The sequence below is a fragment of the Lonchura striata genome, chromosome 10 (genome assembly GCF_050655825.1).
Source record: "Lonchura striata isolate lonStrDom1 chromosome 10, ASM5065582v1, whole genome shotgun sequence".
In the NCBI taxonomy this organism is placed as follows: Eukaryota; Metazoa; Chordata; class Aves; order Passeriformes; family Estrildidae; genus Lonchura; species Lonchura striata.
This window is the reverse complement of record NC_140712.1, coordinates 22,202,713-22,316,794: the sequence shown is the minus strand read 5'-3', so window position 1 is coordinate 22,316,794 and position 114,082 is coordinate 22,202,713. Positions and strand designations below refer to the sequence as shown.

At 45.8% G+C, this 114,082-nt stretch overlaps 2 protein-coding genes across 8 annotated transcripts; both read right to left on the bottom strand.

The window, feature by feature from the left end:
* Nucleotides 1–4,435: 4,435 nt before the first annotated feature.
* Nucleotides 4,436–79,365, bottom strand: LRRK1 (leucine rich repeat kinase 1). Of its 7 annotated transcripts, XM_085588958.1 has the most exons (35): nucleotides 79,271–79,365; nucleotides 78,161–79,103; nucleotides 74,797–75,010; nucleotides 58,498–58,661; nucleotides 57,447–57,618; nucleotides 54,996–55,178; nucleotides 54,234–54,382; nucleotides 49,353–49,579; nucleotides 48,738–48,865; nucleotides 48,438–48,601; nucleotides 47,584–47,721; nucleotides 43,881–43,993; nucleotides 42,698–42,774; nucleotides 39,393–39,522; nucleotides 38,746–38,858; nucleotides 37,488–37,702; nucleotides 35,350–35,514; nucleotides 33,253–33,425; nucleotides 31,202–31,322; nucleotides 30,801–30,960; nucleotides 29,925–30,201; nucleotides 26,803–26,974; nucleotides 25,278–25,441; nucleotides 23,993–24,132; nucleotides 22,320–22,569; nucleotides 20,721–20,887; nucleotides 19,452–19,649; nucleotides 18,520–18,797; nucleotides 18,144–18,338; nucleotides 17,219–17,370; nucleotides 15,537–15,654; nucleotides 14,150–14,266; nucleotides 8,290–9,122; nucleotides 7,636–7,737; nucleotides 4,436–5,841 (listed from the first exon to the last, which is right to left on the bottom strand). In XM_085588958.1, the coding sequence occupies exons 3-35, from the start codon at nucleotides 74,861–74,863 to the stop codon at nucleotides 5,664–5,666; spliced, it is 6,000 nt and encodes a 1,999-aa protein (XP_085445084.1). In that variant the 5' UTR covers nucleotides 74,864–75,010; nucleotides 78,161–79,103; nucleotides 79,271–79,365; the 3' UTR covers nucleotides 4,436–5,663. The 7 variants fall into 7 exon arrangements, with proteins under 7 accessions (XP_085445084.1, XP_085445083.1, XP_021408247.3 ...); XM_085588957.1 differs by having other exon boundaries at nucleotides 78,161–79,365; XM_021552572.4 differs by lacking the exons at nucleotides 78,161–79,103; nucleotides 79,271–79,365 and adding an exon at nucleotides 77,825–77,974 and having other exon boundaries at nucleotides 73,860–75,010.
* A 138-nt stretch (nucleotides 79,366–79,503) lies between these two features.
* Nucleotides 79,504–113,460, bottom strand: ALDH1A3 (aldehyde dehydrogenase 1 family member A3). The gene is made up of 13 exons (XM_021552569.3): nucleotides 113,310–113,460; nucleotides 109,883–109,987; nucleotides 104,303–104,443; nucleotides 102,036–102,165; nucleotides 100,744–100,805; nucleotides 97,775–97,903; nucleotides 95,351–95,464; nucleotides 92,811–92,913; nucleotides 91,671–91,855; nucleotides 86,537–86,701; nucleotides 84,869–85,026; nucleotides 83,513–83,587; nucleotides 79,504–82,176 (listed from the first exon to the last, which is right to left on the bottom strand). Exons 1-13 carry the CDS (start codon nucleotides 113,406–113,408, stop codon nucleotides 82,104–82,106), a joined length of 1,539 nt encoding a protein of 512 aa, XP_021408244.1. The 5' UTR covers nucleotides 113,409–113,460; the 3' UTR covers nucleotides 79,504–82,103.
* Nucleotides 113,461–114,082: the final 622 nt, after the last annotated feature.

Sequence of the window (114,082 nt, the reverse complement as noted above, 5' to 3'; positions counted from 1 at the left end):
TGGAAAAAGCCATTTTGAGAACAGTACCCATGTGGTATTGGGGTTTTTTTCTCAGTTGCTGCAGTTCTAATTCTGTTACCAAATCTCTATTAAAAGTGAGTTTTGCACCAAGCTTGCAGGCAGCCCTCGAGGTCTCACATCGCAATTGATCACATATTTTATGGATTCACAGTTTAAAAGTAGTCCATTTAAAAGTGAAATTTTAATTATAACCCTTTATGACAAAGTCTAAATACATAAAGCCCATTTTATACTAAAGTAAGTGGCATTTGCTGCCCCACTTGTAAGGAACTGGACAGAAATGGAAATCATCAGCTGGTAGGTGCTAACCCAGCCTTGACAAAAATCCCTTCTGGGGCTGGGACATTTCATCCTCAATTTACTCTGGTTGTTTGCTTCAGACAGAAGTTTCCTTCACCCTGAGGAAGCAGGAAAATCATAGAGAGTTTTCCTTTGGGTCACAGAGGTGTGAGAAAATGAGATGTTGTCATGCTGAAAATGAAGCACATGGTGCCCAGTCATGTCCTGTCTATAGAGATGCTTCTGTTCTTTATTTAAATAATTAAAAATGTGAGACACTCCTCTCCCTCATTCTTTGGGTGCAGGTAACCTGGGTTGGTTGCTGTGGCATCTTCACAGCAGTAAAACTCCCACCCAGACAGAACTTTGCAGCCCCTGGGCACAGGGTGTTAAACCCTTCACTTTCTCTGGGCACCCCTGGGTGAGGAGCTGGATTTATTAACGCTGTTTCCTAAAAACTTTTCCCTCCTGCTCAAGGATCAATGATGGCAAAAAGAGGCCAAGGGAGACTGGGGAAAATGTGAGCCCAAACAGGCAGCGGGTACTCCTGGTGACTGTCATGCTGGATGTCACTATTTCCATGTGACATTATTTATCTGTCACTTTGCAGGGTCACAGTCCATGGAAGGATTTCAAGTTTTGGTCCTGTGGGCACAGTGGGGGTTTATTACCCGGAAAATTCAGTGCTCAGCTCCAGCCCCTGTAGCTCCCCTGGACCTGGCGGGATGGTTCCTTTCAGCACAATCAGCACAAAGTCCTGCTGACCCAAATCTGCTTACTCTGAGTTTTTGAGGAAGCCTCTAACTTTACATTGCAAATTATGATCCTGAGCAGTTTCACATGAATACTTGCTAAAAATACTCGGCTCGACAGCCAGCCACAGTCGGGAGCTTTTTGGAAAGAATCTTGCAGAGGCATTAAAAATGGGGAGGAAGTCCAGGCCCCATTGGGCTCCTCCTCTGCTCTGGCCTTGGTGATCCCTGGGCTGGTGGGACACTGCCCACGTGGGACCTGTTTTAATGAATGTTTTTGTACCCAGTGGACTATGCCAATGTGAGTTACTGTGCTGACCAGAGCAAATTCAGGGGTTTGATCCCAGCTGGAGCTCAAAAGCCAACTCCTTCCAGGCTTAGGCAGCCTTGGAGACAACCTGGACTCCCCAGCCAAGGCAGTGCTTCCCATAAGGAATCCTTTCCAACTATTTTCCTGGATTTTACCTGGCTGCTGCTGCCAGAACCACTTTTATTCCTCACGTCCGAACTACTGCTGACACTTGCCCAGGTGTAAGGAACGTGTCCATGTCCTTTCCAAGCTCCAGAACCATCTCCTAGGTCTCCTCCAGCCCAGGAATCCATACTGCCTTCTAAATCACTTTTACGAGTGGGGTGAAAAAAAATCAACATCAAAAAAAAAAAAAAAAAAAAAAAAAAAAAAAAAAAGCAGCCCAAATACTGGGCTGGCTGTATTTACTTTCACACTTTAATTCAATAAAAACTCAACTTTAATTGACCTGAATTGGATCCAACATTTCCAGCAGGCTGGGCTGGAGTCTCTTGGAAATGGGGGGGGTCCCTTCTGTTTGGGGTGTCAAGAGGACTGTGCAGGGTCCTGCTCCACCTTTTAGAAAAAGAAGACAAAAGAGTGATGCCACCTTTGTGTTTTGCTGTGAATGTTCCACTCATGGGCTGGGGATGTGCTCTGTCCCTCTGCCAGCATCCCTTGGCAGTGATTCCCCAGTGCTGAGCACCTGTCCCAGGTGAGCCCAGTCCCAGCCCAATCCCTGGCCCCATCCTTCCTCATTTTCATTTCCATCTCCAACTCCATCCCTGGCCCCATCCTCACCCTAATCTTCATCACAATCTCCACCCTCATTCCCATTTCCATCCCAACCCCGTCCTTACCCTGCTCCACCTGGGTTAAGCCCCTGAAGCCTGACCCAGCTCCCATCCCAGGGGTAAGCCGAGGACAGGCCTGAAATAACCAGGATATTTCCTGTGCTTTTAAAGCTTGCTTAAAGAAAACTCATTTCCTCTGTCCTTTCGGTAGCAGAATATAAAACAGCCAGTGCTGCCCCTTTCCCCACTTCCCTTAAAATCACCTTTTTCCTTATGCTGAAGCTGAGAGCCCTCAATGCTGTGTGGGGTGGGGAGCATCCAGCTGGTGTGTCAATGTTCACCTGCCCTCACCCTGTCCTGGGGGCACAAGAGGTGGGGTTATGCTCTAATATATCAAATTACAGCAATTCCTGCCCACTGTCCAGGGCACTGTGTGCCATGAGGCAGAGCCAGCTCGTCTTTCCTTTCGTAGCAGAATGAGCTGTAATATTCCCATTTTCCTACACATGGAGGGGTTGGTTGGGTTGGGACAGCCCCAGCCAGGCTGGTGGGATCTGTGCACCCACAGTGCTGGGGCCCCAGAATGTCCTGAGTGAGCATCAGGATATGGGATGCAACCAGTGGTTTGCCCCTACATCATGCCTCCCTCCAAAAAATACTCAGGCCATGCCCCAGACTGGGATGCTGGTATTGGGCACAGCTGTCCTTCATCCCAGGGCCTGTCTCTGCACTGATGCCAGCAAAGAAACAGCCCAAACCAGGAACAGGAATCAGTACCCAGTTGGGAATTGAATATAATCCTTTCAAAGCAGGTAAAGGACCACGGAGCACTCCAGGGAGAAGCCCAGGGATGCGTGTGGCTCTGCTCTCAGGAGGCAGCTGAGTGAGGGAGTGAAGGTGGGGGGGCTTTTGGGCTCAATTAATCCCAGGCAGGTCCTGTTCATCTCTTTTTGTTTCCTTGATGAGTAATTAACAGCTCTGGCAGCCGCTGCCCTCCCACTGCTGGTGCTGGGGGTTAATCCAATCCCAGAGCATCCGCTTCCCCCCCAGCACCGAGCCCGAAGCTGTTCTCTTGCTCTCCTCTCACAGCTGAAGGAATAACCCCCTGCCAGGGCCCTGCTTGAGCTTATTTTTATCAGCTGAAATAAAATAATGAGGACTGTGATAGGTGCAGCTCCCCCAGACTCAGGCTTGGGGCTCGAGCTGCCCCTTGTTGCCGGGCTCTGGGGCTGTTCCTGCCTTTGGCTGTGACCCCATCCCTTCCCCAGGCTGCCTGATGTCCCTCACCTGTACCTGCCATCAGGAGAACAGGCTTTGCTGGTGGGAGAGATGGGAAGAAGCACTGAAATCTCAAACTGTTTGAACTGGTGGGAGTTGTTTTAATTTTGTTTTTAATGTCTGTTTATTTCTGCCCCCAGGGAATCATTCCTGCAGCACGTGCAGTGCTCACTTAATGGAGCCTTGTGCTAATGAGGTTTCAGGTCTGCTGAAGGGGGAGATTTTGTTCTTTTTCCAAGGTAGCAACACTCAGGCTCTCAGCTGCTTTTGGGAACCAATCCCCTGCTCCCAGAGGTTTTTGGACACACACCCACCACTGCAGCATCTCTCACATGAAACCCAGGTGCCAGCCCCTTCTCTTCCCAGCTGAGCACCCTGACCCACCTGGCAAGGAGCAGGGATGTCTGGGGTGTCAGGAAAGGAGCTGTGCAGCAGCAGCCCCAGGGCACTGAGTCCAGCAGAACAAAGGCCCTTTTGTGCCCAGGCCTTGGCCAGGGCCCACCAAGGGTCTGGGAGATGCTCCAGCTTCCCCCATGGCCACTGGGCAGCCCATGGTGGGCAAAGCCCACGCTGACTTTGGAAGCAGCACAGCACCCAAGGTGTTCTGCTCAAGAGGGACAATAAGGAACTGCTGTGGTTGTTCCACAGGGTGTTTACTCAAACGAAACCTGCAAGGCTGAATGAAAGAATGAACCCATTTATAGATCCTGTTGGGGCCTCAGATATCATGGGAAGAGTTCCTGCAAGTCAAAGGAATCTGGCAGCTGGAGAAGGTGACCATAAGACCTCATGCCAGCTTGTCCTGGCAAGAGAGGGAAATTTTGTTGCTGCCATACCTGATCATGAGCTGCTGGAGAGGCACAGGGTGACAGCCACAGGCAAGGCCAGGTGTGGAGACAGTCTGTATTCACAGCCCTGATTCCAGCTGTGCTCATCACAACCAGCACTTGAATCACGCTGCAAACCCCAAACACCCAGTGCCAGTTGGATTTCCAATAAAAACCACCAATGCAGTGCCATCCTGGGGAGGAATCAGTTTATTTTAAGATACACTCTGTTTCTAAAGAAGGGTATTTTAGCAGCCTGCAACAGAAATGTGAACCAGAGGGTTAACCTGCCCGTTCGGCCTTGGCCAGCCTTGCCGATGCTCACACAAAATTCTTGGGATAAAAAAAAAAAAAGAAAGGTCCAAAATTCAAACTGTACACCTTTATACAGGGTGCTTAGCTGGGGGCACTTTTTACACTGCTGTACATGCTTGGGATAATGAAGTGCAATTGGATTTAGAGCCAATCCAGCATCCCAGGCCACTAATGAAGATAAAATACAGGTTGTGGTGGGCAGAAGCTGCACAGATACACAGGCAAACTGAGCTTATTGTGTTCCTGCTGCTCCAGAGTGCATTTCCCAAGAGAAAGGAGTGGAGCAGAGACAGCTTATAAACCTTCCTGGTCAGGGGCTCCCTTCTCTTCTATCAGGAATATCTGTCACACCCAGTGGCTTTGCTCTCCATCAGCTCCATTGACAAGCCAGCAGTGCCATGAGCCAGCTCACTCATCCTGGTGCAGCGTTCCTGGCAGGTTGTTTTGGGCTCACTCACAGGAGCACTGCACCACTACAGCTTTCAGGAATGAGAAATGCAGTGGCCAGCCACAGCTTCTCACTGGTTCCTACACCAGGGTGTCTCTACACAGGGACTACACCTGAATTAGGACACACACCCTAACTGAAGGATTTGCAGGGAGATGGGAAACAGCCCAACAGTGCCCACAGGGTTTCCAGCAGATACAATCCTCCTGGGGACAGGGTGAATCAGCCCACAGAGCCCGCACTGCCGGCCAGCAGGCAGCCGGGACTGAAATGTGCTCAGGCTCCCAGGGCAGAGCCCACGGAGCTCTCCTGGCTGACACACACACAACAACAGCAGCAGCAGCAGCCAGGGCATGCTGAAGGTGAGGAAGGAATTCAAAACGGGGAAGAACAAACTGGAAATCGGGGGATGAGCAGAACTGCAGCCACCTTTGCTTTCAATATTACAGGGGAGCGTGTGATGGAGCAGGGAGCTGAGAGCTGGCCCAGCTCCAGCCCTGTCCCAGCCCTGCTCACAGCAGCTTCTTCATTCCCCAGAAGCCCTGGTGGGGCTCTGGGAACCCCACAGTGCTCACTAGCAGCAAACCAGACACACAATCCCCCCATCAGCCCTGGTGTGGGCCGTGTCTCCGAGTCCAGGACGGTGCGGCACCACGGGCACTACCTTCTCTTGCGCATGCAGGTCTCCAGCCTGCCCAGCTCCTCGTAGGCCTGGTAGAAAATGTCAAAGTCTCTGGCACTCCAGCCCCTCCAGACAGCCAGGCACCGCTCCGTGTTCTCCTTCTCAAAGCAGCACACAACCGTGTCCTTCCCCACGAGAGCCGCATCCACCAGTGCCCTGGGGAAGGGAGCAGAGAGGGAAGGGGATTACAGGGAAGGGCATCACAGGGAAGGGCAGCTCTGCGAGCACAGCACTGCCTCGTGAGCTTCCTTTCCAGCTACACGAGCTTTTTACAAGCTGCAAATCCTTCAGCAAGGAGAACGTAACAAAGAGAGGGATCAGAAACTGTGTCACGTCAAAACCGAGCAGCTCAGTGACATGGGAAAAGGTTTTTAAAGGGATTCAGGTGCCTAAATATGCAGGTGGGGGGCTTAAGTCTGCCATGGTATTTGAAGTTGCTGCTAATCTCCTGATTTGCTAAATCCACAGACTCGTGTTCCTGCTGCCAGCTGGGCATTTTCAGAGCAGCTCCATCGTAACACAGCTGACAGGCTGCTGAGAGCTCCCACAGCCTGGAATAAAGCATGGAAGTGGGATGGAGCTGCCTGTGTCAGCTCAGGGGCTGAGCCCCGAGCCCAGAGCAGCAGGCACAGCTGTGGCAGCACTCAGGGATCCATGTGGTCCGTGCTGTATGTGCTTCCCTTCATGTCTCTGTTGAAGCTGGCCCTGCAGGGACCTCAGAGGGAGGTGGCTGGGCAGACAGTGACACTTCTCCTTTGCAGGGTCCACAGGACAGGACTCCAGTCCTCACTGGGCTCCTTCTACCACTCCCATAGCAGGTGGAGAAGGTTGGTCCCTAAGTGTTTCCCCAGAAGGGTGCCCAGCTGGGAGCCACAGGACTGTCCTTGGCCACTGGTTTTTATCACAAACTGCCCCTAGAAAGCCCCCTCCCTTTCCTCCCCTCCCTGACCTGCTCTGCCATTTGAGCAGCCCCTTCCCTTTCCTCCCCTTCTGCTCTTCATCCTGCTGCTCACACAGGGAGGGTCACTGGCCATGGTGCCTGGTCCAGCCAGGCAGCAGGGCAGGACAGGTGTGAGATGTGCTATCACTTTGCCTGAACTCCACACTCAATCCAGGTTAAGCAAAACCAACCAAGAGTACCTGTGACCAATAAAGAGAATTCTCTCCTCCCAGCTAACTGATAAAGACACTCAGTTCTGAGTAGAGGAAATGGCAGGAGCTTTTGATCTCCTGCTGTGTTTACCTGGTGGTAATAAACGATCATTTATAATCCTTAGCACTGCTTAACCTGCATTTGTTTGGACATAAATAGTACAATCCCAGACCAGCATTTAAGTGATCGGCAGGAACACCCCCACCTCTCCAGCAGCTATTTATTTCCTTGACTCTCCTTCACTGTATGAAACATTTTAAATTAACGTATATAACTGCTCTCCCCTGTGCTCCAGGAGCCGTCCCCCGGCCTGTCACTGCCCACAGCACAAAGGTGCTCATTTAGAGCCAGAACATCAACCTGACCCATGTGAATGCAGCCACAGACAAGCGCCGTGCTCTGCATAAATACACCTCTTGTTCTGAGCGCGGGGCCGACTCTGCCAAGCTGCTCTGACCTTCTGCCAGGTGCCCTCAGAGCAAAGGGAGCCAGCACCAGGCAGGATCAGGCCAACTCTACCACATTGTGCACTGTCCTGTCTGTATCATTACGGGGTGTTCAGTCTCTGTGGACTTCGGAGACCAGGCTGTAGTCACAGAGCCTTCTCCTCGCTGTCTGCCCCGCTCTAAGAGTGTGCCCACACTTTGATGTGCAACCAGCAACTGTGTTCTCCCACTGGGAATTCCACAGAGGCTGCTGGAAGCCAGGAGGAAGCTCCCAAGGGCTCTGAGGGCCTGCAGAGCCCCCTGTGGCCCCCCAATCCCCCTGTGCCCCCAGGTGTGCCCAGCCAGCCTCACCCGTAGGGAGCCAGCTCCCCCGCCTTCAGCACCGCGATCACTCTGCCCCGCTGCGTGCCCGATTCCTTCTCCAGCCCGATAACGATGATGTCCCCTCCTCTCCTGGAAGAGAAACAAGGGAGAGGTCACATCCTCAGCACTGGGCATGTTGTCAGCTGAAGATCCATGCTGGATATCCATCCTCTGCTCCATGCCCACCTATAGCCATGGGGAGGAGGCACCCTGATGCCACAGGGGAATCCTGAATTCACTGCAGTGAGAGATCCTGTGACAAGCCAATTCAGCTTCCCAGAGGGTCCCATCAGCTCCACAGGAGGCAGCAGGACTTGCCAGGCAAGGAGACTGCCTGCTGTTCTTTGTTTCCTCAGTAGCTGGAGAAACATGGCTTGGAGTCTGATCACCCCCTTCTCATTCTGCTGAAACCAACCCAGCAAGGCCATCCACGTGGCTGCTCTGCTCAACACTGCATACTTCCAAAAGGCATAGAAAATCCATGTTCCATGGTACTGGGAACAGAATTTCTTAATGATAACTTGATTTTGTGGCCAGGTGAATCATACTGGGAATGCAAAAGCTGCTGAATTAGCCTGAGATAATCTCATGTTCAGCCAGCAGAGATTTTGACTAAGTTGCCTGGTTAAGTGACCCACTTACCTGGGGATCCAGATGAGGTCTTTTACAGGAAGAATCTTGACTGCTTGGAGATGCTCTGTGTTATCACACGCAGGCAAAGCATCATGATCCATGGAAGCTTTCAGCTCGTGGAATTTCTCAGACTCCTCAAAATCTGTGAAGGGTGCACTGGAAGAGCTCAAGGGCGAGCTGGGCAGGCTGGAGGGGCAGCGAGTTACCGCGTTGGGCGGCGAGGAGGAGTAGGAAGACACAGAGCAGTAATCGGTGAGCGAGTCCTGGTGGTTCAGGATCTGGGTGCCCACGTCCGGGCTGTACACGATGCTCATGTCCCCCGGGGGGCTGCTCTCCATCGCCTCGTGGCTCAGGGGGGCTGTGGCCGGGATGGCGGCCGAGGGCTGCTGGATGGTGAACATGTCTCTGAGGGGGCTGCAGTCCCCGCAGAAGTAGCGCGCGCAGAGCTGGTAGCTGGTGGCGTGGTACATCACCAGGAAGTTGCTTGTATCGTCCAGACACCAGACCACCTCCTCGCCGTGGCACTCGGAGTTGCAGGCGATGGATGTGATGACGGAGGGCGGGCTGAAGGCCTCCAGCCTCCTGCTGATCTCCATGGAGGCGCAGCTGACGACGAGGACCCCGGGGCCGTTGCTGTACCACACCTCGGCCCCGCTGTTGGTGACCTCCATGGCCCTCACCGGGTATGGGTTCTGCCGCGGGTCGCTGTCGGAGATGTTGAACTTGGACCTGTTTGCTGTGTGGGAGCACAGGTAGGAGCAGTTGTCCCCTGGCAGGCCCTGGGACACTGAAAACACGGCTACGAGTCCATCTGACAAGCCAGCCAGCACCACATATGAGTTCTGTGAGAAAGAGAGAAAAATTTCATGGAATTGTAGAACGGTTGGGTTGGAAGGAACCTAAAAGATCATCTCATTCCATCCCTCTGCCTTGGGCAGGGACACCTTTCACTAGACCAGGCTGCTCCAAGCCCCATCCAACCTTGCCATGAACACTTCCAGGGAGAGGGAGTCCACAACTTCTCTGTGCCAGGACCTTACCACCCTCATAGCAAAGAATTTTTTCCTATTTCTTTACTTCTCTATAATAGAAGAGTTTTCATCCCCAGAAGCTCTGCCTGCTTCTCACATTCTGCAAGAACACGAGTAACTCACCCCAGAACAGCGATAACACAACATAAAAAGAAGTCATTCCCTAGAAGCTGTCGCAGAGCCACACTCCTTTCACCCAGTATTACCTCTCTCTTTACTGGCAAGGGTGGACAGATGGACCTGGCATCCTGCCCTGAAGGTTAGCAAATTCAAGCTGGAGTATGTTCAGAGACAGCCATCATGATCCTAGGAAACCAGCTGTAGAAATCTGGCTCACTTCCAAAAAGGAGTACAACTATTGCTATCAATGTAGGTAGGAGAGGAATGGAAGAAATGCAGTAAAAATGGAAAGAGGGAGCAAATATTCTCACAAACAAGAGCATCCAGGGATTGCTCCACATCCAGAGTCTGCTGCTCTGAGAGCTCAGCTCCTCCCAGGGATGTGCTCTGGGTCTGGGATCCCTGGCAGCTCAGACATCCCAGCCAAGGGCACAGAAGCAGCAGCAGCTCACCAAAGCACCTGCCAAGTGCCATGAACAATTCTGCAGGTGCGTAAAACCTGTCCCTAAATGTACAGATGTGCTGGACACAGCTCCAGCTCCATAGCCATGCATCCCTCGTGTCCCAGGGGCAGGAGCTGCTGAGAAGGCCATGCCTCAGCAACTCCTCCAGTTAATCCCAGCGGGGCAAAATGCTGTTAAACAGACTGGGAAATTGATCTCTTGGGAACAAAACTTCCCGTGACCTTGGGCCTCTACCAGAAACTCCCCCATCTGTGAAGCAGATAAAACAATACTTACCTCAAAGGCCTTTCTATTTCCTCCCTGTGGAGCAATAAATTCTAAAAAAAGACCATTTAACCCAGGACTTCTTTACTGTCTGGACTAAGCACAGCTAATCAAACAGAAGCAGACAGAGCAGCACAGAGCTGACACAACCTCGCCCCTCCTCAGCCTCTCCACAGTGGAAAGCCCTGCCTTTGGCATGCCCAGGGTGCCAGTGAGATGGGCTGAGGGCTCAGTCACCCTTTGCTGGGAATGCCAAAATTAAATTAAGGCATCCCTGTGCTCTTCCAGGGATCTTGATGCTGGCAGGCTTGGACAATAGTTCCCAGGCTGTAAATCCACAGAAAAATCAGTATCTTGATTTGCCCCAGCTATTGAGGGGCAGGTAGTGCTGGGTAAGTGTTATTTAATTGACAGCTCTGATTGTAAGGCTCATTTTGAGTCCTGGACAAAGAGACACTCTCTGCACACCAAGTATGAGTAAAACCATGAGAGCACTGAGCCCCTGTGACTAATCCAAATCACAGCAGAATTTTACTGTAATGGGAAAAACTAGGAAAGCAAGTGGAAAGTTGTGAAACGGGGCTTGGACTAACTCAGTCCAGTCCCAATTCTCTAACCACTAATTAAAAGAAACCCCAACGACCTGCAGTGCTCAGTGCCATGTTCCTGCTGCCATGTGGATCTGGTGCAAAGGCTCCTGGAAGTGGCTTTGCCAAGGAGTTGCATCAGTAGGTTGGATCATGGCACAATGCTTTGCACAAGCTGGGTTTTGCGTTACTTTTTCTTTGGAAGGGAGTTCAATTACTTAAAACTGAATAAAACAAAGCAGAACAGCCCACATTTCTCTGGTAAAAAGTGGTCCAACTTTTTCAGTCTGAAGGACCCCGTACAAGAGGCATTTCTTACTAGAAATGGAAAATTTAAATTGAAATGGGAACATCAGATAGAAACTGTAATGTGGGTATGTCAACTTGAACTACTCCTAGCATGACACAGGCCACTATTAAAATCTTCAGAGATTATAATTTTGTCTCATTTGATTTGATAACGCTGAATTATCCAAGCATAGTCTTCACAAAAAAGGATTTTGAATTCCTTGATTAGTGTCAGCTACTACAGAACAGAATCCCTATTCCCTTTTGGGTTCCACACGCCAAATTTCCCTGGCACTGAGCAGCCAGCACCATAACCAGGCAGAGGTGGGTCACTGACTCCCTCCTGGTGTTAACAGTGGAGGGGTAACAATGCTAAATCCTCGCCTGTCTGGGATGGAACAATGGTGGAAGCAAATTTGGAAGGTATTTTTTCCATTGGAGTATTTATTGCTTTCTGTCTTGGCTATCAGGACCTGTTTCTATCCAGCCATTGCTGTTATCTCCCAGAGAGATAAGAAACAAGGAGCAGAAATTCAAATGCTGAGAAATGCCCTCAACCTGCCATCCCTCATGTGACTGAGCTGAGGGAATGACCAATTCTACAGCAGACCATGTCAAAAACCACCCCACAGATGCCATAATTAATTCTTGCCAGATTTTATCCAGTGCCTGTGAGGCAAAACCCCCCTGATCAGGGTATTCCAGCAGCAACCAAAGGCAGGCAGGGCTGCAGCCTCCAGAAACCTTAAGTAACTTTCTCAGAATTCATTTTCAACATTTGGGCTCCACGAGGAGCCAACAAAAACACAGAGCAACAAAACTGCATTTGAAGGCCCCGTGCTGCCAGCAGCCCCGCCGTGCCAGGAGGAAGGCCCCGAGCGGGGCCGTGCCGCGCTGCGATGAGCAGGGATGAGCCGGCTCCAGACGTGCTGTCCCACTGCCAGCAGGTCAGCAGAAATGGCAAAGAATCCTACACCAGGGCCTGGTCACCTCCTCCTCCTCTTGTCCCTGCAGGGTCTGGCACTGCTGGCTGCAGCCTTTAAATGCAGCTTTTGTTTCCACGTGTTCCAGGTTTCTGCACGAGGCCGAAGATTTGCACCCATTCAGGTTTCTCTCTCCCTCCACATCTCTTCATAAGAAAGCTGCAAACCAAGGCAGAATGTGTCTTGGTTTGTCCTTTTTAACCTGCTTATTTGCTAATCTGTTTTCTTTTTTCTTCTGAAAATTGTATTGTTTACGAAAAACAATCATCCTGGTGACAAAAGGCATGCAACAAAAAGCTTAAATTGTACAAGACTTCTCCTTGGCGGGTGAGTTTCAGATTCTGGGCCCCCCTTGCCTGCTTTCAAATTTCCATGATGCTTCCTTTGGATGAGAAACCAAGTTTTGGAAACTATTTCTTTTGGATCAACCTTCCCAAGGCAGTCGTAAAGAATTCCCCTTCCCAGCAACATCTCTTGGCAATTCTCTGACTAAAAGTTACCTCACATCTCACCAGCTAAAGGCTTTCTTCCCAGGGAAATGCAATTCTCTTCTCCAGTGACAGCAGTGATTGTGATAACTCTGATAGAGCTTGCTGGCCAGGCAGTGAGTGTGACAAGTGTAAGCTTTCCACAGAGGTTTTTTGGAAGAACTGGCTGGTTTAGTTCTTGCCAGCCTGGTCTGCACATCCCCAGGCTGCTGCTCTGGCCATTTCACTGCCAAACTCATACATAGGAAGGAGAGAGGAAAAAGTAAGTCCAATAAACTAAGAAGGAGTGAGCTAAAGGGAGGTGGATTTCTGCAAGGTTGGGTAGGGTCGGGGGAGGAAGGGAGGTGTCTAGACTCAATATTGCTATTGTAGGGCCTGGCATTATTTATGACATTTTCTAGGCAAGCCACAAACTGGAAATAGAAACCAGGAGACATAAAGCCACTCGTAACCCCTGAGGAATGGCTTTGCAAGCTGTGTGACAGTGGAAAAGCTGAAAGCAAAAGACTCCTTCGACTGTCCTGGATGGAACCTCAGCCAGCATGAAAAAGAAATTTGCCCTACACATCAGAAATGAAACTCCACAGTGGACAAATGCTGCAGATCTGGGAGCCAAGGAAAGCCAATAGATGCAGAGACATCCAGCCCTATGCCAACTTTACATCAATGCCCTACTTTAGCCCTACTTACACCATGTTTGGAAGTGCAGCAGCACACCTTACACAAACCATCTGCCTCAGACTCAGTCCATGCAGCAATCCCAGCAGATGAGCCAGAAATGGACAATGGCTCAGGACAGGCCTGGTATAAACCAGCAGCTCTGAGAGCTGCCTCGTGCTGAGCTCTCAGATACATCCCAGTCTGCTGGCATTTGCAAAGACTACACAGCTACCAGTAATGTTGGAACATAATTATATGTTTTCACTTGAGGTGGCTGTAAGCAAACCGGAGGTAATTTAGTTGGAAAACAGTTTTTATACATTTCCCAAGGCTTGCCTGCAATAAGCATCCAGGTCAGATTTCTCCTGCCAGAAATGGGATGGTGGCAATTCCATTGCTAGGCAGATAACATATAACTTCCTTTAATGCCCATAAGAGTAATTATCCATGTTACCCATAAGAGCATTAACCAAACCAGCTGTATTATCCAAGTGTTCTCATTCAAAACCAAAACAGGAGTGTGGCTGAGCCCAGATAACATTTAAGGATGACTGTGCACACAAATGACAGCACACAGCCCAGGAAAACAGTGGGTACAAGAGGTCGGATGTACCCACGTCCTGCATCAGCACTTAACAAATCTCTATTCTAATTATTGCTTCATGTCTTCTCCACTTTGCTTGATCAGCCTAAACCTTGTGTTCCAGTGAAGTGGAAACGCAGCTGGAACACTTCCTTGCCGAGGAATTTGATCTGTTTTGACTACTCTCCCAGCAGGTTTGGAAGTGCCAGCTTTGGTCCCCTGACTCAGGTTCTTGCCCGCACCTCTGTCCTCTGGCAGAGGCAGAAAGACCTGGAAACCTTCTCCTTGCAGTGCCAAAATGTTCCAGGGCATTGCAAAGTCTTTCAGCACCAGCTGAGTGTGGCAGCTTGGCCCAGCAGCAGAGTCTCATTACTGCCCTTTTCCTTTGGGCTGTTCCTTACCCTTTTGACAAGAGGCATCACCAGGAAGCAGCTCACAGTGGCAGGAGTATCTAAACCCTTCAGTGGAGTCTTTAATGGACACATGCCCTGCAATCCATACACAGAAATCTTCTGGTCCTGTGAAAGAGCACATCAAATTCTGTAAATTCAAACCACCTCCCTGCTTTTCATATCTTGATACCTGAGCAAGATCTAATTGGTTCCAAAACTAGGTTTTTTTTGTGTTTTTTGATATCCAAAGTGTGAATTTCTGTTTTCCATGGAGAGTCTTTGGCATGCAGGTAGAAAATGGGTGTGGGTGCTGCATTCTCCAGAAAAGGGTGTGGACAATATATGCATTATCCAAAAGTCACCAAAAATCACCAGTGTAGGGATTTTATCACCACATCCAAAAGCAGCATCTGACAACCCTGAGTGCAAAAATCCCAAACAACAAGTGAAGCAGGTTGGATGTTACTTTGCATTAACCTGTCCATTCAACGGACATTACATTTTATATGGAATCACACCTGCCACACACCTCTTAAATCTACTGTACGGACCGAGAGCACCCAGCAACACTTTTCATTCTGATCTAAAAGGCGGAAATACAACACTTTAAGATCTTTGAATTTTAATTTTTCTATACTTACTATTATATTAAAAAAAAAGAGTATTTGAGCTTTACCTCTATTTGAGAACAGAAAAAGTCAAAATACCTTATTTTCTTATGGGGAGAAAAAAAATCTATACACACAGCATCCATGCCAGGGCAGAGCGAAATATCCAACACAAATTATTTCCTCAGTGAGTGTAGCCTTTTTTCCCCCTACTATAAAATACTGAACTTCAGGAACATTTAAATTTTTTGCTGTTTTTTCTTTGTTTTGTGTGAAATGATTGTGTCAGAACTGGCTGACACTTAGCAGCCCTTTTTGATGGGTGGACAGGGGCTCTGGGGGATAAATCAGCCACTCTTATCTTTTTAGCTGCCATTCTCCATGGTGAACACAAAACTCGGGTACCCATTTCCCACCAACCTTCAAATCCCACAGGCCTCTTTCAAAACCCCACCCTTAAATGCATGTTTTCTGTCCCTGCCTCCCTTTATCACCCACAGATAAGGACATTTCCCAGATGAGCCCCTGGGCACAGACTGCTCCAGCCCAGAGTTTCCCCTGGAAAGCCGAGGTTCCCACGATCGCTCCGGGCTCTGGGAGGCACAGTCTGGATCTGCGTGTCAGGTAGAAACAAAACACCTGGAGACAGCAGATGCAAAATCACACTGCCCATCTGAGACACCCTTTGTCTCACACACTCTTGGCTTTACTAATTTAACAGGCCCTTTCTCTTCGTTAGTGTCTCCCCTAACGAGGCCCCTCTTGAGGGGAGCACAGGCAATGCTCACCTCCGTGGCTGCCCACAGGGAATTCTGAAATTTGAGTTGGCAGCATAGCTTCATTCCTGGGCAGCTCATCCTCTGCACTTCCATGACTCCTTTCTCCAGGTTGACCACCGTGTAGTTCCTGAAAGAAGCAAGCAACAATTTCAGCCAGCCAGCATTCCTCCTGCACGGGGCTGAGGGACTTGTGGCACTTGTGGCCAAGCCACAACACAACTGCCCAGATGTGGATAATGCTGAAAGGATCTACACCCCTCCAAACTCCTCATTTGAAGGAAAAGAAAGATGTGCCATGGCTCTTCCTCAGGGGCAGATGTGCAATTGCTCCTGTGAAGATTTACACTCAGCTCTCTGACTTTGCACAGGGTTAGGAGGATGTATGTGGTCTGTTCCTGTAATTGAGCTGTGAGACAAACAGATCCAGCTGAACAGCAGTAATTAATAGCTGGGAAGTCTCAGCCCATCTTGCCCATTAGGTTCTCAAGGGAATAGCTGCTCTCCAAGTTCATTGCCTTGCTATTATCTGGCTTCATTGTTATTCCAGAACATAAACAGAGGAGCATTATTCTACAGAGCAAAAATCTGTAACCTAATAAAATTATTTATAAATATGACTAATTAGTAGCTTTTTGTAGCTAAAAGGATTTTGTCTGTTTGGGGAAGTTTATTGATTTTGGATGTTTGAAGAATAACTGGATATTCACAACCACATCTGTGAGTCCCAGATGTTTTACCAACTGTGGCACAAGCAATTACACATCCTGAAATCTGTCACATGTGAGTAAACTTGTTATTCAGCAGTTTCCAGCAAGTGGATTGTCCAGTCAGGAAGCAGATTCACTGAGATATATTGCTGTGAATATTTGGACAACATCCATGTATTCAAAATACATCTGGGAGTGCCATGTGCTTCACCAGTTCAGCAGGAAAAGTTACACTGCTTGCACTGAACAACTGACCAAGGACCACAAATGGCAAATCAAATAGTTGAGCAACAAATCACGTGCCTTTCCCATTAGCGTAATAGTTAAAAATAATGAACATATTAATATAAAATTTAGATCAGTTTGTGCATGTTTCCAAATAAGACTGAGGCTATAAAAATCAGCAGCATCCATAAAAATGAACCTAAACTAGCTGAAGGTCACATGTGACTGAGCAAAATGCCATCACCTCAGTCACAATTTAATAACATTTTAAGCACATGCCTTCAGTCCAGAACACATTTTACTGGCAGTGCACACTTGGATGCACACACAGCTCCAGGCATGTGGTTAACTCCCGATGATTGCAATAGGATTTAAGCATGTGCTTAATTGCTTTGCAGAAGAGAGATAGAACTGCAGCTTCAATTAGGAAGGGTTTAGTGTTAAATGGCCTCATTAGGAAAGGCAGAACACGTCTGTTCTCATGTGCAAATGCTTCATCCTGTGTGTGTGAATCATTACACTGCCCTAATCTTCTCCCCATATTAACTGAAGCAGAGTTAAGCTCATTAAATATCCTTTATAAAGCAACCACTGTTCCCAATTAAAAGAGTTTGGGAAAACAGTGTTCACTGTATTCTTGGCGTTCATCCAAGTTCACTTTCACCTTCTTTACCTCCCTCCCAGAGGCAGAAGTGAAGATGCTGAAGGATTAAAAAGGAAAAAGAAAAAAAAAGGAATTGCTTATGTGAGCTGTCTCACCTGGTGTCCTCCTTCCCATCCCAGAGCACCACCGTGTACTCCTGCCCCGGGGAGCAGAAGAAGGAAGACTGCTTCCCACAGGGCAGCAGGTACATAAACGTTGCAAAGGTTGGATCTTTCATCTGCCCCACCACAGAGATGGCCAGGGGACGCTGAGGGGAAGGAAAAGAGAAAGGCACATCACACAGCATGAAACAGGAGAACCACAATAAACAGGAGGTTCAACAGGGCCAAGCACAAGGTCTTGCACCTGGATCAGGGCAATCCCAAGCACAAGCACAGGCTAGGTGTCTCTGGAACTGGATTATATCTAAGGTTCCTTCCAACCCAAACCATTTTCTGATTCTATGATTATTTATTAAAGATTGGTCTGTCATTCTCTTACACATTTTACTGATTCATTTCTTCAGGCTTACGAATTTTGGAAGCTGACCCATTGCATGATTGTGTAGATATTTGAGAGTCAGGCTGACCTTTGTTTGAAGGACAGCAGCTCTAAAACACCAACTGAAATTAATGAAGAATGTAACGCGGCATAATCCTTTTCTTGCACTTTGAAGCTTTTTCTTCCTCATACCTCCTTTTATAATCTTTGGGATTTTTAAGTCTTTGTAGTTGTACTCACAGCATGACACTGGAGATGTTTCTAGAAATTATGGGTAATGTCTTGCCCTGGTGAAATCAGCGGCCTAACTGCCACCGACATCAAGGGACCTTCTAACCACCACAGATGTTTAAGGCCACAAATCTGTCATCATTCCATTCATAAAACTCACATTTAAGTCAACAGAAATTCTGGGCCAAATCAGCAGGAGGGATAAATGGGCAATGGAGCTGCTGTGCTGCACCAGGAGCAAGCTCAGCCCTCCTGCACAAAGAGGGGCAACCAGCTCAGAGAACACAGCTCAGGAGGGTGGTCTTGTACCTTCTCTGGCTTAGTGTCCCAACACTCCATCATGAGAGCCTGCAACCTGTAGAGCTGCACCTCCTCGGGCTGCCCGAGGACAGGACGGATCCCTTTGGACAGCTTCTTTGCAATCTGGAGCTGGTGTTGTCCCAGCACAGGCCGCTGCCCCGAGAGCAGCTCGTACAGGACCATCCCATAGGAGAACATGTCCACCTAGACCAGAAACAGAGGGAAAATCAAGGCAAGGCTCCGTTGGTGGGCGGAGAGGAGAGCAAGGCAGGCCACAGTGGAAAAGCCAGTGCCAGCCCCCACGCAAGGAGAAGGGAACTGAGCCACAGGATGGTGCCAGCCCCCAGTGCCACCACAGGGCTGCCCCACAGATCCCCCCAGTCACCTTCTCGTCGTAGACGATGCGGGGCCGGATCTCGGGGGCCTGGTAGCCCGGCGTGCCCTCCACGCCCAGCGCGCCCTCGTGGAACGACTGCCGCGAGATGCCGTAGTCGGAGAGCTTGATGTTGACGTGCTCCCTGACGTCCAGGGACCACACCAAGATATTGTCCGACTTGAGGTCGCAGAAGATGATGTTCTTCTTGTGCAGGTAGGCCAGGCCTGTGGCGATCTGGTAGGCTATTTTGTGTGTCAGCATGTGTCCCAGTGGCACAAAGGAGGACCCTGGCACAAAGGAACAGCCCGTCTCCAGCTCCTGTCATTGCCATAACTGCTTCTTCTTCCCCCTCTCTCCTTCTCTTTTTAACTCCAGAGCAAAAACTGACAACCTTTTGAAACATCACTCAGTGGCACCATTTGAAATGACACTGTTTATGTTACTGTACGTGTCTGACAGTCCTATTAGATTCTTTTTTTAAACCCTTTCACTTCTAGGCCACTAAATCTTCTGGTGAAAATTAGCGTTTGACTGAAAGTTGACATGAAGCCAAGGTGCCAAGAGGGTCAGATGGCTTCAACTTATCTTGGAATTAGTGTTGTTCATTTGACAATGACAGCAATACAGATAATGATAATTTAGAGTACCAAACACCCATCTGCAGGGGGAAAACCACAGCACCATCCATGCAGCACTGAAGAGAGATGCACTCCATAATAATGTGCGGAGAAATTGAAAATCCAGGTCTCCAAAGTAGTTCTGAGAATCCAGAGCATCAATTTTTACTAGGCTCCCAAAAGCACAATACAAGAACAATTCCATCCCTCCCACTTCCCTTAGTGTGGAAAAAAAAAAAATCCCCTCCAGCAAATCAAGCAGTAATTTAAACACCACTGCCCATGTGTCAGTGGGAGAGGGGTGGGGGCAGAGCCTGGCTTTACCTTTGGAGTTCTCAGCCAGGACAGTGGTGAGGCTGCCCAGCGGGGCCAGCTCCAGGGCAAAGCAGAGCGGGTGGATGCTGATGCCTATGAGGGACACGATGCAGGGGTGCTGCAGGGAGTGCAGCATGCTGGCTTCCTGACGGAACTCCGAGAAGTTCTTCATGGCATCCATGGCCCGCAGGTGCTTCAGCATGGTATCTGGCAAGAGACACAATCCTCCCCTTGTCATTGCCCAGCTCAGGAAATGAGTCACAAACTCTTTGGAGGTGATCACTGAGGGAGGGCTGCAGGAGGAAGGCAGCTGGTGGGATTATGTCGACAGCAAGGCTTTAAGTTGAATCCTTATGCTGATGTATGAGCCACTAAGAGACACTGGCTATACGCAGGATCTGTCTGGTGCCTCAGAAAGCAAAAGCTCTCTTGGTCCTTAAACACCAGGCTCAGGGGTGTGTCTGGCACATGCTGTTCTCACATATCCCCTGGATGACTTTGGAAAACCCGTGCTCCCAGCAGGGAATCTGTGTCGATGGCCCACTGCAGACCCTTTGCTGGAAGGGCTCTTCCCTACAGTTTCCCAGCTTCCTTGCCAGAAGAGACACTCATCACAGTAATGGTCCTGCTGCCACTGCACACCACAGGCTGCTCAGGCAGGTTGGCTCTTCCCGAAGGTGATTTGTCACTGAGACAGCAGCTGGCCTCCCTCACAGCTCAGGGATTCACCACATCCTCCCCTGACAAAAATGAGGAATGTGAGGCACTTTCTCCTTTCCTCTGTGCATGGACTGAGGCTCTGCTGCAAAGCTGGGCTCCACAGGAGAGCCCATCCCTGCCTGGAGAAGCTGGTGGGCTCAGAAGGATTCCCAGTTTGCTTCCTCCAACCACTGGCACAGAGTTGGTAAAACACTAATTCAGAGGAGGGGACTCACAATGCAAACCCAAGCAAACCCACACTTCTCATGGCCAAATAGCATGGGAACAGGAGTTGAAATCTCACCCCCCTTCCCAATCAAGGGCTCTGTCTTGGCACCCTGTAAATCCAACCTCTGATCTGCAGGAGAGAAGCCTCCTGCAGTGCCAGTGACCTTCATCATTACTCATGAAGAACTCTCAGATGCATCCTCCTCCTCCACTGAAACCCATCAGTTTTGCTATCTATTTCCATGCTGTGTTTAATCAGGTGCTGTCAGCACTTTGCTGACTCTTTGGTCTTAGCTTGGGATCCCAGACTGCAGATTCCCAAATTCCTGACACCAAATGTGTGCACTGTACCTGCAGCTGAAGTGGGAGAACCCTTGCATTTTTTAATCTGAAATCTCTTCACAGCCACTGGTTTTCCTTGGTATCGTGCCCGATATATAACAGTTCCACTTCCACCCTGGCCAAGAACGTTGTTTTCATTTTCACTGCATTCCAGTTTGCTATTTTCCAGGAACAGTCTGCCAAACAGAAATTGGGGGTTTTTAATTAAAGTTTCAAAGAAATAGCAAATTAATGTTTTTAATGTGATTTCCATTTTCACAAATGCCTAATAGGTTCTTGCCTTATCTACCAAGAGGACTGGACCACCTGAACTACCTTGGTCATCTCAGTGCAAATCCATGCTGGCTCACGTTGTGCAACAGATTTCCCACAGAAAAAAAGTAATTTGAGCAAAGAAGCACAAAAAGAAGCACAAAGAAGCTTTTTACTAATTTAACCCACAAGAATCAGACAGATCTGGAAAGCATGTACACTCCTTTTCCAAGCAGATGACACAGATACTGATACTTGTACTATTTATCTGTATTAATGATTTTCTTTTTTGCTTCATTTACCTCCTGTTCCTCTTTTTTCCACCGAGGCAGGACAGGATGTTTATGAACAGCCCCACATTCTGAAACCTGATTATTCAAATCAGCTTAGTGTTCCCAGGCTGCAATTCATCATTTCCCCACTCTCCCAGAGACTACTTTTACAGCTGTTCACACTTCAAACATCTCCACTCACCTTGCACCTGCCAAATAAATCTGCAGGAGATAACAGTGTGAGGAGGACTGGTGTGATGAGCTGATGGGGTGTTTGCCCAGAAAGAATTACCCCAACAAAGCAACAGGGGCCAGTGAGAGCACAGAGAGCTCTGACAGCAGCCAACAGGACCTGGTCTAGAGGTCCTGCATTGGGCACTCAGAGGTCTGAGAGAGCAGGAGCCAAAGGGGACACTGCTCTCCTGTCCTGCCTGCTCTCAGGTCTCCTGCTCTGCACATCAAGTAATGAGGGGTGTAAGACTGAGCCCATCTGGGAATGCACTTAAGCAGCTTAAAGATTTGGCAGTGCTGCAGTGGGTAGGGAAGAGTTCCTTCAGCTGTTCAGGCCTGCCACACACCCAACATATCCAGCAGTCCAAAGCTGAGCAGGAACCCCAGCTCAGTGTGAGTCCCCCTGTGGTGTCCATAAACTCACCCACCTACAGGCCCTACAAAATTAAGGCCATTTCAGTGCCAATTTTGTGATGCAGCAGCACTTCTTTTTTGTTTTGCCACATTAAAATCTCCTTTTGTGGGATCCAGAAAGGCTCCAACTACAGAAAGTCCTGGCCAGAGTTCTGGGCAATGCAGGACAGCTGTGGCTTTAAAAAGGGACTTTCACATTGCACCACAGTGATCTCAAAGGACCCCTGGTGTGATGACTCGGTCAGCACACAGATATTGTCTAAGCAAGCTGCTGAACACCAGGGGTGCAGCTCAGGATGAGCTGCCAGAGCACAGATTGAGAGCAGATGGATTTATTTCCTGTGGTCAGCACGTCCCTCTGGCAGAGGCGACTCGGGAAAAGGGCCCAACCAAATCACACAGGTACACTGAAACTCAACCAAAGGCTATCACACGTTACCTGGCAGGAAAATCGGTCATGAAAAGCTCTGGGACCAGCTCTTGGAGCGACACAGGGATGTCAGGGTGGTTAGGACAGGTGATGTAGTCCAGCTCGATGGCGGTCAGGACACAATCCTCCATGTTGAAGTACTGCGCGTCCTCCGCCCTCTCGCCGCCCTCGCGCTGCTCCGGCCTGGCAGCTGCACAGATGTGGCAGGGCACATACTGCTCCATCAGCAACGTGCCATCGCTCTCCATGGCTGTGAGGGCTTCAGAGAGAGCAAACAAACAGGAAACAACGTCATCCACGCCAGCTGAGAGGGAACAACAGCTCCGAGTGCATTCCAGTGTCCGCAGCACGACCTGGACCCGCCGGCTGGAAATGGTCACGCTCACACAGCAGCAGTTTGCTGCAGGGTACTGACTGGAATAGAAAATAGCTTTGCAACGTAGACAGGACAGTGCTGGGGAGACAGGGCTGTGGACAAAACCCAGCACTCACCCTGCTCTGGTCACAGGTAATGCACAGGCTTGCGAGGCAAATGTACTCAGGACTAGCAAGAATTATCAGTGTATGAATAAAGCATTGGAGAGACCCTTCTGCTTGCTGGGTGTATCTGTCTCTGCCCAGACTGCAAACTGCCAGGTGGCTTGAGGTGGGAATGGGGCTGGGAGCAGGCTGGCAGGCACAGCACACGGAGCTCAGTGTGACACACCACCGCAGCTCAGCACTCACCTGCAGCACCCAGGCTGGGAACACAGGCCCTGTGGGGTCCCTCATGGGCAAGGTGCTCAGCCCCTCCAAGAGAAATGTGGGTTCTACCATGATTAAGCCTTTGGGAGGTTCACACCTTTCCCATAATTACAGAGAGATTTTGTGGTGACGGGTTCTGTTAAATCCCCACAATTAGGGTGAACACAGGCTGAAGCCTTTGAAGTCGTGGCTCTTCTCAAGCTTCACTGATTAACTTTAGCATTATTTTAATCCAAAGGCAAATAAAATGTTATTTTATCTTTAGAACATGTAGAATGTGAGTATGTGAGAGTGCACCACTGTTTCCTCTACAGAGCCTCCAATTAAGAGACTTTGGCACTGCTTTCTAGACCAGGGTAGGACGACAAAGAGCACTTCAGATTTTGTTTTGGTTTCAAACAAAGAGTATTGGGGCTGCAAAGAGCCTGCTGGGTAACAGCAGGATCTGTGCTGAGCACAGGAAAAGCAGCTGCAGGAGTCAAGGAAGTTACCTTGGCATGGAGTCCTTGGTACCACATTCACTTAAGCCTCTCATATCAGAATTTTGTAACACATAGAAAGTTAGAAATGATGGGCAAATCCTCATCCCAGCTGATGCCAAAATGAGTTCAAGGGACAGCACCAAGCAGTTTAGGCCAAACCCTAGCCCTGATACAAGCACTGGATGAATCTCTTGAACTCCTGCAGGTCCTGTTTGAACTGCAATGTTTCACCTGTGACAGACTGGAAGACACAATGTCTAGAGCAAAGGGTGTTGGCAACTAATCTTGATCTGTCTGCAGGTTTATTAGCTTTTATCAAACGTTATTGGCTTGAGACTGTCAGAGCCTGAGGGGTCTTCAATTAACACACAATACTGTGCACCTGGAGAGCTCTGTCAAAGAACCCTCTGTTGAAAAGATGGAACACTGCACAGAAAATTACAGCTTTTCTCTTACCAGGGAACCACTGGTCTATCAAAGAGTTGACATGATCTGTGATGAATGCCATGGCTGAAAAGTCTCTCGCTTCTGACTGGGAAATTATTTTAATTCCACCACTTTTTTTCTTTTTCCAGTTCACATCAGAAGACTCAACACTGTGTGAGAAAGCCAAAAGATAGACCTGTGAAGCTTTTCTGAAGTATCAGTGTCAACAAACTTTCTTTCTGGCAAGAGACCTGAGTTACATAATAAACACAGATCATGAGTCATCGAAACACAAAGCAATCTAGCTTCGACGGTGATTTTCAACTCAGTCTGTTCTGAAAATGAGTTTCAGAAGAGAATTGCACAGAAATGCCAGTTCCTCACAAAGGGTAACTGCTATAGAAGGTCAGGCCTAGGGAAAACTGTGGCCTAAGCAAGCTGAGTATGAGAGCTTTGACAGAAATGCCCTATACAGAATGATGGCAGGTTGGGAGTTGTAAAATCAGTAATAAAATTCCAGTGGAATAATAATGATATTTCCAGAAACCGTTAGGAAAAGTTTATGAACATAATTTTTGCACAATTCCCATGGAAGTTCAACTCCCTGAAATACATAGGGAGCTAACAGCATGACCACTACCACAGTCCAGAATTCAGGATTCCAGCCTGTGGTTTGCAGTGTCTGGGTTCAAGTCTCTACTGAGCTTGGAAACTTGGGAAGGTCACTGTTTCCTTCTGGCCTCCAACCATGCAACAGCACCAATGGTTCCTCACAGTCCTGCCAGGGACTGAAGGAGCAAACGTCTTAAATGTCTGCATTTGTGAAACAACATGGACAGGAGGTTTTCCCCAGGCTTGCAGCCAGCAGACATTCTGCCTTGGCCAGGTTGAGGCATTTGTCCACAATCCCTGCTGCACAGAAGCACCTCCATTGACCTGGATTACTGCCACAAAGTGGTGAAGTTTTAAGATTCAGTGGAAAATTCATTGAGGTAAGGAAATCTTTGCATGTGAAAATGCACAATTGTAAGCTGCCAGAGCCCTACTCTGAATTTCACTTTCTGTTCTCAGGCCTCTTCCAGTTCGTGGCTGCAACAACAGATAAGGTTGATACATTCAGACTTGCCAAATAATCAGTTATTTGTCATTTCTGTCAGCAGTTGTTACCAGATGAGTTATGTCCAATAGAAGAGCCTCCTCTTCTGATGAGTGAGCCCACAGCCTGGGTCAGGCCCATTCATCTCCATTCAGCTGATGTGTCTCATACACTCTATTAGTCCCCTGTCACACATGCTGCATTATGAACACAAATTACCTAAGATAGCCTCCATCAAAGGTAACGAACAGACCTTCCTGCCAGTAAACAGTGTGAGTCCTTTTGACTCGGAACGTGCTGCAGCGGTTCCTTTGGGTGCCTGTGAAGCTGTAGATGGTCACCTTTTTGTTTCTTGTCTTCGTGTTCTTCTTGTTTTCAAAGAGCTGAAACAACCAGAAAAGCATGAAAATTGTGCTGAAATTTCTCGTAAGGATGTGAGTTTTGCCTGTTTTAATCAGGCAAGAAAGTAATTTCTTTTTCACAGGTGCTGTTGTACCTTTTCCAGTAAAAGTGACTTCTGCTCATATAAAATTTTGTGATGGAATGGAAATACATGTGGTAAAATTGATTTTTCCACAGTGGAAATATTTTTCATGCCACTCAAAAAAGAACAATTTCATATCAGTGCATAAAACTAATTCTATAACTGTGACATTTGCTGTATTTATTCTACATTCACAAAAGTCTTATAAACCTAAAGCACTAAATGTTCTAGTGAATGATGAAGTCTGCCCTCAATGCAGAGAGTTAACTTTTCCACCTGTTTTAGTGGGAGGAAGATGGCTCTTCTCCAAGACACTTCAAACCAGCAAAATGTATTTCTGTTTTAAAACCAAGAAGTTAATCTGCAGGACTCCGCTGGACTCATTGCTCCAACATTTATTTGCCTGCAGACAGGTCTGACGCCTGGCATCCTTTCCACTCCCTTCATGAGGACTGGATGAAGCCCCTAGGAAAGGTGCTCTAGGATTATGTAGTGCCCAGGAGGATGTAAGCAAGGGGTTGCCAAGACAGCCCATTAAAAGAGGTAAAGTTATTAAATGGCTTGAGAAGCCTGGAATACAGAGGACGTTCCAAAAACAGGTATCATGTTTTCCATGTTTTGCACATCACTGACAGACCACAGTTTAATGGAGAGCTGCTAAGAAGATACCAGAACAGTACTATAAATATTTTGCAGATATTTATTACAGTTTCAGATAGAAACTGCTGCAAACACATCTGCAACAACATCAAAATTCACTGAGCTCTCAGAAGCTTAATGTCACTTATTGCACTTGCACTAATGGGGTGCCTCATTAAGGCAACAGTCATGTAATTTTCTTCCCATTTAAACCCATAGAGATTCAGATATTTGCCTTTGCTGGAGCTATTCCAGATCTCCTCTGGCAAAGGCGTGAGGGAGTCTGCCCTGGTGGAATGGTCATGGACAAGAGCCACAGGCAGAACTCCAATTACTTGTAATTGGAAGATGCTGGAGGAACTGAGACCTTCCAGGGGATCACGTTATAAAGAGGCTGTGAAGAACTCAACTTTTCTCCCCCAGTGCCAATGTGTCATTCTCAATGACACCTACTGCAAAAACAGAATCAGACTTTCAGTGCAGAGCCTCGTCTCTCCCATTTTACTCAAATAATGGTACTGAAGTCTGTGTCAGAAGCGAGCGGGATGTGAAGAGACATCCCACTCACACTGAACCCCTTCAGCTGTCTGCTTTTGTTTGCAGACAGACACAGTAACCTACCTGGAGGTCCATCTCTGCCAGGCTAATTAACATCCGGGCTATGAACCTTTGCCAAAAGCCAACGGGGACAAAACTCATCTTGAAGACCCTCTGGACCGTGTTTGCGGTCTGGTGGCAGAGCCCGTGGATATCTAACGCTGGCTTGGTAGGAAGCAGATGTGGGAGGAGGTAGCTGAAACACATCAAGTTCAACAGCTCAGATTCTAGCTACAGCTTTTAACAGTGAGTACATTGTTAGCAGATAATAGGGCGATTCAGTCTCCAAAGAGATTTTTAATGGCACAGCCTACTGCATATAAAAAAGCTTTTAGACTAAAATGCTGCAGCAATACATGGAGAAATTAATTTACACTATGAAAGCAAGCAGAGGCAAAACAGACATTACATAATTCAGCCAGGGCTATTGGAAAGGGCTAAAATTGATGTAATGAGCATTTGTATACTCACAAATTAAATGCATTAAAATATAAGAGTCATTAGAACAGCTGTGATGTTGAGACTCATTTTTTTGGTACTATTCTGCCCTGGTAGTAAGCAGGGAATTAAGAGCTGTGGAACAGGAGATCAGTGCAAAAACAAACTCCAGCAGCTCAGGTTCTGGAAGCCCAGAAGTGGGAGGAAAGGAGTTTCAGGCTGCAGGGACTGGGCTGCTCTGCCTCAACCCAGCCCCAGAATGAAAGCACCTCATGGGTCAGCATGACAGGGATTCCTGCAGCTCCATCCTGCAGCTCCATCCTGCAGCTGATGGATCCCTGTCACATCCCTGACAAACCTCCAGAGCAAGTGCTCACTTTGCCAGGCTATTGCCAGCAGAGAAATCACTTGTCTAGCTCAGATTCGTCTGCAATCAGATTGCTAGGTACTTTGCCCAAGTGTGAAGGAGACTTGATGTTATCTGTGCCTGACCAGTCAGCAGTAGCAGAGTTATACTGGTGTAGGGGACCACAATGTTTTCAAATTATTTTCAGATTTCCCAGTAATCCCAGAATATTCATTTGTCCTGATCTTTCATATTTGAGAAGTTAAACGTCCTGGAACACTGCAGCTGTTTTGAAAACCATGAGCTTATGGCTTTCAAAACTTGCCAGTAAATCTCCTGTCAGTGATACTCTTCTGTACCAAACACATCCCAGGACACCTGTACAATCTAAAATGTTATTTGCTTATAAGCAAACACACTGCTGTTTTATCAGTGCTGGGCCTGAGAAAATGCGTTGGCATCTGGGGCTCATCGTTGATGGGCACAACGACAGCAACAAGGCACATGGCCAAGAGACCTGACCAAAATAACACTGGCAGAGACTCAACACAACCAGAACTAATGCTGGGTCAGAATCCACTGCTTTAAAGCCTCTCATGTTTTCTCTCTAGCAGCTGCAGGATTCTGTAAAATCTGAAATATCAGCTCAGAAAAAACGGCCATCATTAGACAACAGCTCTCTCCATGAGTCACACGTGATGACATATTACATGATCAAATTATCTGTTCCATGAAACATCTGTGGAATGTAAAACTGGCAAAAGTTTCAATTATAAACTCCAGTAAGAATGGTCATGCTTTTAAGTGTATTTTAAGAAGCAGAACACAGTTAAGTTACATGCACCTTAGGCAGAAAAGCAGAGTGCAACAAACTAAAACTTCTTGCTCTATAAACGTAGTGGATGCATCATCAGACAGCCAATAAATTTTCTCCAGCACATCCAAGAAAAGGTCTAGGAGTATAAGAAGGGCCAATGAGGCCCTTCTGGGCCACAACTATCTAGTGGATTATAACACAGATGGTGATTCTACGCTCTTGAAGAACAGCCAATGCAAATTTTGAAAATATGTGAAACATGCCCCCATCTACCCTTTCAGAACAAAAACTGGCAGCTGCTTTCTCTACTGACTGCACAGAAACCCTATCTGGCAATCTAGACAATAATTGCAGCAGCACAGTAACAAATAACTGCTCTGTGTCTGGCTAGTACATTAAATTAATCCAACCTGCTATAGCTACAGCCCGTCAGTGGGAAGAATATTCTGCTAATGTGGCTTGGATTGCTCAGAAAAACATTGGGCAGGCCATGAAAAAGCCGTTTCCTTGCTCCCAAGGCACAGACAATATAATTGCCCTGGTGAAAAATGGCAGATAGCGACAAGGAGTCCAAAAGGCATTTTGGACTGAGCAGAAACATTGCTGCTTTATCTGTGTTAAGCCTGAGAAAATTTGTTGGCATCCGGGACTGGATAAGTGACAGACATAATGACAGCACAGAGAATGCTGCACTTGTGCTGGCATTCAGAGCTCCCCAGAGGCTCAGGGCGATGCAGCCGCGCTGTCCTGCAAGGGCAAGGAAGTGAAATGCAAATGCCACATCAAAAGTGCAACACAGCTCTGGTCTCACCGCTAGCCCAACAACAGGGCTGTCGCCAAGCAGATGGGAGAGAGAAAAATTGCAGGGAACTCTGCCCAGAGGAAAAGGGACTGGGGGGCAGAGGGGAGGAGGACTCATTAACATTTAAAGAGAATGAGGTTTCTTAGACCATTTCTAGGAAAACTATTGATCAACACCTATTGAGGTTAAAAATCAAGTAAATCACATTGTTGCTGCAGCTATGCTTTCCCAATTTCACCAGGAATAAAATGCTGCTGCTTTCAGGGCTGACACAAGTATTAATTACTCAAAGTTTTCTGCTACACTGAAGCGAGAATCCTTCACTGGAAACAGGCAATTTCAGCCCATCTATATTTCAGGCCTGGCAGCTGTGGCCTCACATCCTCTCCCAGCCGCAGCTGCGCCGGCTGAGCCCCTACAGCTTCCACCTGCTCGTGGCCACATCCCCAGCGGTGTCTCTGCCCCTCTGGGCTGGTGGCTGAGCCTGTCACAGCCTCAATGCACCCACTGGACAAAGACTGCTCTGGGAAAGCTTTCACACGGGCTGGTTTGGCCCAGAGGATGCTCAGTTCAGGAAACACAGCCCCAAGGGATGGGTGTGTTCCATGACACTGCTGAATGCCCTCAGATATCTTCTCAACCTGTCAAGACAACCACTTAAGAGTGGCAAAGCCTGTTAATATACACTGACTAAATGGCCATTCTTCTCCAAGCTGAATAAATCTCTCTCATTATCAACATACCTGTTATTGGCCACAGGCAGGGCAATCTCAAACTTGGCCAAGAACTGGAAGTACTGCTCTTCAGTCTGCTCGGTGAAACCTGTCCCAACCAGCAGCATCCTGAGGTCCTCTGCTCTGATGACTCCATTCTTAGCTACAGACTTGGAGCTCTTGATGTTGAAAATCCTCTGTAGACACTCTGAGAGCCAGACAGGGTCAAGGAAGTAGAGGTTCCTCAGGCCATGGCTCGTGTCTGGGAAGTGCAGCAGTGTCCCTGTTTCTATGAGAAAATTAATGGCTGCAAAAAAGTAAAGAACTGGGGGTTAGCAATAGACCAGGAAACCATGTAAGACTATGAGGCAGTTTGTGCAGTTTTATGCATTCCAGATACATCCAGCATGCAGCCAAGCTAAGAGAGTAACATCTATCTGAGGAGTGCTGCTATCTGACACTCCACTTGTAAAACCCATATCTCACTTCTTCACAGCCAGTATTTCTGTTCCCATGACACCTCCCCTTCACCCTCCTCCTGCCATCCTCACAAGGCAAGGCTCTCTCTGCCTCCTGCAGAGCAAGGCCTCCATAAAGATCACAAATTTGGGGTCCTACAGAGAAGCCAGACTTGAAACTATGGCAATCCTGACTCTACACAGACTAGAAATGAGACACAGCTTGTTAAAAAAAAAAAACAAAAAAAAAACCCCACACTAAATTAAATCAGTAACCTCAGACAACCTTAGAAAATTCCCAGTCCTGTCCCCAAAGTTCCACTACTAATTTTATATCTTACCAATTTCCAAAGTCACTTCTGGTGTAATTTGCATTTACTATTTGTGGAATGTTTCAATTGGACATACATATTAATTTCCAAGAAACTACTGGTCTGCTCTGACCTACCAGTTTGCAAGTCTTCATAGTCTTTGATATCATTTCCAGGTGTTTGCTCGATCATCAGCTCTATTTGTCTGTCTGTTAAATATTGCACATCATCATTCTGACTTCTTCTATGCTGTTCTGCAAGGACAGCTTCTTGGAGGCTGAGGTAACTCCTTGGTATCTGCAAGCCATGTGAGAAAACCAGCAGGATCAGGATCAGCCAGTAAGGTATGAACTGGCTGACATCTTCCTTCCACAGGGATCTTTTAGTGCTGTCTTCTCCCAGAGCCAGACTGCCATTTTAAATATTCACGTGGCTCCTGCATCAATCCCTTACTCTGTCAATAACTCCCAAAGCTCACCTCCCAAGCCTCCCAAAATCCCTGCTTTGGTAAGGATCACCAAGACAGTTCAGTTCTCACCAATCTCCCTGCAAGTTTCTGGGAGCAAATTGAGCTGCCAACATCCTTCATGTTGCAGGTGACGTGAAAAATCAGCTGCCGCAGTCCCTCGAGGCCTTCCAGAGTCTTACACGAGAGCTCACTGCAAAAGTCATGCAAGGGGAAGGTTATCAATCCTTATCAGCACACTGGCTTCCTTTCCAGGCTCACTTTCTCTTATCACTGACTTTAAATTTCCTGTGTCAGCTGAATGGGAGGAAGGCTGTCAGTGAGTATTTTTAGAATACTTTAGAGAAAACACACAGAGTCGCCTGGAAAAGATGTATCAGGCCACATCTGTATTAGCCCAACCTCTGCTCTGCTTGCTTCACTCCCTGCACTGCTGTCCCCCTGTGCACTGGGATGTCTGGGGACATCCCTGGCAGCCAGACCAAAATCATCCCCCTCTGTCCCTCCTGAGCCACACACATCCTGCAAGGGGCTGTGGGGAGGAGGAAAGTTCTGTGCCCCAGCAGCCTCTGGAGTCAAGTTCAGTCCTCCCTGCCCCAGATCAAAGAGGCAGGATGATGACTACCAGACACCTTTTCCACCCTCATTCCGGTCCTTGATCAGCTGGATCCTGCAATCTGGGAATTGATGCTTAAATCCTAAAAGCTGGCCTTCATTATCTCTTCAACAGCTAAAAACCTGCTCTCTTCAACTCCTACTAGTTTTAAGCTTTTTGTGGGCTGGAAAAGAACAGCTCTGTTCCACTTTCCCCAACAAAGGGTCTTTCTAACTGATCCTACACATGTTCCCATGGCAGACAGAAAATCCTTCTTTAATGAAAATATGCTTTATCTTAAACCTCAGCCCTGCATGGTGCTGGGAAGTGTGCAGCTCACTGGGATGCTGGTTGACCCTGACCACTTACAGAAGCACCCAGGGTCACCCACAGAAGGATTTCACTCCTCCAGCCCCAGAGCTTAATACCATGCTTATTCCAGGTGGATGATGGGGTGTGGAGAGGCACAGGAGGAAGGAGGTCTTAAATCAGGCTAGGAAAAAATGCAAGGGAAAAGGAAGGTGAAGAGAAATGTTCAGGATGCCTGTCAGGGTGAAAGAAAGTTCCCTTGAGAAAGAATGATCGAGATTGTGTTGTGATGCTCTGAAGTGACAGCAAAAGAGGCTTGAGGTGACACAAACAAAGTTTTCTCCTTCTCATGGTGAGTCTTTGAGCCTCACAGTGGGCCCCTGGTGCTTCTTCTAATGGGGAAGAGCTGGCTGGGATGCCTGACAGTGCCTGCAGAGCAGTGTGTGGGAGGTCAGCTGATGCCTTTGCCAGGCAGCAGATGGGGAGTGCTGGGGACATCACAGTGCCCTTCCTCACTTGCCAGCTGCCACCTGCTCTTGCCCCAGGCAGTTACTTTTACATTGTTTGGTGCCAGCCTGCTGCATCCACGTTCACCTCCTGGCTCACAGGCACACTCTGTTCCAAGCTGGAGCAGCCTCCTCTTCCCAAGGGCATTCTCTTGGAGCAGTGTCAGACACTGTGTGGCCTGAGTGACACACACCTCCCAGGCAGCCCCAGCCCTCTGTTGTGACACCTGGAGATGGATGGGACAGGTTTGGACTGCCAGGGGCTCAGGGGACTGACCCCTCCTTGCTCAGCCACGTGAGCCATGTTTCCATGTCAGGTACCACCCACAGCCTCCCCTCAGCAATGGCCCTGGCACCCTCCCTGTGACAGTCACGCTCTCACAGCATTAATTAGTCAATCTGCACCTTCTCTCCTTGTGACTAATGTGTCACCATTGAACAGGGAGAAACCTGAGTGAAGGGGAAGCAGTAAACAGGCTGGTCAAGGTCATGACTTTAGAGCTTCCAGCTCTCAGACTCATCATCAACCCCCTGAGCAACACTGACCTTCTCTCCCATTATAATATATTATCTCAGTCAAAAATAGATGAAATGCAATGCTGACGAGTCTCTAAATTGGTTCCGTTGCCAAGGAGATCAAGTATCTCAAAATCACTAAAATGTCATAAAACAAAGAGTAAGTGACTGAACTTCACAAAGGCACAAGTACTCACTGCAGGTGCTTGAAGGTGATATCTGGGAAGCCAGTTGCTCTGGATCCAGAGGGAGAGCGACACAGAGCCAGGACATAGGCCCTCAGGGTTGCTATCCTCTCCACACGGAATTTCGTTTCAATCAAATCAAGGTGTGTTCCTACCACCAGCACCACGGAGTTTGGAGCCTTGGCCTGCAAGAGAAAACACCGGCAGTGATCTCATCCAGATTACATCAGTGAGGACAGGTGAAAAGTGTAGTATTTAAGAGGAGGGAGTCATACATATTAATAAAATGGAATACATATGCATATTTATAGAATAAAGGCAACCTGTCATGGCAGCTTGACAACAGCTACGAGTGATCTGGGTATTACAGAAGTTCTGCAGAGCATGGCTCAATCATCTGCTGCTACTGCAGAGCAGGAGACTGTCCCTTTGGGTTTTTACATCATGGTTTAACACAAAGGGAGTTGCTGTGAGTCAGTAAAATGAAGGGAACCATGTCTGCCCAAAGTTAACTTAACCTGCAGCCAGAAGATCTGACATCCTGAAAAAGGCTGATCTGGAATGGATACCTGGGGAAGTCACACAAACTTTTTCACTGGAGGTACATAGCGAGATGAGATAAACTTCTAGAAAAGTCTCAATCTACTTAATCCTGAATCAGAGCAAAGGAATTGATTTAGTGATCTTGTGGTTTCTTCCAACCCTTCCATGAGTGTTTTACGACCCTGGAAGGTATCCAGATCTCAGGGAAAATGTTGCCAAATACAATGGGATTGCACAGGGATTAAGCAGGGATCATTTGCCCATCCAAATGACTTTGACCACAGAAGAATACTCAGAGGCAGAAAGATTTCCTTCTTTGCAGACATCCATTTCCCTCCTGTGATGCCCACTGAACTCTCCCAACCTGAGTGACACCGAACAAGCCCAGGAGTGGTGGCTGCACCAAGCCACACCAAAGGGCCCCCTGGCCCAGTATGGAGCCAGCCCCCTGGCTGCTGCTGGAGGCTGATGGAGAGCACAGGCACAGGGCAGGATGGAAAGATGTTCCCTGGTGTGTTCTCCCAGTACTCAGTAGCCTGCAGCTCACTGACTTCCTCAGCACAAGGGAGTATCTCAGAATTAACTGATGGAGTTTTCATTCACCAGTTTGTCTTTCCAATTTCTGGTAACCCCAGCACACTTTATTTCCAGCAAATTCTATAGGTTAGCCATCCAGTGTGTTTAAGATACTTCCCATTGTTCGCTTCAAACTACAATTTCACTTGTTCTCTCCCAATTCTATTGTAAAGGATCACGAACAAAGACTCTTTTATGGTTTTCTCCTTTCCCCATCATGCCTACATAAAGCTCTGTGCACTTTTCCCTTCTTTTAACCATCATGATCATATTTCTGTGCATTTTTCCTGATGTTACTATGTGCTTGCTGTAATGTATTAAGGACACAACATGCGTTTTTGAAATATAATAATTTTCCTTTCAGCTTTGTTACCTGGTTTGGGTTTTTGATTGCTGCTGACCATTAATATTTTGATAATTACAAGATGTTTGTTTTTCGAGAGGCACACATTTTTGTGCATTTAATGTTAAAATAATTATCAAATCATAAAGAGTTACAGGCAATTATGAACATGGTGTTGGAAAAATCAATCCACAGCAATTAATCAGCTGTGAGTCTAAATGAGAGCTGTTTTGGAAATACCCTCCAGCTTACCTGAATCTAAAGTGTTAAAAAATATAACCTCAAGACTAATGTGCGTCTAACCCACACAAGAAAGAAAATGCTTCAAACCCCCCTTGGAGCACAGTGTGGTCAAACACTAATTCCAAAATAAGTATGTTCAGCCTTACTTAGCAAGGGTTTATAAATCAGCTTTTGTTTCGTTCTCTGCTGTGTGTGAGGGAGAACAAAGCAAATGATAAATTTAAACCATTAAATATAGCGATACGCCTACAGCGTAATGGAAAATGAATTCCAAATGCTGTGCAAAATTCATAGCTTGGGGAGCTTTTAAAAGCAGAGCAAAAAGAATCTGCAATATCACATATCTGTGTGCTGAGCTGCTACTTGATAAATAGATATCCCAGAGCCCACCAGTGACTTCTTACCTCAATGTTCAGCAACCAGAACTGTAAGTTTGCCACAGCTTCTTCCCCCAGTGCCAAGTTCCAGACCACTATGTACAATGCTTTGTCTGTGAAGAAACACTGATTGACTGTAGACATGCTTGCTGGGCCTCCAATATCCCAGACATTGAACTCCACTGAATCAACCTACTTAGACAAAGAGAAGTGTTCAAATCAAACCGTGGCAGTAAATCACTGGGAGATAATAGCTGAAGTATAAACCTACGCCTGCATAATGTATGACACAAGAAGGGGTTCAATGTCCTAATTGTGCCTCCAGGAAAGATAAATCAACAAGCAATTGTTAAGCATGGCTACCACTTCCCCACAGGAAATCAAGACTAATTACTTGCTGCTAAAACGATAGAGGTGCCCTTGATGCTGGTAAAACTCCAGTTAATGCTGTGGATTCTCCAGTCCAAACAAGGATCTCATTCTGAGCCCTTCATTTCCCTGCATCTGTAATAAAAACTGTTTCATCCTTGCCTGTGCCATACTCCACAAGACCACTGAAGCTGCTTATCTGCCACTGCTGTGGGGAACAGGAAACCCCTGCTGAAATCACTTCCACTGAGCTCAGACCGAGCTGAGCCAAGCAGAAGGGAGATGCTCAGGAGATGGGAAGCTTCACAGGCCTTCCATAAGCACCTCCTACATGTTGCTCCCAGGCTTCTGACGTCTGTGCCACGCCAGAGATGGGCCAGAATCACAGTTGCTGTGAATCAGACTCACTGATTTCTGGGGGAATGCTTAAATGGAGGCCTCTCCAGTTCTGGCTCTCTTCCCAGTATCCCTGCACCCATTCCTCTGTGCAGCCCCATGACAGCAGTAAGAGGGAGCCTGGCTCTCTGCTTCAATGCTATTCAGGCTCCCAGCTGCAAGCAGGAAGTACCTGCACACCTGGGAAGTTCTGTCCCTAAATCACTTGGCCCTGGAGAGTCAAAAACCCTGAGACTGAACACAAAACCAAACCCTCCTCCAGCCACCATCCTCAGAGCATCACATAACACCCAGTGGGCTCTGTTCAGGGGACTGGGGCCAGGTCCTGACTGATCCCACGTGGAAGTTACCCTATGAGATTTCAGCCAGGAGCTCAGTATCTCAGCAGGGCTCTGATTCTATGCAATCTGTGTGAAGTCTCCCAAAAACAGCTGGAAGAACTTCCATATTGTTGAAACCAAGCTCTAACCAGGACAAGGACTGCTTTGTTCATCCAAAAGACCTTCAGCTGTGAGTGTGTGTGTGGACAGACAGACTCGGAGATAGGGATAAAAGCCTGTTCATTGTCTTGATTCCACTCCAGGTCCCTGGTGCTGTCTACACTTTTATTCAATTACTCTTCAACACAAAATGCACAAATCCCTTCTCCCACCAAATTCTACCCTTCAAGGAGTCAGCCTGTGTTGCTCTTTTCTTTCTGTCTCTAGCCTTGCACTCTTTGCTGTGGAACAGCTGAACACAGCAGGCTCCTCTCCCCTTTCCAAAACAGTCTGGTGGTCATTGCTCTCATCTGGGAAAGGGGAGTGATGTGTTTGCCACCCCTCAGCTCTGACAAGACCTCAGGATGAATTCTGCAACCTCTAATCCCTGGGCTACTCTGCAGGCAGTGGACAGGGCCACCTACAAATGCTTGGATTAAATCAGCTCTCCAAATGAGTTCAGTATGACACACTCCATGAATGAGCCACCTGAGATCTGGGTGTTTAAGATATGCCTTAGACATCCCTGCATCACACCTTCTACCCTTATCCCTCACCTAGGACAGGTCTGGTACCAACAAAGTCCAGCTTTAGGTACTGATGTCCCAAATGAAAGCACAAGCTGCTGCAGAGAAGGTGACTTAAAGCACGCTGTCAAAATTAGTGTCTGCTTGAGGCAGGAGAGCCAGAATTTCAGCCTAGCCAACACACAGCTCTCTTCAGAATACAGTCAGGAAAACAGAACTGCCCTCTAGTACCAGCTGGAAACAAAACAGAATTGCAACGGGTCTAAAACCACATCCTACTGGCGAGGCAATGGAAACTGCTCTTTGCAAAAGGACAATTTCAAATTTCAGCCCGCACGGACCCCGCAGGGCTCCCACATCCCACCAGTCCTGCAGATCTCCGACCGCTTTTCACCTTTGCCTTGTGCCCCACGGGCTTGGGGAGCTCCCACTTGGTTGTGCGGATGGTGGCATCGCTGTGCATCATCTGGGGCACCTTCCCTGTCTGCAGGATCTCCACCAGCGTGGACTTGCCCTGCCGGGGGGGGCCGATGACGATCATCTTCATCAGCTTGCACTTCTCGGCGCGCCGCAGCTGCGCCCGTAAATACGCCAGCACCGTCTTGGGGCCTGCGAGCGGCACAGAACGGGGTGGGCACTGCAGCCACCAGCACCCAGGCACAGAACGTGGTGGGCACTGCAGCCACCAGCACCCAGGGACAGAATGGGGTGGGCACTGCAGCCACCAGCACCCAGGCACAGAACGGGGTGGGCACTGCAGCCACTAGCACCCAGACACAGAACGGGGTGGGCACTGCAGCCACTAGCACCCAGGCACAGAACGTGGTGGGCACTGCAGCCACCAGCACCCAGGCACAGCACCGACCCCACCCCACACACACACACCGTGCCTGTCAACTCATGCTTCCCCTGCGGTCTGGCTGTGGGCTGAGAATAAACAAAGAAACCTCCAGCACACAGACCTGAGACAGAGACCCCAGGAAAAGGTCACTGCTCGGAGGCTCCACAATGGAGCACTGTAAGGAGAAACAAATGCTGGGGCTCCTGTGCTTCAGAAGCTGAAAGGAAACATAAAATACTAATTCAGTATTGGAAAATACTCAGTTTTTCCCTCTGCTTTTATGTTTCCAGTTAAAGTGAGATTGAGGTTTCAACAGTATACTGCTGGAGCAGGAATAATTCCTAATAACTTTGCTCCCACAGGATTTTCTGATTAAAATGCAAAAAAGAAAAAAAAAAGAAAAAGAGACAGCACTGTAATAGATCCAAAAACCTAGCAGTTCACAATAAAGTCACTTCAATGGGACTGTGACTGCTCATCCTAAACACTTCAGTCTTTAGAGAGACCATCTAAATATCCTAAAATATCCACATTCAGGAAGCAAGCCACAGAATTTATGCATACTGCAAATGAAACACTGCATTTATAAGTCATAATTTTAAATTGTGATCTGCCTTAAATTGACCATTACAGCCAGAGCTTAGCACTGATAATCAAATTTGTAAATACGAGTAGGTTTCCCTGTGCAATTCCAGTTAACCCCATGAGGGCTCAGGCATTCACTCTCTGTTCCTGCTCTTGACCATTAAAAGGAAGAGATTTTATTGCACATTCAATCAATTTAATAAAGAATACACAGTATTGGCCTTACCCTCTTTTCTGATCTCTGCAGGAACATTACTGATATTTAGTTCCTCGATATCCAGCTGCCAGAGATTAGCCAGCTGTCCAAGTTCTGGAGGAAGCTCTCGGATACCAGGGTTACTGTACAAAAACAAATAAATCTACCAACAACCAGGCTTTGTGTGTAAGTAGCTGCTCTCACGGACTCTCAGATTACACTATTCTATCCTTGCAGAAATCTTCCATTAACATTTTAATAAGACTACTCAGCACTTTAATAGCAATTTCCATCCTAAAAGTGATGTATAACCTCAATTTATCCTCTGAGGCAGACAAATGCAATCATCTTTGCTGGATAGTTGAGGAAATAAAGGCAAAAATGATGAGTTATTGAATGTAGCACTACAGAAACTGACAGCAGAAAGCCAGAATGAACTAGAGGCACATTAGATTCCCAGGCCTGTGTTCAAAGCATTAGATCATCTTCCCTAACTCAAAAGACCAGCCTCCTCCTTATCTAAAGCAAACCATGGGCACAGCTCTAACAAGGGGCTGACTATTTCCAGCTTTCTGACTTCAAAAGTGCTGGACATCAGGGGTGGGGCTCCACAGAAGACTGGTCACTAAAACAACATGGAAATAACACTGCAAAGATTTTCCAGGACATGGACTTACTTTCCTAAATAAAGCTCTGTTAAACCTTTCAGGAGGCAAACAGACTGTGGGACAGAGTCCAGCTGATTGTCATTCAGATAAAGAACCTCCAGAGAATCGCTCAGAAATGCTGGAAACTCCAAAAAAGGACCTGGAACGAGACAGGAAACAAAATGCACCTTTTAAAAAAGAAACAACAAAACAGGCATCAAGGCTCTGAACCAAGAGCTTCACCTGAACTTTGTGGGCAGGACATGAGGTCATGTCCATTGGCAGGAGCCACCAGCAAGCAAGAGCAGAAAAGCAAATGGCTGTCAGTGACAATGAAACACCAATGTTCACATCTCAACGTCCTAAAGTCACAGTGCTAGAAGGTGACAGTGTCCAGGACTTATGGGGTGCTGAGGGAGGAACTCCAAGCCTGCCAAAACAGCTCTGGGGATGAGTGGTAACACCCTGTGGACTGCCCCTATTGCAGCCTAACAGCTGGCACTGAGAGAGCATCCCATGGGCACAACTGGGTCTCAAAATGGCACTGAAAGGCCACACCCACTTCTCAATGTGTTTTTTTTTTCCATATTACCTGAGAAAAGCCAGTCAGAATTTATGTTCAGGCCCCCATGCTGCATCCCACAGTAATTTATGGTGGATCAAAGTCAGTAACAACAGGGAAGAAAACCCAAACTGGAGATGAGAGACTGATCTATGCTGTCTCTAAAACATGTTGGTGTTTGTTCCTCTGTTTTATTTTAGATAGAAGGACTCAGGGAACTTCCTCCATGCCTGAGGAGCATCTTGTGTATTTTGAGAGAAACCAAAGCAGTAAGAGCATCAACTGCATGGCTGAGTTGCTGCTGCTGGAGAGGTTCAAACAAAGGGAAGTTCTTCAAGTCCCAAAGAGCACCAATTCACTCCAGAAATGGCACCTGGGATAGCAGCACAAAAAGCTGCCATGGACTGTGTTGCTGTATTGAGGGTGTCACATTTACCTACCAAAGAGCATCCTGAAATGAAGGAAAACCAGGCAGGTTTTGAGTCTGAATAGGAAAATACAACCAGCACCATCTGCTGCCTCTATGGTCAATCAAAGCAACTCCCTGAGATGCAAGACTCTTCCTTCCTGAGAGATGGGACAGTTCCACTTCCACCAAAATCTTTCTTTACAAAGAAGACGTGAGGAACTGTAATTAGACTTAGTCAAAAAGAGGAAAAAAAAACTGGAAGAGGTTTTCTCAGGAGAAAACTCCCCAGTTCTTATAATAACACCACTTGCAGCCTGAGCTGTGATCAGAAAAGGAGCAAGATGAGAGTCCCACAGTCTGCAGGGGTGTTTCATATACCTGACAGGACTGCCTGGTGTGGGCAGTGTCACAGTCTGCCTTTTGAGTTTTCAAATTAAAAAATCATCTTTGGGATTATTTTAGGAGAACAGCAGGCTTATTCATGGATACAACTCACTTCCTTTCTGGCTCATCGCTGGACTTAAACTTTGCATTGTTGCTCTTCAGTAGGTACCTGGGCACAGACAGATTTAGCCCTCTTGGACATGTAGGAGCAAACTCCTAAAATAGCAGCAATACTCTGAATTCACCAAAGAGTCCCAGGTGGAAAGGAGTGTACTATATTGGAAGCAAGCTCGAGGTGTTTATGAATTGTAATTATTTATTCATGAGTTATTTATGATTTCTCTGGCTTCAGCTCAAATTTTCTTTTAGAGAACTGTAGAAAAATTAAAAAAAATCCCATCTTGAAAATGTATTTTTGGACGAATAAACGCTACCAACATGCATGTGCAAGAAGTTATTCTGAGACTTATCAATCAAGTATTGCAAGCACCATAAATTATTCTCTTTAAATAACCTAGACTTCAGTAAACAGCTTTGTTGGTAAATCATATGAAAACCTGTCCACCCCCATCTCACCAGGAGACTTCTGTGAGCAGCTGATGTACTCCAGCTCCTGTTTTCTCTTGATGTTTAAATTCTTGGCCACATCCTCTCGTCTCACCAAGCTACACTTGGCACAGGAACAGAGAGAGAAGGATGAGCTGGCTTTGCTCTGTCTCTGTGGCTGCTCATCCATGGCACCAGCCAGGTGGGCTACTCTGTGCCCCCTGCTACCTGAGGCCACCTGAGGCATCTCCAGATTGCACCAGGGTGCAAAGTGGCTGTTCAAATGTCACTGACGCAGAGCCCATCCTCTTCTGCTTTCTGCAGGGGGTTATGCTGTGTCTGTATCACATAGAGATATTCATTAGGACAGCAATTCCCTTTTAGAGCTGGTTTCAGCTGCCTTCACCTGCTGCTCCTGCCCTTTTCTCCTCTCTGGGAAACGCTGTTGCAGCACTTCACAGCAAAGCTCTGAGGATATGTCAGACTCCACAGATCCATAAGGTTCAGACTCCTTTTCCAGTTGTTCCATAGTCCAACAATGTCACAGCATTTCTATTTCCATTTCCTGCCTGTGAAACAGCACAGACCAAACTCTTCTCCCCCTCGAGGGGCAACACACCTCACTCAGCACAGCAGCCTCCACTGCCATGGACAGGAAAATGAGGCAGGATCAGCCTGGCCAGAGGTCCAGGTAGAGCCTCTGCCTCCCAGAGCAGCCAGCTGGAGGTGAGGATCTGCAGCCTGAACCTGCAGCTATGGCTGCACATGGTTCATTTACCAATTTCACCTCAGGCACAGTTTTCAGGGGAACTGAGGGAAGGATTTGCTGCAGGAGGGCCTCTTCCTCCCACCAGCAGTCGAGGGCTGCTGGGATGTGATGCTGGCTCTGTCTCACTCTGTGACTGGCAAGGAATGCTTAGAGCCAGGCATTCTGCAGGCAGCCAGAATGAGAAAACTCCCCAAGTGCTTTAAAATAAAACAACAAACAAAAGAAATGCAGATGAATCCCACAGAGAGCAGGAAGCAGTGCAGTATCTTCTGATATCCCTTTGTTCTCTCTGGGATTTCACGTGCATTTCATCAGCTCTGCCCCAAACTGAGGGTACAAATCACAGGCAGGGGAAAATGTGCCATTTACAAAGCATCAAAAACAATCCTAAGAGTCAAAGGGATAATTATGGATTAATTTCCTTTCAATATGCCACTTAATGCTCTGGCTAAAAGGCATAATCTTCATGAAGGAGCAAAAGAAACAGGTTTCACTCCATCTTTCTATATTGGTGGGATCAACCAGCTGCATAATTTCTTTAGAAACATTTTATCTGAACATATTTCCTCTTAATGAAATGTAGTTGCACTTTAAATTGCAGAGGACTCTACTCTGCTTTTCCTCCAGCCAAACTGCAGATTCCTGCTCACCTGGCATTGCCTTACCTGCCTCGGGGCCACCACGCACCCTGTTCTTTGTGGTGAAAAAGGGGATCCTCTTCGTTTTAAACCCCTCATCACTCCTGTGGGTCAAAGAAAACAAGGACTCATGGGGAAAAGATCTCGGAAAGGTGCTGAGCTACATGGGGAAGAGCCTGACCATGCTCACAGCTCTCACACGATCCCACCTGCTCTGGAGAGATGGGATTGAAACCTGCTGTGCAATCAGACTTCCACTTGTCCAGCCCTGTGGTTTTCTCCTGGCAAATCAACAGAGCTCCTCAAGGCAGTGCTCCCAGCTCCCAGGGCAGGAGCACTTGACCCCTGGCTTTATGGGTGTCAGGGTTAAGTGGTTGTCAAACAGCAAATTGAAGGAGTTTCACCAGAAGCGCTGGAGAACCGACCTGCTGCCACTGCCCGCCTTCCCCAGGAGTCAAGGAGAACATGACCAACCAGCATGACTTTGGAAATGCACTGGGACATTCAAAAAGTGGTAATTTGTCTTTTGCAAGTGGCACAGAAACTCCTAAGGACTCCAAAAACTATGTTGGACAGGCACCCAAATGAGAAGATATCAGCATGACACAATTCAGTGCAATTTTGGACATGATAAAGGACCTTTAACTCTCTATGTTAAACATCCCTACTGGAATTTCTAAACAGAAGAACATCACTCATTTACTGGATGAGCTTATTAACATCAGTCTTAGAATCACAGAATTCTTTAGGATGGAAATCTTCTCTATGAACTTGCAGCTGGTTATACTCCATTTAAAAAACAAAGACTTTTCATTTTTTCCATAACAATACTCCCACACGAACTAATAACTGCAGTCCAGCCAGATGGTTTATGGTTAAGACATGATCCCCACAAACTTGTATTTGTAGTGATGAACCACACACTGGGCTGAAGAAATTCCTACATGCTCAGAAATTAAAATGCCATTATCAATAATCTATCCACTTAATAAATGATACAGTGTGTTAAATGCCCAAAGAATTCAGCAAAGGATAATTCATCACTGTCACAGACACACAATATATTTGGGGACATGGTATGTGGGTATCAATGCCTTCTATGCAGGTGATTAATTCTCTCCTGACACCCTTTGTGTTACACAAGGGATTGGGTTTGCTATTATTTCTTCAGCTTTTGTTTTCTTAGCCAAATCTTGAAAGCAACACTTACTTCCCAAGCTGGTTTTTTGAAAGATCCAGCGACTTAAGTTGTTTGCAATTCCACTTATCCTGCGAAGGCAATGTAACTAACTGATTTCCCAGCAGCTTCAGGGACACCAAAGCCTAGGAGAGGAATAGCCTGGAGTTAGGGAGCACCAAACACACAGAAAGAGCTTTTTAAGCATGGCTATTAAATAACAGAAACATGAAGAAAGTACATCTTATTCATCAGAACATCCTGTCCATGCTGCCCAGCATGCAAACATTTCCTCCCTGTCCCCAGCAAGTTCTGCACTGCTCACTCCAGGGAGATTATTGCTCCACTTGCTGACAGATGCACTTGGAAACAGCCCATGCAGGAGGACATCTTACTTCTTAGTGAGGAAACCTTTCCAAGTGGAAAAGAACACTCTGATTTACCAACACAGGATGCCACGTAGGGACTACAAATATATGTCATAAATGTGTGTGTCTGTACAGAGTGGGCTTACACCTGCAGTACATGCACAAAATCGAGGCGCAGAACATGAACCACTTCACACAAGGAAAAGTTCCGATTGCTTTTTTATGACATCTCTATTAAAATGGACAGGATTTGTATTCACTTTCTGAGATTTATACAAGTTACACTTCTCCTTTTTTTTTCTCCTCTGAGCAGAGACAAAAATTTTAAGAACAAGTGAAACTTGACTGATACCATACAGTTAACACCATAGAGATAGGACTCAGCTGGAAATAACAAGTTAAACATAAGATCTCCTTTGAATTTAACTGAAATATAAAAGAAAAAAATGCAGTTCCCATTCAGCTTTGTAAACTTTATGCTCTTCCATCTGCCCTTAATAATGCTGAGGCTCAAATGATCATTTTCGTTTGGCTGAAAATCCAATTTTCCACTGAAAAACAGTGTTGTCTGTAGAGTTTCCAACCAGGTTTATCCAGCAAGTCCCCCCACCATGAAAAACTGAGATAAAGCAGAATGTCAGCTGAATTATCTCCTGCCAGAAGTACAGCAATATTAATGAATTATACCCCATGGAAATCATGTTTTACCAGCAGAGACTTCAGCGTCAAGTGTGTTAAATGTTTTATGTGCTCCACGTTAATATAAAAGGTTCATGCCCCTTTTCATCAAGCAGGATTAACAGGGTCTCACAAAGCAGTTTGTTGGCTTCCTCCCCTTTTTTTAAGATTGGAAAAATATGAGGTGTTCATGTGACATAAGTGATGGACAACCAGCAGTGGCTGGAATGGGAATTACTGTGCACAACGCTCCCTCTAGTGATGGAGAGGGGCGGAACTGGGCTTTGCTGGCATCCGGGGAAGGTGAAGGGAATACAAAGCTGCAGACAGAGTGAGCCACCGAAAGGAGAGGGAAAACTGTGAAACTGAAAACTGACAGCCAATGCTTTTGCCATCATTCGTGCTCCCCTGGAAGGAGGGCCCAGGCTGTCCTTGGCTCTCGGTGTGGGGCTCTCTCCAAGTGTCAGCATGGGGCTGTGCAAGGACAATGCCTCAGACTTCTCCCCCAAACACCACCCCTGGGCAGGGGGAGGGAGCAGAGGGAGGCTGCATATCTCGGAATTAGCACAAACTGTGCTCTGTGGGCTCTAACTGGGGTGTTTCTTTTTCAGTCACTGTGTCTGTGTGCCCCCAGACACTGACCAAGGCCACTCTCCAGGGAGCTGAGAGCCTGGGCACCTTCTCTCCAGTGGTTCTGTGCATGGGGGGAGAATTAGTGACTGTCAGCTGGCTGTGGTTCTTCATGACTGAAACTCTGGAGATCTCTAATCCTTTTAATTGCCTCTTCTCTCTAATTTTCCATTTTTACTGCTTTTCAGTGTGAGAACAGGGGCCTCCAGAAGGGACACAAGAGCAGTGGCAGACAAGCTTCCTTCACAGCTGCTATCACAGCATGCAAAAGGGTGTGAGATGACATTTGAGTGAAGGGATTGCAGCATCCAGATTAAGGTGCCTCAGTCAGGCCATGATGTGGAAAAGCTGACCAGAGTCTTATCGAGTAACTCCACCCAGAGGGGGCCAGGTGTCTTCAGGAGAAGCAAAATAGGAAGAAGAAAACTAGTCTAAAGAACTAAGACATGGCTTGGTTGGCTCCTTTAGAAGGAAACAGCCAAGAAAGCTGGAAGGTTTCTGTTTCTCTCAACACCACGTTTCTGGAATACACATGGTATTAAGGACTGAGCTGGTCCCAGTCTTGAAGTTCCTCTGCAAACGATGCAAAGGCCAGTGATCAACTACACTACACTGCAGCTACAGTGACAAATGGCTGTGCCATGACATGTGCTTTCAAGTCACAGGCCTCCTCTGCTGTCTGCTTTTCCCAGGGAGAAAGCAGTTCACTGCTGTTCCTACACAAAAATAATACATTATCTGTAGGAATACTTCACTTCCCATTTCTCCCCCTTCCCACATCTGCTTCTGGAGAGGGCTGGAGCATGAGCACAGCATGTGCACCCACAGCAATTCTACAATTGTTCACCCACAGCAACTCTACAATCAAGGAGTAGCCCAAGCCAGGGGTTCCTCCAGGCATGGGGTTTTACCTTCAATTGCTCACCACACTCTGGCCCTCAGGGCACTGAAAATGCGTGGCATTTATTTCTTTTATTAATAAAATGCTGAAGAGATACAGATAAAAACTGACACTATTTAGGGCAGCCAAGGCTCACTAACTTTGAGAACATCAGCAAAGATTGTGCTGAGATCTCTCCCTTGGCACTCTCTGAGCAGCAGCACCCAAGAATTGTACCCTGGAAGCACCACCTAGTGTTTAATATCTGCCATGGTGGCTCCCACCCCCTGGGATGGTTCTCAAAGCATTCAGAGAAACCAAGTTTTGGAGACAATGGTCCATAGGATTTGTTCTGTTTCAGGAGAAATGCCAATTGGAAACAAACGGCCACCAGAGAGCAAAACCAAATGTGCAGAGATCACTGGAAAGAACTGAGGGAACTCAACCCTCTTGTTCCAGCAGGAGTAAAAGGCACCTTTGCAGCAGATCCTGAGATCAGGACTGGACATGGATATGAACCATCGCTTCTGCATCCTTCCTACAGAGGCCAGTAGGAAAAAACATGGAACTTCTTCACACAGATTTACCTCTGTTTCTCTCTCCACAAGCCCGAGTTTCACAATCTTGCAGGGAAGCTTGGAGGAAACCCCAAGTTCTGCTTAGTTTCACATCACCACTATGTGAAAGCAGAAATTCTGAAGAATTTTGACAGAAACCCATGGATCTGTGGTGTCCACAGGAAAGAATTATTTAATCTACAGCCTTTGAGATTACAGAGGTCCCAGGTAGCACTGTTTAGGCTATTCAAACATGTTATTTTCAGCACAGAAAGACTAACTCCTAATTACACAACACTTTTTTCAAGAAAATGCACAACTATTTGCGAGTGCACTTGAGTATATCAATATTTCAATGGCTGGAGCTTGGAGCTACAATGCAGGGCTTGTCTTCCAAATTGTGCTCCCAAATTCTGCAAACCACAGACATCCAGAGAGTTCTCAGAAGTTCTGTGTCAGAAACTAGATATATCTTACTGGATGAGGGCCTGAATGTGGTGATTCAGGGGGTGACAGCTAGTTCAAACCAGCACATAGGCTCCTACCTTACCCAGGCAGCCAGTTTCAGGTCTGAGTCTGTATTAGGAAAAATAATGTGAGAACTATGAAGAAATGACACTTACTTCAAGCTGGAAGAGTCCTGCTGGAACTTCTTTCAGTGAATTCTCAGAAAAATCCACTTCTCTCAGGTGATTTTTCCAGAACACAGTCAATGCATCAGGTAGGAATTCCAGTGCGTTTCTAGAAGCTTTACAACATTTCTGGAAAACATAAAAAGCCCCACACTTACAGAGCAGGAATTAGCTCTTTAAATAATGTGTTAGATCAGCTGTCAAATGTCAAAAGCTTTAATAAATTAATTCTAGGTGGTTTCTTTAGACACCTTAATCTAGATAAACTATTTGGCATGCAGACACATAGGCTTGATAAGGAGATGCACTCAACTGCTGGTCAAATTCCTTGGTGGGCAAAAATATTCCAAAAACTATTTTGAAAATCACCCACCCCCATTTGCTTTTCAACCACAAACAAACATTTCCCCAAAGGATACTGTTCCCTTGCTGCCCCTGTAAAAATGAGGAATAAAGTCACTGTGATGGTTGTGGATACAGATGTCCTAGTTTGCCATGGGTTTGGGCAAAGCTACTTCTGGTGAAAGTTGGGTGTTTTGTAAAATGATCCTAACAATACTTCTGCTCAGTGGAACTACAGAGAAATTTAATAAATCCATGTAAGACACATTTCTAAAACTTCTCCACCAATGCCATCAACATGGTGAGAACAGTGTGGAACCTCAGAAAGATTGGATCTGAAACCCATCAACCAAATTTGGTTTATGGGGCAGGGGCACTCCTACAGAACAGCCTTTTAAGCCTCTGACAGCTTTTTAAGCATCACAGTCAATTTTTTTTTTTCTTTTTGCATAGTTTCAACAGTTTTTTTCAGCCTCTACCTCTGTTAGGGCAGTTCAACTTACCAGGGGACAGGCCCAGGGATCTGGAAACACTTTCAGCTGATTTCTGGAAACATTCAGGATGTTTAGGGACTTGAAGCAGTATAGAAAAACGGTTGGAAGTTCCACCAACCTGTTGTCAGAGATGTCAAACTCCTGCAGCTTCCTTAAGCCAATCCAATTAGTTGCTGGAAAACATGAAACATTGTGGCCTTGGTATAAGCACAAGAGCTTTAAAGCCATATAAGCCATTATTTTAACATTTTGGGGTTCTTCCCTACGGCCCAGCCTTGAAATACAAGCCAAACACTGGACTGTACGTACTGTTTTCCTCGTCAAATAACTTCTCCATATAGTTTTTGGAAGCGATGAGTTTTTTAAGGTTTTTAAGATGTAGGATTCCAGTAGGGAGAGTAGAGAGCCTGTTGCTGGATACATCGACCTCAAGTAACCTGAGAGTACAGAAAATCTCAGTCAGGCATCAGTAAAACACTAGCAAAGCCTCCTGTTGCCACAGACATCTGTTTTACCAGGACAGCTTCAGTCCTGAATGAAAGCAGCTAAAGTGTGCCTCACAAGGCAAAGCATAAAACCCTAATTAGAAAATTAACCCTCCCAGGGAACAGGGAGAGGTGCTCTGGATAGACAGCAGATTAAATCTTTGGTATCAGCCAGTAAATGTCACTCTGAGCCAGCTTAGAGGAATGGGGCTCACCAGAGCTGGAGAAAAGCAGAAGCAACATGAGACAACACAGGAATAAAAGTCTCCACAACTGTCCTGACAACAAACTTGGAAATGAGAATGCAGAGGGGCAAATCCTAAGCTAAACCTCACAGACCAAGAAGCTCCTGCAATGTGCTCTGCCCCTTACAGAGTCTCCCTCAAGCCCAGTTTGAGGCTGCTCTCCCTGCAGGCTCAGCTTGGTGTGGAGCACACACCTGGTACAGATGATCTCATCAGAGGACTGCACACTGGGTAACTCTGTCAGCTGGTTGTCAGCCAGGCTCAGCTTCCTCAGGTTGATCAGCCCCCATGGGATCACAGAGGGGAGGGACACCAGGCAATTGGCAGAGAGATCAAGCTCAGTTATCTGACAGGAGATATCGATCAGCCAGTCTAGATCCACCCAGGGCAGTTTGAGGTTTGACCAGTTCACACACAAAGCCTGCATGTGTCAGAGAGAAAAGAGAAAACCACATTAGTGAAATCCCAGTTGGTCTCAGCCTGTGCTACACCACTGGGAATTTGGCAGAGCAGAGCACAGGCCATAAACATTTTGCTCACTTTCCAATCTGCTTCTAGGAATTAAACTGACTCAGAGATGAAATCATGCCTGGATATCAGCAGCCCCTGCTGTATCTGCTCCATGATTTCACTCCAAAGACCATGAGCAAGCTCAAGCAGGGAACCTGGACCTCTTCACCAGTCCATATTATTCAGGGTCCAGCTTGGCCAGAAGAAAGTGTGAACACATAGTGGTCATCAATGCAAAGAAATAACCCAAGGCTTCATTTTCAAGATCATCTCATTGCATTCTAATCCTTGTCTTGAAATGCACATTTAAAAAATTTTATTTCCAAAATGTTTTCATAAACGTGTTGGTTTTGACATTACTCATTCCAAAACCAGACTCAATTGAATAATTTTTAATTCTCCACCAGGAGGCAGCAAGAACCCAACAGCAAATTTAATTTGCTTTCTTTTCCAATGCCCAGTATTTAGCTCTTTGGATTTTAACCCCAAATTTAGAATTCAAAGGAATGTATTTGAGGAAGGGAGAAAAAGGAAATAAAGGCCTATCTCAAATGCTTATTTGAGACTCAGGACTGGCCATGTAGATCAGACAGTTCAAATGTTTTGGAGAATGGAACAAAGGGTAAGTACAAACAGATGCACTTTTTAGATATTGACAGTAGTTGTACTTAGTGTAGACACTGTGCTTTTCAAACCTTCACTCGTGATGCCTCAGGACAGCCCTGCAAATACAAATGGAAATATTATGCCCATTGTGCCACTGGGGAAACCAAGGCAGGGAGCTCCAGCTGTTTGTTCCAAGCTACATCCACTGCCATGCCACAAGGCACCCCTGTAAATCACCACAACCCAGAAGCAACAAGAAATCAAATTAAGCAGAGTCTCCACTACCACTGCAAATTGCGCAGCACCCAATGGGAGCTGCACTGCAAAGCTTTCACTCTCACACCAAACATATCCTGTTTTACTGACAGATTTCCCATTCTGCATATTTAACAGCTTCCTGCTTAGAAACTCTTGGTTTAAATTCAATATCCAGTTTTCTGAACTTTTCTCTCACCTGTAAAATGTACTACAAATCCCTTGGCTTAGAAAAGAAATACTTGTCCTTGAGTACACAAACAGTGCAGTAAAAATACCACCTTACAGCCTTCTTTTAGGGGCTGCAAGCAGGACTTTGTGTCTGTGCTGCTCCTCTTTGCAGACTGATAAACCATCTTAGTTTTGCATTACGATTGCTGTGTATCATTTCCCTCAAAAATGCAGAGGCATGGCCTCAGGGTATTTAATATGATAAGGAGATACCTGTAGAATGCAGATAATGACTTCTCAAATCACAGACAAGATTGTGAAATCCAGCACCTGCTATCAGTGCTGTGGGTTGGTGTCCTGTATCCAAGGCAACTTTTTGAATCCCAGCAATCAGTGCCCTCCTTCCCATCCAGAGACAAGGACTGACAGTCTCTGCAAACTGGGGACCAGCCAAACATGACTATCTGACTTAGACAGAGAACCAAATTCAGCTGGTACCACTAACCTGGTATCAATGGAGTTACCTTAGGGGTTTGATTGGCTCAGGACTCTGCAGTGAAAATGTTAATTAAGTGAAAAAAATCCTGACAGCAGTGCCACAAAGAGAGGGGATTTACTCCCCAACTCATACTTCATCATCTGCACTGTTTTCCCAGAAAAGCTGTTTCTCTGATGCCAAAGGTCTGTGATGCCAAACTCGCAGAGCTCAGGGCTCAGCCCAACCCTTCTCAGTCTGGGGCTGGTGGTGAACTCTGTGCTAAACCAGGGACAGAGTTCAGAGGATGTTAGCTCAGGGCCGACTGCAGGCAGCTCACTGCTCTTCAGAAGGCCAAGGAAAACCTCTGCAGACTCCACTCTCCTGCCAAAGGAAGAATTTCTCAATACAAGCCCTGAAGACTAAATTGAAATCTACTGCAGCAATGCCAAGGGATGCACTGAGGCAAAGGACTGGAAATTGTGCAGGAGCAAGAAACCCCACTGCTCTTTGGCAAAGGATCAACTATAAATATGAAAAATATTTACTTAAATCTGAGGCTGTCTGGTAAGGTGATTAAGAAAGGCTGTTGTGCATTTCTCCTAAATGACGTGACGTGCTCCAGAACCTCACTCCTGCTGCAGATGGGATAATCTGAGGACAGGGATCTGTTCCCTCCATCAACAGCCCTGCTCTGAATCTTGTGTGGGACTGCTGCAGGGCTCTGTGCTGCTGCTGATGTAAGTGAGATTACCAGGATAAAGAAATGAGAGGAGGATCCCACACATACATACATTTGTATGCTTGAATAGAAAATTATTGGTAAACTATTTCCTAGGGAAAATACAGCAGACAAAGCTCTTCTCTGGCCTGTAATGGAAAAATTAAATATATCTCACACTGCACACACTGGAAAATTACATTTATCTCTCTGCTGACTACATCGGCTGAAGTTTGGAATCTGTGTCTGGCCACTTCATTGCAAAGGCTCTCTTTGGCATTTGTTACCTGTTCCTGTAAAAATGGATCACTTCCCCTCTTTAGCAGAACTGTGGTTTGCTGTGGGTATAAATTTATGCCAGGAAAGAACACAAAAAGGAGAAACAGATATTAGAAAAATGAGATGTAAGTTCTCTTGCCTGAGAAAGGGCAGCTGTGCTGGGTGCAAGGGCTGTCTGGAAGGTGTGGCAGCCAAACCAGCTCTCAGGCACATTTTATGCATAACTCTGCATTCACTGCTGCAAAATCGATTGGAGCTCAGCTGTGCTCAAGTGTTTCCACTCAGAGATAGCACAGAAGGGACAAACCCTCCTGAAGTTCTGGGCTCACTCTGAAATGATCAGTGCTTGGCTTGCCCTCCCTATCCAAGGGGAGAACTTTGTGACATCCAGCTGGCTGCCACACATGTCCCAGTCTCCACACAGCCCAGTTTTGCTTCCTCCCAGTGCAAAATCTATCTCAGGATGAACCCTCTGAGACAAGGAGACAGCGCCGAGGCAGTTTGTCTGCAGCTGCCACAAAGCTCTGTTTTAAGAAGTTATCAGGGTGTGTGAGTGTCACTTCCCAAAGATCTGAGCTCTGCAGACAAACTAGGACAGATCCTCCCAAATCTGCCCCAGTCTGCCAAAATTAATTCAAAGAGAAAGCATTAAATAAGTAAACATATTAAAAATAAACAGCTACTAGGAGAATCAAGGTCAAGATTCTGTGCTTTTTCTCTGCTTTTTTTCTTTTTCTTTTTAAACCAGGGCCTTCTGGCAATTAGCTGATGTTTGAAGACTGCTCTCTTCTTTGCTCAGGGTGTGACAACAGCAAAGCTGAGTCATTTTTAGAGCAGCTAAGTTAAATATTTCCAGCAAATTCACATGGAAAACAGACCTCTTTCCTGTGATTCAAACATTTATTCCAAACTTATTCAAGCTGAATTCTCCAGTTGGATTTCTTTTTTCCTTCTTAAAGACATTTTATCAACTCTTATCCACATCTAAAACTCAGATTTTTTTTGTTTATCTGTCAACAAAATTCAGACTAGCACAAGGAGTGCTTGAAATCTACTGAGTGAGCCTAAAGCAGTCAAGTTCACTTACGCGGTCTAACACTCAGGCTAACAACAGGAACCCAGTGAGAGGATTCTGGCAGAAAAACAGAGAATGGAGAAGTCTGTAAATCTACTAAAACCTCTCTCCTTATTTTTACTTAACACCAAAGCAGAACCAACAGCCTGCAATGCTACAACCTGAGCAGACAGATACTCAACTGGATGGATAAAGGATATCTTTTCACTGCAAAATTTTTGTGACCTGATGAAAACTGTAAGCATTGAAAGCTCAGGGATCTGATGCTTCTATTCAGTGTGAGTTAAACTACATGTTGAGGCAAAAAAATTAAAATACCTGGTAATAAACTGCTGAAGAACAGTATAAATAATACAAAATATTGTGTGCCTCCCTATAAAGTAGTAACAATACCAATGTGAGACACTTTTTTACTGCTGAGGATCTGAAGTAGGGAAGATACTCAGTAGATCATTGCTTTGCTGATGCTCCTTGTTAACAAAAAGCCACCCAAGCCCATTTTTACCTTTGTCTGACACAGAAGGGCTCCCATGCTCAGCTCTGTGCCATGCCAACACTTGGGGACACCACAGAGCTTGTGGCATCACCCTGCAGGCAGGGGGCACAACAGAAACCTAAAGGGAGTGATGACCCTGGTGGCACAGAGGGGATCTGTGCTAGAAGCAGCTCAGCTTCTTCTCTTCAAGGCTTTGGGCCCAAAACTGGTGTTTCCTCTCCCTAGCACACCCTGGCTCACATTTAAATTACCCGACAGAAGCTGTTGCTGTGTCTTGCACAGTGATGCCACTCAAAGCCTTGATGTTTCACACCCTGTAATTCAGCACCAAAGCCACTTGCAGGGCTTTTTAAAAGGGCAGCAAACCACAAGGCTCTTAGTTGATGAGAAGAATCAGCAGCCACATGGCATGCAAGGACAATTATCAATTATTAACATGATGCCCCTTCAAAACAACATCTCCTCAGGCAGATAAATTGTTACTTACTGTTTTTGCTGGAGCACTACCTGGTAGTGGGGTTGTCTCAATGAAATACTTCCTCAGAAGGTGTTTGCTGGATTCAGGACTGTCCATCAGGATGTAGGAACAAAAGAAAGCTCCATTCCGCAGCAAAAACACGGCTATATCTTCATTCCCTTGGGAGAAAAGCAGACTGTTTGCTCCCTTCACATCAGTTAAATGAACCAGCAAGGAGCTGAACAGAAATCCTGGGAAATAACCACTTCTGAAAAAAAACAACTGTGGGGGTGTGCAAAAAGGAAACTGAACTGTGTAAAGTCTGTTTCCTCCAGCAGCAGGACTCAGTTTGGTCAAACTGAGACAGCAAAGACACTGTGTAAAAGTGCTGGCCCAGGCTCTTTCTTTTTTCTCTTTATTCCCATCTTATTAAACTATACACACAGCTGTCCTTTGAAGTGCAAATTATTCAGCCTAAATCAAGCATGTGTCCCAGAGTGTCCATAACAATAATGCTTTCACTTGCAAGGATTTTGGTTTTTAAGGGTCTTTTCCCTAGGAGTTTATAGAGGAAAGTTCAGCCTCTCAGTATTTAGAGCAATCTAACTTCCCAAGGCCCTGACTCCAATTTGGCTGAGTCGGCAGATTCAGAGCCAACTTTACTTTAATTCATCCTGCTGGAAATCCAACTCCAGACAAGCCATGGATACCATCTTGTGTGTGAACAGCTCAGCCCATTCTTTGAAGACCTGGCAGAAAAGGGGCAGAACGTGGAAGCTTGCAAATACAGACCTGCCTTTATAGCAGCGTAGAGGGGCAGGCGGATGAGGACGGGGAATTCGTTCCTCCTGACTGCACAGCTCTCTGGGTCAGCACTGTAGGCACGGATCAGGAGCTTGACAATCTCCAAATGGCCCTGCTGGCAGGCTATGGCCAGCATCCAGTTCAGGAGCTGCTGGCAAGTATTAGGACCTACTGAAAACATAAAAAACGTGACTTAGTTGGTGCCACTGGGCTGTGATGTGTGAGGATTTGGGACAGGGTGAAGCTCCCGATGACAAAAGGAACAGATTCCACTGCAAAAGTGTGTTAGAAAAGGGTCCTAAGATGGTCAGGCACAAAGTTTTCAGCTTTGCTTACTGTAACTGTTGTTCTTTACCCAACCAGCCAATGGGTGAAATTTTTTGTCTGTCCCTGACCTAAGCATTCATAAGGCAGCAACATGCTGCTAAAACACCACCAGATAAATAAACATCTGACCCCAAAAAGGAATAATGAGGACTGTCTTTGCATCCAGATCCAAGCAGACATTAGATCCAACACCTGAGACTGGCCACTTCTTCCAAGTTCATGAGAGGGGATACAAAGAATGGGGAAAACCAGGTAATCTTTCATGTTATTGGATGAATAAAACAAAACAAAACAAAACAAAATCTTCAGTCAACAAAAAAGGAATTGTTTTAGCTTGTTTTTGCTGCAACCTGAAGTCTCCCACAAAAACTTTCATTTCCCCTTCAAGTATTTCATTTCAGGTCAATTCTTTACTATTAATTCATAGTAAAGTCAGACAAATGTCATTTAAGGCTAAAAACTAAAACACCATGTTCTGATTTTGGCATGAATTTGCTGATGTTTTAGTCATTCTCAAACTGCTTTTTTTTTCAGAAATAACGTTTTCCTGTAGAACACCACTTTCCTCTAGCTGTGCCTAATTCTGTAACTCAATAACCAGGACAGAATTGTCTCTGCTAACAATAAGCAGTCCCCAAATCTCCTCTGATTCCCTGTAATACCTCCATATACTTTACAAATTCACATCCTGTCTGAAACACTTACATGAACATCCAAGTTTTACATGTCAAGGCTTTTTTGCAGCTTATCCATGTGGAAATTACATCTCTCTTTGCATTCTTAACAACTCCACTAAATCCCTCATCCTCCTGGTACAAAAAATGGGCTCCACTTAAGCTGTAAGCCACAAGTAGTTCTCACTGTTCCAGGGAGAATCACTGCAGTGCAAAAGCCAAATTGCAAATTTAGGCAATTTATACCTAAGCCCTGTGATTGGTTTCTCTGTAACTTCCCAAGAAAACAGCTGGAAGGTCCTGCATTAAAATTTCTGAAAGCTGCTGTTTGTACAGAGCTCCTCCCCTGGCCCCCCCGAAGAAAGAGTTGGAGAGAATTTGGTCACTTCTAAACTGAGCTAAGTTTCCAGAAACTACTTAAGTCACTTTTCATTACTCAGTGTATTATATTAATATAATTTAATTTTTGCTACTAGGTTACACAGCTTCCTTTCTGGCTGAAGGTAATATTGCATTTAACTGCATTCCCCAAACAGGAACATTTATTTTGCTTACCAGTGTTCCAACAGGACACCAAATAAGCAGGTTTCCCAACAGGTTATTCCTGTTCTCAGTGAGGCCACTGGCAACTATTTAGTCCCAGTGAGGAGCTGGAGCTATATTCAGGTTAAATATTGCAGAAGGCAGCTTAGATCTTGTGCTACTGCAGTGTTTGAGGTCAAGGATTTACCCCAGATGTTCTGCAGGACTTCTGGACCCCAAATGCATGTAAGGTTCCAGGGAGAAGCAGCTGCCAAGCTCACAGAACACCAAAAGAGCAACAGGGACCCAAACACAGCTCCTGGTCCTGAGTCAGAGTTGTGCTCTGCCCCCCACCCCTACTGCTACCTTAGGAATCGTGTCCGAGTCAAAAAACTGTCTCTGCTCCAAAATAATTCCTATAATAAAACTTAAGTAAAATATAATTATTATTCTAAAGAAGGAATTCCCCTGAAAGTCAAAACAAAATGTCAAGCAAAGAACGAAATGGGCGCCAGCTGTGCACCCAAAGTGTCCCTGACCAGTCAGGCCACTCTCTGCCAGCACCACTGAGACTGCTGGATCAGCAGTGGGATGATGCTGCATCCTGGAAATCCCCTAATCTCACTGTAGGGTCTGGGATGTTACCCAGCTGTGAAGCCTGACAGGAACGAACTGTCTCAATGGCATCTTCCTCCACTTCCAGTCTGCAAACATGGAATATTTTTATGTATGTGTTTCTCTTCCCCAGGAGGAAAGTTTCCTTCAAGCACAGCAGAGATCTGATCCCTCCATGCACTTTCCCATGACTAAACCCCTCCCTTTCCTAGGAATGCCAAAAACCCCAAATGCCTGCTTGGAGCTGTAGCACACAGCTCCTGAAAAACCCGAGGAGAGGCAGGGTCAGCCCAGGGCTTACCACGCAGGGAATCCAGCAGCTCTTTCACGATGTCCTTGTGCCCAAAATACGCAGCCACCACTGCTGCATTGTCATCGTTGGGCTCTGTTGGTAACACCACCAACGCCTCCTTCAGCAGGTACCTCACTGCCTGCAGATCCCCATATGCTGCTGCAATGCCTAAAAGCTGACACTGGTGAAGGAAACACAGCAGAAGAAACTCTCTGTTAAAGGCAGCAGGCAGAGAAAGAGCATTTCTAGAGCTGGATGGGTTTATTTGTGCCCACGCCAAGGCATGTCCACTGTCGCCGTGGTTAATTGGGAATGTCATAAACACTAGTGGCCATTGTAATCACTGTTGATAAATTTATTATGTTAATCTGTTGGGGTTTGTACTTTAATTTTTTGTATGGTTTTTCACATAATTTGTTGGCCTTTGTATTTTAGTTTTTTGTATTGTTTTTCACATAAGTGCCTGAGGTACAGAACAGTGAGTATAAACTCATTTTTCATGGACCAACAGAAAAAGCATTTGCACAGTTCAGCTGCAAAATGCAGTATTACCTGTTTTGGAGACGGCCACTATGGTTGGACTTGACATGCAGGGACCCTCCCAAAACACCCACATCAGCTCTGTGCAAAGAGCAGGCTCAAAAGGCAGAGCAGAGCAGAAGATGGCACAGAGTTTGTGATAAAATTCCACACACAGGCAGTAAAATCTTCCCAGAAGGCCACTAATGATCTTTGCACTGATGGGGGAATACATTTTTTTGGTAAATCTATAAACAGCTTCCTTTTTACAGGGAAAAATGCATTTCCCTGTTTTGGTGACCACAGCAGCAGCACCCCTTCTCACACAGCCTGTGTTCCTACAGACACTGCTCCCTGTGGCCTGTCTCATCATCCTGATCTGTGTTTTCAAGGGCAAACAGAGTCCCTGAGCATGTTTCTGCGGCGTCCCACACAACCAATTGGATTTTTTCCATGAAAAAAACAACAGAAGACAGCAGCATCTTGAAACTTTGGCATCTTTGCCAATAAAATCTGAGAGAGAGCAATAACCCAACCCAACCTTTTCCACTTGCAGCGCAGTCTCCTCACAGGACAACTTAATCAACTCTTGGGCCTTGCTGGTGTCCCCAGCTTTGTAGGCATCCTGGATGCTTTCTGTCACAGGGGTCTGGGTGACAGAGACGTCGCCACTTGTGGACTGTTTGCCACCCATGTCCACAGTTCCTGCAGGAAAAACAGCAAAGAGAAGTCAGGGAGAAGCGCCTGCTTTTCACCCGTGCACAGCTGCAAGGTCAGTGAATCCTGGGAATAAAAGAAGTTGGTGATTTTCAGTGGAATTATTTATTGTATGCAATTAAAAAAAAAAAAAAAAGAAGAGCCTGATAAAGGAAAGTGATAAAATACCAAAGTACTTCCCAACAGGGACATGAAACTGAGAGGGACAGAGTTCCCCAATGGCTCCTAGAGGTGGTTTCCAAAGGAAGTGTGGAAGCTCACACACAGGAACCTTCATCTGCCTGGCACACTCCTCCTCCTGCTGAGGAACCAGGGAAGAGAAGGAATTGCATAGGACTGGTACCTGCAGGAATTCTGACAAAGTCAGTAATTTGAAAGGCAAATCTGGCATTACTGGCCTTGCTTTAGTCACACTTCACTCCTGACCAACAGCCTGATAAAATCCCACTGTCCTCCAGAATTTTCAGTCAGAATTTTAGGCACCTCTACAAGTGTAAAATAAAAGAAATTGGAAATATTTACTCTGGGGAAAAAAAAAAAAACAAACAGTAAAAGGAGATTTTTGCAATATGCCCAGTGTCACCTTAATCAATTCTGGAGAACCTCCTAGACCAGTCTTTCTTTTCCTAAATGGTGTTGGGAGCCAGAAGAGCTTTTATGTGTCAGAGATTAAAAGCTGCAGCCATTAGAGAAATGCTTTGGTGGGTGGCTAATGAGGTAGGCAGGAAGTCTCACACCCAACCATTCCCCAACTACCAGTACAGGGAAAGTTGCATTAAAGTCACTGAAATACAAGATCTTTTCAGGTCCACTCCTGAATAACAATCAAGACAGAGGAAAATAGCCTTTCCTACTTGAAAACAAAATGTATTCTCCCATTAAAATATCATGAATTATTATTGCTTATTTGCAACTGATTAATACAGCACTTAAGCCCACAGTTCTTCACATGTATTAAACAAGGATTTATTTATTTTTTAAATAGACACATATGTCATGCAGGGCCTTGTTTAATGCAGCCTGGAAAGAGAAGTAAATTTGGTGCAATCTATAACTGTCAGTAAATATCTTTGAATAAAGCAGTCTGAATCACCAGTAGGTTCTGACTAACACGTCTCATCAATTATTTAAACAAAGCTCAAATCACTCAGACATTGGAGATGGCTCCAGAGCTTGGTGCCATTAGAAGTGTGCCCTCACCAATAACCTTTCCCAGATGATGCAGAACCTGTGAAGGACAAGGAGCAGAAATCAAGACCCATGAAAGTGGGATTAAATTACAGCACAATAAACAGCATCTCAGAGTACACATTAATGGGTGAAGTGTTTCCATAATTCTGTAATTTTAGGGAGTACTTGGGAAAATAAATTCTTCCTGCATTTGGTTCACTCTTTTAAAGCAGACCACACACCTATAAGGGATCAGTAAGAATATCCCATATGATTTAATCTTCATTTTCATGGACACCAAAGATAGGGAAAAATATTCTTAGGCAAGTATATTTAAAAGATGATAGAAGGGAGAACTTTAGAGCAAAGTAGTTATCCAGTCAAAACAACTCAGAACTGGACTAAGAAATTTCAAGAAGTACAGATCCAAGCAAACACTGCAGTTACTGGAACAAGCAGCCTCCCCACTTGGCACCCTGTGATGAAATCCTGAACCTAGAGAGAAGCTCTGGAATTCCCCTAGGAGGAAAAAATGCCTCACATCAGAGATACAAAACAGCTGGAAAGCTCCTCAGCTTCCTGCTCAAGGAGGACAGCAGGCCAGGGCTAACAGAGCAGAGCAATTTCAATCTGCTTCCTAAAAATTGCAGAAAGGAGGGACAAATTTTACTCAATTCCAGCCTCAATCCTGATTTTGGGGACTGTCACTCAAGGCCCACACCTGCAGCCACTCCAGATGTAAAAGCACATCCTTTCTGCCAAAGGATTGAGCAGGACCATCTCTCTCTGATTTTAAATCATGGCCTGGGAGGGTGGAGGTACAAGAATCTCAGGGTCAGAGATCCATCAGATCCTGGTGTCACATTCCCCTCGAGCAGAGAGGTCTCCAGCCACCCTCCCAGAGACAGAACCCTCCTTAAAGGAGCATTTTCCACCTCTCCTGCTGGAGCTGCCCCACTCCAACCAGCTCAAGAAGGGTCACAGGGTTGTAACTAAAGGAAGGAGGAACTCTGTCTGCTTGACCCAAATCCCAAGATCACTTCTGTGTTTTGCCAAATGACTACTTCACAAAATAACTCAGCCAGTGTGCTGGGCTTCCCCTTACATTTTTGCCCTCCCCAGAATTTTGGAAGTCCTTTGTAGTGCAATGGCTCAGCCACAACCCCTGGTGCCACCAGCACTGGAAAAACATGGGCTGGCCATGAGTTAGGTGCAGAATTCTGAGATCTCCAGGAACTAGAAGGTCACAGCTGGCTCTATGGAGTTTATTCCCAGAAGAATCTTCAGTATATTCATTTTAGTCCTTAAACTCAATTTCAGTCTTGTTTTAGGCAAATTTGTATTGATCAAATCAAAACTGCTAAGTTTTGAATATCTGAACATTCATCAAGTAGAATTTAATAAAGGTTTCACTGAGTGTAAGAAATCTGGGCAATTCTACTGTTTGAAACCAATATTTTTATACTAAATATTCTTGGCAGCAAGATAATGCTACTCATCTCTCAAATTTCTTACACCAAAACTTCTTTCTATGATTCCATTCTGCAGGGTAAATTGACCTCCTGCCTTAGGCCTGAGGGAAGAAGCTGCCAAAGGTCTCCAGCAAGAAACAGTCCTTGTGACTATCAGCTGAAAGACTGAAAACAGCAAAAGTGGTGAGATACAGGTAAAAAAGTTTGCCCTTAGCCAACAGCTGTACTCACAAGTGCTGCCAGATTTGAGTAGAGCTTTCAGAGGTTAAATGAGAGAAGGTTGTCTATCCATTCCCAAATTCCCAAAAAGTACAAATGCCATCCAAGGCAAAGCTAAACGTCTCAGCAACAAAATTACCCAGTTCACAGAAGACTTCCTGGTGACTTAGTAAATGATATACTGGCTTCTGAAATACTAGGGCAAATTAAGAAGCAGCATATTCTATAAGGTTAATTTATACTCACCAGTGGGGGGAAAAGAAACAAGGAAAACTACATTTTACTGACTAAAGGCTGGTTTATTTCTACAAGATGCATGACTGACCTATCATCAGCAGTGGCATTCGTGTAGGCTGGGAATAAAGTTTTGCCAATACATGCACCAGCCATTTTTAGCAGAAATCTGGGCCGAAATCCAAAGAAATCCTGCTCTGCTTTTAACCTCATATGTCTCCTGCTCCTTGCCTGAGCTCTTCATGGCTCTCCTGTCAGAGTCACCTCACTCCCACCCAGCCTTGAGCAATGTGAAAAATAGGAGAGCAATACTGGAGCTCAATAACACTGAACCTCTGCTTTTGGACTTGACTGTGCAACACGCTGAGCCTTTGAGCCCAGATGCAGCAAAGGGTTTTTAATTCTTAGATTTTATGGATTTAGGAACCAGCTTGTGCATGTTGCACGACAGGGTCTGTGTTCCTGCAGAATGCACATCCTGTGTGCAAGGGATTATATCCCAGCAGGACTTCTTGGGTATTCCTGTACTATCCAAGAAACTCCAGAAACTTTACACACCTGGTGCCAACTTTTTTAGTTTCTGCTTTATGGCACACAGATATGGGCAGTTCCTGTGCTGGCACAGGTTCCTCTGAGAGTACTGCCATAAAGCATCACCAAAAAGCAGATTAATGAAGCCTATTTGAACTGAGGAACCTGTGGGTTTGCTTCCTCTAACACCTTTGAACATCTATGAAAATACAGCAATGGGGTTTAGTCCTTAATATGTAGCCTCTGCATCTCTGCATCATATTTGTTTAACCTCTCCATAGATCCACAGCCTCTTTTCTTTTCTTGCTTTCTACTAAAAAAGCTGTAAGCGAACCCAGGGCTGTTTGTGAGGGGAAAAGGGGAGGCATCTGCTGACACTAAAAATGAATCTATTCCTGGCACAACAGCTTGTACAAAAACAACTAACTTTAGAATTATTTCTCTCTTCATTTCAATGATTTATGCTTTGGAAATATTTTTTATGTTTGGCTTTGCTGTAACAACCCTTTATAAAAGCTAAGGGCAAGACTAGTTTTCTTTTAAAAAATATTGCAATGAAACCAGAGGTTATCAATAAAAAAAGCAATGTTATTTTATTGCCATTAAAAGGGCACAAGGTATCACTTTTAGAGTGCAACAGACTGGTAGTCCAGCTCAGAGAAACAAAATAAAAATAAGCCTTTTTAGTAATAAAGAGTACCATGAGAATTTAGGGTCATGTGTAGTTAGACCCTGTCACAGGCCTTATTATTACAGCAGGTGAAAACAAACCCTCTGAAATTTCTAAATTGATAGTATGCCATTAGTAAAAGGGGAGGGTTTGCAGGTCAGTGCTGTGAATCAGCAAACAGCTGCATAACAAAGCAGCACAATGCACAGATGATTATTGTCTTTATGGCCCAAATCACTGCATCTCTGACACATAAACTCACAAGAGTTTGTAAATGCCACATTAGGCCCTTCCATAACCAGCAGATCTAACCAGCAACTAAGTAGGATATTTTTATTTAGCAGAGGAAGATATAAATTAGATGCTCTGCCCAGGATAAATCAGGAAGCTAACCTCCTCCAAAACCAGCATTACAATAATAATACAACTTGAAAACTGCTACTGACCTTGTCATAATGTGTGCAGGTATTTCCAGAGCCCGGAGCAAATGAAGCTGATGCTTTAACACAGCATCCCCCGCGGCGATGCCCAATCCAGCTGTTAATTCCTGGGACTGATAACCACCCACCTCTGCTCCAGCACCAGCAGCTCCTGCAGTGGCCACTGGATGGAATGGCTGGCTGGCTGCTCCTTTGTCTGAATTAACTACCACAGCTTAGCCCTGACAGATATTTTCATCTCCATGTCCCATTACAGTGAAATCCAAGCCTCTGGTGCAGAGGATGTGGGGATGGGGGTGGGCAGGGAGGCTGAGCTCAGACATTAATTCCTCAACAGCACCAGATGGCTACAGCTAACCCTCACCAGCTTAATCTTTTGCCATTTTGACTTCTGAGCACTGCCACTCCACAGCTAAAAAATGGAACAGGGATGAGGTTGAAGATGTGCTGAATATTTAAAGCCAGCACCTACAAACACTCCAAAACTCACCGGTGTCACTGAACATTTTTCAATACTACTCCACAAAAGCTCTGCCCAGCTGCTTTGCAAAATTAATGGAAAGCCATGTTATTTCTGAGTCTCTGCAACAGATTGATGCATCTTGAGCTGCTTTGGAAAACTTTAGGTTAACAAACTGAGCAGCAGCCAACAGGAAGCCTCCAGTGATTTCAAATGATGATGGATCTGCCCTACATTGCACTTTCCAATTAGATAGGTAAGAAAAATTTTTAAGTCCTCTGTAAATTTTTGAGATACTGAAAAATACCATCCCAAACCAGGAAGAAAACCCAAGTCCCTGGGTTTTTTTACCCTAGTGGGTAAAAATGCTTTATAAAGCAAAGGTATCTTTTGTGTTCCTTCTCTAATTAGCCAACACTTCAAGGTTTCCTTTTTTTAAAAAAGTTAAAAGATTTTGCTCATTCATTTCTTAGAAGATAAAGCCACAGACCAAGATCTCTTGTGCCCCCCACCTGCCCAAATTGCCAGAAGCTGCCTCAAAACCATCCTGCAGCAAGAAGCCAGTGATCTGCTTCAAATTTTATCAGATTTAGGTAAAATACATGTGGCTCAACCAATTCTGCTTTAAAATGTTCCTGTCAGGATTCAAAAGTGGCCAGAACTACCAATAAATCTCCCTGTGAGAAGGCACTTAGAACAAGGTGGTTTATCTGGGAAGTTCCAAAATCCCTACTGGAGAGCCTGTGCCAGAACTGGGTCATGGCCCCTCTGACCCTAATTAATATTTCCCATAAAAAATGGGATGTGACAGCTTCTCAGGACAGTGGGAGCCCTCCACACACTTTTTCTACCTATTTCCTGTGGTTCCATTTCCCCCAAACATCCATTATTTCAGCTAATTAAAGGAGTGGCTCTGCACTAAGCTCTGCACTAAGCTCTGCCTGCCAAAGGCACTGGAAAAGATTATGTACTGAACACAAAAGCCACCCACATCTACAACAGAGCTCACAATCAATGCTCACTGCCCCAAAAGGAGACTTAAAACCCCAAAAGAAACCAGATATGGAACACAGAGGAATGCTTCAAAGGCAAAAATCCAGCGCTGAAGGGATTTTTTTCACTATTACTGCAGATTTTTGAGAGTATTTTGAAATTGTATGTGCCAGCACCACACATGCATTGTGCTGATCTGCACTGAACATTTTCCAGCAAGCACCCAGGGCATGCTGACAATTTTAGGTACACTTGTGTCAAGTGAACAATTATCACCAGAATCATTGTAAATTTTCTATTTATAACATTTTTAACCTGCAAAGAAAAAAAGCATTTGGTAATGCAAGCCTGAAAGGAAAATATTAAGTCCCGGGTGGAAAAATGCTCTGGATTCCTGCCTTTTCTCTGGGCTCCACAACAGAGTTATGAGAAACAGACGCTTCCAAAGGCTTTAGTTCCACACTTACACAATCATTTTTTCATCATCCAGGATAATGAGGGAAGGGAGAACAGAAAAGCCTCAAATCCTGGTAACACCAAGACTCAGCAGTATCTGGGCAGTGCCAGCACTGCCAGATCTGGGCAGGCTCCTGCATTTGTGTGTGCACCTCCCAAATTCCCGGGACTCTGGGAATTGTTTGTGCTGTCCAAGAAGTTAAAATGGAACTGAGCTGGTTATTCTTTGCTGAAGTACAAAAGAGGCTGCACAAAGGCACTACAAGGCAATGGGGTCGGAGAGAGCACAAAGAATTACACTGGAATATGAGTGTCAGAACAAACCCCTCATGGCACTGTGCAAACCAGGCTGGAAGTGTAAAATAGATCCAGGGTCACTAATGATACCTGCAGCTATCCATGGAAAAGGAACAAGGGGTTGGGACATGAGAGGACAGGATGTTCTCCACTGGTTGGTTGTGAAGAGCAGTTCCACTTCCACTGCTGGGGGCTGTACCTGGTGGGAGAGGAGCAGGATTCCCTCTGGGCAGGGAAGGAACGGGGCAGGGATGTCCTCCAGAAAGCACAGGACAAAAACTGGCTCTCACAGAGGGTGAGAATACCCCCAACCCTCCAGCAATGCCCTCTTTGGGGTGCAAAGCATCAGCAAAGCCCACAGAGAACAGTGATGCTGTTACTTCCACCCCCAAAGAGAAGCTATTGAGAGCTCCAAGTGGCCAGAGAGATGCTGTATTGAAAATACAAATGACTCAGCTCTGGAGTGAAAGTTTCTATTTTTGTCTTTTGGCCTCAGTGATTTGGTTCCCATCCTACAGCTTGAATCATTCAAAAATGTGCTTCTGCAGGCAAGGCCAGCTATGCCACTCTTGCTTTCCAAATTTTAAATTGGAAGATATACATTAAGCATGCAGAAGCATGACAACACTTTTGGATTTTCTTTGTGTCCGCTTCCAGGCATGGCTGGAAATGAAGGATTGTTAAATGGTGAAAGGTGTCTCCAGGGAGACCACTCCTGTCCAACTGAATCAAATATTACAGCCATGAAACCAAACCAAGATTGGATTTCATCTGAAACGTCACAAAATAAAATTTCATGGCTAACTTTCTTTTGAACCTTTTCCTTTTCCCTAAGCTTTCATCAGAAGGGAAAAAATCCCACACACCAATGTTTTCTCTCTTTCAGAGAAATAATTTGCTCCAAATTCTTCTTCTAAAGAAATTAAAATATTAATTGTTCACCTTGGGGAAGCATTATCTCATGGCCAGCCTACTTCTGCTGCTTAGACACATATTTAAAACTTGCTTTAGAAGAAGGAAATGCTTTTAGGCCCAGCTCTAAGAGGCCACATGTGGGGGGCTGAGGAGGGATTTGCTGTGTGTGAGGGAGAGGAAGATGGGCCCAAGGTCTCTGCTCAGGTCTCTTCTTAGCACTAATATTCTACCAGCTCCATCCAGCAATCCCACACCTTCTCTGAGTTGGGAAAAGCAGCTCCTAAGCTTGTGCTTCACATTAGTAACACATGTAAATACCTTCCTCAACAAAAAACACTCTTACAGCACTGCAACCCCACTGCTGGTCAAAAGTAAGAGCACAAATGCAGCCAAAATCTGTCTCTCCAGAAAGACAGAAGGTGCAGGAGTGTGACACCAGGACACTGACCCACACAATCCTTCCAGCTACTTTGACTAAAGTTTGGAGAATGAGAGAATATTTTTTAGTAAAAGAACTGATAGGTTCAGGTGATACATCTAAGGGAAGAAGCCTTTCAAGAGATTTGAGGGGGCAAACATCCCACGCAGCAAAATCCAAGCTTAGCACATGTTAGACACAGTTCAACGAGCTTCTTTACTGCGCCTGCTTGACTAATAAAATACTCCTTGCTACCTTCACTTCTCATTTATCACTAAGACAACCACTCTGGACCAGTTTAAGTGAAAGTGTTGCATGCAGAGAAAAAGAAAATGCAATCAAGATATTGGATATGATTGGCATGAAGAGACTTGAAGGGACAATTTGGCAACAGCAGAGCCAAGGGAAGTGCAGACCTGGGAAGAGCACCAGGAGAAAAGGGATGGATAGGTTATTCTGGAAAAGAAAACCAAAAATCCACACAAAACAGTGAAGAAAGTGGGGCTTCACTCCAGCCTCTACTGAACTCGGTGTGAGCACTTCCCACTTCTGACTGTCCTCCCACAGGAGACAGAGAAGATCCTGGTTTCCAGGACAGGCTGGCTCAGAGGGAGGATCACCTGAACAGCTCTGTCTGCAGCAGAAGAGAAACCTGATGGAAAGGCCTCTGCTGTTAGCCCAGACAGCCCCAGAGCTTTAATGGGGCTACCAAAAAACCCATAAAACCTTCCCCTACTTGTGACAAAACCTGCAAGTGGCAGAAATGCCTGCTTTTGCAAGGAGGTATTTTGTCTTCCTGGGAATAGCAGCAGCCATTTCAGTGAAGGGAGGACAAGGACTCTGCTTGGCAGGCTCCTGTGTCCACGCTGTGTCCCCACTGCAGCTCACAGCATTTTTGGATGTCTGCTGCAAGGCAGAGACAGCAAAATGAGGAAGGGCACAGTTCATCCCCTTCCCATTAGCCTTGGACAAACTCCAATCCATTGCATCCAAGAACCTGGTCCTATCCATGCAAATGGCTTTGATTTGGCAGCTTTTACTCCCACCCTCCACTGTGAGAAAGGTCCAAAGTGCAAAACATGGGAGAATTACGACCAGGATTACAAGCTCACTTAAGGAGCCAGGCTTTTTGTTTTGCAGGTTATGAGATCTGAAAAGGGATCCTGTCCATTAGTGTTGTAAAAAAAAAAAAATTAAAATGTTCCTGTTTGATGCAAAAATAAAAGCACTTTCAAAGGCTCTTTCATGTGAAAGACAGAAAGACGTGCAGGCAGATTCTGGAGGAGGTCTTGTCTTCAGCAATTACCAGCACTCTTTTTGAATCCTACTCCCCAGACAGAACTTTTATATGAAGTAGATAATTTACACTGCAGAGTGTATCAGCTCCAAACCTTGTGGCTTTTCAATTAAACAGCAATAACCTCCAGTCCAAAAACTCCTTAACCAAGACAGGAATAAAACAAACAACCCAAAACCAATTAACTGCAGGTGAAGCAATTCCAAAGACATACTTGCTTTTAAAGGATTTAATTTTGAACTCTTCTCAGGTAGGCATGTCAGTTTTCCAAGCAATATTTTGATCATTAAAACAAGAAGTGATGCAATTTCCACAGTGACCACAAACATACCAAGAATATTTGAGCTAAATTTATCCAGACTTCTTGTTTGAGTCACTGCTTTGGTTCGTTATTTTTCCATGATTTTCAGCTATGCACAGAGAGGAGCTGGGGACAGCCTGGGACTGAGTTTTCCCCAGCAGTATCTGAAATGCCACCCTTGATGCCTGGGAGCCACACTTTGACTATCAGAGAGGAAATGAAGCTGCTCCTCCAGCTCCCAGCCCCAGGTTCCTGCTCCTTCCCACTCGCCTCCTACCTCCCACTCTTCCTGTGGCAGACTGACCCCTCACCCCTGGGTGACTCTAATGGGGCTTGTCTCTGCTGATGAGAAGTTCCTGAAGTTCACCAGGGATCTGCTGCCCTCTCCAACTGGAGAGGGAGAGCCAAAACAGAGAGGATCTGCCCCAGGTTTCCCATTGTGCATCTCTGTGGCAGACCCCAAGTGCTGCAAGCAACACAAACTGCTGAGTCCCTGAGCCCCTCTGACTGCAGAAGGGATTTTGGAAGGGTGAGAGCTTTTCCTAAAACTTAAAGACTTTTTAAATAGGTCCTCTAAAGTGAGGGTAAGGTACACACTAAAAAACATTGAGACACTTCTGTTGTGAAAATATCAGCAGCTTACATAAAAGAGCTGCTGTTGTGGTGATACATAATCATGCAAATAAGCAATGGCTGACCCACTAATGAGCACACAGATTTGGATTAAGGGGAGGAATTAAATATCAGCCTGACTTGATGTAAAATCTGAAACAGAACCTATTAAGAGACAGACTCCATGGTTGAGTCACCGTCCCCTGGGGGAGTTTAAAAGCTGTGTAGATGTGGCACCTGGGGACACGGTTTAAGGGTGGGCTTGGCAGTGCTGGGGAACATTTGGACTCGGTGACCTTGAAGGTATTTTCCAGCCTTAAAAATTCCACGAGATTCTATGATTTTATACAGCAGATTGGGAGTTGAATGGTATAAAATCCATCTCTCCCCCACCATCTGCAATGCAAACAGCTCCTCCCAGCTCGCTGCCTTCTGCAAGCACAGTCCTGACAGCCCCATTATTGATCAGAGCAGTGAAAAACAAACAAACCACAGACTTAATGCTGTAAGGATCCCTGAAGATCCCATTATGTCAGTGCAAAGAATGTAATGGGTTTTGGATAAGGCCCCCATAGGCTCTGGGGAGGATAAAACCCCATAATTCATAGCATTTTCTTAATGCAACTATATAATCACCTGCAACATCTCTGTCAAAACACTGTATCAATTACAGGCCTGGTAAAGGCTGAGCTGGTGTGAACACTATCAATTGCTTTTTTCCCACTGAAACAGAGGACAGCAGTTCCATGACCCCAGAATCAACCCTCACCTGAAAGCTCCCTCATAAATCACACCTCAGGAACACTGTAAAGAACTCCCTGTGTACAAGTGCTAAGGGCAAAGGATTTTCTTTGCTACCTTATCACCTTATCTTTGGTATTTTCCAGGCTTCTTGATAGAGTTGTCATAAGTTACATTTCAATGTAATACACCACAAATATATTTTAACGTGAAGGTGTAAAAATAAAGCTGTAAAACAGCAGATAATTCCAGATGCAGCTCAGTTGAAGATCAATGCTTTACTGCTGCCTGTAAATCAAACTGGCTTTCAGGTCAGACTCTCTGCTCAATTAACTTCCCAAGGTCTTTACTGCACCACTGGCTCTCCCAGCAGCTCTGCCCTCCTTGATACAGCCCTCAAGTTCAAGAGCAGGCTAGCTTTGATGGTTTTTGTCAGGAAAATTGTAAATGCCTCAGCATTCCTTGCCCCTTTTTGACACACAGGTTGGTTTGGAAAGATGTTGTAACACCCAGCTCAGCACAGGAGGGCAGGTTTAACCACAGGCATGCTCAGCTGCAGACCAGCTTTCCGCAGGAGCCCTCGGCCCCTTGTGAGATTGCACCACTTCTGTATGAAGAGTTTATTTAAATATTTAAAAATACAAGCCTATTACTGCCTTACTGGTGTACTTCCTATTCCTACTGAGCATTTCCTACTTCTCCTTCTGCAGGGCACTCTGCAATCAGACTGACTCACGTACAAAACCTGTTCTATTTTCTGCTTTTTTAGCTTATCGGAACCTTTTCAGTCTGCTGTTTGGACTTGAATTTACTCACAGCTTAACAAACAGGAAGAAAACCAGAAAACCTTCCAGGCTGACTTAGTCTGATTATAGAGAACTTCACATGACTGACACACTCTGCAGCTCTCCAGTGCTCTGTGTGCTCAGTTCACCTCCCAGATCCTCAGATCCTCTCCTTGTCCTTCTCACCCCACCCCACAAAACACTCAGGGTGATGTTACTACAGGAAGGTGAGTGGATGGAAAAAGCAGGACAGGGGCTGTGAGTAGATTTTTCCTGTTACTCAGTACAATGTGCCCCAAGGCCCAGCTCCTAGTCCTGTCCCCACACATGGCTGATGGGAAGGTTTTAAGGTTTACATGGTGATTTCATGAGGAACAAACTGCTATCAGTGGTGCTGATTTTCCATTCCTCCTCTATTCAGCGGGAAAGATTTTTAAACAAAGTTATTCACACCGCCAGTTCCTGCCCTTCACATTTAAGGCAACAAAGGTGCAGAACTGTGAGGAAATCATAGAATCAGAGAACAGGCTGAGCTAGAAGGGACCCATCAGGACCAGTAAGTCCACCTCTGCACATATCCTGCCCTGATGCCAGCCAAGAACAAAGCTGGAGGCACAAAGTGTGTCCCAGGAGGATAAACTGCTCCATTTGCTCTTGGCCAACCTTGAAGTGTCACCACCCAAACTGTTGTGAAACTTTCCCTGTAAAATTGCACTTGCTCCTGAGCAGTCCCTCCTGTTAAACGAATCTAACTTTTCCACTTCAACTCTTGCTCACACCAGAGCCTTTTCCAGGATCCAGGAAGCAGCAGGGCAGGAGCAGCTTTCCCTGTGAGTCAGATCTGAGCTGAGCCATGGGTGGGGTTGCAAAGGTCCCTTCCATTGTGGGCAGATTCTTTTTGATAAAATAGAAAGCCCTGTGAGCTGCAGGGTCACCACAGCACCTGCAAGGCACAACTTTAGGAGCCTCTGGTCCACTCCAAATGACAACTCCAGTCCTATGTTCTGGTTATTTGTTTGGTCCCTTTTCCAGGCACACTGTCCATGTCAATCTGTGCTTCCCTGGACAGTGGGAAGTCATCAAGTTACAAATGATTTGCCTCAAAAGAAGTTGTGAAAGTGCATTTAGTTAATATCTGCAAAGCTACTATAAAGCTCCAGGCAGCTCTCCTTGGCATTGTTGTCCCTAATTATGTAATGTTAGACACCTTCCACCATAACACCCCTCTTCAGGGCTCATTTCTAGATTTAGCAGGGGAGAAGAGACACCCTCTGGCATGTTTGAAAGATAATCCAATCCCACCTCTGAGACACACACCAGTGGCATATGAATGTCCTGGGACTTTGAATAAAATTCCCAGTAAGAAGGAGATAAGCTTTTTAAACAGAAGTACCCTTATGTTTCAGAAGACAATGATTGTTCTACACCTCTGAGGAGCTCCTAGAAAACCACACAAGAATTAAATCCTAGCTATGAAATTTTGTAAGATTCAAAGAAATCCATCAGCCCATAGAAAGGCAAAGAATCTTTATGCTTTTCTACACATTCATAAAGTGATGCCTTTGGGCTTCCATTGTACTTCCTACAAAATTCCCATCATGTCACCTCCTCTGGATTATGCAGAGCTCTTTAACCAAGTTTTTTAAAAAACCCAGACCCTGTACTTCATGAGAGACTGCAGCCACCCCCATATCCCTGCTCAGTTTCTTTTAATTAGGACAAGATGAACAAATCCAGGAGAGGGGGAAGCAGGGTTTGAGGAGGCAAGGGAGATGCTGAGTGCACCCACAAGGGAACCTCACTCATCCTGTGTTCTGGTGACAAGTCTCTGAGGGCTTGGTCAGCACCACCAGGTCAAGCCCAGCACCATCCCCAGAGGGCAAAGAGTGTCCAGGTCTGACACACAGCTCACCCATGCCATGGGAAAGCTGGCATCCTGCTGGGATGCAGGGAAAACTGGCATCCTCTGCTGGGATACAGGGAGATCACTGGCAACCAGGAGGAACAGCAGAGCAGACACCTGAGCAAGGTGAGCCCCTGCACCCTGTGTTGCATTTTCTAACTAAGAAGGATGCTGTGAGTGTGATTTTTCTCCACATACAATTGGCCAGGGCTTTATAGCTGCCAGGGAAAAAAAAAACTCCTGAAAAATTCTAAGGCTTCAGATAATGAAGGTGCACAAGGAACTGCTGGAAGGGGCCTCCAGCCATGCTGATCCAGTTGACCCACCCCAGAGCCCCCAGCACCACCGTGCTCTGGTTAAATCCCCCACAAGCCAGTCCCTCCTGCCTGACAAAAACAAAAAGACTCCAAACTCTGAGCACTAACGAGGTCATCGGTACGAAAGAAATGATCCGGGATTTCACTCCCCTTCCCAGCAGCTTCTGCTGAATGGGAGCAGGAGGCTGCATCCACAGTTCCTCACCGGTGTAAACAATGGGCTGGCATGAGGAGGCTGAATGAGTCACCGTGCTCCTGCTTCAGCCCCTGTAATGGGATCTGAGCCAGAACAAGGACCAGTAACTTAAGGAGTGGACCAGTTAGCTAATGACAATCATTCTTGGCAGGACCAAAACAGTGAGTTTAAGCATGTACAAAACCCTTACAATGAGCAAATCCACCAAAGCAGTACTGGTGCCTTGTACAGGGATCTTAAGCTTTACAAGGATCCCTTTCCCAGTTTTCCAGCACTGTAGACTATTTTAATATAACCCAGATATATCCATATAGAAGAGTCTACCAGAGATTTGCATGCTTCCAGCTAACCAGTTTAACTGAATATAATTACATAACAGCAACGTGTAATAAAGTTCTCTGAAAAAAATCTGAATTCAAAATGTAAAAAATTTCACTATCCCACTTTCCACTTCATTATTCACTCCTACAATAATTTATTTATTGTATCTTTACACAGAGAGAAAACTTGCCAGATCACTACTGCAGAACAAAGATTTAGCAATTCTGAACAGTTGTGAACTGTTAGCGCAGATTAAAATTCTTTTCATGGTTTATAGCTTAGTATTCAAGTGGAGATAATTTCTTCCAGAGAGAAACTCAGAAGACAGAATTTAAGAATTTAAAAAATATTCAATAACCAAGTGTTACAGAAAGGTACAGTCCTAATTGCCAACAGCAAACAGAAAAATCAGTATCACAGAACAAGCAGAATACGTACGGAGAAAGGAAAGAGTTCCCAGAGCTCCCTGTGACGCTGGTGAGGAATGTCTTCAGACAAGACAAGGAGGCCTCTGAATAAACTACCAGGTTTTGCTTCATAGTTGCTGATAAAATCCAAAATAAGGCTGCAAAAACATTAGCTTCTGCTGGAGCCTGCTTACTCACTACAAAGCGTCAAACACACCTTCTTCCCACACTTCAAACGCAGATGCTGCCTCCTAATGAAGCACTTGCTGCAAGGGGGGAACACCGTTACACAAGAACAGGAGGCTATTTCTTGCTGCAGAAACATAACTGGGGTTTGACTCAGAGAAAGGCAGCAGTGCCTGGGAGCTGAGGGTTGCAGTGAGAGAAACCATCCAAAAATAATTTGCCTGCTCAGGAAAAAAAAAAAAAATTCACAGGAAGCAACCTGAAGCATATGTCCCTTCTAAAAGGAGAATTTCTTTATTACATAAACACAAATGTTCTAATCTAGCCCAACATAAAATCACCACAAGCCACTGAATAGGAGCTGAGGGTAAAACTGGAGCAGGTTAATATCTGTTCAGGCTGAGAAGAGATGCTCTGATTTTAGCAGCTTTCATATCCTGAATGCCCATTGCATCAGTGACTGGGAACATATTTGCATTCACACACTGAAAAAGCACAGATCTTGTAAAACATATTTAGGAACTGGGGAGACATGATACATATATTGACTAATTCCGTAGGCCTTTGGAGAACATCCATCTTCAGGGGAATGCTATTCTTACCACCTCCATAGTTCAATATCACTCTCCCTGGAAATAAAATTCCAGACTGTAAATTTTCAAAGATCAGGGCTGAAAAAACTTTCACATTTTTAAACTTCATCAAAGCCCAGTGGCTACCAAGTTGTCTTAGAACCTTTTGTTCCCAATCTGAACAGGAAAGAAACAAATCCTGCTATTTACCATTCTGTGGATCCATGTTGCTCTCCCTGCAAACAGTGGATTCCTCCGTTCCCACACACCAGTACATTCTGGGTGGCAGTTGTGAAGGCCCCACAGACAAACTTTCCACAGCACTTCAGACTGAGCAGTGTTGTCAAAGCTGGATGATCCCCATCATGTGAATGCAGGAGCAGAGGCTGCTAGTGAGCACCATCCTGAAGAAACATCATTTATTCTGTTTAAAAATAAACAACAAAACAAATTAATCATTCCACTGTAGAAATGGTGAGATGTTTATTCCTCTCTACTATTAACACAGTTGTCCAAATGTCACACTGCAGAAATACTCTTATCCTATAAATATAATTATTTTCATAATAGCTTTGTTAAGAGCATAACATGAATTAACAGAGGGGACTAACAATTTCTGCACTACAGAAAGATAATGTTCCTAATTTTTCACCACCAAAGCTGCTCAGTCTTTGGGCAGAGGACAAGGGGGTGGACAGGGGTCACAGCTGCAGTTTCAGATTCTCCACAAGCTGGTGTAAAGGCAGACCATTGAAACCCTGCAGTGCAGCTGGAAAAATCCTAAATGCAACCTCAAAACCTCTCCCATCCACAAAGACAACCACAGCTCTTGTAAGACTGTGAGAAACTGAAAAACACTGATGTGGTTACTGAGATAATCCTCTGTAGGAAAGAGAAGAGGGTGAAGAGAAACACACCAGCTCTTGTCCCCTCTGCCAGTCCTTTTTGAGAACTCTCTCACCCTGGAAGCATCAGGCTTCTTCACTCAGGGAGGCAAATCAGGCCCTCAGGAGCTATTAAAGGTTGGCTTCTTGTGAACTGCCTGGTGTAACAGGCAGCAGAAAATTGCACAGCTCAGTCTCCCGAGGCACTTCCAACTCCTTCCCTTTTCACAGTGGCACAGCCACCCTTCAACCTCTTCGTACAGAGGCTCAGGCTCCTGGAGGATTTGCAGTGTTTGTCCAACCAGCATCAGAGCTCCTTCATTTTCTTTCAGTTTCAGTCAGTAAACGCCTCTCAGATGTGACATGATGCACCTCAACTGACTCCTACTGGTTCTTCTCAAGTCTGGTGTGTGATGATGAAGTTGTGATTTGAGGCTCTAGCTCAGCAAAGCTCATAACCCACCTCCCACTCCAGCCAGCAAGGCCCAAGACCCTCCCTGACTCTCGCTGAGCAGAGCTGACTTCCTGAACTGGGATCAAAGGCCAAGGGGAATATAAAAATATGCTGATCCATCACTACTATCCGGGAAGCTTTCTGCTCCTCCCTCCTTACACAGGGTTTCAGCCAACAACACTAAAAATCACTACATCCTGTTTCAGTTGTTTTTAGGCAAATATTTGAATTTTAGGTGCACTCAGCTTCTGCTGACCTTGACTTTGCAGTGCCTGGCAGCAGCAAAAAAGATTGGCACCCCTGTGCCCTAGTCTGGGCACAGGGTGCTGCAGGAGGCTGAGATGGAGGTGATCCTAATCCCAGATCCAAGCCCACAAAGTGGTGAATTGCACTGTGTTGGTGAAGGACTGAATTCTGCCCTGGAACTGGTGCTGGTGCTTCTCTCCTGGCCTCAGCTTCCCTTGACAACGCTGGCAGGAGGAGCTGGGACCACACATTCCTCCATGCCACAGGTGGGATGGCCCAGGCAGAGGTGTCAGGAAGGCTCTCACACCTCCCCAGAGCTGTCCAGGGTGTTCACTCTGGCAGTGGAGGGGATGTGATGCTTCCAGCAGCTGCCCTGCCCTGTGCCCTTGATGCACTGAGCAGCTCCAGGGAGAGTAAACACTTCCTCATGCACACTCTGGCCCACCAGCTCTGCAGCAGATGATGGTTTCTGAGGCACTTCCTTGCTCTGAGACGGGGACAAACCATGTGCACCTACAGCAACTGTACAAGAAACACTGAATGGGGGCTAGCATGGACCCCTGAGGCTTGAAAACCACTCCACTCCTGATTTTTTGCTGTCTACTCAGCCTATTCCCCAGGCTGAAACTTTCTTCTTATAAAGTGAAAGGAAAAATAATTTTTAGGAAAAATAGTGGTGTGGTTCTGGTAATCAGTTCCTTTAACTGCAAGTAACTGAATGCTGTAGCCATGTATATGACTGCCACACAGCGCCCATGTAATGAGGATTTCTGTATTTCAGGACCTTTTTGTATAAATTTTTTTAAAACCCCTACAGAACTTTACCTTAAGCAAGGTGCACTTGCTGTAAGGTTACAACTGTAACGTGCAAACACCACACGTATTTGATTTAGAGAGTCTATGTGCTCTGCAGAGTCTCGTTCAGAAGGAGAGGGGCCATGCAGAATACACCTGAACAGGTGTAAATGGGATTTGCATCCCATTTCACACATTCCCAGCCCTGACACCTCCTACTGCACACACCTGAACCACCCACTCCCCTCCCCTTCACCATCCCGCCCTGTCTGACCCTGTGCATTGTGCCTAAAAACAGGCTGCCAGAAACATCGCGGTTAGCCGAAAATCGCTTGCTAATTGATAAAAAACCCCTGATAAAACTTCAGTGCTTTACCCAAACCACCTGTTGTTTCTGGCAGTCCCACTGGGGCCCGAGAGGCCCAGGTGGAAGGCGCTGGGGCTCTCCCGCCCGGTGCCCACGGCGAGCCTGGGGCCGCGGTGCCAGCCCAGGGACCCCCTGCCCGCCCAGGGACCGCGTCCCTCGTCCCGGCTGAGCAGCGAGAACAAAACCATCCCCTTCTCGCACAGCCCGGCCGGCTGGGGGGTCACCAGGCGCTACACCCCGTTTTGGGGGGTCTCTCAAGCCTTTCCAGCCGCTTCCCAGCGGCCGGGCTGAGGCGTCCCCTCACAGCGCGTCCCGCCGGGCGGGGCGGCCGCGCCGCGCCCGCGAGCTTCTCTCCGAACTTTCATTTTCTTCAAAAACAAACTCCCGCTCGCTTTCCCCCTCATTTCCACCTGCAAAGCCCCGGCAGCCCCCCACTTCGACTGCCCCGGCAGCGGGGCAGGTGCCCGAGAAGCGGCAGCAAAGCCACGGTACCTCCGCGCCCCGGGCCGGCGCTCCGGGCGCTGCCGCCGCCTCCTCCTCGCCGCCCGCGCCCCGCTCGCTCCGCGGCCCGGGAGCGGAGGGAGCCCGGCGGCAAAGGCAGCGGGACAGCGGCTCCTCCTCCGGCCCCGCGGCCAAGGGCGAGTCCCCGGCACGGCCCCTCGCTGCCCCGAGGGCAGGGCTGGCCCGCGGCAGGATGGAGCTCCTTCCCCCGAGCCGACCCACACGCCCGCCCGCCCCCGGGCAGCCCTCGGGCTCCGAGGGTTGAGCTGTGTGGGCAATGCCAGCGTGGGAGTGGCGGTGGCTGGGGAAGAGCGCTCCCGGCCTTACCGCGGCGCTCTTTGAAAGTTGCTCCTTCCCCGACCGCGGCGAGCTCGGTGCTCGCTGGAAGAGCAGAGCGAGGTTGCCCCCTCGCTTCGGAAGGAGCCGGCCCTTCCCCAGGCTGACCCGTTCCTCTCCAGGAGCCTGACAAGCCAGGGATTGCTCCGTTTGCCCCACTCGTCGGATCAACTAAGGGAAAAAAACCCCAATATTTCCGCGTGCCTTTTGCTTTGCTGTTCGCAGCCATTCTGTAAATTAAACACAGAGGATGTTTTTAGCCTGCTCGGTACCCAGCGATGGGTCACTGCTGGTCACCCGGGGGTGGATGTGCGCGCACAGAACGGCTGCGGGAGCCTGGGGGTTCCTTTGGATGGCACAGATGGGCGTTACCGGTGCTTTTCCCTGTGTTCAGGCCACCATCACTCTGCGTCCAGTTGCAGGCATAGGTAGAGAGCTAGAACGTACCAACACTATTGTTTTCTGGCTTTTAACACAGTTAAAAAACAGCGTTACCTGTTTTCAGCACCTTTCCACTTCTTAGCCAGCCTGCTCCCTTTTATGCCTCACAGCCCAGCTCTTATCCAGACCTTTCTTACCTCATTTTTAGCACAATGTTTGAAAACACCCTAAATTAACTTTTTCCTTTATTATGATAGAGCCTCTAATTTCCTCTGGCAATAATTTACCCACATATTCAAGCTAATTTCCCGCTTTTTCCCCTCCCCAAATCTCATCCCACTCTTCCTTTTGTCTCCACTGATTGTGTCACTCACAGTAATGCCTCTGTATCTTCAGCCTTTCCTTCTCTGGAGTCTGAAAGCTTCTGAGTGATGCTGTCAGTGAGTGGAAAATTCAAGGAGTTTGGCTTGGCCTGTGTAGGGAGCCCATAGGAATTTCTCACACATCAGATGGGAAGAGAGTTAAAAGACAATGGAATGTTCTTGCTCTGTATCTACATTGCAGATGAGAGAAATAAAACTGGGCTGGGAACACATTCAGCAGAGCCACACTGGTGCTGGATGTGTCTCAAGGGGTTTAGGGAGCAGCCAGAGCAAGGCAGGAAGCCCCATCTGGCTGCAGGAGCCAGAATGTCTTGAAACACTTCATTTTGAGGCTCACCTCAGAAGGAAAAGAGGATCCATCCAACTTTGTGCTTGCCCCTGCCAGCTGCAGCTCTGCTCTCCTCCCTCTGCTTATGGTAAATGGCACAACTCAAGCTTTTATGTGCAGAACTCTGACTACACTTAGCACTGCACTGTTAAAACTGGCTGATTCTTCCCAAATTGCAAAAATTAATCCAAGCGCAGATTCCCTCAGTCTCCCAGTGAGATACTAATCCTCAGATACACCTGTTTCACAAAGTTAAACATTTATTAGGAACAAGAACTATTACAAAAATGATATCCATAGTCTAAATATATACATGAGGTTTAAACATAACATTTTCATGTACCTTTAGCTATAAAAATACATTAGATTAACTGTATCCTAATTTATAAATATAGTTCTTTTCTTTAAAAAAACAACTAGTATTCATATGAAAGCCTTACTGTGCAATGGAGGAATATATATACCCTCTAAGGGGCTATTTTAAAGTTAGTGTCTAGTGTTACATAACTTACAAAATTCAGTGTGTAGAGTCAAACCCTGATTTATACAATAAGAGATACGCTGACTTTTTAAAAACTTGATGGGGGGGAAAGAAAGTGAAATATATATCATACATATAAAGCCAGAAGAGAAGGATTTTAAGAATTTCAGATTATTTCAGTTTCCACCACTGTTTATCAAAAATACAGAGATACATCAAGATAAACAGCCTTTTACTGTTTGTCTCACCTCTCTGCAGCCCAAGGAAACCCTCAGGTGGGCAAGAGTAAAACGTTTGTCTGAGAAGATGTTTGCACTCTTAAGTGTATTACAAAAATAGAAATTTATTTACAATGATCCCATTTGGCCTTTCATGGGGAAGGGAGGACATTTTCATCACTGGATGGGGAGATTTTCCTGCCTCACACCCTGTAGGAGGACAGGCTCCTGGTTACACTGTTGGAGGTATGTCATGTCAGAAATAAAGTGATGTTGAAGTGCAATTTCAACATTCACCAACTAATAAGGAAGTTTAGGCTCATGCAAACTTTTTTCCTTACTTATCACCGCCCACCTTCCTTCCTCCTCCAAAAAAAGCTCCACTCATGCAACAGAATTTGTTGCTGTCTGAGCCTATCTGTGAGCAAAGGAAGGTACTGGCTAATCTTGGCTTGCAGCAGAGGAGAGGTTAGACCTGCATTTCTGCTTCAAGCTCTGACATCTGGAGCAGCAATCCTCATCACTGCTCCCTGGAGATCTGCTGATAAGCCATAAGGAACCTCAGTGGGTTTGTTCTCAGAGGACAATCCCAGAGGGATCAGCTGAACTTCCTAACAAGCTGTCACCACTAACTCCTGCAGACCTGGGACTGGCTGTGCCTTTGCCAGGGTTCTCCAGCAGAGTCAGGAGGAGAGGAGGAGGGAAAGAAGTGAACCCAGGAACTGAAGACAGCCTGTGGCTTGTCGTTCATCTCATGATAATGAATCTCATAATAATGTCTGGGCATGCAAAGAAGTTACTGCAGGAGGTGCTAAGGCATGAGCTTGGTGTGACAGCTACTCCATGGACAGCTGTGAGCAAGGGACAATCCAAGGCAGTTTTCTCAGTGAAGGATCAGCTACTCTGTGCTGGCCATGAGATGACAGCACTCACAGGGACAGTGCCTGCGAAGCTGCTGACAAACTGAAGTCCAGCCACAGCTTATTCCATGGTAACTGGCTTGTACACCCTCCTCTTTAGCACTCAGGTGTGCTTGGGAGCACCTGCCTCTTCACACTACACTTCCAGGAATGTATTTTAAGCTACATTCATACAGGATAAAGAAGCAGTGTGAAGAGCTTCTGAGTTTTACTCTCATAGTAATAGTCCTGGCTCAAAAAACAAAGAGATGTTCAAAAAGCCTGAAAGTTGCAGAGAAAGAGAGTGCAGGACAGAGCTTCCTGCAGCTCTTCTGCTCCCTCCCCCACATCAGGACTGGTATGGGACATTTTCTGTGGGGTATCTACCATACTACATGCTCAGCATCCAACTCGGTGTCACCATGGTAAGTGCAGTGCAAATTCCCCTTGAGAAAAGTGCTGTAGTGAAGGTTTGAGATACAACTGTGACTCACTGGGAGCCAGAAGGGTCAGCAAGTCAGGAACTTGCATTTGCAGCATGTGTAGTGTGTGCACACCCAAACATCAGGTTCCAAGGACACTTGAAAGTCTGGCTCTGTTGGGTGACATAGTGGCCCCAAAGGAGTCCTCTAGGAAACCCACAAATCTCATTCAGGGCTAAAATATCACCAGGATGGAGAATGCACATATCTTTAGAGAGACCGTGATAGCTCTTTCAAAGAGAATTTCCTTACAGATCCTTCCATGAAAGCTTGCACTCCCATTCCAAACTCCAGCTGCAATCTTCACACAAACTCCACCAGCTCCAGTCGAGTTGTTCTAACCCTTACCACTCGAGTCCATCTCTGCCAAGGGAAGCCCAAGTGCCTCTGAAGGTATCTGCCAGTACCTCTGGTGGTACCAGCAGTCTCTCTAACATGCCAGTGATGTCCCTGTCCTTCAGGGGTACAGTTGGGAAGCAGATGTCCTGCCAACACTGTGACTGACCAGCTTTTGAGTCACAGGGAGCAGGCAGATGTACAGCCAGGGACTTGTGGAGTACAAGTGTGTCCTGCCAGTAGAACCAGAGTCAGTGAATCAGTTTTTGAAGAGCCAGTTGGCAAAATGCAGCCCAGCAGATTCAGTGTTTCTAGAGGAATAAAGACAGGTGTTTCCATTTTCCTTCCCACCCCTCCCCTCCCCCTTGTCTGAACACGTCCCCCATGTGTCACATTCAGAGTGTCAGCATTTCAGGCCTCCTGTTCTCATGGACTCTTCTGGGAGAGTTTAATGGTGACTGTTTTCACTTCGGTGTATTCTGCCAAAGCATACTCCCCACTGCAAAAGAAAAGAGGAGGAAAGGGACAAACAGTTTTTGAATGTTAATGTCCCTGAGAGAAGAGAGCTGTACTCATGTGCATTTTTGACATCAGGTCATTAAAACCAGATCTGAACAATTTACACCAGCTATCCACTTGTCCCACCACCTCTAATAACCACCAAGTACATGCACATAAGTACATACAATTACACCCTGTTGTGAGAGAAACACAGAATGCTTTGGTCACTGTAACCCACAGGATGACACTTGTGACCCTGCCTATGCAAACTAAGTGCTGCTGTGAGAAGCCATACAAGAGACAGCCACATACACACAGCTATTGGTGCTTTGACAGCAATTAAAGTTATTTTTTCACCAAAAGAAAGCTTCTATCTACAAGATACCATGTCATCAGGAGGGCACAGATGCTCCAGAAATGCATATTGATGAGAGAGCCCACCACTGCATTATGTCTTGGTTGGTGACAACTGGCTCTGTTCCCATGACCTTCCCATGGGAAACCTCTGACATCCTTTAATTAGCCAGGCAGTCAGGCAAAGCAAACCATAAGGTCTCAATATATATCTGTGTCCCATCTGAGGATTCATTTATTTGCTGTGCTTAGCAAATGAGGCATGTGAATGTCTCAGAGCAGCAGATGTACCAGAACAGTTACTGGAAATGGTTTCTGGGATTAAATCTGGTTTGTGAAAGAAAAGGTGTGTTAGATTCCTTTGAGGAGTCTGCTGAATGGTTTAAGCAATCCTGTCTCCTATACAAGATGAAAATTAAGATTTAAGACAGTGTCTCAGCTCTGTGACTAACTCATGGAGTGACCTTGGTTTGAAAATGTCAGCTTTAGTAACTGTTAAGAGCTGAAGTGTCTGGTAGCCTCTCTGTAACACCAGGCTGGGAAAGAGGGACAGAGGGTTCTTGTGTAATTAGCAGCAACCTTGGAAGGTGGGATGGAGAATGATTTGGGAGATCATTCCTTCCCACCTGAACAAGGAGCAATGATACAGCAGCCGGGAGAGGCACGGATACCACCATGCAGGTTTGGGGTGGGTCCCCAGCCATGGTGCCATACTTCTCCTTTTATCTAAAAATCTAACTAGTATGGAAAAACGCTTCCAAGTGGACTTGACTGAACTGCAGATATTAAAAGCTTATAAAGCAGATGAAGGTGGTCCTAAAGGAATGCTTTACATCCACGCTCTACTGGCTTAGCACCTCCCTGTGAAGCATGCTGCAAGCCTGATTAAACTTTAAAAGCAAATTCAACAGTGTTTTCACAGTCACAAATGTTATTGCATTCACCACCCACACAGAAACAAAATACTGAGCAAAACTTACAGTTCTCTGCCATTGCCTGACATTTTAAAGCCACCAAAAGGAGCCTGAGCATAGAGAGCATTGTAACAGTTGATCCTACAATAAAAACATCAATTTTAAAAAGACAATTCAATACCAAGGAAAGGCAAGATGATGACAACAGCAACAATACAATAAAAGTCTGAAATCTCTCAATTTTCTCTGTCATACACTTGAGAAATCAGATTTTTGCAATAAAATCTTCTTTTGCTGCAGAAACAGAAAACATCTGAGTAGTTCTCAGTCTGACCTACATCTCACCTCATATCCTATAATGGCAAAGACATCCATGTTTGAGCTAGAATTTATACCATGTTCAGAGTCATGATTAAAATAAATAGTTCAGGCTATTCCCTAATTTGTTAAGCACATTCTGTAATGAACATGTTTACTCAGAAAGCTGTCTAAACACTCACAATGAGGCCCCAGCATCCCCTTCCAGGTATAGAAAATATTTGGACTGTATCAGACAATTGTGTCACAGTAAAATAAAAGCCCTGGGCCTATTTCTATGGATACTTGGTAGAAAAAGCTGATGCAGACACTTCCCCAGCATCTTAGTATGATCAAATGACTGAAGGTCATACAGCACAGGTATGGCTTGTGCTGGAAGTGTGCACCTCCATGTTCAGCACATGTATCCTTCAAAGCTCAACATCCCATTTTTATGTAAGTATTTGAGGCTGATTCTTCTGGTGCCAACTCTTAAAATTAATCCTCTGCATCAGAATCAGATACCAGATCAACTTCCTGTCTTGAGTGGGAAAGAAATCAGGATTCCATCTTTAAAACCATTCTAATATAAAATAAGAAATTTTGTATGCAAAAATAGCTGCTTTTTCTTTGTGACAGTGGTGTGTTGCCATCTACTGTCCATACTGGTTTGTGCAGCAAAATCCCATCTGGTGCTAGCTAAAGATCATGAGAATTGCTTTTTGCTACAGGGTTTTGGAAGGCACAATGTCTGGTGGAACTTACTACAACCCCAACAAAGAAATACCTCGACTGAAGGAAAATCCAGTCCATTTCTCAACAGGCTGCCTGGGCCTCACCACTTCATTTTGAGGAATGGATGTTGCTTCTGAGCAGAACATGAAGAATTAGGCAGGCTACTAATACATCTTAGCTGCAGCATTTAGAGAATCACAGATATTCTGATTTGGGATGGACCCACAAGGATCATGAAGTTCAACTCTTGAATGAATGGCACGTACACGGATGGAGCCCACAACCTTATCAGCAATTTTATTATCTTACCAACATGATTGCAAGTCCAAAATTCCTCTCTCCTCACAGGAAACAAAGCCCCAGCCCACCCTCTGTTCCCAGCCTGCTCACCAGACTGTTCCTGACTGCAGAGCTGAAGCCAGGGTTAAGGCTCTGTCCAGGTTCTTGGTGAACACCGCAGCCGTGAGTCCATACTCGGTGCTGTTGGCTCTTCTTATCACCTCTTCTATACTCTTGAACTTCATAATTGGCTGAACTGGCCCAAAAATCTGCAGATATCAATTAAACTTTAGTACAGGAAAGCATCTGCTAATCATGGTCATTTTGAAGTAACCAGAATCAGATGCTATGTTTAAAATGTTATATCTTAGCCTTCTAGGGGTCACTGATATAGTGTCTTAAAAACTAATTAAACTTCAAATGAAGCATTATGATGTGCTGAAGTAGTTAATAAATGTTAAGATCCAACAAGTAATGGATCATCTGTAACAATCAAAATAAGCAGAGTTAGATCTGGACAAGTTACAAATGATTCATCCTTACTCTATTTACAACTCTCCTTTTGAACTCTGAAGCTGAGTGTGCTCAAGTAACAATTAATTTATTTCAAGGACTGCAAGTTTTCTTCCTTGGTTTTAACCCTGATTTTGTCACTGTATGCATTTTATTTGCATGCAGTGCATTAACCACATCTATGTTTGACCACAAACTTGACTTCCCAGGCTGCCAGTAGAGGCAACAGCCATACAGAAGGCGTCCCAAATTTTGGGATGGAGTCTCTCATCAGGTACAATATCAAAGCTGGAGCCCCTTCTTGGTCTGCAGGCTCTCACAGCACAATAAAGCCCATTGAATATGAGAAACAGATTAATTGGGGTCACTTTCAAGCTCATACAAGGGTTTATAAATGCCTTTGTTTTGGGATATCCAGGTTCTTATGTGGAGCCTTAATCCTAGGCAAAGGATGAACGTGCATTTGCAACAAAACTGCCAGTGAATGGAACTGGATAAGCTTTGTGAATCATGGCTTGGGATTTGGAGTCAGTTCATTAAGAAAAGGTTTGTCATGGGAATTTCAGCTCTTTTTCTCTCTATTTTTAGCATGTAACTCATGCCCTGACTGACTGATATCTTTCCCAGGTTCCTTAGAGATTCTGTGGCAGATCTGAGACATTTAAACATCTTGCCAGGAGTGAACAGCAAGCAGCCTCATAAAAAGCACTAGGCTAAACTTTAAACTACAAATGCCAGTTAGACTTTGGCAACTATTTATTTTCCATTAGGGAACATGATGAAAAGTAGATTAACTTCTCAAAGGAATATCACAGCATCTAATCATATGCAGCTTGTTCAACATTTCTGGATATGAATAATGAAAGCCAGAGTATTAGATCTGCACTTAGCTGGCTTTGACCATGTTTTCATATAGGAAAGAAATAGTCAGTCTCAGGAGATTTTGCCATGAGAATGGAATCTGGGATTGTTTCAGATGCTAAGGCTGTTTCAGAGCACTTCAATGGCTGTTCCTTTCCTCCTTACCAGCATCAGATCCCAGAGTTCTTTTCCCATCTTTCTGCAATAAAGCAACTTACAAAAGTAGTGGAGCAAGAACACACATTTCACTGGCAACTACAGGGTAAATAATTGCTCCAGCCTGACACAGTGTCAGTTATTTTTACTGGGTTACTTATATTTAAAATTAAGGATTCAGATAGAACCCCCTCATCACCACTATTTCTGATTCTGAAGCAGCATCTTTCTAGGTGATTCATACTGTACCTCTTCTTTGGCAATTCTCATGTTGTCAGTGACCTCTGAAAACACTGTAGGTTTTATAAACAGGCCTCTGTCTTCAATGGCAAGACCTCCACACTCCAGCTTAGCCCCTTCTTTCTTCCCACTTTCTATCAGCTCCAGGATTTTATCAAATTGTCTTTGGTCAATCTGTCAGACACAAAAGGAAAAGAAACAAACAGCAACATCTTTATTATCATGGTTCCAGAGAGGAGTCATGGAATGTGGCCCAGGGGCACGTTTGCAGGGCACTGTCAAACTGGGTCCGTTTATAGCTCACTTTAGGATGTGGCAGTCAGGGAGTGAGCAGGGAGAAAGAGAAGACATGGGCATAGCTCTGAGCCACAGAAAACAGAAGGTGAAGTGACATGCAACAGTTTAATCTAATCTAATAGTTTGCTGCCACATGGAGGGGTCTCCCCCCTTTCCCTTCCTCTCTGTCCTGGATGTGTGCTCCCACAGCTCACCTCACTTGAGCTCTGGGATTTGCTCACCTTCTCCAAGCACTGGCTCATCTCAGTAGCAGTATGGGAACTGCCTGAGATGGATCAGAGAGCTCAGCAAGGGATCTGACCAGCAAAAGAATCAGTACAGGAGAGGGAGGACCAGGATCTAAGAACTATTAACTCAGTTTTGCTGCAGTGTGCAGCTTCACCTGCAGCTCTCCATCCCCAGCTGGAAGAACCCAGCAAGCTCTGCCTCTGTTTCCTTCCACAGTGCACACTACATGAACAACCTCAAGAAAAGCCCTGTTGGTGGGGTGACTTCACACCAACTGCTGCACCAAAGCCTTGCTTTTAAAATCAGAATCACTTTTCACAGTTCTTAGAAACTGGTATAATCCTACAATTTTTTCTTTCTCACATTTAACTACCTTTTCTAACTCCTCCTCCTAACTATGGAGTAATCTCAAATAGTGTCAGCCTTTAACCAGGGATTTCTGTAGGGGTGGGGAAAGGCCAGCCCAGTGACAGGACCCTGAAGCTGCACAGCTGCACCAGGTCTTGGAGGACACATCATGTACTCCACAAGCACAGTGTGTCCTGTGCTGGGAAGAGGTGCAGAAGCCCACAGCACTTCCACTCGCTGCTGACCCTTCTTCCATGCTCCATGTGCAGCAGTGGGCTACAGAACTGCAGGTTTCAAGCAAACAGACCTGGCTCTTGACATGATGTGGAATTAAGTGATGAAACTCCTCATAACAGCTCACTGGAGATGGTAAAACACATTCAGAGATGTTGTTAAAAAGAAAAACTCAATAAAGAGCTTGACAAATTTATTGAGGTGATTAAAGAAAAGACTCCACCCACTGGTACAAGGTGTCCTGGAAGGCTGAGGGATTATTCTGATTGCCAGGTATCTCCAGATGCTTGTTCTGGCTCAATCCCCCTCCCTAGGCATCTGGTTTTATTTCAGCAGGGCCAGTTGCCAGTTGGGACTGTTTACACAGAGTGTTCCACACTTGACTCCTCCAGATTAGAGCCTATATCCTGTCCCTAGTTAATCCTGGCCACACACAATCCAAGTTTTCATGCTTTTAGACAAATATCAAAGGGGCAGGAGGGTGTCCTTGGGATACTTGTGGTACACAGTGGAAACAGAGCCCAGCACATCTCCAGGCAAACAGATGTGTGAGTAGCATGTGCACTGTGGGCAATGTGTCCTAAGTGCTTTTGTTCTCTCATGTGTTAAGGTGCTACCCAAGGACACACTTAATTTATGCTACTGCCTGAAGAAATGTGTGTCCTCCTTTAGGATACAGTGTCATACAGAGTTTGGCAGGTGTCAAACACATTGTCTGTTTGTCTGGTTGCTTAGTTGCCAAGTGTAAATAATTTGAAAATATCTGCAAGTGCTTTCCATCCTGGCATGTCTGTGATCCAGACCAATCCAGTCCATCCACTTCACATCACAGAAAACAAAACAAGGATATTTATACAGCTGTAACTTGTTGCAAGGCAAACTACAGTTAGATGAAAAGACAGTGGGGAAAGAAAACATTTGTAAAAATGACATGCAAGGGTGGAACTGTTTGTCATTGTAACTAGAGCTTGCAAGGCTTGTTTAAATTCTGTCCCCTACTCCACTATTATTTATGGTTCAAGCATTGAATTCTATTAAAAACACATGATCTGGTAAAGCAAATTCTACTATTTGTTCATCTAATTCAATAGAGAAGGAAGCTTTTGAGGATCACTGCAATACTGAAAATCCAAGAACCCCCAAATCTTCATCTCTTGCTTCATTTCAGTCAAGACCACAAGGAGAATTTTTTCCATGTGCAAACCTAGTGTTTGTAATCCTACAAAATAGCCCACAACTGTGTCCAACAGGCTGTTGGACACAACCCTTTTTACTTAAATGTTTTGTTTTCACACTTTAATCCTAAAGTGCATGTCTACAGCATAAGGAAAATATTCACTGCCTTATAAATCAAATTATATGTTTTGGGCTGAATAATTACTGACTAACAAGTACCACAGTTAGTGCTTGTTTTATTTCTGTAGACTAGGTCTTGCAGTCCACAAATCCCAGTATTTGGGCTCTAAAATAACAAAACTAGTCTAGTCTTGTTAGAATGTAATCCCTGTTCTAGTGCCCCAGGATGTCAGTCTCATCTAATGCAATTTGCTGTTCACAGTTGTACAATGCACTGGTTGACCAGTTTGCCATCTGTGCAGATTTACTTTATTGCTTCCCATGATATAGCTCCCAGGAATCCAAAGTTTAAAAATGCCTGCATTTGAGGTTGGCACTCTACTCAAACAGTCCTGAGCACCCCTCAGGTTTCTTGTGGTGTCCTTTGAATTCCAGCCAGTCAGCACTGCCAGACACATGTGAGTTTTGGAGAAGTCTCATCAGAGGCATGCCTCATTTCTGTCTAAATTTAATGCTGTTTAAAGTTGACCTAACTTTAATCAGAGCAGTACAGTTTATATCAGCATAACCCAATAACTGCAGCTGACACAGTCTTTTCCCCACTGCCATGCCATAAGCATCTATGCCAGTGAATAGTAATCCACATCAGGGATTTCTTCCTCACTTCCAAAAAGGCTGGATTAGACCTGAATCAGCCAGTTCCCCAATATAGTGCAGTGCAATGTAGGAACAAACAACTGCACATGGGAACACTTTTCTGGGACTAGCTTATATCAACTTCAAGTTCTTGTGGAACAGGATTGTCATCACCTACAGCTGATGCAGGACCAAAGAGATCATGAGCTACAACCACTGTCAGCCTGAAGATTGGCTTCAACCCCTTCCCCTTGTTGGGTTCTAAGCTGGTGACCATCCCACAATGGGATCTGTGCAGCATTGTTGTGATACTGTTGTGTATGTTCACCCTGACTTACACCAAAGGAGAATGAAAGAAACAGACTGGATCTAAAGCATCTGATGGGGAGAGATGAAGAAGAAAAATTATTTTTCCTGGTGATTTTTCCCTTATCTATCAGATCAAGATAAAAAAACCCTCACAGGCATGCAGGTTACTTCAGGAACAGGAGGCGGGGGAAATTATCTGGAAGCTTCACATTTGAAGAGTAACTTGTGGACAGGTGTGAATCTTTGCTGCTTTCAGAGGTATTTTTAAGTCCTTGTGACACTGCATCAATTCTCTCCTCTGCTTAAATTTCTGTATGTGCCCACAACATAAGCTCCAGAGAGTGAGGAGCCATAGCTACAGAGGAAGTGGCTGTCCCTTTGAACTGGCAACCACATAAAAGCTTTTGGATTTACAGTTTCCTCCCACTCCCTCAACACCTTCCCATCCTGGTCTTCACAGTTGCATACACAGAAGTTCATGTGTGTGTGGGTGTGCTCTCTCCTACAAGTATAACAGGTAAGCCAGAGCAGGTAAAGACAACAGATGGGCCATAGTTAAAATCTGACCAGACACTGCTATTCCAACTCACTGTTACCCTTAATTGCAGGTCTGTATGCAAAGGGTCTGCCTTGAGCCACAGCAGTGATCCCAGAGGATGGAGCTGTGCCATAGCTGGAAGTGCTCTGGAGCTGTGCACCCTGGAAGTGCACTGCCAGCCTGGCAGAAGCTGGGAACACTGATGAAGTTAAACAAGCAGCCCAGTTCAACATGCTCCAACCATTGCAGGGTGTTTCACCCTTTAAAATTCACAACTGAATGGATTCAGGAGCTGTTCTCATGAAATCAATGTTTGAGGGTCAGCTCATCTCTGCTGGAACCAGTCTCAACATGGGATTCTTTTCCTAAGAGTCCTGAGCAGTTTGAAATCTCTAGGCAAGCTACAGGGCTGGATGCAGCCTCAGCATGAGCAGGGGATGTCCATGATCTTATTGTCCCTGCATGAGGGCAAGCAATGAGGTTTTGCCATGCATGAATCATGTGCAGCTTCAGATCCAGATAAGGAGAGGCAGATGTCCTCAGAGCCACCCCTTCTCTGAGGGAACCTACAGAGACATCAAGTAAAAAAAACCCACAGTGCAGTACTGAGAAAAAGAGGCCTTGGCTGGGAAACTTGCTTTATTTTTGGTACCAAACAGTGGGCCTGTTAGGAGATCTGACCTAAGGATCATCTTCCCCCAGAGTTCTCCATCACAACTCAGATTGCCTCAAAAGGAAAAACTAAGAGGAAGGCTCTGGAAGTATTGAGGAGGCTGGTTCTGACAGCAGTTTGGCATGTTTCTTCCTCCTAATTCAGCTGAAACTTTTCCAAAGGATCAGAAAGGCAGCAGAGGAGGAGAGGGAAAGTGAGGACTCAGGAGTCTCTGGGTTCTAACTGCTTGTCATCACCCACACAGCCAAGGAGCTGAATAGCCATTTAACTGCACTCTTCTGCACAGAGCTATGGCTCACTGCAACATGCTTTGTGTTACTGCACCAGGGAGACAGCCCCTTCCATAAAGCTGGATAAGAACTGAATTAAATACATTTGTGTTTTTAAAAAATTACAACATAACATTTCAACAGTTGTGATTAATTGATATTTAAAATAGAGAGGAAAAATAAAGCCACGATACATTACTCACCCCTCGGCACTTCTGCTGGGACCGCATCCGTAAGGATAATATTTACACAAGGAAAATTATACAAAACCACAACCAAAAACCAAACAACAACTTTTCTCAGACACACAGTTACCTGGGGCCCTTGTTCAGTTCTGGCATCAAAGGGGTCTCCAACCAGTCTCTTCTTGGCAAACTCCACGCTGCGCTTGACGAACTCGGGGTAGATCTGCTCCTCCACGAAGACGCGGGAGGCAGCTGTGCAGCACTGCCCCTGGTTGAAGAACACGCCTTGGTGGGCACATTCCACTGCCAAGTCCACTGTGAAAAGACCCAGGAGGGAAAAGTGTTACCACATGCACAGTTCCAGCATTCCAGTGTTGCCAGACTTGTTGTTTTTCCCTTCTCTTTGGAAAACCTCCTTTAAAAATGCTGACAATGGTCCACACCCATGGAAGGCACTCACAGGGCCTCACTGCCCCCAAACCAGATCTTTTATTGTATCCACCTCCCTTCCTGCCTTTTGTCTTGAGGTCTAGTTGGCCATAGTTCCTGATACTTCCTTCCACAAGGACTCGCTGAAGGCAGTGACCAGTTTTTCTTGCTCTGGGAATTCTTGCTACCATGCATTGGTTCTTAAAAACAAGTTTCAGTCATGATTGTTCAGAAAACAGCATGCCAGCGTTGGCCAGCTCCTTGCAATGCTCACAATTAGCAGCTGGCACAAATACCACTGATTTTCAATGTGTGCTGTAAAGGACAGGAGAGGATTTTCCAACCATTTTGGTGGTCACAGGTTACATATATCTCCTAGTACTACTGAGTCATGTAACAAAATTGCAATGAAACACACAACGTGAGCCCTGCAGACCATCAGGGTGGAGGTGAAGGCTGGATTAGATCAGGTCCTACAAAATTCCCCTGTCACGGGAATGTCTGCAGAGGGGCTGCTTTGCGTAAAACTGCTCTCCCCAGTGCTTGGCTCAGGCTTTGCAGCAAACCAAAGAGAAAGCCCACAAATAGCAAACACCCAAGTGCAAGATTTAACTACAACTGCAGCCATCCCAAAGGAAGGCAACACAGGCCATGGGAACAATCCCCACGTTGGGGAAGAGCTTCAGGAATGCAGAACTATATCCTGTCCTTGGGCAGAGGTTTCCTCCAGCCTTTGGGGTGGAAAAACCAGTCCTGTGAACTGCCAGAGGACAGCAGAGACACACAAACCCCACCACCCTGGATCCTCTTACAGCAAGCACAGCCAGCAGCCCATACTCACAGTCTGCATCTGCACACACAATGCAGGGGTTTTTCCCTCCCAGCTCTAATGTCACCCTTTTGAGGTTGCTTTTAGAAGCAGCTTCTTTGATCAGTTTTCCAACCTGTATCAGACACAAAGAGGACACGAGTTGTTTCCCCTAAAAATCTCGAGTGTGATTCCATTTCAACAAAGGTGGAAGAGCCTGGTTGGCAGCTGCAGCAGGTAGAGGCCTGGGAGACCACTCTGAAATGCTTTGAGTTTCCTGCTGCTGTGATCTGTTGGGTCAAAACCCGCCCCAGAATTAGGGACTGGTTTAGGCAGGTCTGAAAGGGCAGGCTGTGTGGGAGAACTACATCTGTATCCTGAAGGGAAGTTATTTACTCTGCTTTCAGAATTTCGTAAACTAATTCTGTTAGAAACAGTATGAATTAAAACTCTTCAGGACCTTTAGTTTTTAGGGCAGGGTAATTTCTTAAGAATGATGTAATATTTGAATATTTGAATTTGCTCATATTATAACTATGTTCTTGTATTTTACCTTGGCACAGGGAAACCTTACCTTTACTTTTGACTAAAACTACTCTTGCCCTGGTGTGGAGCTGTGAGGAAGGAAAGCATGGGGTAGCTCTCTGGTAATCACAGGTCTGCATTTCTCAAGGTTTGCCCTTGTTACTCAAGCATGACTCCTGAACTTAGGAGAGACCATCTCTAGTCACTCAGAGCTTAGGCCTAGAGACAGCAGAAATAAGTGATGCTTCCCAGCTTTGCAAGAGGCATTACTGCAGGCTGGCTGGCCAAAGAGGAGTGAGTTAATAACCTAAGAGAAGAGATCTATATGGGAAAATTCTTGTGGAGTTTAAGATCAGGATTTCCAAGCCAGCACTGAGCCCAAGCTGGGGCTTAATAATTAAGTCAAAATATATTTTGAATTAGCTTCACTTCCTGGCTCAGAAACAGTAGCATTGTGCTGCAAATGCTGCAGAGATGCAGCTGAACTCACAGATGGGTGGAGGAGGAAGAAAACACTTCTAAATTACACATGCATTAGCAAAGGATCTGTCTCCCTTAGTGTTTCCTGCACACCCATGGATTAGGAGACAAGCACAGTGTCTACAGGAATTTTTTTGCCTACAGGCTCCAGCAGCTGAGATTTTCCTTCTGCCACTAATCCACTGGATAGTCCTTTTTCATTAAAAACCCAAACAGATTCATGTGGGCTGGATGAGTTTATAAGCTCCATTGTTTTCACACTGCTAATGTCTCATCTGGGCTAAAAGTTTCTGATCTAGGATTTGGAGACAAGTATGTAACTGAGGAAACTCCAAGATCAGACCAACTATCAAGAGAGAAAAAGCTCACAATGAACTTCTACTTTATTGTGTTCCGTTTGTTCCCATGATGCCTGTATAGAAATAGAGGCTTAGCACACCGTTTCCTGTGGGATAAGCACAGGATGTACACAAAGCCACTAGATGGTAGTGTTGGTAAATGCTGCAGCTTTTGAGTGTTTGGAGTTACCTTTACCGACCAGGAACACCTTTCAAGGTAATTTGTCATCATTATGCATTCACATCACACTCTGCAATTACGAGGGCAGACACAAGAATGGATGAATTCAGCAAATGCTCAACGAGAACAGTGTTCCTCAAAGAAGTAACAGGCTGAATTTGCCTCAGCTGCCCCCACTGGTGTGAACATTTCCATTCTTTGGACACCTGCCTCTATTCTGGAGGTGCAGATCTACTACAAGAAACATCTAAAGCAGTCCACGGAAAAATGTTCACTTTTCTAAGCAAGCTTCTGTTTTGAGAATTTTCAGCAGTGATTACTGCAGTCAGATTTGTTTGCATGTCTCAATTCCTCTCAATTCCATGGTCTTGGCCAAGCCATATGCATTTTTCCCATGTAGGTATGGAAGAGGATAGCTGGAGGTGATTGATAGTGCAGAGGTCTTGGGGCCACCCCTCTCATAAACAAGCCAGACACATCTATTTACAGGAAAAAAAATCTAAATAGAAGGTGCTTTACTGTGCAGGTCTCAGAATGAAGCTCAAATGTTAATCCCCTCCACGTCAGCAGAGAAGGCCTTGGGCACGAAGCCATGTTTTTATTTAAGTCCTAGTTTCTCAGAGGTAACTAAAGCCAAGGAAGAATTGTTCAGGGCTCTGACTGACATGTTTTCCAGTTGCAGGGCAGGACTGGCAGGCAAACATGCCCAGAAGCTCCACTGGGTCAATGACATGATGTTAAATCACTGCCAGCCTGCCCTGTAGACTGCCTTCCCTTACGTCAGAGCCCTTTTACTTACAGCTCTTACAGAAATGTGGTGGTTTGGCAAAACCCAGCTCTCAAGAGATGCGGGATTATTACAAGCACAAGGATCTGAATTAGGCAAATACCAAACACTTCTGAGAAATCCTGTCACATAGAATGTGACAGAGGAAGTGTTGGTTATACAGAGGTCACTGACATTTCATAGGTCCAGTCTTACCTGGATGACAGTTTACAAGAGAATGCAAAGAGGAACAGCAGGTGTCTTTGAGAAATCTATCACCTACCTTGGTTGATCCAGTAAAAGCAATTTTATCAATGCTGTCATGGGTAGAAATTGCAGCTCCAGCTGTGGGGCCATAGCCTGGTACAATGTTCACCACACCCGGAGGGAAACCCACCTGAAACAGAGTTTAAAAACAGCTCTGTAGGGAATTTGAGAGCACAACTCATTTCTCAGGAAGCCTAGATTAGTTGTACTATGCTCCTCTGAGCTCTTACCAGATACATCCCTGTTTTCCAGACTTTCCAGTAACATGGCTGCATGCTACCAGCTGGAGTAGACGTGGGTGAAGCTAACAGCCATGCTTAGGAAATGCCAACTTTCAGTAAGAATTCTTGGAGAAGTCCTAGTTTCAAGTCAAAAGAGAGTGAGTCTTTTGGCCAAACTTGGCCCCCAGCTACTGCAGTGCAGCTGCAGCCAAAGGGTAAATGAATGAAAGTTTGTTTTGAACAAAGGTTGACATTTGTGGTTCTTCAGGGACCAGAGGGATTAAGAAGTCAGTAAAACCTCACTAGATGATGGGGCTAATAAAACAGGAGTACAAAAGCAGATGGTAACAAGACTTATGCAAGTTTCCACCACATTTACAACCTAGATTTGCCAACTAGTAATTTTGCCAAAATAGACAAATGGCAAAACTTCAGGTGAAATTCTAGTACAAGAAGAACTGAGGGACTTGGTTTGGTTTTACTTTCTGAAACAAGAGTTTCAAGGATTATTGCTCTTCTAGGTTAGCCTTCCCTTACTACTCATAGCACAAAGTTGTTTTCCCTGCAATTTCCAATGATGAAGGTCCAGAATATAACACATTTGCTTCATTTCCAATGACTTTTTAATACAAAATCTCAATAAATGCCACTTTTTAATAGAGAAAAAAAAAGAAAGCAATTGTTTATGTACTGTCTGCAAAAAAATTATCCTCACAAGACTTTTTCTCCCCATTTTTTCTTTTCATAAATTGGAAGGGCAGTCTCATTTCTTCTATGGATGTGACAATGACAAAAATGCATTTAATGGAGTTTGCATCTTGGCTAATGAGTTTTCAAGCAAATACTGCACATCAAACTGTGCAAGTAATGATGTTTGGAGTCAGCAGCAAAGCCACAAGGAAGTAAAAAATTGGTTCAGAATACCCTGAGCCAAATTTTTTTTTCTGTTTTTCAGCAAAAATGAAAGCCAAGTATTTTTGGTTGGCCAAAAATTATTTCATTGAACGTAACACATAGCTTTGTGTGTGTGGTAACATCTTCTACATCCTTTTAAAGATGAAAACAAAAAAACTTAACACATTTTTCTTAAAAACTTAAAAGAATTTAGCTAATTTTGGGCAGAGAAAGGAGCATCTTCAAATAAAATCATTGTGCACTAATTACACTTCTGCCTTGAAGGACAACAGCAACATTAGAATTTGAGCTGAAAAAAAATTAATTTTAACAGAATTGAATGGTGGTTTTTTGTTGGGAATGCTATGCCAGAGTCAAAACCAGCAGTGGTGTGGCAGGGCTCACTAGAAGTCATGACAATTGCACCCTGTGCTCACTCACTCATCTTGTGTAATCTCATTAAGCCAAGTAACTGTAGGAGATACTTAACTGGTATTATTTTTCCACTTCCTTTCCTGATGGAAGAGCCCTAAGTGTCAATTATCAACATATCTTTGTTTTCTTCCAGGCTAAGCCAAGAAAGGACAAAATCATCATTTGACTGAGCCTAACAAACAGACTGAGAGGGAAAAGTCCAATCTACAACTCCTTTAGTTTTCCTCAGTCAGTCACACCCATAGCTATAGGAAGCTGATGTATTGAGCAGTGCTGGAAGGTTCTGTGCCCTTCCCACCTACTCTGTACAATTAACAGACCTGCTGGCACACAGGATCCTACCTGACAAGCCCTAAACCAGCATTTTAAAATCCCAATCTATCGTCTTGCTTTTATTTCAGTTGACTTTACAGGCTAGACACAACTAAATTGTTCTATAAACCACAGAAATTACAAGGAATTGTTTTCCAGGGCACTCTGTCTTGGTTGAATTATCCCACTTAAAAACAACAAACAACATGGCTGTCTAATCACATTCTTTTTTTGTTCCATTGTCTAATAAAACTGAGCTTTTGTCTTTCCCTCATTTGGGAGAGGGGAAGACAAGGTAGGGGAAGAAAAGCATCTTTTTTTCTCTCTGCAGCTTCCTGAGAAAAATGCACAGGTTTTGTGATGTTTGCCACCTCCCAGCCAATCACAAAGGCCTTTGTAAAAAAAGACTGAAGACAGAGGTTGTTCTCACTTTCTTTTGTGAGCCCATTAAAGCTGGAAGTCTGTTTGTTATGCTCAGACTCTTTAAAACCTAAAAATCTGGACAGCCAATTCAAAACACAGCCTTGCTTATGACCTTAAGAGAGCAGAACCTCGAGGGGCTGTTGAGATCTCCTCACCTCCTTGATCAGAGAGCCAATGTAGAGCGACGTGAGCGGAGTTTGCTCAGCTGGCTTAACCACCAGAGTGTTTCCACAGCACAGAGCTGGTGCCATCTTCCAAACCAGCATCAGCAGGGGGAAGTTCCACTGCAAGAACACAAGTCACTGGTCAGATCAGCCTGCCACAGTCACCTACTCACTTCCATGCAGCCTTTTTCCAGCTCGGGGAGGAAAGGAACTGGGAGGAAAGCCACAAAGAGGAGCGTCTGTTTATAATACTGTGTTTGCTTGGGCTAAGGAATAACAACTTCCTTGATTTCCCCCTGAGATCCCTGACATTGCTGGCAGTCCTTACATTAATCCTGTAAGCTGGACAACCTTCTGCACGATGTGACCTCATTCTTTCAAGAAGTTTGATCACATTTTGTGTAGGATTTTGGCTCTTTACAGATACTGTGTTGGAGGCAGTTTCCTGATACATCACTTCTGTACAGCATCTGTATGTGGGGAATTACAGAATGCAACTACTCATTGAAAAAAACCTTTTTTTCTCTGTTAAGCACTAGCTGAGTAGTTAGGAGTTATATAACATCATTCAGTTCCAGTTTATAAATAGGAAGCTGCAGTGAGTTGTTCAGTCATGGAAATCTAGGGGAGGTCTCATACTCCCTTCATATTGTAAATTGTTCCTTTCCAATTCCTTTTCTAATTTGGAATTAGGAACCAGTCCACATCAGTTTTCTCTGTGCTAATCTCTTTCATGGTCATGTATATTTGGGGATCTTGTAGTCTAAGCAAGAAGTGGAAAATCTAGCTCACATTGAATCTCAGAAAGGTCATTTGGCAGCAGAAAAGATTTTTTCATTAAAAATAATTAATGCTGCTTCAGGGATGATGGAAGCAGGCCAACAGCAAGGGGACTTCTTGTCAAAACTCAAGCCAAGGCCCTTCAGCTATCAGCAAAGAAGCCAAGTATGTCAGGAATCCACAAATTCACACTTACAAATAAATTAGCAGTGTAGCTTTTGAGCCATGAGTTCTATTCTGACCCTGAGACAAAGCAGAATTTGGTCTCAAGTGTTATCTTCAACTTGCTTCACCCATTTCCCCAGACCTGTTCCATTTCAGTGATCTTCTCCAATGGCCACATCCCATAATTTGCCCATTTGTCTTTTTCTCCTAAGTTTTCTTGGAGGCCTGGCAGCTTGAGCCATTTACACCTACACTACTTTCTACAGTTTCAGAGCATGAAATAGCTCCATTAGGAGCTTTCTGCTGCAGAGTGGCTGGTGAAAGTAACAGTACAGGACTCCAGGGATGCCTCACGATATCACCTTGGGATAAAAATCAGCCATATGCTGCACTCCCTAAGAATTTCTCTAGCTAAATAAAAATATAATGTTATTTAAATATAGTCAAGCCACAAGAGAAATGGAGGCCCTGTTAATTGGTATAGGAAAACATAGCCAGAACTTTTTTCAATCAAGTAGGAAATACAAACCCACAGGCTGTTGGTGTTATCAAGATTGAACTGAGAAAAAAATTGGAGAAGATTTGTTCTAAATAAACTGAAGACAGATGTGGTTTTGTTGACCCCAAACATTCTTTATACAAACACAGCGTTGATCTTAAGTCAAATTTGTTTCTGTGCTTTCAGTTGTATTTATTGCTGGTCTAGGGTCAACCTGAGATCTTACAAGCCCCACTCTGTCCCCTACAGTGACCTTCCAAAGCATCCCTCATGTAGGCTTTTAAAGGGATATTTTCCAAAGCACTGCTGAGTGCCAAAGGTGGCTGACAGTGACAGGGAAATACCTTTTAACTGGTGATCAGTGTGAGGAACCTGAGATTTTGATCTTAAGTCATAAATTCTGCTCAGCAGAAGTCACATTGCTTGCTCAGCCAGAAAAGCTGAGCAGTCACCAAGAGAAATGTTTGATAACCTGCTTTGCCTCACCCTGAACACTGCCAAAGAGACCATGTCCTCTCATCACCTGGGGTACAAATTGAGTCCTGCTGAAGGAAAAAGCAGAATTTCCCCAGACATCTCTGGGATCTGGTCCAGAGCTGGTATTCCCAGGGTCCAGCAAATCCAATGTCCCACATGCATTTCTTTCAGTCTTTAGTCTTATCTCAAAGGTCAAAAGTCTTCATGAACTCTTACTGGTCCAAGTACCATATAGTCATAGAACATCCTGAGTTGAAAGGAATCCACTGGGATCATCAAATTCCAACTCCTGGACCTACACAGGACAGCACCAAGGATCCCACCACAGGTCTGAGAGCATTGTCCAAATAAGTCTTGAGCTCTGGCAGCCTTGGTGCTCTACCCAAACAGAGACTCTTGACACAGCACCATTTGCTTCACAAACTGTAGGATACCACATTCAAAGCATTTTACAACCAGACAGGAACAAAATCTGTCTCCCATGAGCTGTAAAGTCTTCCTGGCTGTCTGTTGAAACAGAGCAAGCAACACATGCTAACACTGGAGGCATTCCAAGAGCTAGCCACATCGTCCCCTCAGCAGAGAATAAGACCTCAAGGAAAAGAAAACTCTATTCAGTGAGATTTAATCCCAGAAAGCTCAGAAAGCAGCCAGACATAATTAATTGATAATGGATATGATTTAAAACCCAAAACTATGCATCAGCACGAGGCAGCAGAAAGCCAGCACTCCTCATGACGAGATGGTTGTCCCAGCAGTGTGAGAGTCAGAGCTCTGACTGGTCTCTGGTGACTGGTGTCAGCCTCGGAGAGCAACAGAGCATCTGATTAGGAGACCCACCCTTCCACTGCAGAGCACTTCTGTTGCCAAGAGCAATTGGCATGGGGGTAAAACACAAAACTACATCAGGCCACTGAGATGGGAGTTCCCTGCAGAACAGCTGTGCTAAGCCAGCCAGCAAATGGCTGCAGGGTAGGATGGAGTGCACAAGGAATTTCCAGTTCTGTGGGAGATGCAGGGCACCAGCACTGTCACTTACTGGAGTTATGGCTCCACAGACACCCATCGGCTCGTGCCGGGTGAAGCAGACAAAATTTTCATCTGCAAGACAAGAGAGTAAAAGGGGACAAAACAGTCAAAATCCTCTTTTACAGAATGCGTGTGAGGCAGCTGCACACAAACAGGTTGGGGACAGAACTAAACCCCTGTTAGACAGAGAACACTGTCTGTTCCTCCTGACTCATGCCTTTAGGACACCCCAGTCAGATGAAGATCTGAGTACAGGTCTTGTCCCAGCTTGAAAGCCAAACACCACTCACAGTCACACAGGAACCTTTTAAAACCAGGGTTCAGTTCCTTCTGCAAACTCCCGGTGTTGAGGCTGAGGGGAGGATAACTCTTTGTCACACTGAAGAGTAAACAAGTTTTGTTCAGACTGTGTCCTACTGAAAAACACAAAGCACTTGTCTCCCCGAGGGAGAGAGTTTTAAAACCCATTTTATACAGGAATCCTGTTCAGTGTGACAGGAATTACACTCCTGGTAAGAAATCATAAAAAGATGAAACTCTGGAACTAAAGTAGTACCATTCACCTTAAAATACTGCTGTTACTTTTCAAAGAGAAAGCAGGAAGAACATTTGCCTTTCAAATTCATTCTTGCTGAACACCTAGTTTCATTTGGGAAGATGTGACAGAGAGCAAGCGCATTCAAATCAGGACAAACAAGTGATTTCAAATCAGAACAAACAAGCAGTGTCCCGACAAGCAAAGCTTTACACCACTCTGAATGAGGGTGACAAATCTCAGTTTATATGACTGACATGCTGCCTTTGCTGTCTGCACAGGCTGAACTAGCTCAGCCTTCCAGAGCCCTTCCTCTGGTGACTAATTTCTGTCTGCAGTGTCTGTCCTTCACACAGCCTCAGTGATCACCCACATGCAGGGACAAAAGAGGCCAAATTGTAAATACCCCATATTGCCCATCATGCCACAAGGACATCCATTCTCTTAATTGTTCTCACCAAAACCATATTTGAACTTTTATACCTGGACCAAAATGTTCACTCTGTGTGACTGCTCTGACCAAAAGCTTCTCTGTTAAAAATGAAACAGAAGAGCCCACACATTATTTTCCAGAGATCTATCCAGGCATTAACTACGTTCTCCCATTAGTTTCAATATTCAAACACATCTGCTTAAAATGCATCCTGAGATAGAAAGGAAGTGCAGGCTATTTTTGCAGGTTTTCAGAAGCCAGCCTTTCCATGGATCTCCTTCCCCCTCAAGCCTGATCCCATCCCAGCTCTGAAAATGTGTCTGAAGGTACTCACCCACTGGAATAGTTCTGCCCTGAATTTTATCAGCCCATCCAGCATAGTACCGCAGTGTTTTTATGCAGCCCTCCAGGTCAATGAAATAAGCCTGCAGAAAAGGTTTTCCTGTGTCCATTGTTTCCAGAGTCTGAAAAAAACCAATTTGCAAACAATGTCAGAGAAATCTTTTCTTAAAAAAGAGCTTTTAAAAACCCTCTTCTCAGCTTTATTGTGCCTTGTTCTGAAGATGTAGAATGTTCTTCCCTCTTAGTATATTTAGAGAATGAGCTTGTTAATACAAATAATGCAGAAGGGAAAGCAGACACAGTAACTCTCATGTATACAGGAGTTGCTTTGTTCAGGGGCACCTTCCAGAAGCCTCTAGCAGGTGAGTGTGGGTGGGATACAGGCTGGGGTCTGGGACACTGGTCAGAAACAATATAAGCATCATGACTTCACCCTAACTGACCTTCCAACACAGATGTTCTGGAGTCCAGATGGTGTCACTGAAGTCAGGCAGAGCTACTTCCCCTCTATTAGAAAAAAATCTTAATTTTCTACTTTATAAGCCTAAACCCAACCTCTGAAAAGCCTCTTTTGTCCAATGATAAACATACTTTTTACCAAGTTCTGGTAACCTTTGGGCTCATATCTGTGCTGAGCCCAGGGCAAGGCAGAAGTTGCCCCACTGAAGCTGCACTGGTGCTGATCAGCTCTAAACAAAGTCCAGGCTGAGCCTGTGTCCTTCACACTGTTCTGGACATTAGCTCAGGGAATGCTTTGTTCTCCATGCTCAGGTCATTAAATGGGATACTGGTGAAAATGGCCAGCACATCCATAAAGGAAGTACTATCCCTTGGTAGATTGAAACATCTTTGTTTACACATGAAGTCATACCCTGTCATGCTCCACAGACATTAGGGTCCAAACAGCACTTGAACAGACATTCCTCTTGGAATGGCAAGAATTGTTATCCACTGAATGTCTGCTAAAACAACTGATTTTTATAAGTCATTGCTCAGCACACAGCCAGGACAGCCAGGGCTGGTTTTCTGCAGTGCAAACAGCAATGCCAAACAAGCCCTCCCAGACAGAAGGACAGTAGAAAGCTTGAAGTGTTTTCTGGTTAAGGGAAAAGGGGGGTGCTCCAAAGTCACATCAAAAAGTGAGCAAAAAATAAACAGTTTATTCACACACACACACACACACATATATGTATTCTTTTCTTCTCTCTTACTTGCTGCCCAGAACTGTCTTCAGAATGGAATGTTTTGTTTTTGCCCTGCTGAAACTGAAAGCTGTCATGTGGTTGAGTGACACTGTGTTGGGGAAAGAGACTCAGCTCAAAACAGTCACACAGGTACAGGCTCCTGAGCACATCCCACAGATGTCAATTCCCACTGACCTCAGCAGGGCACTGGCTCAGTTACCTGCACATCTGACAGCATGGAATGTCATAAATGCCTTTCCCTGAAAGTAAAAGTGCAGCACTGAACTGGAGAGTGCTGGGATCCAAGAGCTTAGGTGTGGATGGACAGCAGCCCCAAGCTGAGGATCTCTGGGTGGCATTTGGAAAGATGTACAAGGCTGTAGAGTCCCAAGGCTTCTACCAACTGAGAACACTTTAGCTCAGGTTCTTATCCCTTTGTTCTGCACCAGCAGGACTCCTCCAGGACAGAATCATGAAGCCATTAGCAATAGTTCTTCAGTGCAAAAGTCCAAGTTAACACAGCTTCACAGATATAAAGAGATTTTCCTGAGCCAGAACATTCAATAGGGAAAGAAACAGTTCCCACTTATACACATTTTGAACTTTGGATGATATCCAGCAAGAGAAAGATTCTCTTCCTCACCCTCCATTTTAAGGGAAGGAATTTGCACAGAAGTCAAATACACCTGCATTTTTGTAATAAAGAATGAGTCAGTTGTGGTGGTTTGATATGATTTGGTTGTTTGGGTGTATTTTTCTAAATAAGAGCTGGGAGACAGCTATAAACATCAATGTTAAAACAAAAAATATTGCTTTGAAAATTTAAGTATTAATATATTTAATCACTTCAATAACTAGCTAAAGTTCTGCAAAAGTCAGCTATGTAGAACTGACAGCCTACAGTTCTGCCTAAAATCCTGCAGAAAAGGAACAAAGCCATGACTCCTGTATGGAGTCTTCTGCCCTTCATGAAGAGAGGGAAAAGAAAAATATTAGGTAGATATGGATACACCAGAGGGATGAAGCAGAGTTGTGAGCCAACTGTTGCTGCCTTATCACTGCTCCCAGTACTCACTGCCAGGATGACTCTGTCCCGCTCCAGGAGATCAGCCAGCTTGTGCAGGAGTCGTCCTCTGCTTGGGGCATCCATCTGTCTCCACGGAGAGCCCCTCTGGAACGCTGCCTTCGCTGCCTCCACTGCATTATCCACATCAGGCTACACAACACACACACAAGAAAACCTCAGGTAACAAGGAAGGAGCTGGACAATGGCACAGAATGCCCCCCAGGGTGCTTCCTGGCTGGTGCTGTGGTGGCCAAAACCAAGTTGTCCAACAAAACCATTTTCATTTCATTCCTGGATTTGAGTTCAAGCCTGGAATATGTTTTATGTTTGGCCTGGGCTCATAAACAACCTTGAGGTCTGAATACCAATTGGGTCTTTCAAGGGTAATTTAATGTAACTGACTTGTTTATAAAATAATCCAGAATCGTGTTCCTGCCAATACAGGATGTGACACTGGGGGAGGATGAAGAATCATGACAGGCCACTGGCCTACATGAATTAGCCTCCTCTAAACAAGTGTGGGCAGGAAAATCCCCCATGAGATCAAGATTTTACCCAGGGAAGTAATTACAGCTCAGATCCCACCATCCAGTTCCCGTGGAGCCCATGCCAAGGCAGTTAACACACTGAAAAAATCAACCTTAGAGCCTAGAACACATTCCCAGAACGTTTCCACCAGATGGGAAAGGTTTTGCTGTTCAGTGTTCTGACAAAGATGTTTCCCCTACACACACTGAGTGCCATTGTCCCTTCATCTCCCAACAGCTTTACCATCCTCTGGACCAAATCCAACTCTGCTTAACAAAGTTCCTAACCAGAGGGGGAGAAAGTTTCTCTCTTCTCACACCATCACCCCTGGAGCTTTATTCATTTGCTCTGGCCATGGTAAGACCTGGACTCCTCCCACCACCTCGCATACATTGATTAAAAAAGTGAAGCCAAGGAATCCAATGGAATCTATGGGAACACTGCCACCAACAATCACAAGGCCAAGGCTGTACCCCAAGCATTGATAAAGCTTTGGACAGATTCCTGCTGTATGTACGGTCTGGCACAGCCCAAGCATCACTTCAGCTGATGGAGAACGTGCACCTCACTGCAATATCTGGCTCCAAAGGGTGGGGAAGGGGGAAGGGAGTCAGACCTTGATCATTCCTCCCAGCACTTCACCAGTTGCTCTCATCTTTTCCTAATTGTATCCAGACAAGACTTGAGGAAAGGTAATGAGCCTCTGCACTGATCCAACAAGGTCTGGCCACATCCCCCTCATGGGAGGGCATGTGTGGTGCTCAATCAAGAAAAAATGTTGTAGGGAGACACGCTGCCTTCATGGTCAAAACTACAAGTCATCACCCAAGGCAATGGCACCTCACATTAAACTTGGCACCATTTCTTTACAAAGAGATCACACAGCTTTGAAACAGTCTGACCTATACTGTCAGGAAAAGAATTCCATCCTTTTGGAAGAGCACAGATGGGAAGCCATTGGAGGAAACTTGTGCTGTCAAAGGATGGCTCTGGTTCAGCAAGGGCTGCTGGTGGGGCAGAGGTGTGCAGAGCCACTGAGCACACACAGGCAGGTCCTACCTGGGGCCCATCACCCACAGCCACAACAGGGCTTTGAATGGCTCACTCTGCTGGAGTTGATCTGGATTCAACTTGGCACATCACAAAAGCCAGAAGGCACCACCAGCCACTGCACACTCATGTATCCCCCATCCTGCCTGCTGGAATGAAGGCTTAAACTGAAAGAAGGCAATATTTTATGTGACAGAGCAGGCAAAGGAACATAAGTGTGTCAGGTTTAAACAAGCCTTTCCTTAACAGCAATTAATTAGTTCAGCAACCAGGCTGGGAGCACAGATGTGCAGGGAACTGGGTCTGCAGTGGCACAATGCCCTTGGTACAAGGGTCTTCCCTCCACCCTGGCACTCAGAACAGGAGTGAGATGACTGTGTGGGAAGAGGATTTCAGTGCATGCCCAAATCTTCCCCAACCTCTAAAAATGGGAGCACACGAACCCTACTGCAGTGCCTGTAAAGACAAAAATGAAGACAACCATCTTTCTCAGACATTCTGGGTACAAATAGTGGTTCAGAGCATGCAGTCACTGTCACACAGGCAAACAGGCTTTCCCTAAACACCCTCCTGGTAGCAGCACCAAGTGATGTCCTGAGAGCCTTTCTGCACAGCCTCAATAGGCCTGAGAGACCAGCAAAAACAAGGAAATCCTTCAGGAAGGCTGAAATGCCATTCTTAATCCATCCTGTTATGACTAGGCATTAGGGGAGTCTGAATGGCATGTTCATTGCAGGCATGTTGCAATAGGTAGGCACAAGGTGTGACAAAGTGACTCTGAACTGTCAGGGTGCCAGGAACACCCTGTGGTGCACAAAACCACAGTAGGAGGAGATCCATGCATCCTGGTGCTCCACTCGGATCTATAACAGATTTAATGAGCATTACATAAAAAGCTCCACCAAGAATATTAAGATTGCAAAGTCTTTACAGTGTTGGGAAATGCCTGCAAACCTTCATACCCACCTGGGGTGTTTGAATTATGATACAACCCCCAGTTACACAATCACATACCTTCCCCCCAAACAAACTGAACACTGTTCTTTGTTCTGAGCTGCCTTGTCCATCTTCCTCCTCTACCTCAAGGCCTGCTCATTGCTGCTCCTTTTTTTTCCCATCCTCCTTTCCTCTCTCCTGCCCCAACAGCAGGCTGCAGAGCACAGTGAAGACCATCACCCCACTGGCTCTGTGAGTGGGGAAAACACCTGCAAAAAAGCCTTGCTCTGCTTCCATCTCAGGGTGCCCCAGAGTGCTCCAAGTGTGGAGACATGCCAGGAGTACAGCACACCCACTGGGGACCCTCTTTCTTCAATTCACCTAATGACTTCTTCAAAAAGCCTCCCCTGTGCACATCTTTGGAAAGACACTCTTCTGACACAGGGCATGAGCATGTCACAGTTTTTTAGTTACAAGAGGTTCCCTGACCTGCTCCCCTGCAAACAGTCCACAGATTTAATTGCTTTAAGTTCCAAACTTGAATTTAAAACAGCTACAAACACCATCCTAACAGCCTGAAACGTCCAAAATTGTTATGGAGGGCATTGCAAGTCTGCTGTGGTCTTACCTCAGTCTGCCACTACAATCTGAAGGGGACAGGCTGAACAAATCCTTCTCACAACCCTTCAAAGATCCACATGAGATTGAACTGTTTAGAAATGATCATGACAGAAACTTGACAGTCACAGCTGTGGACCTGAAGCCAATGCTCTGAGGCAACTGAGCTGGGCACTCCTTTGAGGAAGGAGCACTTTTCCCCTGTTCCTGATGGACATCAGGAAGCTGCTAGAAGGAAAAAGCCTGTCCCCAAGTGTTAGGGACAGCACCAGAGTTACTCTTTTTTGTATTATCAGCCTGGCAAGCAGTTGGACACTAAGCTTTTATTTGTGAGGTATATTCCAGCATCCAGTGGAAATATCCACCATTTTATTTTCAGGGTGTCTTTTTCCACACAGACTTTTCTTTATCCCTCAACTGTCCCATCAAGGACAATTCTGTAACTAAAGAATAGACAACAAAACCTTTGCTTCTAGGCTTATAAAGAATTGGCCAAGTTTCAGCACCAGACTAAGCTATCATCACTGAGATATCAGCTGCCAAATTTCCACCCCTCACGTGCAGCCTAAGCAAAACACTCTGCATGGCCAGGGAAGGGCAGGTTTCTGTTCAGGGTTTGGGAAGGGGAGTTTTGCTCCCAGCCTGCTGTGAAGGCAAAGCCAAACATTGGCAGAGCACAGCTGAAGCCAGTAGCAGGAGCTGCCACCCCTGCAGTGGCACTGGCCAGCACAGCAAGTACAGTGGCACATGGGGACAAGGCACTGGAAAGCACCACTGAACACAGCTCACACACCTCACCAATTCCTGTGGTGACTCCAGCAGACTGGAGGTACAACCCCACGAGGGGATGAACCAGAGCAAGGGAAGCCTCAGGGACCTCAGTTTGCCAGAAGAGAGTAGGACATGGTCAAGTGTCACCAGAAGGCAAACAGCTATTTGGGGATGGTTATCACACATCACTCTTTAATCCAGATCCAGGTCTAATCCCCACTCACTATCCTGGAAAAATCTAGTCAGAGCAAAATATTGTTTTAAAAGATGAGATGTACAGAAGAGGCTTTCAGCACCCAAAGCACAGCTAGCTTACATTTTTGGCTGCAATTTTCACTAAGAAATCAATCACCTATACTGAGGATTCAGGGGAAGAGAGCTCCACTGACTGGAAAAGCTCCACTTCCTGCAAGCCAGAAGCTGAACTCAGACAGGGACAAATCTCAAGGAGGCAAAACTGGCCTGTTAGTTCTGTATAACAATTTTTTTTAGCCAACACTGAGAAGCAGGCACAAACTGCTCATGTAATACTCTACAGCTGATTGAGGAGACACTTAGCTCAGGGAACAATAACAACGTCATGGTTTCTGCCTATCAAAATACAGTTGCATCAGAGTCAGCTTCAATTCCACTGTTTACATGCCACTGCAATTAAACACAGTTGTGTCCTACCCAGTCAGGATAAAGAAATGACACATAATGTTTGGTTCTGCCTCAATGTGTAATTGCCCCACGGATGCACAGATCCCCAGTGGCAGTAAGTCTTGGAGGCTGCCTCACAAGCACTGGACAAGCTTAAATATTATGAAAAAGATGTAAGTGCAGGCAGAAATGGCCACGCTGCCCATCACTTACTGCCCACAGCAACGAGCTACCAAAGCCCTGGCACAGGCCAGCAGCTGTGAATCACCTTCCCATGACTTCCTGCACAAAGCCAGATGTTGGCCCAGCTCTTTTCCATAGGTCAGACCAGTTGGCCCATACACGATGAGCTGTTTTGGACAAAAAAAGTGTCATATGTTCCTCACCTCAGGCTGTTACCAAACCCAAGCAGTTACATCTCAGGTTACTCTGCAGCACACCAGGGCCAGCCAGGGACTACTAAAGCTCTTGAGATACTGGTTTGGTTTTAGTGAGAGCTGCCACATCTGTGCAGGAGGCCAGAACCCACAATATCAGCTGGAAAAGCAGCACCACATCACATCTCCAGCAGCAAGTGGTCAATGTTTGTATGACCGAGCATAAATTCCCCCAAGCACTCATGTTATTTGTGTTTAAAAATGGGGAGTTTCAGTTCAGTGTCTCCAACAGGCTGCCCTGCAGCTGGGGTATAAACCACCCCCAACACAGAGCCCAAATCCTTTCGGGGTGAGCACACACCATCATTGCTATTTCCTCAGGCTGGCTACTTCCTTCCAGTCTGTGGCACAAGAATGATGCTCAGCCTCATTCCTCTGACAGTGTTCAGCAGCCAGTTCCTATCAGGGAAAGTGCTTCTGACAAGCTGGCCAGGATTGATGCCACCCAGCCCATGTATTTCTTGAGCAGCACATCCAGTGTCCCAGACCTCCAGCTCAGGCTGGCCAGATGGATGTTGTTAAAAGCCAGCTTTTCCTTTATGTGCTTCCCTACAAAAAGAAATCCCCTGGAAAATGTCTTTTGCACTGCTTGTCCAACAACACTTACCTTATCTCCTTCCTCAATGTCACAAATTTTTTGCAGCGTTGAAGGGTTGTAGGTAGGGAACTTCTTTCCACTTGTAGACTCGTGCCATTCATTGTTAATAAATATCTGAAGAGAGAGCAAGGGGAGTGGGATGGGCAGGAGAAAGAAAAACTGATATAGACAAAAAAAACCCACAAGTGCACCTCAAAGGTCCAGAGTCTCTTCAGCTTCCATCCATGGCAGAGTCAAGTGTGCTCAGTCTCTCTCCAAGGGACACTGCTGGCAATACAGAAGCATTTCTCCAAACTTTGTGCACCCAGTTAGTTTTGAGCCAGAGGAAGGCAGAGCACAGGTTCCACAGAGAACAGCACTGGGATTTGGCAGTGAGAAACGGGCAGTTTTTGAAATACATCTCCATGGGAACAGCAAGCAGACACCAAGAGAAACTTGTATAGTTGAGGCAGAAGGAGCCCCTTGTTACGTGTTGCTGTACAATTATTATTTGGCCGTTGGTGCCCTGCCCTGGGCTACCTCCACAGCTTGATCCCCCTCCAGCAGTGTCCACAGGAGGAGGCTCTGGCTCGGTTCTACCCCACCATGCCTCGTCACAGGCCAGATCAAGCCTCCCACGTCACTTAGAGTCATCTGTGACAAGATTTAAGTGTTTCAAAATATTGCATTTCCAGAGCAAGAACAAACAGTCCCAGCATTGCGTAACTGAAAATGCATTAAATACTGGAGTGTTGTTACTCACTGTAAACAGAACATGAATACCTATATACAATTAATTGATTCAACATGCATCTTATCCACGCTGTGATCTGACTTGGCAGTGTTATATTTTATAAATATACTTTAAATAAGATTAGATGAAGTAATCTTTATTAGTAGCCTGCTAGTGGCTGCAAGCTAGTACTTTTATTTGGAAGCCATCCACATTTGCAATCTTGTTTATGAGTCTCTACACACCACCAGGAGATTAATGTTGCATCTCTTACATTCGGAATTCCCACTGCTTTGGGTCATAGTTTTCTTTCCTTGGGCAGTTTTTCCTGAAAGGAATTTTTCTTATTATTACTGCATAAAGTATCCAAAGTATAATTGGTGTAGAAGCTGCACTGCTGGACCCACCTGTTTCACACAGGCTGAGAAAAAGAAAATTTCACAAAAAAATGTTGCCAAGCGAAGTCAAAAGAAAAGATACAACGTTAGAAATATTAACTCCAGTTTAGGATATGAGTGCTCCCAAACTACTCTGTTACCCAAGTGCTACATTTTAACATTTACACATTTTAACCTCAGTTTTTCTTTATTTCCCTAATGAAGAAAAATTGCATTATAAATGTGGGAAATATGACAGGAACCATAAAATTAAAGTATCAGGTATATGCTCACAAACTAAGGGCTGGAGAAGAATACTGATTTTTCCTTTGCATTCAACATTCATTCTGTGGGAAAGTGATGTTCCTACCAAGCAGTAAAACACAAGAGTGACAGGATCAGGCTGTTTTAAATGTAACATATACACTACCATCATTCTGAGAATCCACCACACATCATGAGTCCTTGGTGCCAGGAGTTGAAATCAAATTGAACAGTATATCCCCAGTTCATGCTTCATAGCCAGAATTTGAGACAAGGAATTGTGGACAGATCACTTCCATCACACATCCATGACAAGCACTAAGCTGCTCTATAAGAAAGATCTTTGTTGAAAGACTTTGCCTGTCCCCCAGCCCCATAACTGGTAGAACCAAAAATAAAAATCTCCTCTAAGCAGAAGGAAGCATGCTGTCAGCTGTAAACATCTGGTGAAACTCGGAGCTTGCACAAAACCCCTCACAGTTTTATGAAAATTGACTGCTGCTCATTATTTTCTCAGATGCACTGGGAGCATCAGATCAAACATCATACTCACACTTTTAATTTATGTTGGTTTCCACTTTAAGGATTCTACCTTGACTCGTTTAGTGCTCACAGTCTCTGGCAAAACTGTGGAGCATAAACTGTGTGTTTGAAAACATACACGGCTGCAGGATAAGATCCCTAAGGAGTGTTTAAAAGTGTTCACAACAATAAAAATAACAAAAACCAGAACATTTAGATGTTTAAGAAGAACTCAAATGGCCGTGTCCATTTTGGACGCAGGAAAGAGCTGTTTGCGCAGCATTACGCCATTCTGCAATCAGCAGCTGCAGATCCAATTTACTGCTATCTGACAAATAAAGAGTAGATAAATTTTGGATGTTAAAAAATTAATCTAGCCCACTGATTGCTCCTAATTGCTAGTCTGTTTCAGTACTTTGGATGCATAATTCAAATCAACACTTCGCCGGATAAGCTATCGCTGTTCACTCCTTTTTGCTACAAGGGAATAAGCTTCAAATTTTGTTTTTTCTCAATACTTAACACAAGAATGCAACAGCAACACACTCATTCAGCCCCTCCAGCTCTTTTAGTCCGGGCACAAAGTTGAAATTATAGCAGCCAAGGCTCCTCGGCAGTAACCAGCCGGGACGCTCTCCCCACCGCACAAGGCAGCGGGTCAGGCTGTTGTGGAACAAAAAGCGACTCGGCGATCGCAGAGCTACAGCTGCACTGGGAGCAGGGATTTCTGCAGCCCTGCTCTGCTCCAAGCCAGCCCCACCTCTGAGGGACAGCGATATGAAGCTTAGGAGCCTTTGGTTTATACCAAAAGGTCAGGAGCGACTGTTTAAAGGGAAACTCAATGGAGAGGTGAGGGTTTGTGTGGGCTCAGTGCCCGACTCCTCATCCCGTGGGGACGCCATGGAGTTGGGACCAAGAGCCACCAACACGAGCGCTGCTCCTCTCGTGGAGCTGCAGGATGGCTCCAGTGCCACGGCAGAGCCTTTCCCAAGGCCCAGTCCTGCCGGACACCACCCAAACCCACCACTGGCACCAAGCCACCTCCCCGCAGGGGAGCTGTGGGTCAAGGACGCTTGAACACAACCCAGAAGCGGCTCTGAGGGATAAAGCCTTCCTCGCCCTGCCCAGGCTCACCCCATCCAAATCGGATTGTGCTGAGCGCCAGCCGGGAGCTGGAGGCGTTCACGGATGGGTTGGGAGGGGAAGATGGTGTCAGGCACCACAGCAGGGAGAGGAGCCCAGGGCACCTAGGGCAGAGCAACAGCTTTGGCGGAGTTATTTGATTAAAAAGAAAAAGGTAGGTTTTGGGCATTATGGACTGGGACAAGTGCTGCTCCATTAGAAACGCCACTGTCATCTCCTTGCTCAACCTCAACCCCCCATAAACCTACTATCTCAGACAGCAGAAGGAACAAAAGAAGCTAAGAAAAAAAACCACTGAGGGCGAAAATTTTGTATTAAAAATATAACATCTCACCACCACCCTGACTCCACCAAATACATCGGCGACACCACGGCGAAGCCCACCCGCCGCCCAGCGCCCCATGCCTGGCAGGCTCACCTTGGTGTATTTCACCTCCAGGCTGCGCAGGGGCCGCGGCAGCGGGGGCACTTTCCTGTCGGGCTGCCCGTTCTCCACGGCGCCGTTGAGGGCTGCCATGGCCCCGCCGTCGAGCCCGCGCGCCTTCTGCCCGCTGACAGCGCCCGCGCCGCCTTAAGAGCGCCGCGCGAGCCGCCCGCCCGCCCCCATTGGCCGCCGCCCCCATTGGCCGCCGCCCCCATTGGCCGCCGCCCCCGCCCCGCGCGCCGGCCCCGCCCCGCGCCCCGCCCCGGCCCCTCGCGCGGCCGCAGGTGACGGGCGGCGCCGCGGGGTCCCCGCCGCGCTCCCGCCCGCTGTCCCCACAGGGCTCACAAGGGCGGCTCGCAGGATCCCAAAGGACACCCCTCAGCATCCCAAAGGGCTCTCCACGGGGTTGCAAGGGATTCTACTCAATGTCTCAAGGGATTCTCCTCAGGCTATTAACTGTTCCCCGCAGGGCTGTCCACAGAATCCCAAAGGGCTCCCACCGGGTTCCCCTCAGGGGTCCCACACAGTCCCTCAGGGCTCCCCAAAGGGCTCGGACATTGCTCGCTCGGGGCTCGCCGTGGTGTCCCCGTAGTGCTCCCCTCAGTGCTCCTGCAGGGCTCCCTCAGAGCTCCAGGCACGGATCTGACATTGCTGCCCACAGGACTCCGCAGGGCTCCCCATGGGCTCCCCGCAGCCGGGGGCAGTGAGGGAGGGGAGCAGGGTGTGCCCAGATGGGCTCTGGGGAGTAGAGCAGCCACCCTGGCCAA

Coding starts and splice junctions, on each gene's coding strand:
- LRRK1 (XM_085588957.1), bottom strand. CDS start 74,863: ATGTACTGGTGTGTGGGAACGGAGGAATCCACTGTTTGCAGGGAGAGC. Junction 57,619..58,497: donor CTGCGCTGCAAGTGGAAAAG/GTTGGGTTGGGT, acceptor TTCCTTCACCAG/TGTCAGCTTTTAGGCATTGC. Junction 42,775..43,880: donor TCAAAAAACCAGCTTGGGAA/GTAAGTGTTGCT, acceptor TTTGACCCACAG/GAGTGATGAGGGGTTTAAAA.
- ALDH1A3 (XM_021552569.3), bottom strand. CDS start 113,408: ATGGCAGCCCTCAACGGCGCCGTGGAGAACGGGCAGCCCGACAGGAAA. Junction 92,914..95,350: donor CTTTTACTGGATCAACCAAG/GTAGGTGATAGA, acceptor TGTCTGATACAG/GTTGGAAAACTGATCAAAGA. Junction 85,027..86,536: donor TGAGAATTGCCAAAGAAGAG/GTACAGTATGAA, acceptor TGATATCTGCAG/ATTTTTGGGCCAGTTCAGCC.